This window comes from Henckelia pumila, chromosome 4, assembly GCF_033568475.1.
Source record: "Henckelia pumila isolate YLH828 chromosome 4, ASM3356847v2, whole genome shotgun sequence".
NCBI lineage: Eukaryota > Viridiplantae > Streptophyta > Magnoliopsida > Lamiales > Gesneriaceae > Henckelia > Henckelia pumila.
This window is the reverse complement of record NC_133123.1, coordinates 217,479,844-217,624,022: the sequence shown is the minus strand read 5'-3', so window position 1 is coordinate 217,624,022 and position 144,179 is coordinate 217,479,844. Positions and strand designations below refer to the sequence as shown.

Genomic DNA, 144,179 nt, shown 5'->3' with positions numbered 1-144,179 from the left:
GGAATAATACACTTAAGTGTTCTTGGCTATTAATCATCTGAAATTCATGAAGATTAATTAATTAGGATTGACTGTTGTTGAAACCAGGTGAAATCTAAACCTCTGGACCATTATTCTCTGATTGATTTTTCCTAAAAGTTGTGTGCGTGCTATCAAAACTTCACTGATTATTTATTTTTATTGAAAAATTCTTGATTATTGATTTTCTAGATAAAGTTTAGACTATTTTAATTACAAGCACTAAATATTTTCATTTTACTCCCTGTGGGATCGAAATATGATTTAATCACTATATTAAAACTTGACACTCGTACACTTGCGAGGAATTTTCACAACAAGTTTTTGGCGCCGTTGCCGGGGAGTAAATTTTGATTATTTTTTAGTCTTGTTACCAATTAGTCTAGATTTTAATTTAGAGTTTTTATTTTATTTTTAATTTACTAATTAATTTCTTCTTATTTTTAATTGCAATTTATGCGACGATCTAAAAGTGCAAATTCATTACTGTTTGATCCGAAAATCGAGCGCACTGCATGTGCTTTAAGAAGAGCCAGAAGAGAAGAAATTGAGAGAATGGCTGAAGAAGAAGCACAACAAGCTCCCTTGGTGCCAATCAGAGATCACTTCAGGCCAATAATCCAGGCTCACTACTCTGGAATAGCTCGAGGAACGATCAATGCCAACAATTTTGAGCTAAAGCCGGCCTTGATCAACATGGTTCAATCAAACCAATTTAATGGGAGCGCCACAGCTGATCCTCACTTACAACTACACACCTTCTTAGAAATTACTGATACGGTAAAAATTAATGGTGTGTCTGAGGATATTATACGCTTACGCTTGTTTCCGTTTTCTCTCAGGGATCAAGCCAGAAGTTGGTTGCAATCACTGCCGCTTGGAAGCATTACTACTTGGGAGGGGATGGCAGAAAAATTTCTTGCAAAATATTTTCCACCTGCCAAAACCACCCAACTGAAGATCGAGATCAGCACTTTCAGGCAGATGGACTCTGAACAGCTCTACGAGGCATGGGAAAGGTATAAATAATTACTTAGATGTTGTCCTAACCATAATTTTTCAGATTGGGAACAGATCGAGTGGTTTTACAACGGACTAAATGCACCTACGAGAATGAATGTGGATTCTGCGGCTGGAGGTACTATATTTGCGAAGGATCATGTTCAGGCTTATGATATGTTGGAGGAGATGACGGTCAATAGTTTCCAATAGCCATCTGAGCGTATAGGAGTAAAGAATCCAGCTGGAGTGTATGCTGTGGATCCTCTCATATCCATCACTGCTCAATTATCTGCACTGACTACATAGGTAGCTTATTTGAATAAGATTAATGTTGCAGATTCAATTAGAGTTGAAGGATTACATGCTCTAGAGGAAGTTAATTATATCACTCCTAATGGCTACCGAGGATATGGAGGCTATAGAGGTAATCCTGTCCCAAATACTTATCACCCTAATCTGCGTAATCATGAAAATTTTTCCTATGCTAAGAATAAAAATGTGTTGAATCCTCCGGGGTTCAATACAAACAAGGATGAGGGTAAGCCTTCTTTGGAGGATGTGGTTAGTACTTTTGTGCAGAAATCAGGTAAGAGGATGGCGAGAACTAAGTCTCCCCTTGATAGCTTAGAGATGCACAAGGCCAACATAGGCGCGGTTTTGCAATCCATGGAGACTAGCATTGGGCAGTTGGCAAACGCATTGAAGGACAACAACCGCGGCCAGTTTCCTAGCAATACTGAGGTAAATCCCAAGGAGCAATGCAATGCTATCACGTTGAGAAGTGAGAAGCAAGTGGATAGAGAAGAAAGCCAGCCATCTGAAAGGACTGAGAAAGCTGTAGTTGAAGAGAAAGAAGTCGAGAAGAAGGAGCCTAAACTGGAGCCAAAACCGATGTACAAGCCTCCACTTCCCTACCCGCATAGGTTCAAGAAGAAGGCGTTGGATGAGCAGTTCTCCAAATTTTTGGAGATTTTCAAGAAGATTCATATCAACATCCCCTTTGCTGATGCTTTGGAACAAATGCCGAACTACGCAAAATTCATCAAAGAGGTGATGTACAAGAAGAGGAGGCTGTTAGAGAATGAGGTGGTGAATTTAACGGAAGAGTGCAGTGCTGTGCTACAAAAGAAGATGCCACAAAATCTTAAGGATGCAGGGAGTTTTACTATTCCTTGCACAATTGGTTCTTCTTATTTTAGTAATGCACTTTGCGATTTAGGAGCTAGCATTAATCTAATGCCTTTGTCTGTGTTTAGGAGCTTAGGACTTGGTAAGGTGAAGCCCACAATGATCGTGTTGTAGTTGGCTGATAGATCTATCATATATCCACTTGGAATCATTGAAGATGTTCTGGTAAAAGTAGATAAATTTATTTTTCCTGCGGATTTTGTTGTGTTAGATATGGAGGAGGATGCAAATATGCCCCTGATATTGGGGAGACCTTTCTTGGCCACTGCCGATGCCAAGATAGAGGTGAAGAAGGGTGCGTTGTCGATGGGTGTGGAAGGCGAGAGAGTGATTTTCAATTTATTCATGAAGAAATCTAATCCACCCATCGAAGACTTATGCTCAATTGAACCGGTTATGAAGATGGAGAGCTGTCAAAGAACTGATTTTGCGGTTGTTCATCAAAGGAGAGAGCGCCAAAATTACCAAAGAAATCCACGAAACAGAGAGTGAAATTTAAAAGGAGATTAGTGAAATTTATTTGGCGCGTAAAAGAAAAAGGGAAGACTTAATACCGGTGAAAGTCGGGCTGACAACTATAAAACAAGCGCTTTTTGGGAGGCATTCCAAAATTTTTGTTTTATTTTTTTTATTTTTAGTTCTTTTCTATTTTTATTTTTAATTTATGATTTAATTTTTAGTTTTTGTTCTTTAGCTAATTTATGATTTTTGGATGCACTTTTATGAATTTTGGAGGCCCAATTTTACAATAGTTTTTTCAGGATTCTGGAATTCTGGCAGTATGTCATGCGCGCTCGCGCAAGCTTCTAACCGCCCGCTCAAGATTGTGATTTCAAATCAGACATTTATGCACGCTCGCTCGTCAACTATAGCGCGCCCGCCTCTCCTCTACGCTTCCTTAAGTGCACAACCATGTGCTAACGCGCTGCTCATCTGCGCTACTCCTTGCGCTATCGCGCTCACCACTTGCGCAACACCAAGCGCTAACGAGCCTCCCCAACCGCGCTTCATCAAGCGCTAACGCGCATCACAAGGGTGCTTCTCATAGCGCGATTGCATTCCAACTCCAGCACCAACGAGCATCATCTGCGCCCCTTAAAGCGCAATCGCGCCTCCATTTCCCCAATTGCGCTAGACATGGCGCAAACGCGCCTCCCACCTCTCCTTCTGCGCTTTCCCTCATGCACCAACAACCTTCAATAGCGCACCATGCTCGAGCCTCCAGCTGCTACTCCTCCATGCAGCAACACCTCCATGCGCACACCAGCTCTTACCATGTGTAATCACGCAGCCTACCTTGCGCAAACAACAATTATCAGTACTTGCCAAGAGCAATCGCGCTATCAGCTCCCATCTGCGCAGCAAACAATGAGACAATGTGCCAGCCTCCTGATCTCCTCCAAGAGCAAACAAGCATCCTATAGCGCACCTATCCTAGCACCTTACAACCCACAATCCTTTCATGACATCAAACCAAGCGTACACTATGAGCGATCGCACATCCGAAGCATTCCATGCAATGTATTTGTGTTTCTTCCGGCAATATTGTCTTGATCGAGTGCGTCGGGATTCAATTTTGTGTATTATCTTATCATGTGCATTTCTTATTTTCAGGTTAATTTGAATGTTATGCCATGTTTCTCCTCCTCCATAATATTCTTAAGGTTGCGAATTATTTTTCATGGAGTTGATTTTGGTTACGCCGAGTCCTGACGCTCGGTGTCGAAGGTATGAGTCCCTTGTTCGTTCTCTTGGTTTTTAATCATTAGGGACAATGATTACATTAATTTTGGGGGGGTGAATTAATGTTTGATTTAGTTGTTTGGCTGATAGTTGTTTCGTTGAGTTTTATTGTGTTTCATAGATAAAATTTTTGTTGAGTTGAGTTGGAAAAAGAAGTTAAGAAAGAAATGGATGCATGGCTGATGAAAAATAATTTTTGTTTTGTGCTATAACTGAAATTCATGATTGTCTACCTATCTGACAAATATTTTTTAGAAAATGGAACCAATTAGATGAACAATTTCCTATATACTCTATGATTAATACTTGAATCTGAGTTTTGAGACATACAAACATAGATATGATTGAGACATTGTTTGAATTTTTTAGCCTAATTTTCATTGAATAAATTTATCCTTAGTTGCCCATTTGAGCTTACACGTTTATTTGTACATTGAGGTACGAGAGAAAATCTAAAATTTGTTGGAAAATCATCGTTTACTGTTGATGATTAATATTTTTTGCACTGATTGGTATTTGTATGATTTAATTGTGGATTGATACTTGTCTAGAACTAGTTCAAACACTCTTCGAGGCGAAATACGGCAAATACTGTGATTAGAAATGATTTAGGCGATTTTTCTGAATTTGTTTGAGCCTTTCAAACCTATTAATCTATGTTATCTCTAGTACCTTGTTTGAGCTTTATTAAAAATTGAATGGCATGCATGTAAACGTGTGATTAAACCCCCATTCGTCATTTTTTCAAGGTCCTACATTGACTACCTGAATAGCCTAAACACTAATTCCTACCTTTAAGGAAGTTATTTGAGTGCCAAAATGTTATATGCTCCTGATGTTATTTGTGAAAAATGGAATGGTGTGGTGGGTGATTTGAAAAGATGAAAATAGGTAGTAGAAAAAAGAGTTGAAAAAATTTGTGAAAGAAGTTGTGAAGAATTTGAAAAAATCAATGAAGTGGAAAAATAAAGTGTGAAGTTGTGAAAGAAAAGTAGTCGAAATTAGAATTGAGTTTAAGCAATAAATTACTCCTTATTTGAATTCTTATCCTTCGTTTGTAGCCATAAGCCAGGCCTTACACTATAAGCTAATTAAGTCCTATTGACCGAGTCTCAGTTGCCCAATATACTAGTGGAGAAGAGTTGCGAGAATTTAGCCTATGGACTGTTGATTGATACTTTTAATGATTATGAATTTTGATCGAAACACGCACACACTATTATTCGTTGCATTTACCTATTTGTGAGTGTTTTTGATTTTATATCCTATATTTGACCCTATTCTACCCTGAAAAGTTCTCATGATCTATGAATGTTTGAATTGAACTTGGATAAGAGTGTTTTGAACGTGAGTTGCTGAGATTGTGAGTTTATGCGGTTATTTTGTTCTGGATGAAACTTTCAATTGTTAGTTGGGTATGATATGATTGGATTTGAAAATTCTTTGAAATCATTGCTAAGGCCATTGCTTCATAATATTTCTTGACTATTCTTGTTGTTTTGATTATTTGAGTTTTAGAATTTGGTTTTGAATAGTTTTGCTCGAGACTAGCAAAAGTCTAAGTTTGGGGGTATTTGATAAGTGTATTTTATACACTTAATTTTTTTTATGATTTTAATTGTTAAATATTTATTTCGAGCAGATTTATGCCTGAATTTTGTTGTTTTTGTGTTTGTAGGAGATTATGGAGATTTATTTGGAAAAGAGAAGAAAAATGAGATTTATGAGAAAATGGAGAAAAGAAAAGAATAAAAGAAAGAAAAGAAAATAAGAGAAAGAAAAGAAGAAACGATCAAGACAAGAAAGGAATAGTGTTGGGCTTTATTTTGGGCCAAGTGTTTAGCACTTAAGTTAGCGCTAAAATAGGAGTGAAGAAGCGCTAACGCGCAAGTTTCCTTGAGATTTGAGATTCGAGATCAGAGAGCTATGAGCGCCCGCCTGGAATGTGGAGCGCCCGCGCGTCGCGAAAATCTAAATTGGAAATTTTTATCGGGAAGAAAAGATTTTATTCTTTTGGGCTTTTTACTGGGATTTTCATATGCGATATAAAAGGGATTTTTATCAGACTTGTGAAAAGGGAGCCGCCACAACAAATTAACACATATCAGAGAAGAGATCATAGGCGTGATCGTAAAGAATTTTCTGAAGGATTCTGGAGCTTTACTTGAAGAACGAAGACGGAAGTTCGATAGACCGAACACGGCATCGGATTTGATTTCTTACTTTTATTTTATTCTGAATATGTTTGGATTTTTGAACATGTTTTATTTTATTCAGAATTTTATTATGAACTAATTTTTTAGAGTTTAGAGGTCGGATGGAACCTGGTGTAGACACTTTCATGAATTTTTAATTTTATTGAATTGATTTTCTTCTAGATTAATTGTTTTTTCTAAAATTGATTGTCTTTTCAATTACCTGATCAATAATTGATTTGTTATATTTATTTGAAATCTGGCACTCGGAAGAGGAGATTTTGAATAGGACTAATAGAAAATACACTGTTAATTATTTATATCGCTCGGAAGAGTGTATAATTTTAACAGAGCTTTTAAAGAGAACATAGTTTTGAATTGATCACTGCAACTAGATTCTTAATAGTGATATTGGAATTGAATTGTAGTTGATATATTTTATTCGGCACTCGGGAGAGGGAATAATACACTTAAGTGTTCTTGGCTATTAATCATATGAAATTCATGAAGATTAATTAATTAGGATTGACTGTTGTTGAAACCAGGTGAAATCTAAACCTCTAGACCATTATTCTCTGATTGATTTTTCCTGAAAATTGTGTGTGTGCTATCAAAATTTCACTGATTATTTATTTTTATTGCAAAATTCTTGATTATTGATTTTTTAGATAAAGTTTAGACTATTTTAATTACAAGCACTAAATATTTTCATTTTACTCCCTATGGGATCGATATCTGATTTAATCACTATATTAAAACTTGACACTCGTACGCTTGCGAGAAATTTTCACAACAAGAGTCCATTAGCATTTCCTCAATAAGGGAATCATCTGGAACGGAAGTGTCAAATGGAAATTCATTTGCAGCTTTTTCTTCAAAAGAAATAATGGTTTCAACTGGTAGGGTGTTGAGAACAGCTGATGCATCCAGTGGTGCTCCTATTTCACTTTCATTGATTTAAGAGTCCGGGGGGACAGAAAGTTCAGTCTGTTGTGTATTGACAAGTTGATCCCTTGATGCATTTTCAAAGTGATAAGGAATCAGTGGTTCCTCGGATAGGAAATTCACACCAGAATGATCTGTAGGAGCAACATCAATGATCAATGACTTCTTTGGAGGAGAAGCAACTCTAACAGGTGAGACGGTTGGTGAGATTTGATTAGCAAACAGACTAATTTCATCCGATAAGGTTAGATAATCTTTTGCAGAATGCATATCAGATAAAGAAGACTGTTCTTTGATTGGAGCTTCCTAAGGAAATTCTTGTCTCATTAAATGAGCATTCGTCGTCAACAAACGAGCGTCACTGATAAGTGCATTTTATGCGCTTATATTGCTTAGTATTTAAATTGAATCTTGTGTTTGATTGATAGGTATTATGTGATGTTATGTTGTTTTTGTTGGATGAAGGCAAGAAGAGCCTTGGATTTGATTTGATGGATTTAAGCTAGAAAGAATGGAAGAAAAATCAAAGATAAAGACTTGAAAGATGAAGATAAGAAGGAAATACGAAGCGAAGGCGCGCCCGCGCCACTCTGAATATTGTGAGAAGCGTACATCAGACGCGCCCGCACCATAATACCGAGCGTCCGCGCGATGGTCTGTAGCAAACAAGGAATTTATGCATGGGAGTGGAGCGCCCGTGCAGGAATTTGGCGCGCCCGTGCCACTCTGAAGAATGCAAGATGCGAAGAAGCTGAGCACGCGCGCCGTCGTGCGCAGACTTATTTTTGGAAGAGTTTTATGTTTTGGAAACTCTTGTTTTAATTCTTAGGCTTATCTTTGGACGATTTTTTGCCAAGATATAAGTCTTTTATTAAGTTTTAAGAAGAAAAACTGAGACTTTCAGTGGGAGTTGAAGATTTATCTCTTGCAAAGACTAGGTTTTTTCTGAGAATTCTAGAATTTCGTCTTTTATTATTATTTTTATTTTGTTCTTCATGAATTGTGTTGGCTAGTTCTTAATACTTGGTTAAGGAAGACGAAGCCCTTGATTAATTTATTCGTGAGATTTATGTTTTACAGAGCTTGATTATTGTTGAGTATCAATAATTATTCTGATTTATTTCATGATTGTATATTTGATTATTAGCTTGATCACCTGATAATTCTTATATAAAATCTACTGCTAAATTGGAGTTTGAATCCGTAATTGTTTGAATTATCTGATTGGCGAAGCAACTGCAATTAATAATCGTCCACTTGTGAGATTAGGAATTGTAGGGATAATATTTGACTAGGCTAAATTCATCCGCTTGTGTATGGGTTGTCTAGATTTATCAGTTTTACTAGGTTGCATGCTATCATGGGTTTAAATATAATTGCTTGTATTAGGTTAATTCATTGGTAAGGGTTATCTTAGAACGCTTGTGTCTAGTTAACTACAATTAAGGTGAAACAGGAATTTAATTTCCAATGATGAATATTCAACAGGATTAAATATTTTTTGATAATCGATGATCAAACGAATGACATCAAGGGTGTATTTGACCAAAACCAAGGCTTGTCTCTTATTGAATTTTACGTTGTGATTTAATTGTGCTTGGTAATTGATAGAATTGCATTCATAATTGTTTTTAAATTTTAGTGGATAAATTTCAAACCAAAAAACCCCTTTTTACTATTTTCGTATTTTTAAAGAACACGGAATTTTACCTTTCCTCATGGGAACGATCCCTACTCACACTACTGCATGTTTTTATTTACCTGAGTGAGTTGGGTAATTTGGGGCGTACATGATAAGCGCTACCAAATTTTGGCGCCTTTGCCGGGGATCGGTGTTAAATTTTTTTGTGTTCTTTTTAGTTTTTTTTTTTGTCTATCTCACTCTCTGTTTTTTCTTTATCTCTAGTACCTCTCCCATCGTTCATGCTTTCAGGTGATTCTTCGTCTGAAGAAAAAGTCCCCTACGACCCAGAAATTGAAAGGACTTTGTACAGGAATAGGCGAGAAGCTCGTAGAAGACAAGAAGAAGAAGAGATGGCTGCTAATGTGAACCTGAGCCTCAGACAATTGGGCACTCCAGATTTGAATCTGTAACCCTTATGCATTACTTTTCCCCCCTTAGAAAATAATGCTACATTCGAATTGAAATCTGGATTAATTCACTTGTTTCCTTCTTTTCATGGTCTTGCAGGTGAAGATCCTCATAATCATCTGATGGAGTTCCATGTAGTGTGCACTAGCATGAAGCCACATGGAGTAACAGAGGAGCAGATCCAACTTCGAGCCTTTCCTTTCTCTTTGAAGAGTGCTGCTAAGGATTGACTATACTACTTGCCATCTGGATCGATCACAGCCTGGACTGACATGAAAAGAATTTTTCTCGAAAAATATTTTCCAGCGTCGAGAGCAGCAAAAATCAGGAAAGAGATCTATGGAATCAAGCAGATGATGGGGGAATCACTTCACAAGTATTGGGAGCGGTTCAAAAAGCTATGCGCTAGTTGCCCGCAACATCAGATAAGTGAAAACCTCTTAATTCAATATTGCTATGAAGGTTTGCAACCTCATGACAGGAGTATGATGGATGCGGCTAGTGGAGGAGTATTTGTGGACAAAACTCCGGTGCAAGCAAGGAAGTTAATAGAAAATATGGCTGTCAATTCTCAGCAATTTGGCACCAACAGAATTGATCATGAACCCAAGAGAAACAACGAGGTAAATGTCTCTTCCCTTGAGCAGCAATTAATTGAATTAACGACTATTGTGCGTCAGATGGCTGTAGGAAATGGACAGACTGCGAAGGCATGTGGCATCTGCGCTACAATAGGACACGCCACTGATATGTGTCCTACACTTCAAGAGGACTCAGTTGTATAGGTAAATGCTACTGGCGGATTTCCTGGACCACCACAACGGAAGTATGATCCGTATTCCAACACGTACAATCCTGGTTGGAAGGATCATCCCAATCTTAGATACGGGAATCAACAAGCAAATCAACCTGGACCTCAGGCTCCACCGCAAAATCAAGCTTTTAGGCCACCCTTTAAACCACAATAGCAGCGCCCTAAAATTCCTACACCAGGTGAGTTTCTTGAAAATATAGTTAAGGATCTTGCAACTAACTCTTTGGCTTTCCAACAGGACACCCGGGCAAGTATCCAAAACTTAACAACTCAAATGGGACAGCTCGCTACAGCAATCAACAAGCTGGAAGCACAAAATTCCAGCAGTCTACCATCTCAAACTGTGGTATACCCAAGAGAGAACGCAAGTGCAATAACTCTAAGAACTGGAAAGGAATTGAAGGTGAAGGAGAAAGAAGTTGAGGTTGAGCCCAAAGAGAAGCAAAAAGAAGAAGAAAAGCAAAAGGTAAGTGAAGAAAAAGCATCCAAGGATGAAGCGCCAAGAGGTAAGTTCCCTACTTTATCTGAATATAAGCCTGTTGCCCCTTTTTCCTTAGCACTTAAGGACTCTAGGAAAGGTGAGGGGATTAAGGAGCTCTATGAAAATTTTCGTAGATGTGAGGTTAATATTTCATTGCTAGATGCTATTAAACAGGTACCTTGATACGCAAAGTTTTTGAAGGAGTTGTACACAGCAAAGAGGAAACAGACATTGAAGGGTTGTCAGAAAGAGGAATTAGGTGAGAATGTATCTGCAGTGATCCAAAGAAAAATACCCACCAAATGCAAGGATCCAAGTATGTTCTCCATCCCATGTACTATAGGAAATATTAGACTTGAAAAAGACATGTTAGATCTAGGAGCATCAATTAATGTCATGCCATACTCTATTTATGCATCCTTGAAACTTGTCCCATTGAATAAGACTAGAATTGTCATACAATTAGCTGATAGGTCTAATGCATATCCTAGGGGAGTAGTCGAAGATGTGTTAGTGCAAGTGAATGAGTTGGTTTTTCCTGCCGATTTTTATGTGCTAGACATGGAAAACGGTGATCATAATAGTCCTATTTCGTTAGGCAGGCCGTTTTTGAAAACATCCATGACAAAAATTGATGTTCACAGTGGCACACTCACTATGGAATTTGATGGCGAGGTTGTGAAATTTAATATTTATGATGCCATGAAATTTCCTGATAGTGATGATTGTGTGTTTTCTGTTGACATTGTGGATTTCTTGGCACAAGATTTTTGTGAGCATGCAGGAAAAGATGATTTAGAGGTGGCTATTACAACACCCATTATGCAGACGGAAGATGGGATTCGATGCAGTCAAGAAGTGGAAGAGATTGAGAAAATTCTAAATAGTTCACCTGAGCTACCTCAGTCAGGTAATGTCTCTTACATATCTTTACCAATCTCTAATACTAGGCATCTTCCATCTGTTTTGCAAGCGCCAGTGATCGAGCTAAAGACACTTCCAAACCACCTTAAGTATGTTTTCCCTGGAGAAGGATAAACACTACCTGTCATCATCTCTAACAACTTAGAAGCCGAGCAAGAAGAATAACTGGTCAAGGTTCTGAAGGAGAATAAAACTGCTATTGGGTGGACCATAGCAGATATCAAGGGAATTAGCCCGTCTACATGCATGCACCGAATTCTGATGGAGGATGGGGCGAATCCCTCACGTCAACCATAGAGGAAATTGAATCCACCAATCATGGAGGTGGTCAAAGAGGAAATTCTGAAGTTACTTGAATTTGGGGTCATCTACCCAATTTCTGACAGTCAGTGGGTCAGTCCGGTTCAAGTGGTACCCAAGAAAACCGGAATTACTGTGGTGAAAAATAAGGATGACGAGTTGGTTCCCACCTGTATTCAAAATGGGTGAAGAGTTTGTATTGATTATAGGAAGCTGAATGCAGGAACCCGAAAGGACCACTTCCCTCTTCCCTTTATTGATCAAATGATTGAAAGGTTAGCATGTCATCCTTACTATTGTTTTCTTGATGGTTATTCTGGTTATTTTCAGATTGCGATTGCACCGGAAGATCAGGAGAAGACGACATTCACATGCCCATTTGGAACTTTTGCATACCGATGCATGCCCTTTGGTCTATGCAATGCACCGGCTACTTTCCAATGGTGTATGGTTAGTATATTTTTTGATTTTTTAAAGCACATATTAGAAGTATTCATGGATGATTTTACTGTCTATGGTGACTCTTTCGAAGACTGTCTGTCTAATCTTGCTCTAGTTCTTAAGAGGTGTGTCGAAACCAACCTGGTTCTTAATTCTGAAAAATGTCATTTTATGGTTGGGCAAGGTATTGTGTTGGGTCATGTCGTCTCATCTAAGGGGATGGAGGTAGATAAAGCTAAAATTGATATTATTCAGTCTCTACCTTACCCCGTAAGTGTGCGGGAGGTGCGCTTTTTTCTTGGCCATGCAGGTTTTTACAGGAGATATATTCAGGATTTTTCCAAGATTGCATCCCCTATGTGCAAACTGCTGCAGAAGGATGTGCCGTTTGAATTCAATGAGCCATGTAAAACTGCTTTTGATAAACTCAAGGACTCATTGACTTCAGCGCCAATCATCCAACCACCGGACTGGACCAAGCCATTTGAAATCATGTGTGACGCCAGTGACTATGCCGTAGGAGTGGTATTGGGACAAAAAGTTGGGAAGACATCGCACACTATCTACTACGCTTCGCGCATTCTGAACGATGCCCAACGAAACTACTCCACTACTGAAAAGGAGCTTTTAGCAGTAGTTTTTGCTTTAGAGAAATTTCGTTCATATTTACTTGGTGCTAAAGTTATTGTTTATTCTGATCATGCAGCTCTTCATTTTCTGATGGCGAAGAAGGAGGCAAAACCAAGACTGATAAGATTGATACTACTGCTGATCGAATTTGATGTGGAGATTAAGGACAAGAGAGGGACCGAAAATCGAGTGGCTGACCACTTGAGTCGACTAGTTCATGTTGAAGAAGAGCTGAAGTTACGAGAAGAATTTCCTGATGAGCAGTTATTTTCAGTCATCACGAAATTATCATGGTACGCAAATATTGTGAATTATTTAGTTACTAATGGATTCCCTTCTGAATTCTCTAAGGCACAGAAAGATAAGGTCCGAAGTGAGGCTAAATATTATGTGTGGGATGATCCATACTTGTGGAAGCACTGCGCTGATCAAGTCATACGACGATGTGTATCTGCAAGAGAGGTAATCCCAATTCTCACATTTTGTCACTCATATGCTTGTGGTGGCCATTTTGGAGCAAAAAGAACAGCTAGAAAGGTATTGGACTGTGGATTTTTCTGGCCATCCATATTTCGAGACGCTTACATGTTTTGTAAGTCATGCGCTCAATGCCAAAAGACAGGTAATATATCCCAGTGTAAGGAGATGCCTCAGCAACCCATTTTAATATGTGAAATCTTTGATGTATGGGGCATCGACTTCATGGGGCCTTTTCCTAGTTCATATGGATTTATTTATATATTACTTGCTGTAGATTATGTCTCGAAATGGGTGGAAGCCAAGGCCACCCGTACTGACGATTCTAAAGTGGTTGCAGAATTTATTCAGCATAATATTTTCTCTAGGTTTGGAATTCCAAGAGCCCTCATTAGTGATAGAGGAATGCTCTTCTGAAACCGGACTGTGGCTAGTTTATTGAAGAAATATCATGTGACGCACAAACTCTCCACTGCGTATCACCCGCAATCTAATGGCCAAACCGAGGTCTCAAATCGAGAAATCAAATCCATTTTGGAGAAGACAGTGAATCCTACTAGGAAAAACTGGAGTTTACGCTTGGATGATGCACTGTGGGCATACATTACCGCGTTCAAGACACCGATTGGGATGTCCCCATATCGATTGATTTTTGGGAAACCATGTCATCTGCCTGTCTAATTGGAGCATCGAGCCTACTGGGCTATTAAAAATTTCAATATGCAGACGGATGAGAGTGGAGCGCATAGAAAGCTGCAGTTGCAAGAACTAGAAGAGATACACAATGATGCATATGCGAGCTCAAAGATTTACAAGGAAAAGAAAAAGGCGTTCCACGACAAGATGATCTCTAGAAGGGTGTTTGAAGTCGGTCAAAAAGTTTTGCTCTATCACTCACGACTTCGATTATTCCCAGGTAAGTTGCGTTCTAGATGGATTGGCCCGTTTGTTATCACTGATGTCTTTCCTCATGGTGCATTGGAAATAAAAAACTTGGAAAAGGCAAAAACATTCAAGGTGAATGTCCAACGATTGAAGCATTATTTTGAAGTGATCCAAGCGAATGCGAAAGAGGATGCGCATGATTTCACACTCAATGATCCGCCACAGATTGATTAAATTCACAGCATCCAGTCGGGCTGACGACTATAAACCAAGCGTTGTTTGGGAGGCAACCCAAATCTTTATTTTTTTCGTCTTTGCACCTCTGTTTCTTTCGTTTCTTTTGTCATTTTTTTTAGTTTTTACTGTACTAATTTTGCGTGACTTGAGAATTGATTTGGTTTTACTTTTCCATAGGTTTTGTCACACAAAATTGGGCAGATTCGAAGCCCAAGAGCGTGCGCCCCAATACACTAGGCGCCCGCGCAGCTTCAAAGTCAGGAAACGTAATTTTTGCGAAAGCCAGGAGCGGGCGCCCGACCAAACCGCGCGCCCGCGCGATTTCTCATTTCAGGAAAATATAAAAAGACGTCAAGAAGGCGCGCGCGCACCATTATACCGAGAGCCCGCACGAGTCATGGGCACCATTTCGTGGAAACTTGATGCGCAAGCGCGTGCGCCCCACTACACTAAGCGCCCGTGCGATCCCACCCCTCGGAATAAAAAAATTTATGCCAAGCGCAGGCGCGCGCGCCCGCGCGACAGGTTTTTAAAGCATCCAAAGATCGATACAATCTTCACTTTCTCATCTATCCTACATTCTAAAGCCCTAAATCCATAAAACCCTCCTACTCTCACTCAATATTCCTTTCGAAATCGTTTCATTCTTTGAGAAATTGTCTACTACATCCCACATCCCTATCACCAAATTCTTTCTCCAATTTCTCTCAACCCATCGAAGGCGCGTGAATTTGGGTTGAGTTGCTCATCTCGTTCGTGGGAATTGTTTGGAGATTTTCAAAGTCGGACATCGAGTTCTATCTTCTATTGGGTAAGTGTTGGCTTTCATCTCCGGGTTTGAAGCTCTTCTTCAATCGGAAATTAATATTGTGAAGTTGTGAAGTGTGGATTTTGTTGAAGTTTGGGGGAAATATTATTTGTGAATTCTTTGGTTGGTGATTGTGGTGACGTTATATTGGTGTGTATTGTTGAAGTTTAGAGGGAAGAATAGAGTGGTATATTGGCATATTTGAATACGTTTACAAGAGTGCACCCCAAGTGTTTGATAGATGGCGCCCAAGAAGAAAACTAAGTTTGGTGCTTCTTCTTCTTCTGCTCCCGCTCCTACCGAAGCTAATAGGCGTTTCTGGCACGCCCAGGATGCTGCATATTATCAAGAATGGCTTGGGAAGAACATCCTAGCAGAGTGAGGATTTGACGCCTCTGTTGGTTTTGAGCCAAGTGCTTTTACGACGAGTATTGGTCGGGAAATTGTTGCCCGACAATGGCAGGAGTTTGCGAAGCAACCTCAGGACGCAGTTGTTCCTTTGGTTAGAGAGTTCTACGCCAACCTAAAAGTGAAGCATGGTCAGTTGAAGGGACTCGTGCGTGGGAAGATGGTCCCATTTGACTCTCACTCCATCAATACTCTTTTTAAGATTCCCCCGGTGTATCACAATGAATATCTGGAATTCAAAAACAGTGACATTGATTACGAAGCTGTTATTCATCGCATCTGTCGACCGGGGGCTGAGTGGCGCTATGGGCGTGATGGTATGCCATCAAAGTTGAAGAAGACTGAACTGCAACATGAGGTCAATCAGTGGTATAACTTTATTTGCGCTCGCCTGAAGCCGACCGACCATGAGCAAGAGGTTACACGGGATCGAGCTCTATTGCTCTATTGCATTGTGGAGGGTAAGTCCATTGATTTGGGACTAGTTTGTCAGGAGACTATTCTGCACGTGGTGCAAGGAAAGACGAGTGGTGGTCTTGCCTTATCTGTTATTATTTCTGACCTTTGTGAGGAGGCCGGGGTGGACTGGAGCCCCACGGAGGAGATTTTGAAGCCCATCGCCGCCATTGCATTTGACTGCAACACCCGCTTGGTAACTCCAGTGCAGCAGCAGCAGAGAGAAGGGAGAGCTGCAGCACATAGAGCACAGGCACCCCAGCATCAGTTGGCTCCTTCTGCGACTGATCGATTGACTAGACTAGAGGAGGAGGTGCGACTGTCATGACAGGAGCAGCAGCAGCAGAGAGATGAGATTCGAGCTATGCAGCAGACGTCTGGCGTCTTTATGAACTATATGATGGACCTTTCTGCAGCTGTTCTCCCGCACTACTTTCCTGATGGAGCCAGCTTCCTACCTCCGCTACCACAGTGGCCTCCGATGTTTTGCCCAACTAACCCTCCTACTGATCCACATCCTCATGGTGATGGTGGTGACCACTGACGGTCATCACCCAAGGTACATGTCCTATTTTTGTTCTTTTATACTGTCATATCATTGAGGACAATGTATGTACCTGAGTTTGGGGGGAGTTCAGTAGGTTGTTGGATTTTATTGTGTTTTGTCTTGTTTATTTGAGTGTCAGTGTGGTTGGTTTTTTTTTTATGTGTCAAGTTAGTTAGTTTGTTTGTTTGCTTGAGTTGTAAGAGTTGCATAACTTTTGCGAAAAAAATTAAGAAGTGGAAATATAGCCGATGATGATTTTTAGTTGTGTTAATTGAAAAGAAAAAAATTGACTCCTTGAATATCTGCATCCCTACGAAATTTTTTTGAAACTTTGACCAAGTGGACTTCAAACTCCTATATACTCTGTGAATTTTGTTTGATCCTGAGTTTGAAACAGACAGATATAGATAGGATTGAGGCGTTGTTTGGATCATTTGGGCCTTTACTGATTAATTCATGCAATATCCTTAGTTGCCCTTTGAGCTTTCACATATATATGAGCACATGAGGTGCATTTGCTGAGTATTTGTTGTGCAAAATCACCGTTTACTGTTGGTGATTCTTCTTTTTCTGCACTGGTTGAATTCATGTGAGTTAATTGTGGAGAGAGATTAATCTAGAACTAGCTTGAACATCCCTCGAGGCGCAATACGGGTATACTGTGACTTAGGAATGAGATAGGCAATTTTTCTGAATTAGATTGAGTCTTTCAAGCCATCCTTAATACATTGTGTCCCTAGTATCTCTTTTGAGCCTAATTGAAAACGAATGGCATGCGTGAAAACGTGTGATAAACCTCCATTCGACATTATTTTAAGGTCCTACAACTACTACCTGCAGCTTAAACACTATTTCCTACCTTTAGGGAGTAATTGGAGTTGGAAGTTACTATGATCCGAGATAAAATTGAAGAGGATCGTGAAGCAACCATGGCTCGTTTATTATGTCGGTTGAATAGGGAGATTCAAAACCAAGTGGAGCTTAGACATTGCATGGATCTTGAGGAGATGGTGCAAATTGCCATGAAGATGGAACAACATCTCAAAAGAATGGGCATGGGTCGAAATTCTACTGTTGGAGGTTCTTCTACTCCTTGGCGTCCAAATGTTGGAAAAAAAGAGGATGTCAAGCCAGTGTCCAATCCAAAAATTGACACCAAGCAAGAAACACCAAAGCAAGGAGTGCAAGGTAAGTCTGAAACTCCTATTAATCGTTCTAGAGATATCAAATGCTTTAGATGTCAAGGTGTTGGTCATATTTCTAGTCAGTGTCCAAATAAAAAAATTATGATTATGAATGCTTGTGGTGAGTTTGAGTCGGAGAGTGAGGAGGAAGATTATGATGGTATGCCTGCATTGGAGGATCCCGATGATGAGGGATATGATGCGGTGGTTGGAGATTTGTTGGTGAATAAGAGAGTTTTGAGTGTGCAACAAAAAGAGGAGGAAGAAAATCAAAGAAAAAATTTATTTCATACTAGATGCTTTGTGAAAAATAAAGTGTTTTGTGTCATTATTGATGGGGAAAGTTGTACTAATGTGGCGAGTAGTAAGCTTGTTGAAATATTGAGTTTTCCTACACTAAAGCATCCTCAACCATATAGATTGCAGTGGTTTAATGATAGTTCGGAGGTGAGGGTGACTAGGAAAGTTGTAGTACCTTTTTCCATTGGTAAGTACGAGGATGAAGTGTTGTGTGATGTCGTTCCTATGCAAACTTGTCATATCTTGTTGGGTAGGCCGTGGCAATTTGATAGGAATGTGATACTTGACGTTTTTAAAAATCGTTATTCTTTTACTATGAAAAAAGAGTCTGTTATATTTTTGCCAATGACTCCAAAGCAAGTATTGGAGGATCATTTGAAAAAAAAAAAAAAAAAGAGAGAAGAGGCCGAAAAAAAGAGTGAACAAAAAAGTGAGGTGGCCTTAGAAAAAAATAATGAAAGAAAAAAAGATGAAAAAAAATTGAGAGGAAAGAGGCCGATAAAAAAATATATATATGACCCAAAAGAGTGAGTTGCGAGAGAGTTTACATGTGCCTACTCCACTTGTGTTGATTTTCTATAAGGAGATTCTCTTTAACACAAGTGATATAGCCGAAAATCTTTCGAGCAATGTTGTTTCTCTCTTGCAGGAATTTGAAGAATTATTTTCGGAGGATTTACCTCAAGGATTACCACCTTTGAGGGGAATTGAGCATCAAATTGATCTTGTGCCCGTAAGTGCATTGCCGAATCGTCCAACTTATAGGAGTAACCCGAAGGAAACAAAAGAGCTACAAAGACAGGTAAGTGAACTTCTCGATAAGGGATTTGTGCATGAGTCTATGTCTCCTTGTGCAGTGCCTGTTTTGTTGGTTCCTAAGAAGGACGGTTCATGGAGAATGTGTGTGGATTGTAGAGCCATTAATAACATTACCATCAAGTATAGGCATCCTATTCCTAGGCTAGATGATATGTTGGATGAATTGCATGGCTCTAGCATCTTTAGTAAAATTGATCTTAAAAGTGGTTACCATCAAATTCGGATGAGAGAAGGTGATGAATGGAAATCTGCTTTTAAAACTATGAGTTGTATGAGTGGTTGGTTATGCCATTTGGGTTAATTAATGAAACTTGAACCTTTATGAGGTTGATGAATCATGTTTTGCGTTCCTATATTGGAAAATTTGTTGTGGTATATTTTGATGATATCTTGGTGTATAGCAAAAATTTGAATGAACATGTTGAACACTTGAGAATTGTGCTAATCACACTAAAAGCTGAACATTTGTATGCTAACTTGAAAAAGTGTGTGTTTTGTACTAAAAAACTTGTGTTTATTGGCTTTTTGTGAGTTCCCAAGGTGCCAGAGTTGATGAGGACAAGGTAAGTGCAATTCGAGATTGGCCAATGCCTACTTTTATTGGTCAAGTTCGAAGTTTTCATGGTCTTGCAAGTTTTTATAGGATATTTGTGAAGGAATTCAGCACTTTGGCAGCTCCTATGACTGCGGTGATAAAAAAGAACGTTCCATTCCATTGGGGCGAGGAACAAGAGAAGTCTTTTGATATTATTAGGCAAAAATTAATTAATGCTCCTTTACTTGTATTACCTGATTTTTCTAATACATTTGAAATTGAATGTGATGCGTCAGGTGTAGGAATTGGCGGTGTTTTGATGTAAGGAGGATGACCAGTTGCATATTTCAGTGAAAAGCTAAGTGGAACAGCGTTGAATTATCCTACCTACAACAAGGAATTCTATGCCTTGGTTCGTGTACTTGAAACGTGGCAGCATTATTTGAGACCAAAAGAATTTGTGATTCATACGGATCATGAGTCTTTGAAGCATCTCAAAGGACAACAAAAGCTGAACAAGAGGCATGCCAAGTGGGTGGCGTTTGTAGAAACTTTTCCCTACATTATCAAGTACATGCAAGGGAAGGAAAATGTGGTAGCAGATGCTCTATCACGAAGGTATGTGCTTCTATCTACTCTAGATTCTAAGTTTTTAGGATTTGAGTATGTGTAGGAATTGTATGCTAGTGATCTTGACTTTGGTGAGATTTATGCGTCATGTTTGCATGGTCCAAAAGATAAATTCTTCGTACATAATGGATATTTATTTAGGGAAGATAAATTGTGTGTGCCTAAATCGTCCATTCGTGAGTTACTTGTTAGGGAATCACATGGGGGTAGCTTAATGGGACATTTTGGTGTGGCTAAAACTTATGATACTTTGCATGAACATTTTTATTTATCACATATGAAGCATAATGTTGAGAATATTTGTGAGAGGTGTGTGACTTGTAGGAAAGCTAAGTCTAAGACACAACCACATGGATTGTATACTCCACTTTCCGTTCCTAGTGAACCATGGGTAGATATTTCTATGGATTTTGTTTTAGGATTACCAAGGTCTAAGAAGGGGAGGGAGTCTGTGTTTGTGGTGGTTGATAGATTTTCTAAGATGACTCATTTCATTACGTGTCATAAATCGGATGATGCATCTCATGTTGCGGATTTGTTTTTTAATGAAATTGTTAGATTGCATGACATGCCTAGGAGTATTGTGTCTGATAGAGATAGTCGTTTCTTAAGCTAATTTTGGAAAATATTATGGTGCAAACTTGGTACTAAACTACTATTTTCAACTACATGTAATCCTCAAACAAATGGTCAAACTGAGGTTGTTAATAGGACGTTAGGAACTTTGTTACGTGCTGTAATTAAAAAGAATTTGAAGAGTTGGGAAGAATATTTGCCATTTGTTGATTTTGCATATAATCATAGTGTGCATGCTACTACAAATTTTTCGCCAATTGAAATTGTACATGGTTTTAATCCTTTGACTCCATTGGATTTAATGTATTTGCCTATGAGTGAAAGGGTTAACATGGATAGAAAGAAAAAGGCTGAAGTTGAGAGAAATTTGCATGAGAAAGTTAAGGCAAACATTAAAAAGAAGAACTTGCAATATACAAAGCAAGCAAATAAAGGTAAAAAGAAGGTTGTATTTGAACCGGGTGATTGGGTTTGGTTGCATTTGAGGAAGGAGCGGTTTCCGGAAAAGAGACGTTCAAAGCTTCTACCTAGGGGTGATGGATCTTTCCAAGTTTTGGAGCGGATCAATGACAACGCCTACAAATTAGATTTGTCAGGTGAGTACAATGTGAGTACTACTTTTAATGTTTTTTATTTGACATTGTTTGATGTAGGTGATGATCGAGATTTGAGGACACATCCTTTTCAAGAAGAGGAGGATGATGCGATTATGGATAGCTTTCATGTTGATCACATGGTTAAGGATCCGTTGGAGATTCATAGAGGACCAATTACGAGAGGTCGAGCAAAGAAATTCAAAGATGCGCTTCAATCGTTGATGATGAATTGTCAATAAGGCATTGGAATGCTTGAATATCACTTTGAAAGATGTTACAATATTATTGAAGTCCAAAGAAGTCAAGAAAGTGGAGAAAATGTCAAAGAGAACAAAAAAAAAATTGGTGACACAGCCCAAGACGCATGCGCGCCCGCGCCTTGTTCCACGAGCGCCCGCGCGTCTTTGCAATTTTGAAGTTTGGCGAACAGAACATTATGCGCGCCCGCGCCTTCTTGACGCTCGCTCGTGCCTGTTCTGCATATTTTCAAGATAGTCAGAAAGAGTCTTATGCGCCCGTGACTGCCTGACGAGCGCCCGCCCCTGCACTCTTTCTCACACCGTTCGGCATTTTGTGTGTGTGCGAGACTTTTTGATATTTTTGGCATGATTTTCTTATTTTGAGTCTTTTATTCCTACTAGGAAATGTTTAGGAAGATATTATCATATCTTTAGATATATTTTGAATTATTTTGTTATATCTTTTATTATTTTTGTAGTTATATTATAAATACAACAAACATTCATTATTTTGAATAATATAGAATTCAGTTTTTATACACAAAATTATCTTTTAGAATTTCTATTTGAAGCTTTGTGCTTTGTTTTAAAAATCAAACTTATCAAAGTTCATACTTTGTGGCGTTTGCCGATTGATTATCCTCGTGGGTTGTCAGAAACAGGTTTTCTGAAGGTCCCGTTGTGATTAGTTGTTTTCTTCGTGATTGTTTGTTTCTAGTTTCAAGTAAACTAGAGGTGAATAATCCAAAATTTTACTTGTTTTCAGGATTGGACAAATTTCTTGATTTCTTTTGTTATTGGATTGAGGGTACGATTTTAATATAATCGTATTTGTCTTACATACATTAAGAATTCATATCAAGAATTGGGGATGAACCGTGTGATTGGAGGGGGGGGGGGGAGGGGGGAGACAATGACAAAACATTAGTTGAGGTAGGGTAGGGAATGAAAGTGGGAGGTAATGGTTAGAAAGAATACATCAAACGTAGTCTTTTAACACGCCTCAAACTAGACTAATGAAATTTTCTCCTCCCGATGATTAAAATAAAATCATAACAATATTATACTCAAAATACTTGTAGAATTATTTTCTACGCCCTTGTTCCAAGGCTGGTCTCGTTTTCTCAGTCCAAAATCAATTCCATCGTGAAAAAGTTTAAATTATTTAGCAAGGAATAAAAAATATATTAGATATATACCTAATATCAATTAATTTAAATCATAACTTTACACTTCATAAATAAAGTGCATAAAATCATTTAACGCGGTACATAAATGTATATTTTAACACATGAAATAACAACTTTTAAATCATTTATAAAACACATAAAAGCATTTAATTGAGAATAAAATTTAAATCATAAATAATAAAATACAATAACTTAAAATTCATTTTAAAATTTCTTTAATAAATCATGAATAAATTTATGAATTTTTCGAACATTACACTAGCGAGGTGCTACGAAGCTTGTAGCGGAGTTGTGCTTGGGTCAGGGCCTTCAAAATCAGCGGGGCTAACGATTGACGCTAGTATAAAGTCTAGACTCTTAGTAGCTTTTGAGAGTAACTATTAGTTTAGTTAAGACTTTTTGATAAGTTATTATGATATGGTATTCACTTGACTTGTAGGCTTGGATTATAGACAATTGAGCAACTAGACTAGTAGTTTAGATACGTAAGTACAGACTGAGATATTCAGCTGAGTATGCATGTTTATGAGTTGAATTATTATGTGTTGCATTATTATCTGTCATGAGATCCATGATATCATAATGTTCATGATTTGTATGCGGCATTGATATATCATGTTGAGTTTTTTATCCTTTCGAGATAGCCAATTTTTTCTTGGGTCGCTCAGCCCTAGGGTTTTTCTTGTACGATCGGGTATTGTGTGATACCCATTGGACCGAGGGGACAACATGTGCGGTTTACACAGGAAGATGATAGTCCAAGATCGGGTTCAGTATGTGTGGCACCTATTGAATCTTCGGAGCAGTGTGAGCATACTGGAGGCGCCTATGTTCTGAGCATGTTATTCCAGATTTGTTCACTGTTGCCCAGGTCATTCATTTTTCATATTGCATGCATTATAGACTTGTATACTCCATATTTACATACTGGGCATTAGCGCTCATGTCCCTGCTTATATCTCGGACGTCCTATTTGGCGGGGCAGGTTTGCAGGAGGACCAGGAGCACGATCAATGGTTGGTCGGTGATCAGGGCTTGGTAGCAAGGGTCACCAAAGGTTTCTAGATTAAGCATTTATTCGGTATTTATTGTTATTCGGTTGGTTTTTATATTTTCAGGTTTTTAAATTTTTTAAGTTTCCGCAATAACTCAAATTTATGTTTTTTGTTTAAGATTAATTTGAAACGACCCTCTAACCTCTAATATTTAAAAGATATTAAAATAATGCGGAATTTTTCAAAAATTTCAACATGAACTATCTACAAATCTTAAAATCCACCTGTCTCAACAAACACACCAAGGATGCAACCAAACAAGACAGAAATTCTAAACGAGAAACGTGCATGAAACTAATGAAAGTGGTTCAAAATCACAAACATCAAAGTATAACAATCGAATAGTTTAACATGCCAACAAAACTAGTCTATAAGTTCTTAAATTTACATCTAACCAATATAAAAAATATAATACATCAAAACTATACGTTTAAATAAGATCTACGGAAGACTAGCATATGTCAGAGGGATGTGCCAAGCCCACATCACATTCCACTCAAGAGTCATGCCCCTCGATCTCAACGAAAGTCTAACCTGCACAGAGCAAAGTAGTGAGTCTAAAGACTCAACAAGTATAAGGCATGTAATAACGAAGAATACATAATACATGCACATGAATTTTAAAATAATTGTATTCAAAATACTTTGAAACTATTCTCGGAAAAATTCTTTGTAGTACCCCGTACCCAAAATCAGTAATTAAGGGATTAATCATAATTATTTGAATAGAGTTCGGAAGCTCCGAAGGTAGGTTCGGAATTTCCGAACAGGATCGGAAGCTCCGATGCAGGATCGGAAGCTCCGATCATATTACGTCAGGCATGACGATTGGCTAGATCGGAAACTCCGATCAGGATCGGAAGCTCCGATCACCCCTATCCGAAGTCAACAAGTGATATTTTGACACGTGGCAGATCAGGATCTTCGGAAGCTCCGATGGCAGGATCGGACGTTCTGATCGAGGTTCGGACGTTTCGATCAAGGATCGGAAGTTCCGATCGTTGTCTATAAATAGAGGGCCGAGGCTTCATTTCCAATTTCCAATTCCGAGTGTTTCCCTCTCCTTTCTAGTCTATTCGAGTTGTTCTAGCCTTCCTAGGCTTGACCCGGCGGTCGGCGAGGCGTTCGGTAGTCGTAGCGGAGTTGTACCCAAGTTCTGGAGGCATCGACATCAAAGGGCTAACGACGGACGAAGGTATAGCTTTTGCTTCCTATAAATATTTAGGAGTATGCAATAGCTTAGTTAAGGCTTTTAGAGCGCGTTAATGATAGTAGTATCATTTGGTAGTGTAGAGCAGACTATAGGCATGGACCTAGAGTTGGTAGAGCTTGCACTGTTTTGAGGTACGAAAGTACTGTTTGAGATATCCTGACTGAGTATGCATGTATTATGTGACTGCATGATTTATATGCCATGATATTATGCTGCATTCATTTGCATCTTGCTGTATCTCTTTCAAGATGTCTGTTAGTAGGGTTGTACCCTATCCTGTTAGTGGATGGACTTCCATCGATTTGGGTCCGGCGTATCCACGGTTATCTTGGTATGGGAGCCACCTCCTGAAGCGACGGCACAGCGTGCTACATACCAGGGCCCGGTCTGTCTCTGTTATCTGATCCTTGACCTCGAGTCTATAGGGAGTTCACTTTGCATGCATGTATACTCATACTCTCGTACTGAGCGTTTTATGCTCATGTCTCGTACTCTGTATTTTCTGGACACCCTATTTCATGGTGCAGGTTTGCGATTGGACGAGGAGGGTGGATCCAGGAGGGGCTAGTAAGTGGTTGGCCAGCTGGAGCTTCGTCTAGGTTTTATTACTGTTGTTTGGGTTTATACAGCTATTCGATTTGGTTGTATATTATTTGGATAAATTACAGATTCCTTTACTTGGGATTGTATAACGTTTATGGTTTCCGCAGTTTTATTTTGATATCTATTTAATTAAGTTAATTGCATGCATAAGTTCTGTTTAGTAGGTGATCCGGGTAAGGGTCACTACATTTATGGTATCAAAGCATGCAAAAGAATTCTTGGGATTTAGTCTCATCATGAGGTATTTTTGTAGATGGCAAATCGTGACGACCGAAGTTCTCATGGCAGTGTTGGTGGGCGTTGGGGTGATGTCGACCGGGAGCCTCGTCGAGAACGGCGTCATCGTCATCATGACGACGAGCGTTTCACTGTGCGTCGATTCTTAGCTATGGGTCCTAAGCCCTTAGTTGGAGGTGAGTCTCCGGAGGATGCGGAGAACTGGTTAGACCGCATGGAGACGACTTTTCAGACTTTCCACTGCACCGAGGAGCAGAAGGTGGAGACCCTTGGCTATCTTCTGGATGGGCGTGCGCGCAGGTGGTGGAGGTTTAATTCTGCACCTTTTGTTGCGGTGAGAGGAGTGGCCACCTGGGCCGAGTTCCGCACAGCTTTCCAAAAGCGGTATTTTCCTCCGGCACTCTGTCAGTCGAAGGCAGGCGAGCTACTGAGTCTGCAACAGGGAGCCATGTCTATCGATGAGTATCAGCAGAGGTTCTTTGATCTGCTATCCTATTGCCCCGAGATTTCTGATAGCTCAGAGATGAAGTATAATCTGTTCCTTCAGGGCCTTAACCCTGAGATCCATGACCGTGTGGCACTTGGCGATGACATGTCCTACGAGGGTTTGGTGAGCCATTGTCACCAGGCGGAGGACAGCATTCGGCGGAACAGGTCTTTCCCTCAGTCGAGACCTGCTAGTTCTTTGGGTCCCCGTGCCCAATCTTTCAAGAAGTTTGGATCTACTTCTTCCTCTGGTTCTGGAGGTGTTGTCCGTTTCGGTAAGAAGGACAAGTGTGATCACTGTGGGAAGAACCATCCATCCGACAAGTGCCGTAGAGCTTCTGGAGCTTGTTTCCGTTGTGGAGAGACTGGTCATATCCGGAGGGATTGTCCACTGTCTGGGGGAGGCGGTTCTGGTTCTGGTTCAGGATCGGGCTCTCAGGCCACCGTTCAGCAGAGGTCGCAGGGACAGTCTGCTGGGAGTTCTCATTTGATGTCCCGAGCTTCTGGCCAGGTGTTTGCCCTGAGACATGATCAGGCAATGGAGGAGAATGAGAAAGTCATCGCAGGTACATTTTTGCTTTACGGTATACCTGCTCTTTTACTTATTGACACTGGTGCATCTCATTCCTTCATTATCTATGCAGTTGATTTGTCCGCTGAGAGTATTGGGATAGAGAGTATTCCTGTTGTGGATGAATTTCCAGATGTATTTCCTGATGAGATTTCGGGTTTTCCTCCTGCTAGGGAAGTCGAGTTTGGCATAGAGTTGATGCCGGGTACTTCGCCTATTTCTAGAGCACCGTATCGTCTGGCTCCGTCAGAGATGCGTGAGTTGAAGAATCAGCTACAGGACCTTTTGGACAAGGGGTACATTTGTCCTAGTGTATCTCCTTGGGGAGCTCCTGTTCTCTTCGTGAAGAAGAAGGATGGGTCGATGCGGCTGTGCATTGACTATCGGCAGCTGAATCGAGTCACTGTGAAGAACAAGTATCCGTTGCCTCGTATTGATGACTTGTTTGACCAGCTGCAGGGCACGTCAGTTTACTCCAAGATTGACTTGAGATCTGGGTATCATCAGTTGAGAGTCCGTGATCAGGACGTAGCCAAGACTGCATTCCATACTCGCTATGGGCATTACGAGTTCCTAGTGATGCCATTTGGTTTGACTAATGCGCTGGCTATATTCATGGATCTGATGAACCGTGTCGTCAGGGAGTATTTGGACAAGTTTGTCGTGGTCTTCATTGACGACATCTTGGTGTATTCGCGTAATACGAAAGAGCATGTTTCTCACTTGCGGTTGGTACTACAGACTCTTCGAGATGAGCAGTTGTACGCCAAGCTGAGCAAGTGTGAGTTCTGGATGGATAGAGTGGTCTTTCTTGGCCATATCATATCCAGGGAGGGGATTTTTGTTGATCCAAGCAAGATTGAAGCGGTACTTAATTAGTCGCGTCCGATGACAGTTGCTGAAATCCGTAGTTTTCTGGGTCTAGCAGGGTATTATCGTCGCTTCATTCTGAACTTCTCTCAGTAAGCTCGACCGTTAACACAGCTTACCCGCAAGGGTGTAGATTTCGAATGGTCCTCCGAGTGTGAGGAGAATTTTTGTGAGCTTCGACGGCGATTGACTTCTGCGCCGGTGTTGGCATTACCGTCAGGATCTGGAGGGTATGTAGTTTACACGGATGCTTCTCTTCAGGGGTTAGGTTGTGTCCTGACTCAGAATGGGCATGTGATCGCATACGCTTCTGACAACTGAAGCTTCACGAGGACAACTACCCAGTCCATGATTTGGAATTAGCAGCCATTGTGTTCGCTTTGAAGATCTGGCGTCATTATCTGTATGGCGAGAAATTTGAGATCTTCACCGACAATAAGAGTCTCAAGTATTTGTTTACTCAAGCGGAGTTGAACATGAGGCAGAGACGTTGGATGGACTTTATTAAGGACTATGATTGCGAGATTAAGTACCATCCGGGAGCTGCTAATCTCACCGCTGATGCCTTGAGTCGCAAGGTGCGACTATCCGCACTTCAGATTTATTTGATGTCTAGTGTGATCAGTGACTGTTGTACTTTAGGTTATACCTTCAAGCATAAGAAAGGTATGCAGAGTATCCAGATGTTTGCGATATTATCTGAGCCAGCCTTGTATTCGCGGATCCGAGATGCTCAGATGACTGATTCGAAGACCTAGCATTTAGCTCGTCTAGCTAACGAGGGTAGCTCGTCTGGATTTCATTATCAGTCAGATGGCTTTTTGTGCTTGTCTGGTAGGCTTGTGATTCCGCAAGATGAAGAGTTGCGAGAGGAGATTTTGTCTCAGGTGCATCGCACTAAGTTGAGTATTCATTCTGGGAGCAACAAGATGTACAAGGATCTACGTACTCGTTTCTAGTGGAAGGGAATGAAACGCAGTGTTTATCAGTTTGTTTCGTAATGTTTGGTGTGTCAACAGGTCAAGGCAGAGCACCGACGACCTGAAGGATTGCTTCACAGTCTGCCTATTCCTGAATGGAAATGGGAGTTTATCACAATGGACTTTGTGACCCATTTGCCATTATCCCCGAGGAACTGTGATGCTATCTGGGTTGTGGTGGACCGACTCACTAAGTCAGCGCATTTCATTGCCTATAGCCGAGAGTACTCTGTGGATCGCATGGCACGGATGTACATTCAGGAGATTGTTCGACTTCATGGAGTGCCTGTGAGCATTGTCAGCGATCGGGACCCCAGGTTTACTTCTTGATTCTGGGGGAGTGTTCAGCGTGCGATGGGTACTACTCTCAGTTTGAGTACTTCCTATCATCCGGAGACTGATGGTCAGTCAGAGCGCACTATCCGTACTTTAGAGGATATGCTTAGATCGTGCGTCATGGATTTTGGTTCAGCCTGGCAGAATCATTTGCCGTTAATCGAGTTCGCGTACAACAATAGCTATCATACTAGTATTGGGATGGCACCTTTTGAGGCGTTGTACGGGCGCCGTTGTCGTACTCCACTCTTCTGGGAAGAAGTGGGGGAGAGACAGGTTGAGGGACCGGAGTTTATCCAGCAGGCGATAGACATTGTTGATCAAATCAAGAAACGGATTAAGACTGCACAGGATCGTCAGGCCAGCTATGCTAATATCAAGCGTAGGCCCTTGCAGTTCGAGGTCGGGGAGAAAGTGTTTCTGAGAGTGTCACCTTTCCGCAAGATTCTTAGATTTGGCCTTAAGGACAAGTTGTCTCCCAGATTTATTGGTCCATTTGAGATCTTGGAGAGCATTGGCGATTTGGCTTATCGACTAGCTTTGCCACCGCATCTATCCAGTATTCACGATGTGTTCCACGTATCTCTGTTGCGACGGTATGTGGCGGATGAATCTCATATTCTGCAGTGGTCTGAGGTTCAGGTAGACAAGGATTTGACTTATGTTGAGAAACCTCTTCGTATCCTGGATTATAAGGATAAGGTTATACGGAACAAAGTCATTCCTTTGGTTTTAGTTCAGTGGCAGCGCCGAAGCACTGAGGAAGCTACTTGGGAGCTTGAGGACAGGATGCATAAAGACCATCCTGAGTTGTTTTGATTTCATTCCTTAAGTTGTATTCAGTTGCAAACTCTATAAACGTTTGATTTGAATAAAGAATGTTTCTGATTTCTGTATTTGCATTCGATACTTAAGATCTGATTTCGAGGACGAAATATCTTAAGTGGGGGAGAATGTAGTACCCCGTAGCCGAAATCAGTAATTAAGGGATTAATCATAATTATTTGAATAGAGTTCAGAAGCTCCGAAGGTAAGTTCGGAATTTCCGAACAGGATCGGAAGCTCCGATGCAGGATCGGAAGCTTCGATCATATTACGTCAGGCATGACGATTGGCTAGATCGGAAGCTCCGATCAGGATCGGAAGCTCCGATCACCCATATCCGAAGTCAACAAGTAATATTTTCACACGTGGCAGATCAGGATCTTCGGAAGCTCTGATGGCAGGATCGGATGTTCCGATCGAGGTTCGGGCGTTCCGATCAAGGATCGGAAGTTCCGATCGTTGTCTATAAATAGAGGGCCGAAGCTTCATTTCCAATTGCCAATTCCGAGTGTTTCCCTCTCCTTTCTAGTCTATTCGAGTTGTTCTAGCCTTCCTAGGCTTGACCCGGCGGTCGGCGAGGCGTTCGGTAGTCGTAGCGGAGTTGTACCCAAGTTCTGGAGGCATCGACATCAAAGGGCTAACGACGGACGAAGGTATAGCTTTTGCTTCCTATAAATATTTAGGAGTATGCAATAGCTTAGTTAAGGCTTTTAGAGCGCGTTAATGATAGTCGTATCATTTGGCAGTGTAGAGCAGACTATAGGCGTGGACCTAGAGTTGGTAGAGCTTGCACTGTTTTGAGGTACGAAAGTACTGTTCGAGATATCCTGACTGAGTATGCATGTATTATGTGACTGCATGATTTATATGCCATGATATTATGCTGCATTCATTTGCATCTTACTGTATCTCCTTCGAGATGTCTGTTAGTAGGGTTGTACCCTATCCTGTTAGTGGATGGACTTCCATCGATTTGGGTCCGGCGTATCCACGGTTATCTCGGTATGGGAGCCACCTCCTGAAGCGACGGCACAGCATGCTACATACCAGGGCCCGGTCTGTCTCTGTTATCTGATCCTTGACCTCGAGTCTATAGGGAATTCACTTTGCATGCATGTATACTCATACTCTCGTACTGAGCGTTTTATGCTCACGTCTCGTACTCTGTATTTTCTGGACACCCTATTCCATGGGGCAGGTTTGCGATTGGACGAGGAGGGTGGATCCAGGAGGGGCTAGTCAGTGGTTGGCCAGCTGGAGCTTCGTCTAGGTTTTATTACTGTTGTTTGGGTTTATACAGCTATTCGATTTGGTTGTATATTATTTGGATAAATTACATATTCCTTTACTTGGGATTGTATAACGTTTATGGTTTTCGCAGTTTTATTCTGATATCTGTTTAATTAAGTTAATTGCATGCATAAGTTCTGTTTAGTAGGTGATCCGGGTAAGGGTCACTACATTCTTGAAGTTAAAAGTAGAAAGACTTAGAACTTTTAAAAAAATCACATGCAATGAACTCACTCAACTTTAACTCAAATTCACGCTTGAAACTTTAACTTTACTCATGCCTTTAAACATAACTTTCATAGAATTTAACTTTAAACTTTCCTCTGTGAATTTAGATCTTCGATTGTGACCCTCTTTGTTTTGATCGATCAATGACTACAATAATATGCCGGAAAGGAGACCAAAATTTCTCCGGACCCCACATTGCCCCTCTATGGCAAGGAAAACAAGATTTCTCCCGGTCCCACATTGCCTTCTATGGCAAGGAAACCAAGATTTCTTCCGGTTTCACATTGCCCCTCTGTGGGTAGGGGAAACAAGATGTCTCCTGGCACCTCCCTAAACCTCTGATTAGGCAAGTGAGCCGAGGCATCCGCCCACTGAAATTGCACGTCTATTGTCACAATCAAATCTCCTCATTCAAAACTTTTACTTTACTCAACATCAACACAAACATTCACTTGACTCGAAAATGCAAAGGTCTTGTACTCGACTTACTTAAAAATTAACTAAACTCGAATGATTGAAGAAACACACTCGAATACACAACTTTAGAGGATGAAAACATGATTTAAATAAACAAAAAATAATGGTTAAGTGGCTTCCCCTAGGCTAAGATAATCTACTACAACTCCCCTTTCACCTCAACCAAGACTCACCACGAGAGTTCAAAACGAAAAACCCATAACTCGACCATTCCTTAACCGAATTGACTTCTTCTTGAACCGACATCCTATACCCTTCCTAAACTAACCAAAAATCACGTCCCCTGCCTCTCAAGCACATCCCAATTTTCTGACCGAGCAGATTTCAGACAGCGGCTTTCGCTAAACTGAAATCCGCACCACTTCCATTCATTAATCTAAAACCTGACCAAATCACAACCAAATTGACTTTCGCTCAAACCGACATATTCCCAACATCCTTGTATACTTCCAGAATCATCCGCTAAGCAAAATATTAATTCTAAGCCTGACTTAGACACCAATTTCAAAACAACTACAAACACAGCCAAAAATCTGCACAAGTTCACTATTAACTTAACCCCTTACAAACACTTCACCGAATGAATTTTCCAACTTCCAACCTACAAACCGACTCTATTAACGCCCTTAGACCATGTTGAAACCTTGAGCCAAGCCCTCACACCCAAAGCTAGCTCAAAGTCCAACTCTTAGCTGACTAGCCCCATCCGGAGCCCCCTGCTACCTGGCTATACATACAGTCCACAATCCCTTATCTCATGCCCTTCTAGCACCTTAAACCTCATCCAAAACACCATTTAAACATCCAATCAACTAGCCTAGGCTGTCCCTTAAGCATCATTCAATCCAAAAATTCAGAAATGAGCTCAAAATCTTCAAGTACCAAGCAAAAAATTTTGAAACATGCAAGAACCTTCAAGAATAAATCAACACACAAGACATAGCTCATTTTAAAATCAAGAACACATATGAATTTTGAAATTTAGGCATGAAATCTACTGATTTTTGTGCAAAAATAAAAAAACCAAGCTAAAAAATTTACCAAACTCAAAATACATGAAGGAAATCAAAGCATACACATAATATCTTTACTTGGTGGCCAAAGAACATGTTTATACTTGCCTTAATTCCAAAATAAACAAGAAAAAAGAGCTGAAAAGAGGGCTGGACGTGAGTGAAGGCTTCCTTTCCTTCCTAAACTCGAATTCTGGCCAGTGTAGAGGCGGGACAGCGACGACTGCTAGCGGAGGAGATGAGGTGGCCAAAGGGTTTGAGAAATGAGAGGGGAGAGGGTGGCGGCCAAATGGGTTTTTGGGTGTAGGGTTTCCAACTTAGACTTGTGTTAGGGTTTGAAAAATAAAAATGTGGGTAATTAATTTTGTGTGTGTAAAAGTCTTAAAAGTGCTACTTTAAATGACTTAAAGAAGAGCTACTAGGTGTGTTAAAACTTTTACACTACTCTCACCAATACCCCTAAGTTCTCTATGTTTGAAAAGTTATAAATTTGAAGAAAATAATTAAATTTTATTTACCCGAGTTTTAAAATGCTAAATTTGAAAAGTTCTGAAATAAACTCTAAAACTTCATAAAACATTTACGGTCATTCGGAAATTCTTAATACCAAATTTTATCTATTTTTCTCAGTTTCTCATAAATCTCAAATCTTGCGAAAACTAGAAGAATTACTGCCAAAATCCACCGTCTCCTCATGCCGGACCCAGAATCACTGAACTAAAAACTCAAGATCAATTAGCTTAAATAATTAAGCAAAAAAAAACATTTAAAGGAATATAAAACAATTATATCTCTGAAATTAAAATTATAAATATTTAAGAGAAAATAATTTCTATCCGGATTTTAAAAATAAAAACTTTGGAAAGTAATAAAATAAGCTCTACAATTCAATAAAAATAATTATGGCAACTCGAAAATTTTTAAAATAATCATTTAATAAACTTCCTCTAGTTTACTTCATAAATCACAAGAATAATTTATTACTCATGACTCCGCTTCCACCCGCAGGCCTGAAGTAACAGAAACTCAATAATTCTTTTAAATCAATACTTAAACATTTTGATGTCACAATGATAAATAAAATATTTAAAAAATAAACGAAGCGATTAAAATAATTTAAATAAACTAGATAAACGTTTAAAATTCATTTTAAATACAAAAGAGGATTAAAAATATTTAAAACATTTTGAACAATTAAAAACATTTAAATAAATAGGCTATATATTTTAAATAATTTAAATAACTAACCGATAAAGTCAAGTAATTTTAAATAAATCAGTTGGATAAAGAAAATCATTTAAATAACAAGCTTAAACTTTTAAAATCTTTAAAACAAATAAGTTGTAAAATAAAATAATTTAAATAAGTAAACTTAAACAATTAAAATTATTAATTAAATAGTTAGTACAATAAAATAATTTAAATTAATAATGAACATTTTATTCAAACATAACTCAAATAAATAATTTAAATCAATTAAACTTAAAAATAATAATCAAAATATTTATTTAATTTAATGCATGCGATTTTGTAGATTGGATTTTAGGTTCTACATAATTGCATGCCTAAATTATGTTTAGTAGGTGATTTTGTGTAGGGTCACTACATTTATGGTATCAGAGCATGCAATAAGGTTCTTTGGGACATAGTACTGGTATTTTTGGGTTAACTTGAGTTATTATTGTAGAGTAATGGCTGGATACAACGACGATAATAGCGACGGGCATTGGAAAATAGGCATCCCCGAGATTTCCATCATCAGGACAATCTTCACAGGTTTCATTTGCATAGGTTTATCCGTATAGGACCTAAGCCAGTAGTTGGCAGTGAGACCCTGGACGATGCCGAAGATTGATTGGAACTCTTGGAGAGTTATTTCCGGTCTTTCCGTGCTCGGAGGAGCAGAGGATGAAGGCCACTGAGTTTCTTTTAGAGGGCAGAGATCGCAAGTGGTGGAACCAAGAGTACAGTCATTCAAGAAGTCCAGATATTCTTCATCTGCAGAATCAGGCGAGACCCGTCGGTCGGGCATGTTGGAAAACGGTGTTCAGATCAATCAGAATTGATACCCGGTGCAGCGGAAGTTTTAAAATTTTATATGGAACGATTCCATATCATGAGTATCAAAACTTTACGATTAAATTGTGCGTGTAAAAATTAAATAACAATTAAATTTTTACCTTGAATCTCGAAACGAGATTATGGACACCAACAGATAACTCTGCTCTTGTTGTATATCCCAGGAACTAATGGACGAACAATTCTTCAATCAGGTCCACGAACAGAAGTTTAATCCCTCTGATAGACTGCACTAGAAAATCTATCAGAAGTTTCTACGATGAGAATTAACGAATTTGATCCGTTAAACCAGACTGCAAATTCAAAATTCACAGGCTGGATTTTCTGACAAAGAGAGGAGAGGGGCGGCGGCCACTAGAGAGAAAACCCTAGTGTTTTCGAAAATTATGCCTTGTTGTATTCAATTTCTGTACTGCAATAACTTATTTATAATATGGGCTGCTAACAGCTTAGGGCCCATTAGTCATAAGTTCAAGCCTGACAAACAAAGCCCGCATGTTCATAAATTAATATAAAATTCATCGTGACTCAGATTGATAAACCAATTTCACCAATGTGCACAGAAACCATTTCTGCATCTTTTAAAGTCAAGATAAATTTTCTGAATCCGAATTCAGTGATTTCCAAAAATGTCCATCCCTATGTCATTTTAGGAAATCTTACTCTTCTACTCTGATATAAGAAGTCCCACTTCTTTATTCACTAAATTTAACTCTTTAAATTTAATTATCTCAACGGGGATTAAAAATCCATTACTTGTGTGACCCTCAATGGTTCAGGGATACAGCTAGCCGTGGGCTCACAACTCCTTGTGACTCAGAACAACAATTTCCGACTTGCCCATCGAATCATGGTAAGAGCGCCTAGCAACATCGCCCCATGATTCCCTAGGTATCACTGATAGTGCCTGCAAGAACCAATAGATTTTGGTTAGCGTACAGTACGGTCCCTTCATTCATATATCCCGATCGAATCAACAACTATTGGTAAATCGAGAGTCGTTCGAGATTCGATAACTATGCAATGCATCTTGAAGATCAAATAGTGACATCGCATGTGCTACTAAGAAACCATTTCTTAAAACACATCATGTACTCTGGCCAGAGATTCGTCACACTAATATCTCCTCAGATTGCATAGGATATCCACATTAGCAAGTATATGGTGAATCCTTGACAACAAAGCATCGACTCCTATATGTGTCGTAACTGTACCCAATCCCGACACCTGATGACCCCAATAGAGTCGGTAAACGAGTCAAAGTACAGTACTAGCATATAGAGTCTCAATGATGTTTCAAGTAGTAAGGACTAATGGTGTACAACCAAAACCGCGGACTTTATCCACTCGATAAGTGATAACCACTTGAAAAGTCCGGATAGGGTAGTTCGATCATTCATCGTATGAATATCCATTTGCATGCTTTGAACATCTCTATGTTCCATACCAATGAAACGTGATACTCGGCATCGCAAATGCTAGTCTCAATTTCGAGTGATCCTTATCCTTATTAACGGACGGCTCAATCGACTAGGAACTGTTTAGAATATACAGTGACTATAAGATATGTTTCATGATAGCCATCCCCATGTGCCACCACATCTTACATACACTATAGTACATTCAAGGTCTTCATCTAAACATCTTATAGTATGTCACAACATAATAATATGATAAAAGATAAAGTAAATGCCATTATAAAAGTGTAAATTATATTAAACAAAAGATTGTTTAAACATAGAGTCATAAAAGCCCTTAGCCACAAGTTGGCTCACCGGGCACCCACTCTTTCAATCTCCCACTTGCCCTAAAGCAAACTAGTCATACTACATAGTCCCATTGCTTCACGATGTTTGTCAAATAATGGTCCTGGCAAGGGCTTAGTAAGTGGATCAGCGATATTGTCTGCAGAGGCCACTCTCTCGACAGTAATGTCTCCTCTTTCCACGATCTCCCGGATGATGTAGTATTTTCTTAGTACGTGTTTGGATCTTTGATGAGACCTTGGTTCCTTTGCCTGAGCAACGGCACCCGTGTTGTCACAGTACACCGAGACTGGACCAACAGCTTCAGGAATAACGCCCAACTCTAGGACGAAATTCCTCATCCAAACGGCCTCTTTAGCAGCAGCTGATGCCGCAATGTATTCTGCCTCAGTGCTGGAATCCGCTGTGGTGTCCTGCTTGGAACTCTTCCAAGAGACAGCACCGCCATTGAGCATGAACACAAATCCAGAGGTTGACTTCGAGTTATCCACGTCACTTTGGAAGCTAGAGTCAGTATAGCCTTCCAATTTCAATTCTCTTTCTCCATATACCATGAACATATTCTTAGTCCTTCGTAAGTACTTAAGAATGTCCTTCACGGCTTTCCAATGCATTTGACCGAGATTGGCTTGATATCTGCTCGTGACACTCAGAGCAAATGCCACATCCGGTCTGGTAGATATCATCCCATACATGATATTACCTATGGCTGATGCATATGGTACATGTGTCATTTTCTCTATCTCTTCATCAGTCTTGGGACACATGGACTTGGATAGAGAAACTCCATGACACATAGGTAGATGTCCTCTCTTGGACCCATCCATTGAAAACCTTTTCAATATTGTGTCGATGTAGGTTGCTTGAGTGAGTCCTATCATTCTTTTAGATCTATCTCTATAGATCTGTATCCCTAGAATATACGATGCCTCACCCAAATCCTTCATCGAGAATCTACCTGATAACCATATCTTTGTTGACTGCAACATCCCTACGTCATTCCCAATGAGTAGGATGTCATCAACATAAAGTACTAAGAATGTCACAGCATCCTTAACTAATTTCTTGTACACGCACGGTTCCTCCGGGTTCTTGATGAAACCAAAATGCTTTATTGTTTCATCAAATTTCTGGTTCCAACTTCTTGATGCTTGTTTGAGACCATAGATTGATCTCTGAAGCTTGCATACCTTATGCTCGCTTCCCATGGATGTGTATCCCTCAGGCTGCGTCATATAGATCTCTTCCTTAATGTTTCCATTAAGAAATGCAGTCTTTATATCCATTTGTCATATCTCATAGTCATACCATGCTGCTATGGCAATAAGGATTCTTATGGACTTGAACATTGCGACTGGTGAAAAAGTTTCATTATAGTCAACTCCTTGTCTTTGAGTATAACCTTTTGCCACCAATCGTGCCTTGTAGGTCAGTACCTTTCCATCAGGCCCAAGTTTTCTCTTATAGATCCATTTACACCCTATAGGAACAATTCCATCGGGAGGATCTACTAAAGTCCAAACTTGGTTTGTATGCATCGAATCTATTTCCGACTGCATAGCTTCAAGCCATAAATTTGAATCCGCATCAGAAATTGCTTCCTTGAAGTTTCTTGGATCACATCCAACGTCGGGTTCATCTTGATCCCCTTCAAGAAGAAGACCATATCGAATAGGAGGTCTAGAAGTCCTCTCGGATCTTCTAGTAATAGGCGTGTCCTCTGAAGATTCTTGAGGTATGGGATCATTATTTTGTATTTCGTGTTCTTCTCGAATTTCTTCGAGTTCCATCATCTCGCCTTTCTTATCCAATAAGAACTACTTCTCCAAGAAGGTGGCATTCCTTGAAACAAACACTTTTGTTTCAGTAGGATGATAGAAATAATATCCGATTGAATTCTTCGGATACCCTACAAAATAACATAAGGTGGATCGACTATCCAACTTATCTCCCACTGTCTGCTTCACGTAAGCAGGACATCCCCAAATCCTCAAGTACGAATACTTAGGAGCTTTGCCATTCCATAACTCGTATGGAGTTTTGTTCACTGCTTTAGTGTGAACGTTGTTCAACAACAATACCGCCGTTTCAAGAGCATAGCCCCAAAACGAAGGTGGGAGCTCAGTGAAGCTCATCATGGATCAAACCATGTCCAACAAAGTTCGATTGCGACGCTCCGAAACACCATTAAGCTGAGGTGTCATAGGAGGAGTCCACTGAGAGAGAATCTCATTCTCTTTTAGATAGCTCAAAAACTCGGTACTCAAGTATTCTCCACCTTGATCCGATCGAAGTGCTTTAATACTTTTACCTAGCTTGTTTTCTACTTCAGCCTTGAATTCTTTGAACTTTTCAAATGCTTCAGACTTATATTTCATTAAATATAAATACCCATACCTTGAATAATCATCAGTAAAGGTAATGAAGTAGGTGTGGCCAAATTGAGTACCAATTTTAAATGGACCACAAACATCTGTATGGATCAAATCCAACAGATTTTGACTACGCTCAGGTTTCCCCTTGAATGGAGATTTAGTCATTTTTCCTTTCAGGAAGGATTCACAAGTAGGTAGAGAGTTAATATCAGACATATTAAACATGCCCTCTCCCACTAGCTTGTTCATCCTCCTTGAGGAAATATGACCTAGCCTAGCATGCCAAAAATTTGCCGGGTTTTGACTATCGTTTTTCCTTTTGTTCGTTGTTACCGGTTTATCAACATAATTTATTGGAACATCTTTTAATTTTAAGTTATATAGATCGTTTTCAAGTTGTCCATTTCCAATCAAACATTCATTCTTGTAAATATTGCAAATCCCATTCACAAAATTGCAAGAAAAACCATCTCTATCAAACATAGAAACAGAAATAATGTTTTTAATCAAGTCTGGAAAAAATAAAACATCTCTCAAAAGTAACTTAAAATCGGTCTGCAAAATTAAAAAAATGTCTCCCATAGCTTTGGCTTTAACTCTAGAACCATTCCCGAGCCTTGACTAGGTCTCACCCATCCTTAGCCTATTACTTCTTGTCATCATTTGCAATTCATTGCAAATGTGAGATCTACATCTGGTATCCAATACCCAAGAAGTAGTATTAAGAAAAACATTTATTTCAATGTAAAACATACCCTTTGCAGTTCGTAACTGCTCGAGGTCTTCCTTGCAGTTACGTTTCCAATGACCGGGTTTCTTGCAGTGATGGCAAACTTGTTTAGACTTGTCCAATTTTGCATGTAACATTTGGCCTTGAGATCATGGTCCAACCATTTCTCTAGTTTGGTCAACCTTTCGGCAGTTACATCAGCCGGGGCAGTTTTCGGAGAAGCCTTTTCTAACACTTAGAAAATCTTTTCCGAACTTAGGACAATCTTAACTTATGTAATCATTCTGTATTGTTTGCGCCAGTAAGTTTGTTTTGTTCGAGAATTGGAACATGTGGATTACGAAGATTCATCATAATGATATACTGAGATGAAACAGACAATTATCGATGATTGTTTAATTAATTTACTAAGACATAAAATATGGAAAAATTTATTTTATGAATCTCACTCCCACTATTTTAACGATTTCACTACCCTCTAGTGAAAACGGGAAACTATTTTCCTTAGTGGGAACATGGAGTCCAATTGACAAACTATGGTCCCGAATAATATCAGCCAACCATAATTTTCAAAAGTTAGAGCCCAATTGCTTCCAAAGCAACCTCCACGTTTTTACCTCATGTCCAATAAGGGCCCAATAATATGACGCCGTTTATTGTGACACGTCAAGATGACCCATCAATATTAAGTTGTGATGGACGGTCGCCATGTAGTAGCCCGTACCCTAATTGAGTAATTAAAGGATTAATGATAATTAATTGAATTGGGTATCGGACGGATCGAAAGCTCCGAAGACACGATCGAAAGATCCGAACAGGATCGGAAGCTCCGATGAGCGATTGGAGGCACCGATGTTATTACGTCAGGCATGACGTGTGGTTGGATCGGAAGCTCCGATCAGGACCGGAGGCTCCGATCACCCCTATCCGGAGTCAACAAGTGATATTTTGACACGTGGCAGATCAGGATCTTCGGAAGCTCCGATGGCAGGATCGGACGTTCCGATCGAGGTTTGGACGTTCCGATCAAGGATCGGAAGTTCCGATCGTTTTCTAAAAATAAAAGGCCGAGACTTCACTTTCAATTGCCAATTTCGAGTTCTCCTTTCCTTTCTAGTCCTTTTGGAGCTGTTTTAGTCTTCTTAGGCTTGGTCCGGAGGTCGGCGAGGCATTCGGTAGTCGTAGCGGAGTTGTGCCCAAGTTCTGGAGGCATCGACATCAAAGGGCTAACGACGGACGAAGGTATAGCTTTTGCTTCCTATAAATATTTAGGAGTATGCAATAGCTTAGTTAAGGCTTTTAGAGCACTTTGATGATAGTAGTATCATTTGGCAGTGTAGAGCAGACTATAGGCGTGGACCTAGAGTTGGTAGAGCTTGCACTGTATTTGAGGTACGAAAGTACTGTTCGAGATATCCTGACTGAGTATGCATGTATTATGTGACTGCATGATTTATATGCCATGATATTATGCTGCATTCATTTGCATCTTGTTGTATCTCCTTCGAGATGTCTGTTAGTAGGGTTGTACCCTATCCTGTTAGTGGATGGACTTCCATCGATTTGGGTCCAGCGTATCCACGGTTATCTCGGTATGGGAGCCACCTCCTGAAGCGACGGCACAGCGTGCTACATACCAGGGCCCGGTCTGTCTCTGTTATCTGATCCTTGACCTCGAGTCTATAGGGAGTTCACTTTGCATGCATGTATACTCATACTCTCGCACTGAGCGTTTTATGCTCACGTCTCGTACTCTGTATTTTCTGGACACCCTATTCCATGGGGCAGGTTTGCGATTGGACGAGGAGGGTGGATCCAGGAGGGGCTAGTCAGTGGTTGGCCAGCTGGAGCTTCGTTTAGGTTTTATTACTGTTGTTTGGGTTTATACAGCTATTCGATTTGGTTGTATATTATTGGATAAATTACAGATTCCTTTACTTGGGGTTGTAAACTATTTTATGGTTTCCGCAGTTTTATTCTGATATCTGTTTAATCAAGTTAATTGCATGCCTAAGTTCTGTTTAGTAGGTGATCTGGGTAAGGGTCACTACATTTATGGTATCAGAGCATGCAAAAGATTTCTTGGGATTTAGTCTCATCTTGAGGTATTTTTGTAGATGTCAAATCGTGACGACCAGAGTTCTCATGGTAGTGTTGGTGGGCGTTGGGGTGATGCCGACCGGGAGCCTCGTCGAGAACGGCGTCATCGTCACCATGACGACGAGTGTTTCACTGTGCGTCGATTTTTAGCTATGGGTCCTAAGCCCTTAGTTGGAGGTGAGTCTCCGGAGGATGCGGAGAACTGGTTAAACCGCATGGAGACGACTTTTCAGACTTTCCAATGCACCGATGAGCAGAAGGTGGAGATCCTTGGCTATCTTCTGGATGGGCGTGCGCGCAGGTGGTGGAGGTTTACTTCTGCACCTTTTGTTGCGGCGAGAGGAGTGGCCACCTGGGCCGAGTTCCGCACAGCTTTCCAAAAGCGGTATTTTCCTCCTGCACTCCGACAGTCGAAGGCGGGCGAGCTATTGAGTCTGCGACAAGGAGCCATGTCTATTGATGAGTATCAGCAGAGGTTCTTTGATCTGCTATCCTATTGCCCCGAGATTGCTGATAGCTCAGAGATGAAGTATAATCTGTTCCTTCAGGGCCTTAACCCTGAGATCCATGACCATGTGGCGGTTGGCGATGACATGTCCTACGAGGGTTTGGTGAGCCGTTGTCACCAGGCGGAGGACAACATTCGGCGGAACAGGTCTTTCCCTCAGTCGAGGCCTGCTGGTTCTTTGGGTCCCCGTGCCCAAACTTTCAAGAAGTCTGGATCTTCTTATTCCTCTGGTTCTGGAGGTGTTGTCCGTTTCGGTAAGAAAGACAAGTGTGATCACTGTGGGAAGAACCATCCATCCGACAAGTGCCGTAGAGCTTCTGGAGCTTGTTTCCGTTGTGGAGAGACTGGTCATATCCGGAGGGATTGTCCACTGTCTGGGGGAGGCGGTTCTGGTTCTGGTTCTGGTTCAGGATCGGGTTCTCAGGCCACCGTACAGCAGAGGTCGCAGGGACAGTCTGCTGGGAGTTCTCATTTGAGGCCACGAGCTTCTGGCCAGGTGTTTGCCCTGAGACATGATCAGGCTGTGGAGGAGAATGAGAAAGTCATCGCAGGTACATTTCTGCTTTATGGTATACCTGCTCTTGTACTTATTGACACTGGTGCATCTCATTCCTTCATTTCTGCACGTTTTGTTAAGAGGCATAAGTTACCATGCATTGCACTAGACGTAGTGATGTCTGTTTCCACTCCGACGGGCCAATCTGCTTTGGCTAAGCGTCTAGTGATGGGTTGCCCTTTAGAGTTCGAAGGGAACATTCTGTTAGCGAATCTCATGGTCCTGGCGATGGACGACTTTGATTGCATTCTGGGAATAGATGTGTTGACTACCTATTGAGCTTCAGTGGACTGCTATCAGAGATTAGTACGCTTTCATCCGGAGGGGAGTGAGAGCTGGTTTTTCTATGGTGAGGGAGCGCGACCCCCGATGCCTTTGGTATCAGCTTTGAGAGCTTGTCGAGCTCTAGAGTCTGGCGGGGAAGGCTACCTTATCTATGCAGTTGATTTGTCCGCTGAGTGTATTGGGATAGAGAGCATTCCTGTTGTGGATGAATTTCCAGATGTGTTTCCTGATGAGATTCCGGGTTTTCCTCCTGCTAGGGAAGTCGAGTTTGGCATAGAGTTGATGCCGGGTACTTCGCCTATTTCTAGAGCACCGTATCGTCTAGCTCCGTCAGAGATGCGTGAGTTGAAGAATCAGCTACAGGATCTTTTAGACAAGGGGTACATTCGTCCTAGTGTGTCTCCTTGGGGAGCTCCTGTTCTCTTCGTAAAGAAGAAGGATGGGTCGATGCGGCTGTGCATTGACTATCGGCAGCTGAATCGAGTCACTGTGAAGAACAAGTATCCGTTGCCTCGTATTGATGACTTGTTTGACCAGCTGCAGGGCACGTCAGTTTACTCCAAGATTGACTTGAGATCTGGGTATCATCAGTTGAGAGTCCGTGATCAGGATGTAGCCAAGACTGCATTCCGTACTCGCTATGGGCATTACGAGTTCCTAGTGATGCCATTTGGTTTGACTAATGCGCCGGCTATATTCATGGATTTGATGAACCGTGTCTTCAGGGAGTATTTGGACAAGTTTGTCGTGGTCTTCATTGACGACATCTTGGTGTATTCGCGTAATACGGAAGAGCATGTTTCTCACTTGCGGTTGGTACTACAGACTCTTCGAGATGAGCAGTTGTACGCCAAGCTGAGCAAGTGTGAGTTCTGGATGGATAGAGTGGTCTTTCTTGGCCATATCATATCCAGGGAGGGGATTTCTGTTGATCCAAGCAAGATTGAAGCGGTACTTAATTGGTCGCGTCCGACGACAGTTGCTGAGATCCGTAGTTTTCTGGGTCTAGCAGGGTATTATCGTCGCTTCATTCTGAACTTCTCTCAGTTAGCTCGACCGTTGACGCAGCTTACCCGCAAGGGTGTGGATTTCGAGTGGTCCTCCGAGTGCGAGGAGAATTTCCGTGAGCTTCGACGACGGTTGACTTCTGCGCCGGTGTTGGCTTTACCGTCAGGATCTGGAGGGTATGTAGTTTACACGGATGCTTCTCTTCAGGGGTTAGGCTGTGTCCTGACTCAGAATGGGCATGTGATCGCATACGCTTCTAGACAGCTGAAGCTTCACGAGGACAACTACCCAGTCCATGATTTGGAGTTAGCAGCCATTGTGTTCGCTTTGAAGATCTGGCGTCATTATCTGTATGGCGAGAAATTTGAGATCTTTACCGACCATAAGAGTCTCAAGTATTTGTTCACTCAGGAGGAGTTGAACATGAGACAGAGATGTTGGATGGACTTGCTTAAGGACTATGATTGCGAGATTAAGTACCATCCGGGAGCCGCTAATCTCACCGCTGATGCTTTGAGTCACAAGGTGCGACTATCCGCACTTCAGACTTGTTCGATGTCTAGTGCGATCAGTGACTGTTGTAATTCAGGTTATACCTTCAAGCATAAGAAAGGTATGCAGAGTATCCAGATGTTTGCGATATTATTTGAGCCAGCCTTGTATTCGTGGATCCAAGATGCTCAGATGTCTGATTCGAAGACCCAGCGTTTAGCTCGTCTAGCTAACGAGGGTAGCTCGTCTGGATTTCATTATCAGTCAGATGGCTTTCTGTGTTTGTCTGGTAGGCTTGTGATTCCGCAGGATGAAGAGTTGCGAGAGGAGATTTTGTCTCAGGCGCATCGCACTAAGTTGAGTATTCATCCTGGGAGCAACAAGATGTACAAGGATCTACGTACTCGTTTCTGGTGGAAGGGAATGAAATGCAGTGTTTATCAGTTTGTTTCGAGATGTTTGGTGTGTCAACAGGTCAAGGCAGAGCACCGACGACCTGGAGGATTGCTTCACAGTCTGCCTATTCCTGAATGGAAATGGGAGTTTATCACTATGGACTTTGTGACCCATTTGCCAGTATCCCCGAGGAACTGTGATGCTATCTGGGTTGTGGTGGACCGACTCACCAAGTCAGCGCATTTCATTGCCTATAGCCGAGAGTACTCTGTGGATCGCATGGCACGGATGTACATTCAGGAGATCGTCCGACTTCATGGAGTGCCTGTGAGCATTGTCAGTGATCGGGACCCCAGGTTTACTTCTAGATTCTGGGGGAGTGTTCAGCGTGCGATGGGTACTACTCTCAATTTGAGTACAGCCTATCATCCGGAGACTTATGGTCAGTCAGAGCGCACTATCCATACGTTAGAGGATATGCTTAGAGCGTGCGTCATGGATTTTGGTTCAGCCTGGCAGGATCATTTACCGTTGATCGAGTTCGCTTACAACAACAGCTATCATACTAGTATTGGGATGGCACCTTTTGAGGCGCTGTATGGGCGACGTTGCCGTACTCCACTCTTCTGGGAAGAAGTGGGGGAGAGACAGGCTGAGGGACCGGAGTTTATCCAATAGGCGATAGACATTGTTGATCAGATCAAGAAACGGATTAAGACTGCACAGGATCGTAAGGCCAGCTATGCTTATATCAAGCGTAGGCCTTTGCAGTTCGAGGTCAGGGAGAAAGTGTTTCTGAGAGTGTCACCTTTCCGCAAGATTCTCAGATTTGGCCTTAAGGGCAAGTTGTCTCCCAGATTTATCGGTCCGTTTGAGATCTTGGAGAGCATTGGTGATTTGGCTTATCGACTAGCTTTGCCACCGCATCTATCCAGTATTCACGACGTGTTCCACGTATCTCTGTTACGACGGTATGTGGCGGATGAATCTCATATTCTGCAGCGGTCTGAGGTTCAGGTAGACAAGGATTTGACTTATGTTGAAAAACGTCTTCGTATCCTGGATTATAAGGATAAGGTTTTACGGAACAAAGTCATTCATTTGGTTTTAGTTCAGTGGCAGCGCCGAGGCACTGAGGAAGCTACTTGGGAGCTTGAGGACAGGATGCGTAAAGACCATCCTGAGTTGTTTTGATTTCATTCTTTAAGTTGTATTAAGTTGCAAACTCTGTAAACGTTTGATTTGGATAAAGAATGTTTCTGATTTCTGTTTTTGCATTCGGTACTTAAGATCTGTTTTCGAGGACGAAATATCTTAAGTGGGGGAGAATGTAGTAGCCCGTACCCTAATTGAGTAATTAAAGGATTAATGCTAATTAATTGAATTGGGTATCGGACGGATCGAAAGCTCCGAAGACACGATCGAAAGATCCGAACAGGATTGGAAGCTCCGATGAGCGATCGGAGGCACCGATGTTATTACGTCAGGCATGACGTGTGGTTGGATCGGAAGCTCCGATTAGGACCGGAGGCTCCGATCACCCCTATCCGGAGTCAACAAGTGATATTTTGACACGTGGCAGATCAGGATCTTCGGAAGCTCCGATGGCAGGATCGGACGTTCCGATCGAGTTTCGGACGTTCCGATCAAGGATCGGAAGTTCCGATCGTTGTCTATAAATAGAAGGTCGAGACTTCACTTTCAATTGCCAATTCCGAGTTCTCCTTTCCTTTCTAGTCCTTTTGGAGCTGTTTTAGTCTTCTTAGGCTTGGTCCGGAGGTCGGCGAGGCGTTCGGTAGTCGTAGCGGAGTTGTGCCCAAGTTCTGGAGGCATCGACATCAAAGGGCTAACGACGGACGAAGGTATAGCTTTTTCTTCCTATAAATATTTAGGAGTATGCAATAGCTTAGTTAAGGCTTTTAGAGCACTTTGATGATAGTAGTATCATTTGGCAGTGTAGAGCAGACTATAGGCGTGGACCTAGAGTTGGTAGAGCTTGCACTGTATTTGAGGTACGAAAGTACTGTTCGAGATATCCTGACTGAGTATGCATGTATTATGTGACTGCATGATTTATATTCCATGATATTATGCTGCATTCATTTGCATCTTACTGTATCTCCTTCGAGATGTCTGTTAGTAGGGTTGTACCCTATCCTGTTAGTGGATGGACTTCCATCGATTTGGGTCCGGCGTATCCACGGTTATCTCGGTATGGGAGCCACCTCCTGAAGCGACGGCACAGCGTGCTACATACCAGGGCCCGGTCTGTCTCTGTTATCTGATCCTTGACCTCGAGTCTATAGGGAGTTCACTTTGCATGCATGTATACTCATACTCTCGCACTGAGCGTTTTATGCTCACGTCTCGTACTCTGTATTTTCTGGACACCCTATTCCATGGGGCAGGTTTGCGATTGGACGAGGAGGGTGGATCCAGGAGGGGCTAGTCAGTGGTTGGCCAGCTGGAGCTTCGTTTAGGTTTTATTACTGTTGTTTGGGTTTATACAGCTATTCGATTTGGTTGTATATTATTGGATAAATTACAGATTCCTTTACTTGGGGTTGTAAACTATTTTATGGTTTCCGCAGTTTTATTCTGATATCTGTTTAATCAAGTTAATTGCATGCCTAAGTTTTGTTTAGTAGGTGATCTGGGTAAGGGTCACTACACGCCATGTGGATCCCCAATAATATGAGCAAATCCCATGGGAGTTCCACCCAACTTACAACATGTGTCGATCCAATGTACAGCTTTCCGACGAACCGGCCCCCCCAATAATATGAGCCGGACCGTATCCGCGGGGAGCATCTCATACATTGATCGTTGATGGAAGGTAGGAACATTTAAACAATATTGAAATTTCCTTTATTTATCTTGATATCAATTTTAAATCATATTTAAAATGAGAGATTTTAATTTTGAAAATTTGTCTCATCATTTAAAATTTGTATGCTTGCGGGAATCATACAATTTAGTCTAAACATGCATACAACGATAATATCATATATTATATTTTAGGATGATCGATTCCATTACTAATCGACCCGTGGTTGCCAATCACGAGTCTAAGTCCAATCCTAGGTGATATGCAAGTATGCAATGCAATCCTATTACATTGTGCTTCCAATTTACATTTTTTCAGTCTTTATTGTCTGTTGGGCCCACCTCCGTCTTCAAATCTTCATCTCCCACTAAGTATAATGTATTTACAATAAATAACTATGACAAGTAGGAAGGGGTGGGAACGGGCCAAAAACCAGGCCAACTTTTATTACATATGACAATTCATATTGGGCCATAAACCAGGCCCATTAATAAATCCAACAACAATAAAAACAAATGTAAATTCTCTAACATACACCTACAAAATTGGTCATGGCAATCGATCATCCTTATCCAATAATATTTAATTCAAAATTAATTTATTGGATAACATGCAATGGAAATTAAATTAAAAAGGATAAAATCATATTCCATATATAAAATCTTATTTTACATACAAAATAATATTTTATCTTTTTATCAAATAAAATCATATTTTACATATAAAATCCAATTTTATACATAAAATCATATTTTACTCAATATTTCCATAAGATCATATCTTATCATCAATTGTACCAAAAATAATTAATTTCATAAAATTTGATTTAACGGATAAAATCTATAAATTTTCCAAAAATTCAAATTTATCCAAAAATCAATTTTAAAATTTTCGGACTCGAACAATTCGATCCGACGCCTCGTGGACCAATCAAAAACAATTTTCGATCGGACCAAAAATAGAATTTTAACATATTAAAATTTTAATTAAAAATAAAAATTAATTTTCCCGGGCCCCCCGGGACGATCCCGGGCAGCCCGTCGCTGCCCCTTGGGCAGCGACGATCACTGCCCATGGGCAGCGTCGTGCACTGCCCTGGGCAGCGACAATCGCTGCCCGGGTTTTACCCGTCAAAAATTTAATTTTAAAAATTTGTTCTGTTCAAAAACCGAGGCTTAAAAATTTTTGTACAATTGATTAATTTAATCGCTTGATCTGAGCAACCTGGCTCTGATACCACTGTTGGAAAACGGTGTTCAGATCAATCAGAATTGATACCCGGTGCAGCGGAAGTTTTAAAATTTTATATGGAACGATTCCATATCATGGGTATCAAAACTTTACGATTAAATTGTGCGTGTAAAAATTAAATAACAATTAAATTTTTACCTTGAATCTCGAAACAAGATTATGGACACCAACAGATAACTCTGCTCTTGTTGTATATCCCAGGAACTGATGGACGAACAATTCTTCAATCAGGTCCACGAACAGAAGTTTAATCCCTCTGATAGACTGCACTAAAAAGTCTATCAGAAGTTTCTACGATGAGAATTAACGAATTTGATCCGTTAAACCAGACTGCAAATTCAAAATTCACAGGCTGGATTTTCTGACAGAGAGAGGATAGGGGCGGCGGCCACTAGAGAGAAAACCCTAGTGTTTTCAAAAATTATGCCTTGTTGTATTCAATTTCTGTACTGCAATAACTTATTTATAATGTGGGCTGCTAACAGCTTGGGGCCCATTAGTCATAAGTTCAAGCTTGACAAGCAAAGCCCGCATGTTCAGAAATTAATATAAAATTCATCGTGACTCAGATTGATAAACCAATTTCACCAATGTGCACAGAAACCATTTCTGCATCTTTTAAAGTCAAGATAAATTTTCTGAATCTGAATTCAGTGATTTCCAAAAATGCTCATCTCTATGTCATTTTAGGAAATCTTACTCTTCTATTCTGATATAAGAAGTCTCACTTCTTTATTCACTAAATTTAACTCTTTAAATTTAATTATCTCAACGGGGATTAAAAATCCATTACTTGTGTGACCCTCAATGGTTCAGGGATACAGCTAGCCGTGGGCTCACAACTCCTTGTGACTCGGAACAACAATTTCCGACTTGCCCATCGAATCATGGTAAGAGCGCCTAGCAACATCGCCCCATGATTCCCTAGGTATCACTGATAGTGCCTGCAAGAACCAATAGATTTTGATTAGCGTACAGTACGGTCCCTTCATCCATATATCCCGATCGAATCAACAACTATTGGTAAATCGAGAGTCGTTCGATATTCGATAACTATGCAATGCATCTTGAAGATCAAATAGTGACATCGCATGTGCTACTAAGAAACCATTTCTTAAAACACATCATGTACTCTGGCCAGAGATTCGTCACACTAATATCTCCTCAGATTTCATAGGATATCCACACTAGCAAGTATGTGGTGAATCCTTGATAACAAAGCATCAACTCCAATATGTGTCGTAACTGTACCCAATCCCGACACCTGATGACCCCAATAGAGTCGGTAAATGAGTCAAAGTACAGTACTAGCATATAGAGTCTCAATGATGTTTCAAGTAGTAAGGACTAATGGTGTACAACCAAAACCGCGGACTTTATCCACTCGATAAGTGATAACCACTTGGAAAGTTCGGATATGGTAGTTCGATCATTCATCGTATGAATATCCATTTGCATGCTTTGAACATCTCTATGTTCCATACCAATGAAACGTGGTACTCGGCATCGCAAATGCTAGTCTCAATCTCGAGCGATCCTTATCCTTATTAACGGACGGCTCAATCGACTAGGAACTGTTTAGAATATACAGTGACTATAAGATGTGTTTCATGATAGCCATCCCCATGTGCCACCACATCTTACATACACTATAGTATATTCAAGGTCTTCATCTAAACATCTTATAGTATGTCACAACATAATAATATGATAAAAGATAAAGTAAATGCCATTATAAAAGTGTAAATTATATTAAACAAAAGATTGTTTATACATAGAGTCATAAAAGCCCTTAGCCACAAGTTGGCTCACCGGGCACCCACTCTTTCAGGGCAAGAATAAGTTGCAGTGTGATCATTGTGGGAGAGATCATCTCACTAAGAACTGAGAGCATTTTTTGGAGCTTGTTTCATCTGTGTAGGTGTGGATCACTTCAAGAGAGTTTGTCCCAAACAAGAAGGACAGAGTGGTCAAGCATCTAAGATGGTATCTCAGGTTAGTAGACCATCTGAGGCGTCAATGCAGTAGAGGACCCAGGGCATGCATCGTGGAAGTATTCAGCAGTCTCAGATTCAGGGTCAGATGTATGCATTTCAGGGAGCTCAGACGCAGTCTAGGATGGATTTAGATTCCAATGATGATATCGACGATTGAGTTTTATGGGTATATCTAGTCGTATTTGGTTGTTTTTTTTGTTATTTTTTGACTATAATAAAGTTGTATTAATCTGGTTTTGTGGTTTAGATGTTTTCCATTACTCCGGTTTGATTCCAGTTTTTGTTTTAGTTTATTAGTATTAAACAATGGTGACTCTCGAATTATTTGGAGCAATATGATTCGTTGAGTTGTAAGTACTTGCCAAGTAATTAGTTATAGGTGATTCCCTGGAGTAGTTGGGTAAGTATGTGATCTTGACAATTGGTGCTAGGGATGACTAGTTGCATCAGGGGCACATGTGTGTTTTTATACCAAGTACTGTAGAATGTGTTGGATTATGACTAGACGTTTAAGGATGCGCGACCCTATGCCAGTGTTGCTCTAGAAGCATTACGTGCTTAAGAGGGTGTACATGGAAGACTACCTCAATCTTGATGTTTTACACAGTCATAGAAGGGTATAGATATTAGGAACATTTATGTGATATTTGAACATTTTTGATGAGATGTAGTTTGGTACCAGGTCTAGTGCCAATGGAATTTAGTACAGTTATCGTCTGACTCCGTCAGAGATACAAATTGACGTTTTTTGATGACAGAATTGTCTAGGAAAGGGTGTTCCTTGACAAATGAAAGTTTATAACTAGTGTACAATACAATATGTATTGAGATTGGACTAGATGAGTCCTTCAGAAAATATTTAGTTTGTTGCTAGGTTAGTGCCAGTGACTACTTGCATTTATCGTCTGATTCCATCGGAGGTAAGAGAAGGTGAAATCTTAATTATACGATTTCCTTGATTCCAATATTATTGGGAAAGGATGTACCATCCAGGATAGACAAATTCCTCATGCAGTGCCTACTAGTGCAAGGAGAGATTTCTATACTACCTTTCAGTGTTGTAGTTAGCGTTACCCATATATTGCAATTGACGGAGTTATATTTCAAAAACAAGGAAGTGATTCTTGTTGAGCACTAAGGTAGTTTTTCATACTCAGAATTTTTCATTAAACAGATGTTGGATTTTCCTAATTCAGAGATTGGCGCAGTTATTCGCTGATTAACGATAAAGAAAGTTTTGATTCAGTGTTGGTTTTCAGTACTAGGATCATGATAGTTCCAAAGGATGATACACTCGAAATGGTATTATAGTGTTTTATAGATATCTGCAGTGATGGTTAGATGTCGATGTTGGAACACGTTTTCAGATCAGTCAGATTTGATACCCGGAGCAGCGGAAGTTTAAAAATTTTTATTTTCTGATCTGGAACGATTCCGGATCATGGGTATCAAATTCTTACGATTAAAATAAGCAAGTAAAATAATAATAACAATTATAATTTTACCTATTCAATCTATGGCTTGAACTATGGACTCCAACAGATTAAATCTGCTCTTGTTGTAAATCCCAAGAACCGATGACTCGCTCGATCAACTCCTGAATTAGGTCCACGAATAGAAAACTGAAACCCTCTGATTGATTGCACTAGAAACCAATCAGATGTTTATCGAAGAGATTTACAGATTTGATCTGTCAATTCAGAATGTAATTTTCGAAAAATCACAGACTGAATTCTCTCACAAAAGGGAGACATAGTTCGAAAATTCTCCTTAGAATTAAGCTAGGATTTTCGAAAACTGTAGATGTGTATTTCTTCGAAAATCCCATCAACTCCTATTACCCAAAAATAACATAGAATAAATCAAATTCTAATACGGCGCAATTAACATAGAACATTGGAATGAGAAGAGCTAAGAACGCTTATCCAACAACAAAAATGAGCGACATAAGATCTGTCAGATGAAATGAAACCAATACCTAACAGGCGCAAAAGAGATCATCTTTTGTTCTTCAAGATCAAACACATGTAAACTAGTTAACTCGTGGATTAAATTAACAAAGAAATTAACTTCAGGAAACTAGAAATGTATTCTACACAAGGCTAAACCAATTCATTTGAACCGAAGAAAGAGAGAACACAACTGTAATCATATAAACTCCGGTTCGATTTATCACTCCTCCTTGCAATTTGAAAGATACAGTTAGTCAAATAGACAAGCAGTTATGAACCTCAAACCTCATCGTCATCATACCAAGCAGGTATGATATGCCACTCAACCTTGTTCTAATATGATGGAGTTATATATACCATGCTTTGTTGCATATTTATAATGTCCTGAGAATAATCGGTGGTATGCGGATTATCCTGCAAGTATAGATGCTGATGCGGATTGTGTTATGCAAAGAAAGAAGATATGTCTTGAATATAATAGGCTCCTAGACATATATAAAAATCTTGGCTCCTAAATTTCTGTCTGTTTGGTTACTGCACCCTAGATCATTTTATTCAGGTAAAAACTCAACATTGCCATTAGAATCTACACATCAGAAACTGAACCTTCAATTCCAGAGGAAAAAAAACTCACAATATCAATGGGCAACATAAACAGTACATAACTGGAGTTGGTGGATGAAATAACAATGACAACCGATTTTTCGTAGTCCTTTCCGTGATTGACAAGAGCCACCATTCCGATCTTCAAGTACCTCTTGAAAGGCTACAAACAAAACAAAATCTAAAATCAAATAATCCGAAAACCGCAAAAATTTGTAAAATTATGAGAAGAGGCAAGAATCATCGTGCTTCTACAACCCAAAATTCGAGGGTTTGCATGTGGCAACGACGAAGGCTAACCGACGGGTTGTGAATGATAAAGGAACGAGAGAAAAGAATCTAGGGTTCCATCGGTTCCCCTACATAGATTGAGAGAATTTTCGAGAAGAAATTACCCGTTTACCATGTGACCCAATTTCTCCTATTTCATGGGTTTTACATCATGTAATAGGTGGAAGCACATCATTGGTCAAATTATGCGGACCCCACATAATTGATGTGGGGTCCCTATAATTTGGATCAATGAAAGAATTACACCTACCCCATGGGGTAATGCCCATGGGGTAGGTTGATTGACCCGCGTTTTTTCCACCAAAAAACACCTTTAATTTGTTCATTAAAAATTGTATTTTAAGAACACTTTCTAAAAAAAATTTTAAAAAAAAATTTACAAAAATTTTACCCAAACACATATTTAAGATTTTTTTAACTTATAAAACACTAAAAACGTTTTTAAAAAATATGTCCAAACGGAGCCTTAGAAAGTGTTTGGCTAAACTTGTTAAAAACAGCTTATAAGCTCTAGAAGTTTATAAGTTGTTAATGTGTTTGGATGAACTTATTTTAAACAACTTAAAGATGTTGATGTATTTGGTATTATAAGATTTTTTTATTGTTGAAATTACCAAAAAGGGTAACATACTATAAAAATAATTTAAATAGTAACATACATTTAAAAATAGTTTTAAATTTTTTATAAATATTAAACATATATTAAAAAAAATAAAACTATTTTAATTTTAATTTAGAAAAAAATTTGATAAATTTTGTATAAAAAATGGACAGAGGGCGTTGTGAGAATTTAATAAAATATATAAGGATAATATGGTGAAGTCAAATATCAAAATAAAATTTTTTTGAAAAAAGTATCATCCCCCTTACTTTTTTAAAAACAGCTTATAAGCTGACTAACAACTTATTTTGACAGTTTTTAAGTTGTTTGACAAAAAATTTGTCAAACAAACTTAAAGAGCTTATAAGCTCTGAAACCGCTTATAAGCTGTTTTCAAGAGCTTATAAGCTCTCGCAAACACCCTCGTAGTCTCTAGCTTACTTTCCTCGAAAACTAGTAATTCCTTCATAAATTATCAGGATGATTTACAAGTTATGATTATAAAATATGATTATTTTAGCATACTTAGTTAGTGTTTGAGATCACAGTTAGAAAGTATTTTTGAAATTTTTCTTCACAAAGATCCCAAACATTATCTTAATCAAATTCCTAGTTTTATGGATGACACTATAGCACAAAATTCTTTATTTCTTAAAATTAAGAAATAAAAAATTGATACAATGTGAATTTTAGAAATTAAATAAAGATTAATAGATGCAGTATCTAGATAATCCCTTGATTTTTCTCTTCAATGACAATTTCTTGTGAAATGTGAATTTCTTGGGTATTTGATATTTTTGGAAGATGATTTGATGTCTTGAGATTTGATTTGATGTCTTGATAAAGTTAATTCGAAGGGTTAACACCTTGATATCGAATTAAACTTCAAATTTTGGGAAGAACACGATGAACTCCTTGAATCACGTCTTGAAATTTGTTATCTTGAATTTGATGAACACGATCTTTTTGAAATTGATTTATTTGATGAAAAACACGAACTTTTTGAATTTGATGAGAACACGATCTTCTTGAATTTGATTTATTTGATGAACACGAACTTTTTGAATTTGATGACGAACACGATCTTCTTGAATTTGATTTATTTGATGAAAAACACAAACTTCTTGAATTTGATGAAGAACACGGTCTTCTTGAATTTGATGAAGAACACGATATTCTTGAATTTAAATGAATTTAAATATATTTGAAGAAGAACGCAATTAATCCCTTGAATCACGCTTTGATCTTCTCGAATTTGATGTACCGGAAGAAGAACGGCTTGAACTTCTCCTGATTTCTTTGAGTTTCTTGAATTTGACTTGAGAGAAATGTCTTGAATTCTTCTATTCCTCTGCTTCTTTGTCATCTGTGTCGTCTTTTTCTTGGTCATCTGCCCCTATTTATAGTTGAAGGATGCAGATTCCTAGCTACCATTTCCATTTGATGAGGTGTCACGATTTGATTGGCTCCTTTTAATTCATTTGGAGATTATCTTCCATTAATCACAATATTTGATTTTAAATACTAAAAATATTAGTATTTTCTTCCATTTGATTCAAGATTTGATTTGAAATACTAAAAATATTAGTATTTCATTCCATTTAATGCAAGATGCAATCTTGATTTTCTCACAAAATATATTAAAATATGGATGAATCTTGGTTTTTTCTAACTTGCATTCTTTATGAATTTCCACATCATGTTTCCTTGCAATCAAAATTTTCTTCCTTCTAAAAGATGGAAACTTTTTATTCCTTCTCCATATATTCTCTTTTAATGGAAATATTTTCCTTCCATTCATGCACCTCCTTCTACTATAAAAAGGTTGAGATATGTCTTTTCTTTTTTCTTTTTTTTTTTACGATAAAAAACTTGCAATATTATTCAAATTACTGATTAATAGTCATTACAAGATTTACCAATCATGACGATAAATTCCCTTGCTCACATACAAAATGAAAGGTGGAAGAAATTGCAAAATACGGTAGAGAATGTGCAACCTTCTTTCTTTTTCCGTTTGCTCCTTTTCTTTTCGTTTCACTAATATTTTTTTTTACTCCATATGTTTACAGAGTTTGGGAGCTTCCAAGATTTTGGATTGACTCAGTACGTGGCTAAGGGCCTCTCTTTCATCTCGTATACTTCAAACCCCACACGTCACACTCTTGCTTTTTGTTTGTCTTTTTTTCTTTTCTTGTTTTGTTTTGTGATTTTCTTTTTTTTCTCCTTTTTTTTATATATACTTATGTACTTTTTGAAACTAATATTATTTATTATTATATATACATGTTATATATACACGTTTTAATTTATATATTTTAAGTTTTATTTTGTTTTCTTTTCGTTTTAGTTTTAAATTTTGTTTGTTATACTATTTAATTTTGATTGATTTTACATATGGTTCAACTTTGCAGGAGCCAGGTTTTAAAAAAAATCCAAAATTTGGAGTGGAATTGAATTTCTTTCTACTTACTACACGTATGGACATTGTTTCTCGTAATTTGTTGTTGTGGTTTAAATTTTTTTCTTTTTCTTTTGTGTTTGTTTTAGTTTCAAAATTATTATCTAAACATACGAGCAAATCTCTTTCACGTTTACAAAACTTTTCGTACATACATATCTATTAAACTACTATTATTATTTTGAAGCATTGCACGCATATTTTTCAAATTTTTTTAGTCTACGTATTTTTAATCTTAGTTTTATTATTATTCATTTTATATATGTACAACTATTCGCGAACTATCAAACAAAGTAATTTCGGCTCGAGCTCGGCTCGAAAAAAAAGTTCGAACATGTTCGAATTCGGCTCGAGTTCGATAAGCTCGAATACGAATCAAATATTTATCAAGCGGGCTCGTAAAGCTCACGAACAGGTTCGGTTCATTTGCACCCCTAGTTGATGAGCCCGTGGCCGGTCGTTATGCAAAACCATGGCCGCGGTTTACAAACTTACTTTATGCTCCCGAGTGGTCCATCGAGACTTTTTTCACCAAGAATTCTAAAGTTTGGGTTTTGCGGGCAACTCACCATCAGCAATTGCAAGGGCATGTTTCATTGCCATCATTGGGAAGACGTATTATTGAAGGCAAGACAAAGTGGGATGACCCACTCCAATTTCTTGGCGAATTTCATTACATCAAAGGATATTGGGAGTGGACTGAAGATATTCTTAGCCGATGTGATCATAGGCTTCAAGCGGCGCAAATATATGACCCAATTTATGCTTCATTATTCACATATGATCGAGATCCTAACATTATGAAGACATTTTGCGAGGCATGGCGTCCACTCAACAATACATTATTGACTTCACATTGCGAATTATCTATCTCTTTGTGGGATTTGCACTCTTTGTCGGGCCTGTCCATCATCGGAAATTTATATGATGAAGTTGTTCCTAGTGCCAAGGAGCTCACCGGCGCTGATTAAGCGGGTAACAGATTCTTTCTTCGATTTTGCAATCACTTACTTCATGCCTTTCACATTCTTCGAGGAAATTCAAAAGATGATCCGTGCTCTCAAGTGACATTTGATCAGTGGGTTAGATTTTGGTTCAAGAAGGCTTTTCGTTATCATTCACCTCCCCCGCGTAAAGATAAAAAGACAGCGTCTCTCGAGTTCAAATATAATCCACTTGGCGATCTCAAGACACACAAAGAATGGTCCCCTGCAGAGAAGACTCTATTTTCAAAGCTTGGCATTAGAGACAACTCCAGAGACGAGACATACTTGGCGATGCATTTATCTTGTTGGTTATGTGTATTTTTCCTTCCTCAAAGTGGTGCCAAAATGATTCGTCCAAGTACCTTCAAGATAGCAAGCATCACGGCTAGTGGGCGGAAGGTGGGGCTTGCTGTCTCAACATTGACGAGCATTTATCGAGGCCTCAACAAAATTGCTGCTTCTTTAAATCCATCTCGTGCATGTGCAACTTTTCCTGCACACTTCATTTATGGCTGTCTTGCGCATTACTTTAAAACTCACACCCAAGTTTGTCAAGGAGTACGTGGCCCAAAAATGGCGAGCTTTTCCGGTGAAGGGAATGCTAAAAATTACGATTCAATTGAAGCTCGCAAGATAATTCACAAAGGAGATTTTGCTTCTTGGACTTGTACCATGATCACAAGGAGTAAATAATTTTTATATCTTGATAATGGAAACACAGAGGAACTTGAGCAGAATTATTTTATTGCCATCCGTTTCGGCTATCTGTCTTTGCGTCAAGAAAGTTGCTTCTTGGTTGAACCTTATAGTCCTCACCGCTTTAGTCGTTAGTTTGGATTTTATCAGATACTACCAGGGGTTCTTGTTTGAGACGTCCGCAAATCTTCTTTTGATGAAGGGATTCTTTTTTGGCAGTTGAGTACTCTTTCCAACTCAATGTCTAGAGTGCAATTTCTATCCATGCCCCCAAATGCGAAGAGATTCTGCTCCGATGAGCCTTGTGAAAATTTGCGAGAAGGAAAAACTTGTGATGATGAAAATGGGTTCCTTGGTGAAGACTCTCGTCCTAAAGAACATAGTGCTCGTGCCATCGAACTTTTGGAAATTAACAAGAAAAAGGACTTCCAAGATAGTAAGAATATCACTGCGGATCATCATTGGAAAAGGGCAAAAAAGAACTCTAATCCCTTTGAGCTGAGAATCATTGATATTGACAGTGTAATCGGGGACCCGAGACTTATGGGAAGCTTTGTGGGAGAGGTTTTTTTAATTTTATTTATTATTTTGACATTATGTTTTCCATCAAATTCTTTTGTCATTCATTTTTTTTAGGTGGAGAATGAGTTATTGAATGTTGATGAAAATCGGGGTTCACAAGGCAGCCAAAAATCGATCATGGGACCGAACACATCAACTGTAGTTCTTTCAGCCGGTGAACCAATACCAAAAGAGGGTTCTGTTTTGGCAATTCCCAATGCAACTCCCAAGCCTGGTGCCCATCTTGCATTTTTTGGAGGAAAATTTTTATTTGATCATCAAAAATAATTTCTTCAAAGACTGTGGGTCGACCTTCGTGAAAAGATAATGAATACTTCAATTGATTGTATCTCTCCTCTCAAAGGCGACGTGTTTTTGGTGTTTGATACCATGAAGAGTTTCCGTGATTTTGATTTTTCTGGTTTGGAAAATTTGTTAGGATCATTTTTTGACAAAGCTGCTGCATTTGATGAAGCCCAGTCAAAATCTTCCGAACAGACTGCCAAGGAGATTCTTGCTCAACAACTGAGTGAAACCAAGGATCGTCTTGATGTTTCCAAGACTAGGGAGAGCAAAGAGGCGAGTGAAGTTCAATCTACTCATGAGGATATGGAGCGCCTTACTAAGGAACTTGATGATTTGAAGAAGAGAAAGAAGAGTTTATATGCTTCCTTAAAGAAACAACAACGATTGTTATCCAGTGCTCAAGCGGAGGTTCATAAGATTGAGGAAGAAATCACTGCAATCGAAGATGTTTTCCCTTTGGATGATGGGGCCGTCGAGAATTTGAAGATGTCGACGATCCATCTTGAAGTTGCCAAAGAATACTTGAATAAATTTAGTCCTTTTGTTTAGCATCTTCTTATGACTTTTATTTTCTCATATCTTTTTTTTTAATGAACATCATTTTGAGACAACTATACATTTGTTTCTTTGATTGATATTTTTTTATGCTTACATTACACTTGAAAATAAATTATTATTTCATGTGAAAAGAAAACAGCAAGTTCATGACTGTACTTAGAAAATATCTAAGTTGCCTACGTACCCAATATAGGGATCAAGTCATATCATAGTTCAAAAATTTGATTGTTTGGGGGGGTGCCGTGCACAGTTTATACTCATGCGGGCCAGGATTATATATTTCTTAACCACCCTAGACTAGGTAGGGATTTAATATTTTAACCACATAAAATATCATAAGTGATGCAATCATGGATATCTCGCATGTTGATCACGTGGCTAAGGATACGTTGGAGATGCCAAGAGGACCAATTACGAGTGGTCGAACTAAGAGATTCAAAGATGCGCTTCAATCATTGATGATGAATTGGAAAGAAGGCATTGGAATGCTTGAAGATCACTTTGAAGGATGTTACAATATTATTGAAGTCCAAAGAAGTCAAGAAAGTGGAGAAACTATCAAAGAAAACACAAAAATAATAGGCATAGTCCGTGAAGCATGAGCGCTCGTGCCTTGTTCCATGCGCGCCCGCGTGTTCTTGCAATTTTGAAGATTGGGGGCAGAAATTTTTGCGCGCCCGTGCCTATTCCGAGTGTTTTCAAGATTTCCAGACAGAGTCTTATGCGCATTCGCGCCTGTTCGTCGCGCGCCCGCGCCTGCACTCTCTTTCACACAGTTTGGCATTTTGTGTGTGTGCAAGACTTTTTGATATTTTTGGCATCACTTTCCTATTTTGAGTCTTTTATTCATAATAGAAAACTTTTAGGAGATATCTTTGATATCTTTAGATATATTTTGAATTATTTCGCGATATATTTTATTATTTGTAGTTGTATTATAAATACAACAGAAACATTCAGTATTGATATAGAATTCAGATTTCAGATTTTTATACATAAAATTCTCTTTAGAATTTTTATTGAAGCTTTGTGCTTTGTTCAAAAATCAAACTTATCAAAGTTCATACTTTGTGGAGTTTGTCGATTGATTATCCTCGTGGGTTGTTATAAACAGGTTTTCTGAAGGTCCCGTTGTGATCAATTGTTTTTCTTCGTGATTTTTTGTTGCTAGTTTCAAGAAAACTAGAGGTGAATAATCCAAAACTTTTACTTGTTTTCAAGATTGGGCAAATTTCTTGATTTATTTTGTTATAGGATTGAGGGTGCGACTTTAATATAGTCGTGTTTGCCTTCCATACATTAAGAGTTCATATCAGTTGGTATCAAAGCAAAGGTTTGAATCAAGTAAGTATCTTATCTTCATATCTTTTCGTTTATCGTGTTATTGGTATTCTTCGTTCTTCATCTTTCGTCTTTCATCTGAGTCTATTCTATTCCAAATTTTTAAGTCGTTTCTATGTCAATCTTGTTGCCCAAATTTTCGTGTCTTGTGCTACAATTTATTTAAAATATATATATATATATAAATAAATAAAGTAAAAAAAATAGTGAAAAAAAATCGGTCAAAAAAAAATATATTGAAGGACCGAAAAATCTTCAAAAAAAATATTGAAGAAGCAAGATAGCTTGTGGTCAATTAATTATTTTGCTCTTGTTTATCGTTGGGTGCAAGCCAGAAATTCCAATCCATAAATTTCTTCGTCTTGTTTTTGTCAATCTTCGAGAAGTCAATCATTAAGATTCTACAAGTTGTGAACTTGAAAGTTTGGTTCATTCCCACACAAAGAAAAAAAGCCTACACAAATTTTGAGTGAAAAAAAAGAGTGGTTGAGTGAATTCTTTGGAGTGATTTGTGATAATTGCGTGAGGTAAATTTTTATTACTAACCGTCTCTTGCAGGTACAATGAGTTCAAATAAACAAGGAGAGGATAGTTCTAGCCAAGGGTTTTCCAAGACCCAAATAGATGATTTGTCTAAGATGGTGAGGGAAGCAATGAGGGTCGAATTGAAGACAGTGCATGAGAGAATAAGTAAACTTGAAGTTGGTGATAGTGAGGATGATGAGAGTTTTGGTGAGAATTGGGGTAGAAATAGGCGAGATCAAGAAGGTGGAAGAAATAGAAGGGAATCGAGGCATGGAAGATACATTGAAGGGGGAAGGGAAGTTGAAAATATTAGTGGGATTAAGATGAAAATTCATTCGTTTCATGGGAAGTCTGATCCAGAGGCTTATTTAGATTGGAAGATGAGAGTGGAGTCCATATTTGACTGCCACAATTACAGTGATGCAAAAAAAATAAAATTGGCGGTTGTTGAGTTTGTGGATTATGCTCTTATTTGGTGGGATCAGTTTGTTATTTCTAGGAGGAGAAATCGAGAGCATCCTATTGAGACATGGGAGGAGATGAAGCAAATTTTGCGAAAGAGATTTGTGCCGAATTACTATTATCGTGACATGTTTAGGCGGCTACAAAACTTGAAGCAAGGTCCAAAGAGTGTTGAAGATTATTTCAAATAGTTGGAAGTTACTATGATCCGGGCTAATATCGAAGAGGATCGTGAAGCAACTATGGCTCGTTTCATATGTGGTTTGAATAGGGAGATTCAAGACCAAGTGGAGCTTAGACATTGCATGAATCTTGAGGAGATGGTGCAAATTGCCATGAAAGGGGAACAAAAACTCAAAAGAAGGGGCTTGGGTCGAAATTCTACTGTTGGAGGTTCTTCTACTCCTTGGCATCCAAACGTTGGCAAATAAGAGGATATCAAGCCGGTTTCCAAGCCAAAAATTGACACCAAGAAAGAAACACCAAAGCAAGGAGTGCAAGGTAAATCTGAAACTCCTATTAATCGCTTTAGAGATATCAAATGCTTTAGATGTTAAGGTGTTGGTCATATTGCTAGTCAGTGTCCAAATAAAAAAATTGTGATCATGAATGCTTGTGGTGAGTTTGAGTCGGAAAGTGAGGAGGAGAATTATGATGGTATGCCTGCGTTGGAGGATCCCGATGATGAGGGATATGATGCGGTGGTTGGAGAGTTGTTGGTGACTAGGAGAGTGTTGAATGTGCAACAAAAGGAGGATGAAGAAAATCAAAGGGAAAATTTGTTTCATACTAGATGCTTTGTGAAAAACAAAGTGTGTAGTGTCATCATTGATGGGGGTAGCTGAACCAATGTGGCAAGTAGCAAGCTTGTTGAAAAATTTAGTTTGCATACTTCAAAGCATCCCCAACCCTATAGATTGCAGTGGTTTAATGATAGTTCTGAAGTAAAAGTGACTAGGCGAGTTGTGGTGCCTTTCTCAATTGGGAAATATGAAGATGAAGTGGTGTGTGATGTGGTGCCTATGCAAGCATGTCATATCTTGTTGGGTAGACCGTGGCAATTTGATAGGAAGGTGAAACATGATGGTTTTAAAAATCGTTATTCTTTTACTATGAAAAAAGAGTATGTTGTATTGTTGCCTATGACTCCAAAGCAAGTATTGGAGGATCATTTGAAAAAGAAAAAGATAGAAGAGACCGAAAAAAGAGTGAACAAAAAAGTGAGATGGCCTTTAGAAAAAAAGAATGAAAGAAAAAAATATAAGAAAAAAATTGAGAGGAAAGAGGCCGATAAAAAAATATACATGGCCCAAAAGAGTGAGTTGCGAGAGATTTTACATGTGCATACTCCACTTGTGTTGATTTTCTATAAGGAGATTCTCCTTAACACAAGTGATATAGCCAGAAATCTTCCGAGCAGTGTTGTTTCTCTCTTGCAGGAATTTGAAGAATTATTTTCGGAGGATCTACCTCAAGGATTACCACATTTGAGAGGAATTGAGCATCAAATTGATCTTGTGCCCGGAAGTGCATTGCCGAATCGTCCAGCTTATAGGAGTAATCCGGAGGAAACAAAAGAGCTACAAATGCAGGTAAGTGAACTTCTCGATAAGGGGTTTGTGCATGAATCAATGTCTTCTTGTGATGTACCTGTTTTGTTAGTGCCTAAGAAAGACGGTTCATGGAGAATGTGTGTTGATTGTAGAGCCATTAACAATATTGCCATCAAGTATAGTCATTCTATTCCTAGACTAGATGATATGTTGGATGAATTGCATGGTTCTGGCATCTTTAGTAAAATTGATCTTAAGAGTGGTTACCATCAAATTCGGATGAAAGAAGGTGATAAATGAAAAACTGCTTTTAAAACTAAGTATGGATTGTATGAGTGGTTGGTTATGCCATTTGGGTTAACTAATGCACCTAGTACTTTTCTGAGATTTATGAATCATGTTTTGCGTGCTTATATTGAAAAATTTGTTGTTGTATACTTTGATGATATTTTGGTGTATAGTAAAAATTTGAATGAGCATGTTGAACACTTGAGAATTGTGTTAATCACACTAAAAGCTGAACACTTGTATTCTAACTTGAAAAAGTGTGTGTTTTGTACAAAAGAACTTGTGTTTCTTGGTTTTGTTGTGAGTGCTCAAGGTGTCAAAGTTGATGAAGACAAGGTAAGTGCAATTCGAGATTGACGCCTACTTCTATTGGTCAAGTTCGAAGTTTTCATGGTCTTGCAAGTTTCTATAGGAGATTTGTTAAGGATTTCAGCACATTGGCGGCTCCTATGACGACGGTGATAAAAAAAAACGTTCCATTCCATTGGGTCGAGGAGCAAGAAAAGTTTTTTGATATTATTAAGCAAAAATTAATTAATGCTCCTTTAATTCTATTGCCTGATTTTTCTAATACATTTGAAATTGAATGTGATGCGTCAGGTGTAGGGATTGGAGGTGTTTTGATGCAAGGAGGACGACCAATTGCATACTTTAGTGAGAAGCTAAGTGGAGCAGCGTTGAATTATCCTACCTACGACAAGGAATTCTATGCATTGGTTCGTGTGCTTGAGACGTGACAGCATTATTTGAGGCCAAAAGAATTTGTGATTCATACGGATCATGAGTCTTTGAAGCATCTCAAAGGACAACAAAAGCTGAACAAGAGACATGCCAAGTGGGTAGCGTTTGTAGAGAATTTTTCCTACATTATCAAGTACAAGCAAGGAAAGGAAAACGTGGTAGCGGATGCTCTATCACGAAGGTATGTGCTTTTATCTACTTTAGATTCTAAGTTTTTGGGATTTGAGTATGTGAAGGAGTTGTATTTCAATGATCTTGATTTTGGTGAGGTTTATGCGTCATGTTTGCATGGTCAAAAAGATAATTTTTCGTGCATGATGGATATTTGTTTAAGGAATATAAATTGTGTGTGCCTAAATCGTCCATTCGTGAGTTACTTGTTAGGGAATCACATGGGGGTGGTTTAATGGGACATTTTGGTGTGACTAAAACTTATGATACTTTGCATGAACATTTTTATTGGCCACATATGAAGCATGATGTTGAGAATATTTGTGAGAGATGTGTTACTTGCAGAAAAGCTAAGTCTAGAACACAACCACATGGATTATATACTCCAATTCCCGTTCCTAGTGAACCGTGTGTAGATATTTCTATGGATTTTGTTTTAGGATTACCAAGGTCTAAAAAGATGAGGGATTCTGTGTTTTTTGTGATTGATAGATTTTCGAAAATGGCTCATTTTATTTCTTGTCATAAATTTGATGATGTTTCTCATGTTGCGGATCTATTCTTTAATGAGATTGTAAGATTGCATGGCATGCCTAGGAGTATTGTATCTGATAGAGATACTTGTTTTTTGAGCTAATTTTGGAAAACATTTTGGTGGAAACTTGGTACTAAATTACTGTTTTCGACTACATGTCATCCTCAAACAGATGGTCAAACTGAAGTTGTTAATAGAACGTTAGGGACTTTGTTGCGTGCTATGATAAAAAAAACTTGAAAAGTTGGGAAGAATGTTTACCATTTGTTGAGTTTGCATATAATCGTAGTGTGCATTCTACTAAAAAATTTTCACCTTTTGAAATTGTGTATGGTTTTAATCCTTTAACCCCGTTGGATTTAATGTCTTTGCCTATGAGTGAAAGGGTTAATATGGATAATAAGAAGAAGGCTGAGTTTGTGCGAAATTTTCATGAGAAGGTTAAGGCCAATATTGAAAAGAAGAACTTGCAATATACAAAGCAAGCAAAGAAAGGTAAAAAAAAGGTCGTGTTTGAACCCAGTGATTGGGTTTGGTTGCATTTGAGGAAGGAACATTTTTCGGAGAAGCGGTGTTCTAAATTGTTACCTAGAGGCAATGTACCTTTCCAAGTCTTGGAGCGGATCAATGATAATGCCTACAAATTAGATTTTCCAGGTGAGTATAATGTAAGTACTACTTTTAATGTTTCTGACTTGTCGTTGTTTGATGTAGGTGATGATCGAGATTTGAGGTCAAATCCTTTTCAAGAAGGGGAGGATGATGCGATCATGGTTAGCTCGCATGTTGATCACATGGCTAAGGATCCGTTGGAGATGCCAAGAGGACCAATTACGAGAAGTCGAGCTAAGAGATTCAAAGATGCGCTTCAATCGTTGATGATGAATTGGCAAGAAGGCATTTGAATGCTTGAAGATCACTTTGAAGGATGTTACAATATTATTGAAGTCCAAAGAAGTCAAGAAAGTGGAGTAAATATCAAAGCAAACACAAAAATAAGAGGCATAGTCCGTGAAGCATGCGCGCCCGCACCTTGTTCCATGCGCGCCCGCGCGTCCTTGCAATTTTGAAGATTGGGGGCAGAACTTTATGCGCGCCCGCGCTTGTGTGTGAGCGAGACTTTTTGATATTTTTGGCATTATTTTCCTATTTTGAGTCTTTTATTCCTACTAGGAAACTTTTAGGAGATATCTTTAGATATATTTTGAATTATTTCACGATATCTTTTATTATTTGTAGTTGTATTGTAAATACAACAAAAACATTCAGTATTGATATAGAACTCAGATTTTAGATTTTTATACATAAAATTCTCTTTAGAATTTTTATTGAAGCTTTGTGCTTTGTTCAAAAATCAAAATTATCAAAGTTCATACTTTGTGGCATTTGTCGATTGATTATCCTCGTGGTTGTCAGAAATAGGTTTTCTGAAGGTCCCGTTGTGATCAATTGTTTTTCTTTGTGATTTTTTGTTGCTAGTTTCAAGTAAACTAGATGTGAATAATCCAAAACTTTTACTTGTTTTCAATATTGGGAAAATTTTTTTATTTATTTTGTTATTGGATTAAGAGTACGACTTTAATATAGTCGTGTTTGCCTTCCATACGTTAAGAATTCATATCAATAAGTGGGAGAAATACAGTTTAACCACATGAATTCACTATTGGTGGGGATAACAGTTTAACCACATGTAATATATTTGATGGATACCGTTCACAGTTTATACTCTTGTGGGTCAGGAGTTTTACTTTTTTTTAATATATATATATATATATATATATATATATATATATATATTGAAGGGGATCGGTTAACTCGTGCCCGGAAACGCAGCGGAAATATAAAAATTTTAATAAAAGAAATCCGAGCACTTGTGTAGTATTCAAATATTAAACAACCATAGGGTGTTTAGAATTTTACCTATCAATCTCAAAGATTGATTTATGGCTCCAACCAAGTTGATAAACAACTAGGATCTTGAAAAATGGTAGATTCAATCTACAAGCTTCCAAGAGCACTCCTTGCTCAAAATGGATTCAACTCTTCGAGCCTCCGAATTAGGTCCACGACTAGACGATCTAAATCCACTCTAAATATGCACTAGAATATTTAGAGGATTTTTCATTGAGATATCATTTTAATTCTTCCTCAAAATGAAAGAAAAATTTGGAGAAAATTGCCAAGGAGTGTTCGGCCACTATGGTTGAATTGGAATGGAATATTGTGTGTTATATGTATATATTATTCATAATAATATATTAATGGTTAAGGATTTAATGGGTACAATTAAACATGCATGGAAAATTGCAAGGCATGCATGGAAAATTGCAAACCATCTTACAACCCTTTAAATTCCATACACACACATATATATATCATATATATATATATATATATATACACGCCTATATATATATATATACATATATAAATATATATATATTTAAATGTAATTTGAACTTATTTTAAATTAATTATTAAACCTAAACCCATTTAAGTTTAATCAATTAATTAAATTTAACTTGAACCCATTCAAGTCCACTAGTATCAATAATTATACAACACTATATTAAATTGAGCTCTACTAGACTCAATAGTGTTTAATTAATTCAACACTTGAATTAATTTAATTATTTGTACATTAAAATGTCTACTAGTGTTAAATTAATTCAACACTTGAATTAATTAACTAAGTTCAAAATAATAGTTTAGAAAATCACCATTTTCATAAACTAATTATTTTAAGTCAACTTTTAATCTTGGAACACATTCACAAATTAAAAGTTACTTATTCCATTCATTCTCCAATTTAGAAGTCAAACTTCTAATTTATTTTACTTATAAACTCCTTTATAAGTTGTTCAACATATTGAACTTATTTTAATCTCAACGGGATCTAGAAAGCTAGTACTTGTGTGACCCTCAATGGTTCACTGAGACAACTAGCAGTGGGTTCACATCTCCATGTGATTCAGGATCAAAAAGTCCCTTATATGAGCATATCCTAGATAGCTCCATTCTTATTAATCAACACATTGATAATAAGAACGTCAGAAAACTCAAGTCTGATAGTACCCAACCAGTCATGTAAACATCTAGCAGCATTGCTTACATGACTCCCTAGGTATCAAATGATAGTGCCTGCAAGAACCAATCAATTATGGTTAGCGTACAGTACGGTCCCTTCAACTCATATATGTAAGAGTGGGTGCCCAGTGAGCCAACTGTGTGGCTATGGGCTTTGATGACTCTTTGTATAAACAATTTTTTGTTTAATATTATTTACACTTTTATGGCAATGACTTTATATTACTTCATATTGTTATATTGTGATATACTATTGTTGTTTTGATAAAGACCTTGAATATACTATAGTGTATGTAAGATGTGGTAGAACATGGAGATGTCTATCATGAAATACATCTTATAGTCACTGTATGTTCTAAAACCGTTCCTAGTCGATTGAGCCGTCCGATAATAAGGATAAGGATCGCTCGAGTTTGAGACTAGCATTTGCGATGCGGAGTACCACGTTTCATTGGTAGGGAACATGGAGATGTTCGAAGCATGCAAATGGATATTCATAGGATGAATAATCGAACTACCCTATCCGGACTTTCCAAGTGGTTATCACTTATCGAGTGGATTAAGTCCGCGGTTTTGGTTGTACACCATTAGTCCTTACGACTTGAAACATCATGGAGACTCTATATGCTAGTGCTGTGCTTTGACTCGTTTACCGACTCTATGGGGGTCATCAGGTGTCGAGATTGGGTACAGTTACGACACATATAGGAGTCAATGCATTGTTGTCAAGGATTCACCACATACTTGCGAGTGTGGATATCCTATGCGATCTGAGGAGATATTAGTGTGATAAATCTCTGGCCAGAGTAATTGATGTGATTTAAGAAATGGTTTCTTAGTAGCACATGCGATGTCACTAATTTGATCTTCAAGATGTATTGCATAGTTATCGAATCTTGAGCGACTCTCGATATACCAATGGTTGTTGATTCGATCGGGATATATGGATGAAGGGACCGTACTGTACGCTAACCAAAATCTACTGGTTCTTGTAGGCACTATCAGTGATACCTAGGGAATCATGGGGCGATGTTGCTAGGCGCTTTACCATGATTCGTTGGGCAAGTCGGAAAGTGTTGTTCCGAGTCACAAGGAAGTTGTGAGCCCACGGCTAGCTGTATCCCTGAACCATTGAGGGTCACACAGTGTAATGGAGTTTTAATCCCCGTTGAGATAGTTAAATTTAAAGAGTTAAATTTAATGAACTAAGGAGTTGGACTTCTTAAATAAGAGTAAGGGAGTAGGATTTCCTAAAATGACATAGGGATGGACATTTTTGGAAACCACTGAATTCGGATTCAGGAAAATTTATTTTGACTTTAAAATGTGCAGAAATGGTTTCTGTGCACATTGGTGAAATCAGTTCATCAATCGGAGTCACGATGAATTTTATATTAATTTCTGAACGAGCGGGCTTTGCTTGTCGGGCCCCAGCTTATGACTAATGGGCCCTAAGGTGTTAGTGGCCTGCATTATAAATAAGTTATTTCAGTACAGAAATTACACACAACAGGTCATAATTTTTGAGACAGAGAAAAATTTCGAACCCTAGCTCTCTCTCTCTGTTCGGCCGACCCCTCCCTCTGCCCGAGATTTTCCGGTCTGTGATTTTGAATTGCAGTCTGGAATAGCGAATCAGATTCGTTTATTCTCTTCGCAGAAAACTTCTGATAGATTTTCTAGTGCAATCTATCAGAGGGATTAAACCTCTGTTCGTGGACCTGATTGAAGGAGTTCATCGGTTCCAGGGAGAGACAACAAGAGCAGATCAAATCTGTTGGTGTCCATTAATCTCGTTGCGAGATTGGAGGTAAAATTTAATAACTGTTATTTAAATTTTACACACACAATAATTTAATCGTTGAACGGTTGATACCCACACTATGGAATTGTTCCATAACAAATTTTTAAACTTCCGCTGCACCGGGTATCAATCGTGATTGATCTGACCGCCAGTTTTCCAACAGTGGTATCAGATCCAGGTTGCTCAGATCAAACGATTAAATTAATCAATTGTACAAAATTTTTGAGTCTCGGTTTTTGAAACAAAATAAATATTTTTAAATAAAAAAAAAAAAAATTTTTTCGGGGCAAAACCCGGGCAGCGATTGGATCGCTGCCCGGTGGGGCAGCAATTGTTGCTGCCCCGGGCGGCGCACGGCGCCGCCCAAAGGGGGCGCACGGCGCCGCCCAAGGCGGCGACCGTCGCCGCCCAGGGCGGCGCACGGCGCCGCCCAGGGCAGCGCTGTGCGCTGCCCAGCGCAGCGCTGGGCGCTGCCCAGGGGCGGCGCTCGGCGCCGCCCAGGGCAGCGCACGGCGCCGCCCAGGGGCGGCGCCAGGCGCTGCCCTAAGGGGGCAGCCGGGCTGCCCCCGGCCCGCGCCCCGGGTGCGGGCCGGCCCGGGAGTGTCCCGGGCGGCCGCGGGAAAAATTATATTTTTATTTAAAAATTAATTTTAATATTTAAAATTTTATTTTTGGTCCGGTCAAAAATTGTTTTTGATTGGTTCACGAGATTTCGGATCGAATTGTTCGAGTCCGTAAATTTTAAAATTGATTTTGGATAAATTTGAATTTTTGGAAAATTTTAATATTTTATCCGTAAATTGAATTTTGAAATCAATTATTTTGGTACAATTGATGATAAGATATGATCTTATGATATATTGAGTAAAATATGATTTTATTTGTAAAATTGGATTTTATAGATAAAATATGATTTTATTTGATATAGAGATAAAATATGATTTTATATGTGAAATGAGATTTTATATATAAAATATGATTTTATCTTGTTTAAATTTGAATTGCCACAGCATGTTATCCAATAAATTAATTTTGAATTAAATGTTATTGGATAAGGATGATCGATTGCCATGACCAATTTTGTAGGTGTATGTTAGGAATTTACATTTTGTCTTTATTATTGTTGGTTTTATTAATGGGCCTGGTTTATGGCCCGATATGAATGTCATATGTAATAAAAGTGGGCTTGGTTTATAGCCCGTTCCCACCCCCTAAAAATGTATCCCCTACTTGTCATTGTTATTTATTGTAAATACATTAGATTTAGTGGGAGATCAAGATTTGAAGATGGTGGGTCCAACAGACAATGAAGACTGAAGAAATGTAAATTGGAAGCATATGTAATAGGATTGCATTTGCATACTGCATATTACCTAGGATTGGACTAAGACCCGTGATTGGCAACCACGGGTCAATTAGAAATGGAATCGATCATCCTATATAATATGTGATATTATGATTGTATGCATGTTTAGACATAAATTGCATGAATCCGGCAATGCATGCAATAAATTAAATATGATGAGACAAATAATTTTATAAATAAAATCCCTCATTTTAAATATGATTTAAAATTTATATCAAGATAAATAAAGGAAATTTAAATATTGTTTAAATGTTCCTACCTTCCATCAACGGTCAATGTATGTGATGCTACCCGCGGATACGGTCCGGCTCATATTATTGGGGGGGCCCGTCCGTCGGAAAGCTGTACATTGGATCGACAAATGTTGTAAGTTGGGTGGAACTCCCATGGGATCGGCTCATATTATTGGGGGATCCACATGGCGACCGTCCATCACAACTTAATATTGATGGGTCATCTTGACATGTCACTTTAAACGGCGTCATATTATTGGGCCCTTATTGGACATGAGGTAAACACATGGGGTTTGCTTTGGAAGCAATTGGGCTCTACCTTTTGAGAATTATGGTTGGCTGATATTATTCGGGACCATAAGTTTGTCAATTGGACTCCATGTTCTCACTAAGGAAAAAGTTTCCCGTTTTCACTAGAGGGTGGTGAAATCGTTAAAATAGTGGGAGTGAGATTCATAAAATTAAATTCGCCTATTTTATGTCTTAGTAAATTGTTAAACAATCATTGATATATGTCTGTTTTTCTTTTCAGTATTTCATACAATGAATTCGCGAAATCCATTATTCTCGATCCTCGAACAAAACAAGTTGACTGGCGCCAACTATACGGAATGGTTCCGGAAGTTGAAGATTGTCTTAACTTCGGAGAAAATGCTCTACGTGTTAGAGAAAGCACCTCCGAAGGAAGCACCAGCTGACATAAGTCCGGAGGAATTGGCCAAACTTGATGCATGGTGTGACCATGACATCAAGACCAAATGCTATATGCAAGCCTCGATGTCTGATGAACTCCAGAGGCGATTTGAGGACACGGTGAATGCTGCTGACATTCACACGCAACTCAAGGAACTTTTTGGGGCTCAGTCGAGGGCTGAAAGGTTCGCTACTGTTAAGGAGTTGATGACGTGCCGCATGCGTGAAGGGACTTCGATCCGTGATCATGGGGTACGAGTGATTTGGCTCATACAGAAGTTGGCGACCCTAGATTTGGTGTTGGAGCATGAACTCAATGTGGATTTATTGCTTCTGTCTCTTCCTTCTTCATTTGATGGATTTGTGATAAATTTTAATATGAACAAGATAGAGGCCACCCTTGAAGAGATGGTCAATATGCTCGTTACATATGAATCCACACTTAAGAAGGATAAGCCAGCTTTCTTGGTGGGCTCCTCATCTTCTGCTAAGAAGGGGCCAAGTATGAAGGGCAAGAAACGTTCTACCCCACCCAAGAAAGTCGAGCCCGAGAAGAAGCAAAAGACAAAGGCTTCAAACAATGGAAAATCCAAGGATGTTTGCCATTACTGCAAGAAGCCGGGTCATTGGAAGCGCAACTGCAAGGAATATCTTGAGCAGTTAGGAACTGCAAAGGGTATGTTCTATATCGAAATAAACATGTCACTTAATACAACTTCTTGGGTATTGGATACCGGATGTGGATCTCACATTTGCAATGATTTGCAGGTGATGACAAGAAGTCGCAGGCTTAGAATGGGTGAGACCCAGCTGAGGCTCGGGAATGGTTCCAGAGTTGAAGCTACGGCCATTGGAGATGTTTGTTTGATTTTGCAGAATGGTTTTAAATTATTGTTGAGAGATGTTTTATTTGTGCCAGATTTAATTAAAAACATTATTTCTATTTCTATGCTTGATAGAGATGGTTATTCTTGTAATTTTGTGAATGGGATTTGCAATATTTACAAGAATGAATGTTTAATTGGAAATGGACAACTTGAAAACGATCTATACAATTTAAAACTAAAAGACGTTCCAGTGAATTGTATTGACAAACCGGCGACAACAAACAAAAGGAAAATCGATAGTCAAAACCCGGCAAACCTTTGGCACGCTAGACTAGGTATTTCCTCAAGGAGGATGAACAAGCTAGTGGGAGAGGGCATGTTTGATATGTCTGATATTAACTCTCTACCTACTTGTGAATCCTGCCTAAAAGGAAAAATGACTAAATCTCATTTTAAGGGGAAGCCTGAGCGTAGTCAAAATCTGTTGGATTTGATCCATACAGATGTTTGTGGTCCATTTAGAGTAGGGACTCAACATGGCCACACCTACTTCATTACCTTTACTGATGATTATTCAAGGTATGGGTATTTATATTTAATGAAATATAAGTCTGAAGCATTTGAAAAGTTCAAAGAATTCAAGGCTGAAGTAGAAAACAAGCTAGGTAAAAGTATTAAAGCACTTCGATCGGATCGAGGTGGAGAATACTTGAGTACCGAGTTTTTGGACTATCTAAAAGAGAACGGGATTCTCTCTCAGTGGACTCCTCCTATGACACCACAGCTTAATGGTGTATCGGAGCGTCGTAATCGAACTTTGTTGGACATGGTTCGATCTATGATGAGCTTCACTGAGCTTCCACCTTCGTTTTGGGGCTATGCGCTTGAAACGGCGGTATTGTTGTTGAACAACGTCCACACTAAAGCAGTGGACAAAACACCATACGAGTTATGGAATGGCAAAGCTCCTAAGTATTCGTACTTGAGGATTTGGGGATGTCCTGCTTACGTGAAGCGGACAGTGGGAGATAAGTTGGATAGTCGATCCAGCTTATGTTATTTTGTAGGGTATCCGAAGAATTCAATCGGATATTATTTCTATTATCCTGCTGAAACAAAGGTTTTTGTTTCTAGGAATGCCACCTTCTTGGAGAAGGAGTTCTTATTGGATAAGAAAGGCGAGATGATGGAACTCGAAGAAGTTCGAGAAGAACCCAAAATACAAAATAACGATCCTACACCTCAGGAACCATTGCTGGACACGCCTGCACCTAGAAGATCCGAAAGGACTTCTAGACCTCCAGTTCGATATGGTCTTCTTCTTAAAGGGGATCAAGATGAACCCGACATTGGATGTGATCCAAGAAACTTCAAGGAAGCAATTTCTGATGCGGATTCGAATTTATGGCTTGAAGCTATGCAGTCAGAATTGGATTCGATGCATACAAACCAAGTTTGGTCTTTAGTAGATCCTCCCGATGGAATTGTTCCGATAGGGTGTAAATGGATCTACAAAAGAAAGCTTGGGCCTGATGGTAAGGTATTGACCTACAAGGCGCGATTGGTGGCTAAAGGTTATACTCAAAGGCAAGGAGTTGACTATGACGAAACCTTTTCACCAGTTGCAATGTTCAAGTCCATAAGAATCCTAATTGTCATAGCTGCATGGTATGACTATGAGATATGGCAAATGGATGTGAAGACTGCTTTTCTTAATGGAGACATTAAGGAGGAAATCTATATGAAGCAGCCTGAGGGGTTCACATCCATGGGAAGCGAGCATAAGGTATGCAAGCTTCAGAGATCAATTTATGGTCTAAAACAAGCATCAAGAAGTTGGAACCAGAAATTTGATGAAACAATAAAAGATTTTGGCTTCATCAAGAACCCGGAGGAACCGTGCGTGTACAAGAAAGTAGTTAAGGATGCTGTGACATTCTTAGTACTTTATGTTGATGACATCCTACTCATTGGGAATGATGTAGGGATGTTGCAGTCAACAAAGATATGGTTATCAGGTAGATTTTCGATGAAGGATTTGGGAGAGGCATCCTACATTCTTGGGATACAGATCTATAGAGATAGGTCTAAGAGAATGATAGGACTCACTCAATCAACCTACATCGATACCATATTGAAACGGTTTTCAATGGATGGGTCCAAAAGAGGACATCTACCCATGTGTCATGGAGTTTCTCTATCCAAGTCTATGTGTCCCAAGATTGATGAAGAGATAGAGAATATGACACATGTACCATATGCGTCAGCTATAGGTAGTATCATGTATGGGATGATATCTACCAGACCGGATGTAGAATTTGCTCTGAGTGTCACGAGCAGATATCAGTCTAATCCTGGTCAAATGCATTGGAAAGCCGTGAAGGACATTCTTAAGTACTTGCGAAGGACTAAGAATATGTTCATGGTTTATGGAGGACGAGAACTCAAATTGGAAGGCTATACCGACTCTAGCTTCCAAAGTGATGTGGATGACTCGAAGTCAACCTCTGGATTTGTGTTCATGCTCAATGGCGGTGCTGTCTCTTGGAAGAGTTCCAAGCAGGACACCACAGCGGATTCCACCACTGAGGCTGAATACATTGCAGCATCAGCTGCTGCTAAAGAGGCCGTTTGGATGAGAAAGTTCGTCCAAGAGTTGGGCGTCATTCCTGAATTTGTTGGTCCAGTCCCGGTGTACTGTGAACACACGGGTGCCGTTGCTCAAGCAAAGGAACCAAGGTCTCATCAAAGATCCAAACACGTACTGAGGAAATACCACATAATCCGGGAGATTGTGGAAAGAGGAGACACCATTGTCGAACGAGTGGCCTCTGCAGACAATATCGCTGATCCGCTTACTAAGCCCTTGCCAGGACCATTGTTTGACAAACATCGCGAAGCAATGGGTCTACGTAGTATGACTAGTTGGCTATAGGGCAAGTGGGAGATTGTAAGAGTGGGTGCCCAGTGAGCCAACTGTGTGGCTATGGGCTTTGATGACTCTTTGTATAAACAATCTTTTGTTTAATATTATTTACACTTTTATGGCAATGACTTTATATTACTTCATATTGTTATATTGTGATATACTATTGTTGTTTTGATAAAGACCTTGAATATACTATAGTGTATGTAAGATGTGGTAGAACATGGAGATGTCTATCATGAAATACATCTTATAGTCACTGTATGTTCTAAAACCGTTCCTAGTCGATTGAGCCGTCCGATAATAAGGATAAGGATCGCTCGAGTTTGAGACTAGCATTTGCGATGCGGAGTACCACGTTTCATTGGTAGGGAACATGGAGATGTTCGAAGCATGCAAATGGATATTCATAGGATGAATAATCGAACTACCCTATCCGGACTTTCCAAGTGGTTATCACTTATCGAGTGGATTAAGTCCGCGGTTTTGGTTGTACACCATTAGTCCTTACGACTTGAAACATCATGGAGACTCTATATGCTAGTGCTGTGCTTTGACTCGTTTACCGACTCTATGGGGGTCATCAGGTGTCGAGATTGGGTACAGTTACGACACATATAGGAGTCAATGCATTGTTGTCAAGGATTCACCACATACTTGCGAGTGTGGATATCCTATGCGATCTGAGGAGATATTAGTGTGATAAATCTCTGGCCAGAGTAATTGATGTGATTTAAGAAATGGTTTCTTAGTAGCACATGCGATGTCACTAATTTGATCTTCAAGATGTATTGCATAGTTATCGAATCTTGAGCGACTCTCGATATACCAATGGTTGTTGATTCGATCGGGATATATGGATGAAGGGACCGTACTGTACGCTAACCAAAATCTACTGGTTCTTGTAGGCACTATCAGTGATACCTAGGGAATCATGGGGCGATGTTGCTAGGCGCTTTACCATGATTCGTTGGGCAAGTCGGAAAGTGTTGTTCCGAGTCACAAGGAAGTTGTGAGCCCACGGCTAGCTGTATCCCTGAACCATTGAGGGTCACACAGTGTAATGGAGTTTTAATCCCCGTTGAGATAGTTAAATTTAAAGAGTTAAATTTAATGAACTAAGGAGTTGGACTTCTTAAATAAGAGTAAGGGAGTAGGATTTCCTAAAATGACATAGGGATGGACATTTTTGGAAACCACTGAATTCGGATTCAGGAAAATTTATTTTGACTTTAAAATGTGCAGAAATGGTTTCTGTGCACATTGGTGAAATCAGTTCATCAATCGGAGTCACGATGAATTTTATATTAATTTCTGAACGAGCGGGCTTTGCTTGTCGGGCCCAGCTTATGACTAATGGGCCCTAAGGTGTTAGTGGCCTGCATTATAAATAAGTTATTTCAGTACAGAAATTACACACAACAGGTCATAATTTTTGAGACAGAGAAAAATTTCGAACCCTAGCTCTCTCTCTGTTCGGCCGACCCCTCCCCCTCTGCCCGAGATTTTCCGGTCTGTGATTTTGAATTGCAGTCTGGAATAGCGAATCAGATTCGTTTATTCTCTTCGCAGAAAACTTCTGATAGATTTTCTAGTGCAATCTATCAGAGGGATTAAACCTCTGTTCGTGGACCTGATTGAAGGAGTTCATCGGTTCCAGGGAGAGACAACAAGAGCAGATCAAATCTGTTGGTGTCCATTAATCTCGTTGCGAGATTGGAGGTAAAATTTAATAACTGTTATTTAAATTTTACACACACAATAATTTAATCGTTGAACGGTTGATACCCACACTATGGAATTGTTCCATAACAAAATTTTTAAACTTCCGCTGCACCGGGTATCAATCGTGATTGATCTGACCGCCAGTTTTCCAACAATATATCCCGACCGATTCGACAACCATTGGTTTATCGAGAGTTGTCATTGAATCGATAACTATGTGTCATGCCGTAGTTGCATCGAAAGTGTAATTCAAGAAACTCCTTTCTTAATTACCACTTACTCTGATCAGAGATTTCAAGCTACGTATGCATGATATAACATAGGATATCCATACCCGTAGGTAAGCGGTGAATCCCCGACTACAATGCATTGACTCCTATATGTTTCGTCACAACACCCAACATTGCCACCTGATGACCCCAGATGAGTCGGTAAGCAAGTCAAAGTGAAGCAATAGCATATAGAGTCTCCATGTTGTCCCGGGTTATAGGACTAATGGTGTACAACCATAAACTAGGACTTCTCCACTCGATAAGTGAGAACCACTTGGAAAATCCTTTAGGGAAGGTTGTTCAGTGCACTCTACAAGGAGCACCTATTTGCATGCTTGGACATCTCCATGTCCCCTACCAATGAAACATGGTACTCACATCGCAAATACTAGTCTCAAGCTCGAGCGACCTTTATCCTTCTTTATGGCGGCTGAATCGACTAGGAACAGTTTAAAATATACAGTATTCCAAATATGAGTTTCATGACAGTCATCACATGACCATCTCATATTCTTTCTACTATTTGTATATTCAAGGGCTTTATCTATGCAACATGCATGGGTATAAAGATAAAGATGTGCCAAATTAAATAATGTCAAATATTATTAAAACAAAGATTGTCATACAAGAGTTCTCTCAAGGACCATCGGCCAAGAGTTTAACTTTATAAATATTTACTCCCAATGTTTTGACATTTTTACTACCCTCTAGTAAAAACGGGAAACTCCTTTCCTCAGTAGGTACATAAGGTCCAATTAGCCAATTATGATCCCGAATAAAATCAGCCAATCATAATTTCTAAAAGGTAGTTTCCAATTGCATCTCCATGCAACCCTTACGTAAACTTTTGTCTCACGCTTGATTAGGACCCAATAATATGACGTCGTTCATCTTTACGTGTCAAGCCTTACCCATCGATATCGAACCTTAATGGACGGTCGCCATGAGTTCCCCCAATAATATGAGCCGAAGTCATGGGAGTTCCACGTAGTTCACATCACCATGTCAATGGATGTCACAGCTTTCCGGCATCCAAGCCCCCCCAATAATATGAGCCGAGCATTGAATACGGGTAGCGTTCGTCATGCATCCATTGTCGATGGAAGACATGGAAATTATAAACAAATTTATAATTCCCCTTTTCGGGCTTGATATAAATTTTGAATCTAATTCAAAATGAGGGTTTTTTTAATTTTAAAAAAAGGTATCATCATTAATTTTAAAGATTGCCATGTTTGATCGTATGTTTGCCGGATTCATGCAACTTTGTTATTATAAAATAATAACGCACATACTAATTAATAAGGATGATTAATCGCCCCAAAAACTATTTGGCCCGTGTGAGCCAAACACGGGCCTAGGTCCAATTCCTAGGGAATGCATGGGATGCAAATGCAACAATTACATAAGCTTCCAATATTTACATGTCTTGGATCTTCATAATTCATCATGGTCCACCATCTTCCAATCTTGAACTTCCGCTATCAAATATTTTACATGAAAATATTCATGGCAAATAGGGATACATTTCATGGGGTGGGAACGGGCCATAAACTAAGCACACTTTGTAATTTGATAATTATTACAACCATTCAACACAAAATATCCTAGCATACACCTAGCAAATTGGTCTTGGGCTTTTAATCATCCTTCATGCACAATATCACATATCATACACCATCAATTAATTATCTCAATAATTAATTGATCAAATATCATATATCTTGGTCCAATCACTAACCACCACAATTATAAAATAAATTAACAAAATAAACAAACACCTTTGTTTACTTTTCAAATTAATTTATTTATAATTGAATTTCTTGTAAATCACAATTTACTATAAATAATCAAAGTCACACTTTAACTATTTATTTTATGAGAAAAATCACATATTATAAAGTTTAATTTTTCATAAAATCAACTATTAATATATTTAACAATTTAGGGCCTATGACACATGATATTCCAAAACACCTTTTGAAAAACTCAAGTCGTCATAGTCGTCACCGAAACTCCGTCGCCGGATTCCGGCCAAAAAAAATTTTTTTTTTTTAAATTAAAAATATGGGGCAGCCCACGGCTGCCCCTAGGACACCTTCGGGCAGTCCAAGGGCTGCCCGAAAATAAAAAAATAATTTTTATAAAATTTTCCCTAAATGTTAAAATATTGATTTTCTCATGCGGTTAGAAATTGACCTCAACATAATATCCAACAAATACTACACAAAAGTGTAACCTAGGCTTTGATACCACTGAAGGGGATCGGTTAACTCGTGCCCGAAAACGCAGCGGAAATATAAAAATTTTAATAAAAGAAATCCGAGCACTTGTGTAGTATTCAAATTTTAAACAACCATAGGGTGTTTAGAATTTTACCTATCAATCTCAAAGATTGATTTATGGCTCCAACCAAGTTGATAAACAACTAGGCTCTTGAAAAATGGTAGACTCAATCTACAAGCTTCCAAGAGCACTCCTTGCTCAAAATGGATTCAACTCTTCGGGCATCCGAATTAGGTCCACGACTAGACGATCTAAATCCACTCTAAATATGCACTAGAATATTTAGAGGATTTTTCATTGAGATATCATTTTAATTCTTCCTCAAAATGAAAGAAAAATTTGGAGAAAATTGCCAAGGAGTGTTCGGCCACTATGGTTGAATTGGAATGGAATATTGTGTGTTATATGTATATATTATTCATAATAATATATTAATGGTTAAGGATTTAATGGGTACAATTAAACATGCATGGAAAATTGCAAGGCATGCATGGAAAATTGCAAACCATCTTACAACCCTTCAAATTCCATACACACACATATATATATATCATATATATATATATACACGCCTATATATATATATACATATATAAATATATATATATTTAAATGTAATTTGAACTTATTTTTAATTAACTATTAAACCTAAACCCATTTAAGTTTAATCAATTAATTAAATTTAACTTGAACCCATTCAAGTCCACTAGTATCAATAATTATACAACACTATATTAAATTGAGCTCTACTAGACTCAATAGTGTTTAATTAATTCAACACTTGAATTAATTTAATTATTTGTACATTAAAATGTCTACTAGTGTTAAATTAATTCAACACTTGAATTAATTAACTAAGTTCAAAATAATAGTTTAGAAAATCACCATTTTCATAAACTAATTATTTTAAGTCAACTTTTAATCTTGGAACACATTCACAAATTAAAAGTTACTTATTCCATTCATTCTCCAATTTAGAAGTCAAACTTCTAATTTATTTTACTTATAAACTCCTTTATAAGTTGTTCAACATATTGAACTTATTTTAATCTCAACGGGATCTAGAAAGCTAGTACTTGTGTGACCCTCAATGGTTCACTGATACAACTAGCAGTGGGTTCACATCTCCATGTGATTCAGGATCAACAAGTCCCTTATATGAGCATATCCTAGATAGCTCCATTCTTATTAATCAACACATTGATAATAAGAACGTCAGAAAACTCAAGTCTGATAGTATCCAACCAGTCATGTAAACATCTAGCAGCATTGCTTACATGACTCCCTAGGTATCAAATGATAGTGCCTGCAAGAACCAATCAATTATGGTTAGCGTACAATACGGTCCCTTCAACTCATATATCCCGACCGATTCGACAACCATTGGTTTATCGAGAGTTGTCATTGAATCGATAACTATGTGTCATGCCGTAGTTGCATCGAAAGTGTAATTCAAGAAACTCCTTTCTTAATTACCACTTACTCTGATCAGAGATTTCAAGCTACGTATGCATGATATAACATATGATATCCATACCCGTAGGTAAGCGGTGAATCCCCGACTACAATGCATTGACTCCTATATGTTTCGTCACAACACCCAACATTGCCACCTGATGACCCCAGATGAGTCGGTAAACAAGTCAAAGTGAAGCACTAGCATATAGAGTCTCCATGTTGTCCCGGGTTATAGGACTATTGGTGTACAACCATAAACTAGGACTTCTCCACTCGATAAGTGAGAACCACTTGGAAAATCCTTTAGGGAAGGTTGTTCAGTGCACTCTACAAGGAGCACCTATTTGCATGCTTGGACATCTCCATGTCCCCTACCAATGAAACATGGTACTCACATCGAAAATACTAGTCTCAAGCTCGAGCGACCTTTATCCTTCTTTATGGCGGCTGAATCGACTAGGAACAGTTTAAAATATACAGTATTCCAAATATGAGTTTCATGACAGTCATCACATGACCATCTCATATTCTTTCTACTATTTGTATATTCAAGGGCTTTATCTATGCAACATGCATGGGTATAAAGATAAAGATGTGCCAAATTAAATAATGTCAAATATTATTAAAACAAAGATTGTCATACAAGAGTTCTCTCAAGGACCATCGGCCAAGAGTTTAACTTTATAAATATTTACTCCCAATGTTTTGACATTTTTACTACCCTCTAGTAAAAACGGGAAACTCCTTTCCTCAGTAGGTACATAAGGTCCAATTAGCCAATTATGATCCCGAATAAAATCAGCCAATCATAATTTCTAAAAGGTAGTTTCCAATTGCATCTCCATGCAACCCTTACGTAAACTTTTGTCTCACGCTTGATTAGGACCCAATAATATGACGTCGTTCATCTTTACGTGTCAAGCCTTACCCATCGATATCGAACCTTAATGGACGGTCGCCATGAGTTCCCCCAATATGAGCCGAAGTCATGGGAGTTCCACGTAGTTCACATCACCATGTCAATGGATGTCACAGCTTTCCGGCATCCAAGCCCCCCCAATAATATGAGCCGAGCATTGAATACGGGTAGCGTTCGTCATGCATCCATTGTCGATGGAAGACATGGAAATTATAAACAAATTTATAATTCCCCTTTTCGGGCTTGATATAAATTTTGAATCTAATTCAAAATGAGGGTTTTTTTAATTTTAAAAAAAGGTATCATCATTAATTTTAAAGATTGCCATGTTTGATCGTATGTTTGCCGGATTCATGCAACTTTGTTATTATAAAATAATAACGCACATACTAATTAATAAGGATGATTAATCGCCCCAAAAACTATTTGGCCCGTGTGAGCCAAACACGGGCCTAGGTCCAATTCCTAGGGAATGCATGGGATGCAAATGCAACAATTACATAAGCTTCCAATATTTACATGTCTTGGATCTTCATAATTCATCATGGTCCACCATCTTCCAATCTTGAACTTCCGCTATCAAATATTTTACATGAAAATATTCATGGCAAATAGGGATACATTTCATGGGGTGGGAACGGGCCATAAACTAAGCACACTTTGTAATTTGATAATTATTACAACCATTCAACACAAAATATCCTAGCATACACCTAGCAAATTGGTCTTGGGCTTTTAATCATCCTTCATGCACAATATCACATATCATACACCATCAATTAATTATCTCAATAATTAATTGATCAAATATCATATATCTTGGTCCAATCACTAACCACCACAATTATAAAATAAATTAACAAAATAAACAAACACCTTTGTTTACTTTTCAAATTAATTTATTTATAATTGAATTTCTTGTAAATCACAATTTACTATAAATAATCAAAGTCACACTTTAACTATTTATTTTATGAGAAAAATCACATATTATAAAGTTTAATTTTTCATAAAATCAACTATTAATATATTTAACAATTTAGGGCCTATGACACATGATATTCCAAAACACCTTTTGAAAAACTCAAGTCGTCATAGTCGTCACCGAAACTCCGTCGCCGGATTCCGGCCAAAAAAAATTTTTTTTTTTTAAATTAAAAATATGGGGCAGCCCACGGCTGCCCCTAGGACACCTTCGGGCAGTCCAAGGGCTGCCCGAAAATAAAAAAATAATTTTTATAAAATTTTCCCTAAATGTTAAAATATTGATTTTCTCATGCGGTTAGAAATTGACCTCAACATAATATCCAACAAATACTACACAAAAGTGTAACCTAGGCTTTGATACCACTGAAGGGGATCGGTTAACTCGTGCCCGAAAACGCAGCGGAAATATAAAAATTTTAATAAAAGAAATCCGAGCACTTGTGTAGTATTCAAATTTTAAACAACCATAGGGTGTTTAGAATTTTACCTATCAATCTCAAAGATTGATTTATGGCTCCAACCAAGTTGATAAACAACTAGGCTCTTGAAAAATGGTAGACTCAATCTACAAGCTTCCAAGAGCACTCCTTGCTCAAAATGGATTCAACTCTTCGGGCATCCGAATTAGGTCCACGACTAGACGATCTAAATCCACTCTAAATATGCACTAGAATATTTAGAGGATTTTTCATTGAGATATCATTTTAATTCTTCCTCAAAATGAAAGAAAAATTTGGAGAAAATTGCCAAGGAGTGTTCGGCCACTATGGTTGAATTGGAATGGAATATTGTGTGTTATATGTATATATTATTCATAATAATATATTAATGGTTAAGGATTTAATGGGTACAATTAAACATGCATGGAAAATTGCAAGGCATGCATGGAAAATTGCAAACCATCTTACAACCCTTCAAATTCCATACACACACATATATATATATCATATATATATATATATACACGCCTATATATATATACATATATAAATATATATATATTTAAATGTAATTTGAACTTATTTTTAATTAACTATTAAACCTAAACCCATTTAAGTTTAAATCAATTAATTAAATTTAACTTGAACCCATTCAAGTCCACTAGTATCAATAATTATACAACACTATATTAAATTGAGCTCTACTAGACTCAATAGTGTTTAATTAATTCAACACTTGAATTAATTTAATTATTTGTACATTAAAATGTCTACTAGTGTTAAATTAATTCAACACTTGAATTAATTAACTAAGTTCAAAATAATAGTTTAGAAAATCACCATTTTCATAAACTAATTATTTTAAGTCAACTTTTAATCTTGGAACACATTCACAAATTAAAAGTTACTTATTCCATTCATTCTCCAATTTAGAAGTCAAACTTCTAATTTATTTTACTTATAAACTCCTTTATAAGTTGTTCAACATATTGAACTTATTTTAATCTCAACGGGATCTAGAAAGCTAGTACTTGTGTGACCCTCAATGGTTCACTGATACAACTAGCAGTGGGTTCACATCTTCATGTGATTCAGGATCAACAAGTCCCTTATATGAGCATATCCTAGATAGCTCCATTCTTATTAATCAACACATTGATAATAAGAACGTCAGAAAACTCAAGTCTGATAGTATCCAACCAGTCATGTAAACATCTAGCAGCATTGCTTACATGACTCCCTAGGTATCAAATGATAGTGCCTGCAAGAACCAATCAATTATGGTTAGCGTACAATACGGTCCCTTCAACTCATATATCCCGACCGAATTCGACAACCATTGGTTTATCGAGAGTTGTCATTGAATCGATAACTATGTGTCATGCCGTAGTTGCATCGAAAGTGTAATTCAAGAAACTCCTTTCTTAATTACCACTTACTCTGATCAGAGATTTCAAGCTACGTATGCATGATATAACATATGATATCCATACCCGTAGGTAAGCGGTGAATCCCCGACTACAATGCATTGACTCCTATATGTTTCGTCACAACACCCAACATTGCCACCTGATGACCCCAGATGAGTCGGGTAAACAAGTCAAAGTGAAGCACTAGCATATAGAGTCTCCATGTTGTCCCGGGTTATAGGACTATTGGTGTACAACCATAAACTAGGACTTCTCCACTCGATAAGTGAGAACCACTTGGAAAATCCTTTAGGGAAGGTTGTTCAGTGCACTCTACAAGGAGCACCTATTTGCATGCTTGGACATCTCCATGTCCCCTACCAATGAAACATGGTACTCACATCGAAAATACTAGTCTCAAGCTCGAGCGACCTTTATCCTTCTTTATGGCGGCTGAATCGACTAGGAACAGTTTAAAATATACAGTATTCCAAATATGAGTTTCATGACAGTCATCACATGACCATCTCATATTCTTTCTACTATTTGTATATTCAAGGGCTTTATCTATGCAACATGCATGGGTATAAAGATAAAGATGTGCCAAATTAAATAATGTCAAATATTATTAAAACAAAGATTGTCATACAAGAGTTCTCTCAAGGACCATCGGCCAACACATTGGCTCGACGGGCACCTACTCTAACAATATGTATATATATATATATATATATATATATATATATATTTTGATTTTTTAATGCATAGTACCGCTTAAAGAATTTCCCATTTATACAATCAATCCTTAAAACATCTTCGGCCACTAATCTGTATGCGCCATTAGTATATACTTATTTGACAACATACGGGCCATCCCATTTTGATGTAAAATTTTTCCGGGTTCGATGAATTATGATGATAGGTCTTCTCACTGTGAGTACCAAATCACCGGCTTGAAATGAGCGCGGTCGCACTTTCTTGTTGAAAGCTCTAGAGAGACGAGCTTGGTAGCATTCAAGTCCTTGTTGGGCTTCCAATATTTTCTCTTTGAGTGTTTCTAATTCATGGATCTTTTGGCAAACGACATGGAAAGCATCACAGTCGATTCGGTGACATAAAGTTACACTCTCTTTATAATCTTCATCTTGACAATATTTGAAACATTGGTGCCACGTAGAAAGAACTATCCCATTTTCATGAAGTCATGGTCGGTCAAGCAACTTCTTATATGATGTTTTGGCATCTATGTGTTGGAGAACGGTGATCAGATCAATCAGAATTGATACCCGGTGCAGCGAAAGTTTAAAAATTTTATATGGAATGATTCCATAATGGGTATCAAAACTTTACGATTAAATTGTGCGTGTAAAAATTAAATCACAATTAAATTTTTACCTCCAATCTCGAATCGAGATTATGGACACCAACAGATTGCTCTGCTCTTGTTGTATATCCCAGGAACTGATGGACGAACAATTCTTCAATCAGGTCCACGAACGGAAATTTAATCCCTCTGATAGATTGCACTAGAAAATCTATCAGAAGTTTCTACGAAGAGAATTAACGAATTTGATCCGTTAAACCAGACTGCAAATTCAAAATTCACAGGCTGGAATTTTCAGAGTAGAGAGGGGAGAAAGGGGGCGGCCACCTTTTTAAAAACACAGCTAGGGTTTTTCGAAAATTGTGAGCCTCTGTTGTCTAATTTCTGTACTGCAATAACTTATTTATAATGTGGGCTGCTAACAGCTTAGGGCCCATTAGTCATAAGTTCAAGCCTGACAAGCAAAGCCCGCATGTTCAGAAATTAATATAAAATTCATCGTGACTCAGATTGATAAACCAATTTCACCAATGTGCACAGAAACCATTTCTGCATCTTTTAAAGTCAAGATAAATTTTCTGAATCCGAATTCAGTGGTTTCCAAAAATGTTCATCCCTATGTCATTTTAGGAAATCTTATTCCTCTACTCTTAAATAAGAAGTCCCACTTCTTTGTTCATTAAATTTAACTCTTTAAATTTAACTATCTCAACGGGGATTAAAAATCCATTACTTTTGTGACCCTCAATGGTTCAGGGATACGGCTAGCCGTGGGCTCACAACTCCTTGTGACTTGAAACAACAATTTCCAACTTGCCCATCCAATCATGGTAAGAGCGCCTAGCAACATCGCCCCATGATTCCCTAGGTATCACTAATAGTGCCTGCAAGAATCAATAGATTTTGGTTAGCGTACAGTATGGTCCCTTCATCCAAATATCCCGATCGAATCAACAACCATTGGTAAATCGAGAGTCGTTCGAGATTCGATAACTATGCAATGCATCTTGAAGATCAAATAGTGACATCGCATGTGCTACTAAGAAACCATTTCTTAAAACACATCATGTACTCTGGCCAGAGATTCGTCACACTAATATCTCCTCAGATTGCATAGGATATCCACACTCGCAAGTATGTGGTGAATCCTTGACAACAAAGCATCGACTCCTATATGTGTCGTAACTGTACTCAATCCCGACACCTGATGACCCAAATAGAGTCGGTAAACGAGTAAAAGCACAGTACTAGCATATAGAGTCTCAATGATGTTTCAAGTAGTAAGGACTAATGGTGTACAACCAAAACCGCGGACTTCATTCACTCGATAAGTGATAACCACTTGGAAATTCCGGATAGGTAGTTCGATCATTCATCGTATGAATATCCATTTGCATGCTTTGAACATCTCTATGTTCCATACCAATGAAACGTGGTACTCGGCATCGCAAATGCTAGTCTCAATCTCGAGCGATCCTTATCCTTATTAACAGACGGCTCAATCGACTAGGAACTGTTTAGAATATACAGTGACTATAAGATGTGTTTCATGATAGTCATCCCCATGCACTACCACATCTTACATACACTATAGTATATTCAAGGTCTTTATCAAAACAACAATAGTATATCACAATATAACAATATGAAGAAAGATAAAGTCATTGCCATTATAAAAGTGTAAATTATATTAAACAAAAGATTGTTTATACATAGAGTCATCAAAGCCCTTAGCCACAAGTTGGCTCACCGGGCACCCACTCTTTCAATCTCCCACTTGCCCTAAAGCCAACTAGTCATACTACGTAGACCCATTGCTTCGCGATGTTTGTCAAATAATGGTCCTGGCAAGGGCTTAGTAAGTGGATCAGCGATATTGTCTGCAGAGGCCACTCTCTCGACAGTGATGTCTCCTCTTTCCACGATCTCCCGGATGATGTGGTATTTCCTCAGTACGTGTTTGGATCTTTGATGAGACCTTGGTTCCTTTGCCTGAGCAATGGCACCCGTGTTGTCACAGTACACCGGAACTGGACCAACAACTTCAGGAATGACGCCCAACTCTTGGACGAAATTCCTCATCCAAACGGCCTCTTTAGCAGCAGCTGATGCCGCAATGTATTCTGCCTCAGTGGTGGAATCCGCTGTGGTGTCCTGCTTGGAACTCTTCCAAGAGACAACACCGCCATTGAGCATGAACACAAATCCAGAGGTTGACTTCGAGTCATCCACATCACTTTGGAAGCTAGAGTCGGTATAGCCTTCCAATTTTAGTTCTCTTCCTTCATATACCATGAACATATTCTTAGTCCTTCGTAAGTACTTAAGAATGTCCTTCACGGCTTTTTAATGCATTTGACCGGGATTAGCTTGATATCTTCTCGTGACACTCAGAGCAAATGCTACATCCGATCTGGTAGATATCATCCCATACATGATACTACCTATGGCTGACGCATATGGTACATGTGTCATTTTCTCTATCTCTTCATCAGTCTTGGGACACATAGACTTGGATAGAGAAACTCCATGACACATAGGTAGATGTCCTCTCTTGGACCCATCCATTGAAAACCGATTCAATATGGTGTCGATGTAGGTTGCTTGAGTGAGTCCTATCATTCTCTTAGATCTATCTCTATAGATCTGTATCCGTAGAATATAGGATGCCTCACCCAAATCCTTCATCGAGAATCTACCTGATAACCATACTTTGTTGACTGCAACATCCCTACGTCATTTCCAATGAATAGGATGTCATCAACATAAAGTACTAAGAATGTCACAGCATCCTTAACTACTTTCTTGTACACACACGGTTCCTCCGGGTTCTTGATGAAACCAAAATCCTTTATTGTTTCATCAAATTTCTGGTTCCAACTTCTTGATGCTTGTTTGAGACCATAGATCGATCTTTGAAGCTTGCATACCTTATGCTCGCTTCCCATGGATGTGTATCCCTCAGGCTACATCTTATAGATCTCTTCCTTAATGTTTCCATTAAGAAATGTAGTCTTCACATCCATTTGCCATATCTCATAGTCATACTAAGCAGCTATGGCAATAAAGATTCTTATGGACTTGAACATTGCAACTGGTGAAAAGGTTTCATCATAGTCAACTCCTTGTCTTTGAGTATAACCTTTCACCACCAATCGTGCCTTGTAGGTCAATACCTTACTATCAGGCCCAAGCTTTCTCTTGTAGATCCATTTACACCCTATTGGAACAATTCCATCAGGAGGATCTACTAAAGACCAAACTTGGTTTGTATGCATCGAATCTATTTCCGACTGCATAGCTTCAAGCCATAAATTTGAATCCGCATCAGAAATTACTTCCTTGAAGTTTCTTGAATCACATCCAACATCGGGTTCATCTTGATCCCCTTCAAGAAGAAGACCATATCGAATAGGAGGTCTAGAAGTCCTCTCGGATCTTCTAGGTATAGGCGTGTCCATCAATGGTTTCTGAGGTGTAGGATCATTATTTTGTATTTCGGGTTCTTCTCGAATTTCTTCGAGTTCCATCATCTCGCCTTTCTTATCCAATAAGAACTCCATCTCCAAGAAGGTGGCATTCCTTGAAACAAACAACTTTGTTTCAGCAGGATGATAGAAATAATATCCGATTGAATTTTTTGGATACCCTACAAAATAACATAAGGTGGATCGACTATCCAATTTATCTCCCACTGTCTGCTTCACGTAAGCAGGATCCCCAAATCCTGAAGTACGAATACTTAGGAGCTTTGCCATTCCATAACTCGTATAGTGTTTTGTTCACTGCTTTGGTGTTGACGTTGTTCAACAACAACACCGCCGTTTCAAGCGCGTAGCCCCAAAACGAAGGTGGAAGCTCAGTGAAGCTCATCATGGATCGAAACATGTCCAACAAAGTTCGATTACGACGCTCCGATACACCATTTAGCTGAGGTGTCATAGGAGGAGTCCACTGAGAGAGAATCCCATTCTCTTTCAGATAGTCCAAAAACTCAGTACTTAAGTATTCTCCACCTCGATCCGATCGAAGTGCTTTAATACTTTTACCTAGCTTGTTTTCTATTTCAGCCTTGAATTCTTTGAACTTTTCAAATGCTTCAGACTTATATTTCATTAAATATAAATACCCATACCTTGAATAATCATCAGTAAAGGTAATGAAGTAGGTGTGGCCAAATTTAGTACTAATTCTAAATGGACCACAAACATCTGTATGGATCAAATCCAACAGATTTTGGCTACGCTCAGGTTTCCCCTTAAAAGGAGATTTAGTCATTTTTCCTTTCAGGCAGGACTCACAAGTAGGTAGAGATTTAATATCAGACATATCAAACATGCCCTCTCCCACTAGCTTGTTCATCCTCCTTGAGGAAATATGACCTAGCCTAGCATGCCAAAGGTTTGCCGGGTTTTGACTATCGATTTTCCTTTTGTTTGTTGTTACCGGTTTATCAACATAATTTATTGGAACGTCTTTTAATTTGAAGTTATATAGATCGTTTTCAAGTTGTCCATTTCCAATCAAACATTCATTCTTGTAAATATTGCAAATCCCATTCACAAAATTGCAAGAATAACCATTTCTATCAAGCATAGAAACAGAAATAATGTTTTTAATCAAATCTGGAACAAATAAAACATCTCTCAAAAGTAACTTAAAATCGTTCTGCAAAATTAAATAAACGTCTTCCACAGCTTTGGCTTCAACTCTATAACCATTTCCGAGCCTCAGCTGGGTCTCACCCATTCTAAGCTTGCGACTTCTTGTCATCACCTACAAATCATTGCAAATGTGAGATCCACATCCGGTATCCAATACCCAAAAAGTAGTATTAAGTGAAACATTTATTTCAATATAGAACATACCCTTCGCAGTTCGCAACTGCTCTAGATATTCCTTGCAGTTACGTTTCCAATGACCGGGTTTCTTGCAGTAATGGCAAACATCCTTGGAATTTTGCATGTTTGAAGCCTTTGTCTTGTTCTTCTTCTCGGGTCCGGTTTTCTTGGGTGGGACAGAACGTTTCTTACCCTTTGTACTTGGCCCCTTCTTAGCTGAAGAAGAGGAGCCTACCAAGAGAACTAGTTTATCCTTCTTTAAAGTGGCTTCATATGTTACAAGCATATTGACCATCTCTTCAAGGGAGGCCTCTATCTTGTTCATATTGAAATTCACCACAAATCCGTCAAACGAAGAAGGAAGAGAGAGAAGTAATAAGTCCACGTTGAGTTCATGCTCCAACACCAAATCAAGCGTTACCAACTTCTGTATGAGCCAAATCACTCGTACCCCATGATCACGGACCGAAGTCCCTTCACGCATGCGACACGTCATTAGCTCTTTTACAGTAGCGAACCTTTCAACTCTCGATTGAGCCCCAAAAAGTTCCTTGAGTTGTACGTGAATGTCAGCAGCATTCACGGTGTCCTCAAATCGCCTCTGGAGTTCATCAGACATCGAGGCTTGCATATAGCATTTGGCCTTGATATCATGGTCCCACCATGTATCAAGTTTGGCCAACTCTTTCGGACTTATGTCAGCTGGTGCTTCCTTCGGAGGAGATTTTTTTAACACGTAGAGCATCTTCTCCGAGGTCAAGACAATCTTCAACTTACGGAACCATTCCGTATAGTTTGCGCCAGTCAGTTTATTTTGTTCGAGAATAGAGAATAGTAGATTGCGCGAATTCATCTTTATGAAATACTGAAAAGAAACAGACAATTATCAGTGATTATTTAATTAATTTACTAAGACATAAAATAGGCGAAATTTATTTTATGAATCTCACTCCCACTATTTTAACGATTTCACTACCCTCTAGTGAAAACGGGAAACTGTTTTCCTTAGTGGGAACATGGAGTCCAATTGACAAACTATGGTCCCGAATAATATCAGCCAACCATAATTTTCAAAAGGTAGAGCCCAATTGCTTCCAAAGCAACCTCCACGTTTTTACCTCATGTCCAATAAGGGCCCAATAATATGACGCCGTTTATTGTGACATGTCAAGATGACCCATCAATATTAAGTTGTGATGGACGGTCGTCATGTGGATCCCCCAACAATATGAGCCGATCCCATGGGAGTTCCACCCAACTTACAACATTTGTCGATCCAATGTATAGCTTTTCGACGAACGAGCCCCCCAATAATATGAGTCGGACCGTATCCGCGGGTAGCAACTCATACATTGATCGTTGATGGAAGGTAGGAACATTTAAACCATATTTAAATTTCCTTTATTTATCTTGATATCAATTTTAAATCATATTTAAAATGAGAGATTTTAATTTTGAAAATTTGTCTCATCATTTTAAAATTTGTATGCTTGCGGGATTCATACAATTTAGTCTAAAATTTGTATGCAATGCAATCCTATTACATTGAGCTTCCAATTTACATTGCTTCAGTCTTTATTGCCTGCTGGGCCCACCTCCGTCTTCAAATCTTCATCTCCCACTAAGTCTAATGTATTTACAATAAATAACTATGACAAGTAGGGATACATTTTAAGGGGTGGGAACGGGCCATAAACCAGGCCCAATTTTATTACATATGACAATTTATATTGGGCCATAAACCAGGCCCATTAATAAATCCAACAACAATAAAAACAAATGTAAATTCCTAACATACACCTACAAAATTGGTCATGGCAATCGATCATCCTTATCCAATAATATTTAATTCAAAATTAATTTATTGGATAACATACAATGGCAATTTAAATTAAAAGGATAAAATCATATTCCATATATAAAATTTTATTCTACATACAAAATCATATTTTATCTTTTTATCAAATAAAATCATATTTTACATATAAAATCCAATTTTATACATAAAATCATATTTTACTCAATATTTCCATAAGATCATATCTTATCATCAATTGTACCAAAATAATTAATTTCATTAAATCTGATTTAACGGATAAAATCTATAAATTTTACAAAAATTCAAATTTATCCAAAAATCAATTTTAAAATTTTCGGACTCAAACAATTCGATCCGACGTCTCGTGGACCAATCAAAACAATTTTTGATCGGACCAAAAATAGAATTTTAACATATTAAAATTTTAATTTAAAATAAAAAAATTAATTTTTCCCGGGCCGCCCGGGACGCTCCCGGGCTACCCGCGCCCCAAAAGGAGCTCGGGCCGGGCAGCCCGTCGCTGCCCTGGGCAGCGACCTTCGCTGCCCCCCCCGGGGCAGCGATCCAATCGTTGCCCGTGTTTTGCCCGAAAAAAAAATTTTATTTTTAAAAAAAATTATTTTGTTTCAAAAACCGAGGCTTAAAAATTTTTGTACAATCGATTAATTTAATCGCTTGATCTGAGCAACCTGGCTCTGATACCACTTTTGAAGAACGGTGATCAGATCAATCAGAATTGATACCCGGTGCAGCGGAAGTTTAAAAATTTTATATGGAACGATTCCATAATGGGTATCAAAACTTTACGATTAAATTGTGCGTGTAAAAATTAAATCACAATTAAATTTTTACCTCCAATCTCGAATCGAGATTATGGACACCAACAGATTGCTCTGCTCTTGTTGTATATCCCAGGAACTGATGGACGAACAATTCTTCAATCAGGTCCACGAACGGAAATTTAATCCCTCAGATAGATTGCACTAGAAAATCTATCAGAAGTTTCTACGAAGAGAATTAACGAATTTGATCCGTTAAACCAGATTGCAAATTCAAAATTCACAGGCTGGAATTTTCAGAGCAGAGAGGGGAGAAAAGGGGCGGCCACCTTTTTAAAAACACAGCTAGGGTTTTTCGAAAATTGTGAGCCTCTGTTGTCTAATTTCTGTACTGCAATAACTTATTTATAATGTGGGATGATAACAGCTTAGGGCCCATTAGTCATAAGTTCAAGCCTGACAAGCAAAGCCCGCATGTTCATAAATTAATATAAAATTCATCGTGACTCAGATTGATAAACCAATTTCACCAATGTGCACAGAAACCATTTCTGCATCTTTTAAAGTCAAGATAAATTTTCTGAATCCGAATTCAGTGGTTTCCAAATATTCCCATCCCTATGTCATTTTAGGAAATCTTACTCCTCTACTCTTAAATAAGAAGTCCCACTTCTTTGTTCATTAAATTTAACTCTTTAAATTTAACTATCTCAACGGGGATTAAAAATCCATTACTTGTGTGACCCTCAATGGTTCAGGGATACAGCTAGCCGTGGCTCACAACTCCTTGTGACTCGGAACAACAATTTCCGACTTGCCCATCGAATCATGGTAAGAGCGCCTAGCAACATCGCCCCATGATTCCCTAGGTATCACTAATAGTGCCTGCAAGAACCAATAGATTTTGGTTAGCGTACAATACGGTCCCTTCATCCAAATATCCCGATCGAATCAACAACCATTGGTAAATCGAGAGTCGTTCGAGATTCGATAACTATGCAATGCATCTTGAAGATCAAATAGTGACATCGCATGTGCTACTAAGAAACCATTTCCTAAAACACATCATGTACTCTGGCCAGAGATTCGTCACACTAATATCTCCTCAGATTGCATAGGATATCCACACTCGCAAGTATGTGGTGAATCCTTGACAACAAATCATCGACTCCTATATGTGTCGTAACTGTACCCAATCCCGACACCTGATGACCCCAATAGAGTCGGTAAACGAGTCAAAGCACATTACTAGCATATAGAGTCTCAATGATGTTTCAAGTAGTAAGGACTAATGGTGTACAACCAAAACCACGGACTTCATTCACTCGATAAGTGATAACCACTTGGAAAGTCCGGATAGGGTAGTTCGATCATTCATCGTATGAATATCCATTTGCATGCTTTGAACATCTCTATGTTCCATACCAATGAAACGTGGTACTCGGCATCACAAATGCTAGTCTCAATCTCGAGCGATCCTTATCCTTATTAACGGACGGCTCAATCGACTAGGAACTGTTTAGAATATACAGTGACTATAAGATGTGTTTCATGATAGTCATCCCCATGCACTACCACATCTTACATACACTATAGTATATTCAAGGTTTTTATCAAAACAACAATAGTATATCACAATATAACAATATGAAGAAAGATAAAGTCATTGCCATTATAAAAGTGTAAATTATATTAAACAAAAGATTGTTTATACATAGAGTCATCAAAGCCCTTAGCCACAAGTTGGCTCACCGGGCACCCACTCTTTCACTATGACATAAAATAATATACTTGAGGTGGCGTTTTCCATTTTTACTTCATCATTCCATGAGACATCGACTTGGTTTGCAGTTGCATTATCTTCTTCAAGTATGATTTTTCCTTGGCGAGATAACTGAATAACTTTATCTTTGAATATGAAACAATCATGAATAGGGTTTCCAATCAAACGATGATATTTGCAATATTTTGGGTCATTCACTCGTTTAGCTTCTTCAGGACGCTTTATTTCTGGCTATTCAATCAAATTTTCTCTAACCAAATCATCAAATATCCCAGAAACATCGGAGTCAAGAAAAGGGTACTGCTTTGCTTGCATCTCTTTCAAGGTCAGCAATCTCTTATCTCTTTCTCGAAATGTTTCTTTCATTTGGTTGCTCTTATCACTCGTGTTTCTCTTGAATTTGAAGGGCTTTGCATTATGTAACGCCCCGTTTTTATCTTATTGACTTTATTTGAGATAATCAGTGATTTTAGAATTCGAGAACGGACTTTTTATTGATCAAAGACTATTTTGAAATTTTCGGAATTTTCAGGGACTGAAATGCAAAAAGAGGATTTTTTATAATATCACTACAACAAAAATGCTCAAACACAACACTTAAAAGACAATGCTTTTGGTAAAAAATGTTGTCTTTTTTTAAATTACAACGCTTTTAATGAAAAGCGTTGTTATTTTTTAAAAAATTCATAAAAGACAACGCTTTTTTAAAAAGCGTTGTCTATAACCATTTTTTTTAGGTCTAAGACAACGCTCTAAAAAGCGTTGTCTTTGAGCGTGTTTTTTTATATGTACTACAACATTTTTTAAAAAGTGTTGTCGATAAACCATTTTTTTTTATTTTAAATAATAAATAAAACATGAAATACATATGTTTTTTTGACTTAACGTAAAAAACCCAAAAATCCCCAAACCCTTCATCGCATCCCTTTTCTCTTTAAACTTCTGAAAAAGTAACCCTAAATCCCCAAGCCGTTCCATCGTGATTCCCTTTTTTTCTCTCTTTCAATTCCAATTTGACAAATCGTTAATGGCGATTTCTCCCTCTTCTTTTGCTTTTCCATCATTCATCGATTGTTTCTGTTCTTGTAGTTGACGAGCTTGCAAAGACTTTGCATCTACCTTGCTCTATTTAAACTTGGGCGATGAGGGGGAGAAAGTGTCGGCTTGCTCGATCTGTCTAAACTCATGAGGAGCTGTAGGGGCTGGATTTACGCCTTGCAAATCATGGGGAGTTGACACGGCTCAATGTATGTATTTTTATTCTAAGCAATATGGACCCATTAGTTTCTGCTAATCTTCTATTGTCATCATTCACCTGAAAACGAGTGCTCGAATTAGTTGAGCATGTGGTAGATATATGTTTCCAGTTCTAACATTCAGCTGCATCTTTGTTTTTTTCCAAGCATCCTTCACGCATTTACTTTGTTTCTGTAAAATATTTGTGTGCTCTAAGAATTCTCGTCAAAGTTAGTTGAAAATTATTCACTGTATTATTTATTTAGTTTTGTATCAGTGTACCCTCATTAGGTTTAGCCTTAGTTCATTGGAGATTTCGTTAAAAGAAGATGGCAGATGTTCTTTCTCATTTCCACCAGTTAATTTAAAAAGTGTCATTCGAAGTATTTGTTTACATTTTATTTCATTATTTGGAGTTGACTTTACTTTCAACCTTGTTTTGCCATTGCACTGGTCATTTTCTCTCATGGTGCTGATGGATAACCCTCTGGGCTTTTTCTAGTTTTTTTTATGCTTCGCTGCTCTTTTACTTCTATTTATTTTTTATTATTTCTTGTTTTGCCTGTTCTCGATCTTGATATATTTGTCTTTGTTTTATGGGTGTCTGATCTTTTGCAGATTCTATTGCAATTCTCCATTTGCAATAGGAGTTGGTTTGATTTTTTAAACTTATGTTAGAAGCATGATTTCCCAACTTTTACTGGAATAGCTTTCGGGTCTTTCAACATCTCTGGACGTTAAAATTCTAAAACTACTTCAATGATGCATGCCAAATGGTTATGGATCAACATGCAGCAGTCTGAATATATAAAGCTAGACATGGCATGAATAAAGATGTAATGAATGTGAGAATTAGTAAATATATCTCTTTGTTATGTTTGCGTGTGGGAGGGAGCCGGTGTTGTTACTTTCTTTACAATAATTTGAACTGCATGCTTTTTCTTTATGGTCTCTGGCGTGCTTCATTGTCTTGTTGCCAGTAATTAAGTTTTGTTTCTATTTGTTTTGTTAAAATCTAATGCTCCTGCAGATTAAGCGCGAAATTTCAACCATGAAGTTAATAAGGCATCCAAATGTCATTCGAATGCATGAGGTAGCTATTTAACTTGTCAAGCCAACTTTTTCCAAACCTGTTAATTTGATTCGATTTATTTTCCCTCCCTGCAGGTCATGGCTAGCAAGTCAAAGGTATTCATCGTGATGGAATTTGTCAGTGGTGGTGAACTCTTTGAAAAAATTGTAAGCTACGAGTATTATTCGATGTCAATGTGTAATCATGATAGATTGATTATGAGGATAGTAGCTGATGACAATACTACTTGTGGTTTCTTGAGGCCAGGCTACTAAAGGTAGGCTTGGAAAAGATGAAGCTAGAAAATATTTTCAGCAGCTAGTTAATGTTGTAGATTACTGCCACAGTAGAGGTGTTTACCATAGAGACCTTAAGGTAAGCTTCTAATTTTTTTGTTAATATTGGAAAATATCAGGAAATTGTTGCGCGCAACAGTCTTGATATTTGATGGTTGGAACTCAAATTCTATTTCATTTTTATTAATGTATAGCCGGATAACCTGTTGCTTACCGCCAGTGGCGTCCTTAAAATCTCTGACTTTGGATTAAGTGCACTATCTCAGCAAGCTTGGGTAAGCAATATTTTACTTTTACCTTTGCTGCATTTCTGAGACACCTTGTTGAGATCTTAATCTAGCCTAACTCAAGATGTTATATTGTGCTTGAAGTTCAATTTTTTTTAATCTTGCTTTCAGGAAGATGGGTTACTTCATACAGCATGTGGAACACCCAACTATGTTGCTCCAGAGGTATGCAATTAGATTTTCGTGCATTTTGTTTTCCAGTTCTTTTCTTTCTAAGATTTTTAATCATATAACTAAATTATGCAGGTGATTAAAAATAAGGGTTATGATGGAGCCAAAGCAGATATTTGGTCATGTGGTGTCGTACTCTTTGTTCTTATGGCTGGTTTTTCCCTTTTGAAGATCCAAATATTATGGCATTGTACAAAAATGTAACAAAATCACATTTATCAATTCTATCGTGTTGTGTTGTGGAGTTATCCTCACAAATGTACGTCTCTCGAAATCACTGAATCTACCTGAATGGAATTTAAGGTATTAAAACACTAGAGATATCAGGTTAAAAGCGGTGCAAGTATCACATTACCCTGGATAAAATTTGTAATATATGCATGTTAATGCTCAAACCGCATTAATCTCCGTTTCAGATATTTGCAGCGCAGTTCATATGCCCTCCTTGGTTTTCTACCAACACCAAGAATTTGATTACAAGATTATTGGATCCCAATCCATTGACAGTATGTTCACTTCTTTCATGCTATTTACATATGACCCTTCCAGCAGTGCCAGAGGAAGAGAACAACAAAACCAGAAGCGTTTTATCTTTTTCAGTCAGAAAATTCGGTTTTTATTTAAGCTCTTTTACTAAATTCGCTGATCTATTTTTCATGCCAATTGTAACTTCTTCACATGATTTTGACATGTGGAGCAGAGGATCACAATTTCTGAGGTTCTCGAAAATGGGTGGTTCAAGAAATGATATAAGAAACCTGTATTTGAATGTAAGGAAGTTGCTCTTGACGATGTTGATGCTCTTTTTAATGAATCAGCGGTGGGTGTTCTGATGTAGCTTATATTCTTTAAATGTTTAAGGATAGATGTACTAAACTATTCTTTCTTTAATTCAGGACTCACCGAACTTTGTTGTGGAAATGCAAGAGGAACAGCAACCTACCCCACCACTGATCATGACTGCCTTTGAGCTTATCTCCTTCTCGCAGGGTCTCAATCTCAATTATCTTTTTGAAAATCAAGAAGCATGTACATGTATACACTAGAAATTATAGTTGTGATGGAGTGGTAAAATCACTCTATTTTAAATAGCCGTGGAAAATGCCCAACCCTTTAGATGGCTATCGGGGTTTGTTAAGCGAGAAACGAGGTTTGCATCCAAATGTTCTGCGAATGAGATTGCTTCAAAAATTGATCAATCAGCTGGTTCCTTAGGTTTCGGTGTGCATGATTAATGCGTGGGATATCTGGTAGCGCTTAGTCGTGTCGCGCCCAAATTAACCCAACTCAGATTAACTAAATAAACATGTAGTAGCGAGAGTAGGGATCATTCCCACGAGGAAAGTGAAATTTATTTGTGTTCTTAAAACTACTGAAAATAAATAAAAGGGGATTTGGGAATTTACTAACTACTATGCAAAAATTAAAATAAGAAAGATCAATAAATTAACGAGACTTGGTATCGGTCGACTACACCCTTGAAATCATTCACTCGATCATCGATTTTCTAAAAATAATTAATTCACATCGAATATTCATCATTGGAAATTTAATTCCTGTTTTACCTTAATTTTAGTTAACTAAACAACAGCAGTCTAAGTTAACCCTTACCCCATAAACTAACCCAATACCAGCGATCAGATTTAAATCCACGGTAGCATTCGAACTAGTAAAATTGATAAAGCTAGACAACCCATACACAAGCGGATGAATTTAGCCTAGTCAATTATTATTCCTACGATTTAACAAATTCAACAGCAGAAAATATTAATCATAGTTGCTTCGCAAATCAGAGGTTTCAAACAATTACGGATTTGAATTCTAATTTAGCATTCGACTGTATAATGAATTCCTAAGATGGCCAATCTAAAAATCTCATACACAAGCATATCAATCAATTCAGAATAATTCTTGATACTTGATAAAAATCAAACAATGAAAATCTAAATCTCACAAGATAAATAAATTCAAGGGTTTGTCTTCCTCAACCAAGAATAAAAACAAGAAGAATTAAAATCTAAGAACAAGAAAGATAAAACCTAGCCGCCAAGATGGTTCTTGAGCCTCCTCTGCGTCTCCTATATCTTCTCCCTCAATATCTGACTCTAAAATTTGAGATATATCTTTTAATTAAGGCTAGAGTCCTTAATAATAAAAATTCCTAAATTAAAGATTTTTTCCCGAACAGCATGTCTCGCTCGATCGGCAAGATGTTGCGGATCGAGCAAGCAACTTTTCCGAACCTACTGTTTTCAAAATTCTTGGCACCGCTCGATCGGTTGGATTATGCGGATCAAGTGGCCATATTTTATCTCACAAATCTGTACGCATCACAGCACCTGCGCAAACGAGTATTCTTCAAGCGCAAATGCGCATCCTTTTTCTCCATTTGATCTTCAAGTAGCGCTAATGCCAAGCGCAAACGCGCTTCCTTCATATTTCCTCAATAGCGCATATGTGGTGCAAACAACTTGAGAAAATGCGCTTGATTCTTCCTTGTTTGCACTACTTGTTGTGCAAACAATATCTTTCTTGTGCAAACAAGTTGTGCGTTTGCACAACTCCTTGTGCAAACAAATCTTTCTCTTCTCTTCCCAAGCACATCATCCTTCCTTTTCAACAATTCTCTTTTTTTCCCGTAAAATGCGACTTACTACACAATAAATCCGAGAGTATGTTATGTAGACATGATGCATGAAAAATAAACAAAATACTTAAATCAACTAAATAAATGCATGCTAAACCACAGTAAAACTTCATTAAAATATGCAACTAAAACACACCTATCAAATACCCCCACACTTAATCCTTGCTCTCCCTCGAGCAAGTCATGCAAAAACAAAATGAAACAACAATAAACACATAAGTAATGACGAATCACTCATATCATAGCCTCAAAAAAAAACCACTTTCATCTAAAAATAAGTTCATAGCGACTCTCAATCATCAATGATGCACCTTCAGTCGAATGCAAATGTGTGTGTGTGCCATGTTACCCCAGTTACATGCAACTTCAAAAGAACAAAGTTTCAAGACTGTTCGCCGACCTATAACAATTCAGTGCAAGCCTCACCATCAAGAACTCTCCTCCCAACAATCCTTCAACACAACACAACTGCCTTGAGAATAATTACGCACATCCGGATTTTGCACCCGGTATTGCTTTAGCCCCAATAATTATCCGCATACTTAGCTATAACTAAGACAGGATTAGAATTTCAATCCCCTCGTCTATAGCCCGGATGGAGCATCAACCCCATTTTATCCGCATACTTAGCCTTGAATTTGATCTTTTAGGATTAGGATTTCAATCCTTTTCAGGCCCGGATGGAGTTGTAAATTTTTTCTTTTCTAGGTGCGCCCAAGATCGTTTATGCCATATCAAAGAAATCATCAAGATTCAAACACTATCAAGTTCCACAAACACCTATTATCGTGCAATGGTCCAACAGACATCCACAATATCTAATACATCGCTACACTTTACTGGTTAAACATGCGTGCTTAAGAATATTCAACAAACAACCTACGGTTTCTCAAATCTGATCAAGAGTTAAATTTTTTTCAAAAATCATCATTTTTCAACTATCTCATCATAGGCTTACAATCATCATCCTACTCATGTAACACGACAAACACTAACAAACTAACAAATGATACGGAACGAACTATATGCATATACTCAACAAACGAATGAAAACAAAATGACAAACCATCGAATGAACTCCCCCCACACTTAACCAAAGCATCGCCCTCAATTCTCTAGTACTAACGACACAAACACAAATAAAAAAATGATAACGAGATGCAAAATTAACACAAAACTCCCCTGGTTCAAGTGTTGGCGTTGTCGTCCTCTTTTGCCTTAGGCTGAATAATGGGAGACTCATATTGAAAATTGGTCTACAGATAGGGCGGCTAGGCTCCTGAAAACAAAGAAAATAAAACAAAAAAAACAAAACAAAACAAAATAAAAACAAAAAATGAAATAAAGGAAAAAGACACTGGGTTGCCTCCCAGCCAGCGCTTGATTTTCATTCATCGGCTTGACTCTCAGAAGCACTGCTCAAAGAGCGGCTGCCGCCCAAAATAAGTGTCATATGACACCACAAATGGGTCTTGGTTCCATAAGCCTTCAAGCTTGGCCATATATAAATAGTTAAAGCTCGTCACCGCAGCAATAATCCATAGCGGCTGGTAAACATGGGAAGAGAACACCTCTGCGGGCTCTCGTAAGTTAAAATATTTTGAAACTGGTACTAATGGAAAGGAAGGATCTTGGGGATGTGTGTATGATAATACTATCGATGAGATCATATCGATAGACTCTTGAACTCCGTCATCCTCAAACTCAAGTGGTAACATATTTCCATCGTACGAAATTTGTTCCAGAACATCTTTCGACTGAGGTCCAATAAGAAGAGAAGACTCAAACACCTCTAAATCTTCAGTAGAAATTGATTCGCACTCCCAATTCTGGTTCTCTGATTCATCATCATTAAACCAAATTGGTTTGGTCAATGCTTGAGTATCTTGCTTCACTTCATGTTCTCGGTATTCATGGACGAGTGATCTCGTGATATTCTCCATGTGCTCCGCAAGGTCACATCTAGACTTTTTCAGATCTTCTATAGTTTCCACAGTCGATGCCACAAGCTTGTTCATGATATCCTCTAGTGGATGTAAGATCAACTGCGAACAACTTACCTCCTCCTTTTGAAGCTCGGATGGTTGGTCTGTAAAATCTGGGTATTGAGATTGTGAATACCAGTAATAGTCAAACTCTGCCATATCATCTAACAGGTTTCTCATAGTATCAGCATCTCGGAAAAATATTGATATACCGGTTGTGAAAGCTCCATCAATTACCCATCTTCTTGTCACGGCATCCAAAACACCAAGAAAATATGTTAGGAGAGAATAGTTAGAAAAATCACGATACCGGAAGATGGTTGCTAAATCATTGAATATCTTCCATGCTGCATAGAAAGGCTCTCCGTGTTGCTGGATAAAACTTGGGAATACTTGTTGATTTGACATCTTGAAGTATTACACCATAAGAACTCTTGCAAAAATAGAAGGAAAAAAAAACAGATCAGAAAACGAAGAATAAAATAAAAACAAAAACAAAAATAAATTAAACGCCTTCCCCGGAAGCGGCGCCAAAATTTGGTAGCGCTTAGTCGTGTCGCGCCCAAATTAACCCAACTCAGATTAACTAAATAAACATTTAGTAGCGAGAGTAGGGATCGTTTCCACGAGGAAAGTGAAATTTATTTGTGTTCTTAAAACTACTGAAAATAAATAATTAATTCACATCGAATATTCATCATTGGAAATTTAATTCCTGTTTCACCTTAATTTTAGTTAACTAGACAACAGCAGTCTAAGTTAACCCTTACCCCATAAACTAACCCAATACCAGCGATCAGATTTAAATCCACGGTAGCATTCAAACTAGTAAAACTGATAAAGCTAGACAACCCATACACAAGCGGATGAATTTAGCCTAGTCAGTTATTATTCCTACGATTTAACAAATTCAACAGCAGAAAATATTAATCATAGTTGCTTCGCAAATCAGAGGTTTCAAACAATTACGGATTTGAATTCTAATTTAGCATTCGACTGTATAATGAAATCCTAAGATGGCCAATCTAAAAATCTCATACACAAGCATATCAATCAATTCAGAATAATTCTTGATACTTGATAAAAATCAAACAATGAAAATCTGAATCTCACAAGATAAATAAATTCAAGGGTTCGTCTTCCTCAACCAAGAATAAAAACAAGAAGAATTAAAATCTAAGAACAAGAAAGATAAAACCTAGCCGTCAAGATGGTTCTTGAGCCTCCTCTGCGTCTTCTATATCTTCTCCCTCAATATCTGACTCTAAAATTCGAGATATAGCTTTTAATTAAGGCTAGAGTCCTTAATAATAAAAATTTCTAAATTACAGATTTTTTCCAGAATAGCATGTCTCGCTCGATCGGCAAGATGTTGCGGATCGAGCTAGCAACTTTTCCGAACCTACTGTTTTCAAATTTCTTGGCACCGCTCGATTGGTTGGATTATGCGGATCGAGCGGCCATATTTTATCTCACAAATCTGTACGCATCACAGCACCTGCGCAAACGAGTATTCTTCAAGCGCAAATGCGCATCCTTTTTCTCCATTTGCGCTTCAAGTAGCGCTAATGCCAAGCGCAAACGTGCTTCCTTCATATTTCCTCAATAGCGCATATGTGGTGCAAACAACTTGAGAAAATGCGCTTGATTCTTCCTTGTTTGCACTACTTGTTGTGCAAACAATATCTTTCTTGTGCAAACAAGTTGTGCGTTTGCACATCTCCTTGTGCAAACAAATCTTTCTCTTCTCTTCCCAAGCGCATCATCCTTCCTTCTTCAACAATTCTCTTTTTTTTTTCCAGTACAATGCGACTTACTACACAATAAATCCAGGAGTATGTTATGTAGACATGATGCATGAAAAATAAACAAAATACTTAAATCCACTAAATAAATGCATGCTAAACCACAGTAAAACTTCATTAAAATATGCAACTAAAACACACCTATCAATATCACACTATAACAAATATGATGAAGCACAACATTTAAAAATAACGCTTTTGTAAAAAAACGTTGTATTTTATTAAATCTCATCTGAGTTTGCTGCAGCCATTGGAGCCAGCGAAGGAGAATCAATATTTCTTGCTTCTTGAGGGTTATCAGACAACATTTTTGCAGAGAAATTAATCTGCTCTTCTTTATTTTAATCGCACGATCGAAGACATTTCAACGCGGGATTCATCGATAGAAACTGCTGCAGGTAACTCTTGGCCTTGCATTGGATTTACTAGATTCAATTGTGTTATACGGTTATGCATTGGTTTTCTTCCATTTGTTAACTCTGTGTTCTGCTTTTGAGCACAAATCCTTTGGACAAGAGGAAAGTTAAGGTATCGTTAATTAAATCTCTATTAATTAGCAGATTCAGATCTTTATATTACATCATGTGCTGTAAAGACTAGGTTTGCAGTGTTAACTAGCTCAATTTACTGTGAAATAAGATTTATCCATTAAGGAACAATTTCGGGTCTTTTTCCCTTTGTTATTCATGGCTTTGTCACAAAAATCATGGGTGCCAAAAGTCACATGAATCTGGGGTGCTTTCTATTAAAACCAAACCTATGTAAAAAAATGTACCTACTTTTCAAATCATTAAAAGCTTACTTACACACAGTGGCATGGATTTGATTTGGTAAAGAATATGAAATGATTGCATATATAATTATATGAAGAGATTTTTTGAAATGTGTGTTTAGGTGGATTGGACACCAGAGATTCACAGAAGATTTGTTCAAGCAGTGGAGCAGCTTGGCGTGGATAAGGCTGTTCCTTCGAGGATTTTGGAGCTTATGGGTCTCACTCGCCACAACATTGCCATCCATCTTCAAGTATGCATATGCATGATATATATATATATATATATATATATATATATATATATATATATATATATATATTCCTCCCCATTTTATGTGTTTTCTCTGCCAAATTTCGACCTCGGGTTCGAGCAAGAGAACTCGGGTAGTGTTCTGGATTAATTCATCAGGTCAAGTGGTTCGTGTATCATGAGGTAAAAATTGTTCAGAGTGGAGAAATGTAATTCACCTGTGTTATTATATTATTCTATTTTAGAGAAAGAAGAGAACTCAGGTTGTAGTAGCCCGTACCCTAATTGAGTAATTAAAGGATTAATGCTAATTAATTGAATTGGGTATTGGACGGATCGGAAGCTCCGAAGGCACGATCGGAAGTTCCGAACAGGATCGGAAGCTCCGATGAGCGATCGGAGGCACCGATGTTATTACGTCAGGCATGACGTGTGGTTGGATCGGAAGCTCCGATCAGGACCGGAGGCTCCGATCACCCCTATCCGGAGTCAACAAGTGATATTTTGACACGTGGCAGATCAGGATCTTCGGAAGCTCCGATGGCAGGATCGGACGTTCCGATCGGGGTTCGGACGTTCCGATCGTTGTCTATAAATAGAAGGCCGAGACTTCACTTTCAAATGCCAATTCCGAGTCCTCCTTTCCTTTCTAGTCCTTTTGGAGCTGTTCTAGTCTTCTTAGGCTTGGTCCGGAGGTCGGCGGGGCGTTCGGTAGTCGTAGCGGAGTTGTGCCCAAGTTCTGGAGGCATCGACATCAAAGGGCTAACGACGGACGAAGGTATAGCTTTTGCTTCTTATAAATATTTAGGAGTATGCAATAGCTTAGTTAAGGCTTTTAGAGCACTTTAATGATAGTAGTATCATTTGGCAGTGTAGAGCAGACTATAGGCGTGGACCTAGAGTTGGTAGAGCTTGCACTGTTTTGAGGTACGAAAGTACTGTTCGAGATATCCTGACTGAGTATGCATGTATTATGTGACTGCATGAATTATATGCCATGATATTATGCTGCATTCATTTGCATCTTGCTGTATCTCTTTCGAGATGTCTGTTAGTAGGGTTGTACCCTATCCTGTTAGTGGATGGACTTCCATCGATTTGGGTCCGGCGTATCCACAGTTATCTCGGTATGGGAGCCACCTCCTGAAGCGACGGCAGAGCGTGCTACATACCAGGGCCCGGTCTGTCTCTGTTATCTGATCCTTGACCTCGAGTCTATAGGGAGTTCACTTTGCATGCATGTATACTCATACTCTCGTGCTGAGCGTTTTATGCTCACGTCTCGTACTCTGTATTTTCTGGACACCCTATTCCATGGGGCAGGTTTGCGATTGGACGAGGAGGGTGGATCCAGGAGGGGCTAGTCAGCGGTTGGCCGGCTGGAGCTTCGCTTAGGTTTTATTACTGTTGTTTAGGTTTATACAGCTATTCGATTTGGTTGTATATTATTGGATAATTACAGATTCCTTTACTTGGGATTGTATAATGTTATTTGGATTCCGCAGTTTTATTCTGATATCTGTTTAATTAAGTTAATTGCATGCATAAGTTCTGTTTAGTAGGTGATCCGGGTAAGGGTCACTACATTTATGGTATCAGAGCATGCAAAAGATTTCTTGGGATTTAGTCTCATCTTGAGGTATTTTTGTAGATGTCAAATCGTGACGATCACAGTTCTCATGGTAGTGTTGGTGGGCGTTGGGGTGATGCCGACCGGGAGCCTCGTCGAGAACGGCGTCATCGTCACCATGACGACGAGCGTTTCACTGTGCGTCGATTCTTAGCTATGGGTCCTAAGCCCTTAGTTGGAGGTGAGTCTCCGGAGGATGCGGAGAACTGGTTAGACCGCATGGAGACGACTTTTCAGACTTTCCAATGCACCGATGAGCAGAAGGTGGAGACCCTTGGCTATCTTCTGGATGGGCGTGCGCGCAGGTGGTGGAGATTTACTTCTGCACCTTTTGTTGCGGCGAGAGGAGTGGCCACCTGGGCCGAGTTTCGCACAGCTTTCCAAAAGCGGTATTTTCCTCCTGCACTCCGTCAGTCGAAAGCAGGCGAGCTACTGAGTCTGCGACAGGGAACCATGTCTATCGATGAGTATCAGCAGAGGTTCTTTGATCTGCTATCCTATTGCCCCGAGATTGCTGATAGCTCAGAGATGAAGTATAATCTGTTTCTTCAAGGCCTTAACCCTGAGATCCATGACCGTGTGGCGGTTGGCGACGACATGTCCTACGAGGGTTTGGTGAGTCGTTGTCATCAGGCAGAGGACAGCATTCGGCGGAACAGGTCTTTCCCTCAGTCGAGGCCTGCTAGTTCTTTGGGTCCCCGTGCCCAAACTTTCAAGAAGTCTGGATCTTCTTCTTCCTCTGGTTCTGGGGGTGTTGTCTGTTTCGGTAAGAAGGACAAGTGTGATCACTGTGGGAAGAACCATCCATCCGACAAGTGCCGCAGGGCTTCTGGAGCTTGTTTCCGTTGTGGAGAGACTGGTCATATCCGGAGGGATTGTCCACAGTCTGGGGGAGGCGGTTCTGGTTCTGGTTCAGGATTGGGTTCTCAGGCTACCGTACAGCAGAGGTCGCAGGGACAGTCTGCTGGGAGTTCTCATTTGAGGCCACGAGCTTCTGGCCAGGTGTTTGCCCTGAGACATGATCAGGCTGTGGAGGAGAATGAGAAAGTCATCGCAGGTACATTTATGCTTTATGGTATACCTGCTCTTGTACTTATTGACACTGGTGCATCTCATTCCTTCATTTCTGCACGTTTTGTTAAGAGGCATAAGTTACCATGCATTGCACTAGACGTAGTGATGTCTGTTTCTACTCCGACGGGCCAATCTGCTTTGGCTAAGCGTCTAGTGATGGGTTGCCCTTTAGAGTTCGAAGGGAACGTTCTGTTGGCGAATCTCATGGTCCTGGCGATGGACGACTTTGATTGCATTCTGGGAATAGATGTGCTGACTACCTATCGAGCTTCAGTGGACTGCTATCAGAGATTAGTACGCTTTCATTCGGAAGGGAGTGAGAGTTGGTTTTTCTATGGTGAGGGAGTGCGACCCCCGATGCCTTTGGTATCAGCTTTGAGAGCCTGTCGATCTCTGGAGTCTGGCGGGGAAGGCTACCTTATCTATGCAGTTGATTTGTCCGCTGAGAGTATTGGGATAGAGAGCATTCCTGTTGTGGATGAATTTCCAGATGTGTTTCCTGATGAGATTCCGGGTTTTCCTCCTGCTAGGGAAGTCGAGTTTGGCATAGAGTTGATGCCGGGTGCTTCGCCTATTTCTAGAGCACCGTATCGTCTGGCTCCGTCAGAAATGCATGAGTTAAAGAATCAGCTACAGGATCTTTTGGACAAGGGGTACATTCGTCCTAGTGTATCTCCTTGGGGAGCTCCTGTTCTCTTCGTGAAGAAGAAGGATGGGTCGATGCGGCTGTGCATTGACTATCGGCAGCTGAATCGAGTGACTGTGAAGAACAAGTATCCGTTGCCTCGTGTTGATGACTTGTTTGACCAGCTGCAGGGCACATCAATTTACTCCAAGATTGACTTGAGATCTCGGTATCATCAGTTGAGAGTCTGTGATCAGGACGTAGCCAAGACTGCATTCCGTACTCGCTATGGTCATTACGAGTTCCTAGTGATGCCATTTGGTTTGACTAATGCACCGGCTATATTCATGGATTTGATGAACCATGTCTTCAGGGAGTATTTGGACAAGTTTGTCGTGGTCTTCATTGACGACATCCTGGTTTATTCGCGTAATACGGAAGAGCATGTTTCCCACTTGCGGTTGGTACTGCAGACTCTTCGAGATGAGCAATTGTATGCCAAGCTGAGCAAGTGTGAGTTCTGGATGGATAGAGTGGTTTTTCTTGGCCATATCATATCCAGGGAGGGGATTTCTGTTGATCCAAGCAATATTGAAGCGGTACTTAATTGGTCGCGTCCGACGACAGTTGCTGAGATCCTTAGTTTTCTGGGTCTAGCAGGGTATTATCGTCGCTTTATTTTGAACTTCTCTCAGTTAGCTCGACCGTTGACGCAGCTTACCCGCAAGGGTGTGGATTTCGAGTGGTCCTCCGAGTGCGAGGAGAATTTCCATGAGCTTCGACGGCGGCTGACTTCTGCGCCGGTGTTGGCATTACCGTCAGGATCTGGAGGGTATGTAGTTTACACGGATGCTTCTCTTCAGGGGTTAGGCTGTGTCCTGACTCAGAATGGGCATGTGATCGCATACGCTTCTAGACAGCTGAAGCTTCACGAGGACAACTACCCAGTCCATGATTTGGAGTTAGCAGCCATTGTGTTCGCTTTGAAGATCTGGCGTCATTATCTGTATGGCGAGAAATTTGAGATCTTCACCGACCATAAGAGTCTCAAGTATTTGTTCACGCATGCAGAATTGAACATGAGACAGAGACGTTGGATGGAATTGCTTAAGGACTATGATTGCGAGATTAAGTACCATCCGGGAGCTGCTAATCTCACCGCTGATGCTTTGAGTCGCAAGGTGCGACTATCCGCACTTCAGACTTGTTCGATGTCTAGTGCGATCAGTGACTGTTGTACTTCAGGTTTTACCTTCAAGCATAAGAAAGGTATGCAGAGTATCCAGATGTTTGCGATATTATCTGAGCCAGCCTTGTATTCGCGGATCCGAGATGCTCAGATGTCTGATTCAAAGACCCAGCGTTTAGCTCATCTAGCTAACGAGGGTAGCTCGTCTGGATTTCATTATCAGTCAGATGGCTTTCTGTGTTTGTCTGGTAGGCTTGTGATTCCACAGGATGAAGAGTTGCGAGAGGAGATTTTATCTCAGGCACATCGCACTAAGTTGAGTATTCATCCTGGGAGCAACAAGATGTACAAGGATCTACGTACTCGTTTCTGGTGGAAGGGAATGAAACGCAGTGTTTATCAGTTTGTTTCGAGATGTTTGGTGTGTCAACAGGTCAAGGCAGAGCACCGACGACCTGGAGGATTGCTTCACAGTCTGCCTATTCCTGAATGGAAATGGGAGTTTATCACTATGGACTTTGTGACCCATTTGCCGGTATCCCCGAGGAACTGTGATGCTATCTGGGTGGTGGTGGACCGACTCACCAAGTCAGCGCATTTCATTGCCTATAGCCAAGAGTACTCTGTGGATCGCATGGCACGGATGTACATTCAGGAGATCGTTCGACTTCATGGAGTGCCTGTGAGCATTGTCAGCGATCGGGACCCCAGGTTTACTTCTAGATTCTGGGGGAGTGTTCAGCGTGCGATGGGTACTACTCTCAGTTTGAGTACAGCCTATCATCCGGAGACTGATGGTCAGTCAGAGCGCACTATCCATACCCTTGAGGATATGCTTAGAGCGTGCGTCATGGATTTTGGTTCAGCCTGGCAGGATCATTTGCCGTTGATCGAGTTCGCTTACAACAACAGCTATCATACTAGTATTGGGATGGCACCTTTTGAAGCGTTGTATGGGCGACGTTGTCGTACTCCACTCTTCTGGGAAGAAGTGGGGGAGACACAGGCTGAGGGACCGGAGTTTATCCAGCAGGCGATAGACATTGTTGATCAGATCAAGAAACGGATTAAGACTGCACAGGATCGTCAGGCCAGCTATGCTAATATCAAGCGTAGGCCTTTGCAGTTTGAGGTCGGGGAGAAAGTGTTTCTGAGAGTGTCACCTTTCCGCAAGATTTTCAGATTTGGCCTTAAGGGCAAGTTGTCTCCCAGATTTATCGGTCCGTTTGAGATCTTGGAGAGCATTGGCGATTTGGCTTATCGACTAGCTTTGCCACCGCATCTATCCAGTACTCACGACGTGTTCCACGTATCTCTGTTACGACGGTATGTGGCGGATGAATCTCATATTCTGCAGCGATCTGAGGTTCAGGTGGACAAGGATTTGACTTATGTTGAGAAACCTCTTCGTATCCTGGATTATAAGGATAAGGTTTTACGGAACAAAGTCATTCCTTTGGTTTTAGTTCAGTGGCAGCGCCGAGGCACTGAGGAAGCTACTTGGGAGCTTGAGGACAGGATGCGTAAAGACCATCCTGAGTTGTTTTGATTCCATTTTTTAAGTTGTATTCAGTTGCAAACTCTGTAAATGTTTGATTTGAATAAAGAATGTTTCTGATTTCTGTATTTGCATTCGGTACTTAAGATTTGTTTTCGAGGACGAAATATCTTAAGTGGGGGAGAATGTAGTAGCCCGTACCCTAATTGAGTAATTAAAGGATTAATGCTAATTAATTGAATTGGGTATTGGACGGATCGGAAGCTCCGAAGGCACGATCGGAAGTTCCGAACAGGATCGGAAGCTCCGATGAGCGATCGGAGGCACCGATGTTATTACGTCAGGCATGACGTGTGGTTGGATCGGAAGCTCCGATCAGGACCGGAGGCTCCGATCACCCCTATCCGGAGTCAACAAGTGATATTTTGACACGTGGCAGATCAGGATCTTCGGAAGCTCCGATGGCAGGATCGGACGTTCCGATCGGGGTTCGGACGTTCCGATCAAGGATCGGAAGTTCCGATCGTTGTCTATAAATAGAAGGCCGAGACTTCACTTTCAAATGCCAATTCTGAGTCCTCCTTTCCTTTCTAGTCCTTTTGGAGCTGTTCTAGTCTTCTTAGGCTTGGTCCGGAGGTCGGCGGGGCGTTCGGTAGTCGTAGCGGAGTTGTGCCCAAGTTCTGGAGGCATCGACATCAAAGGGCTAACGACGGACGAAGGTATAGCTTTTGCTTCCTATAAATATTTAGGAGTATGCAATAGCTTAGTTAAGGCTTTTAGAGCACTTTAATGATAGTAGTATCATTTGGCAGTGTAGAGCAGACTATAGGCGTGGACCTAGAGTTGGTAGAGCTTGCACTGTTTTGAGGTACGAAAGTACTGTTCGAGATATCCTGACTGAGTATGCATGTATTATGTGACTGCATGAATTATATGCCATGATATTATGCTGCATTCATTTGCATCTTGCTGTATCTCTTTCGAGATGTCTGTTAGTAGGGTTGTACCCTATCCTGTTAGTGGATGGACTTCCATCGATTTGGGTCCGGCGTATCCACAGTTATCTTGGTATGGGAGCCACCTCCTGAAGCGACGGCACAACGTGCTACATACCAGGGCCCGGTCTGTCTCTGTTATCTGATCCTTGACCTTGAGTCTATAGGGAGTTCACTTTGCATGCATGTCTACTCATATTCTCGTGCTGAGCGTTTTATGCTCACGTCTCGTACTCTGTATTTTCTGGACACCCTATTCCATGGGGCAGGTTTGCGATTGGACGAGGAGGGTGGATCCAGGAGGGGCTAGTCAGCGGTTGGCCGGCTGGAGCTTCGCTTAGGTTTTATTACTGTTGTTTAGGTTTATACAGCTATTCGATTTGGTTGTATATTATTGGATAATTACAGATTCTTTTACTTGGGATTGTATAATGTTATTTGGATTCCGCAGTTTTATTCTGATATCTGTTTAATTAAGTTAATTGCATGCATAAGTTCTGTTTAGTAGGTGATCCGGGTAAGGGTCACTACACAGGTAGTGTTCTGTATTTAAATTTAATGCATGTCCTGGAAACATGAGTTGCTTTAATTTATTTGGTCTCCATTTCTCTTGTTTGTGACATATTTCAGGTTATCATTTATTTCAAAGAAAACGGGGGGTTACAAGCACTTAGGTTATGGCCTTTTCAGGTACTTTCCTGTTTTGTGTTTGGCTAGTTTTGGATCTGGTGTACCTGATTTTCATTAGGTTTATTTCCTTTTTTTTTTCTATTTGAAGGTTTATTTCCTTTTTGTTTCTTAAGGTACACAGGAAATGTGTAAAAAGAAATATACTTCCGAAGAGTTGAAATTGGACACCTGCCTGGTTTGTTCAAAGAAATTGAAAGATAGTACGACCATTGAAAGTGGTATGGAATTTAAATCTTATTGGATGAAGCATAATAAATCATCGGCCTTAGTAGATCATGAGATCCATTTTGCAACAACTTTCTTGCCTTGGTCTCGTAGAATTCACATCACCAAGGGATTTCATGAATTTCTTTAATTAGTGTCAAAAAATCATTTAGTTGAATTTCTGCTAATATACAAATCTTTTTGTGTGTTTTATTTTGTTCCCCATTGTTGAAAATTATAATGAGATGGTATTTAATTGATTTAGCACTGTCAAGTGTTTTCTCAAATATATGTGGAGTATGTGCTGGATCAATAAAAGCTGGTGGCTACAATCACGAAGCTTGAATAAGCATCTAAACTACAAGTTTCAAGAGATTTTAAGCTATGATTGGTATTAACGTGCTCTGCATATTTTTAAACTAAAGGTCATTCAAGATATAAATCAGTAGCAACCATGAAGATCCAATGTTTTTAGTCTAACTAGCGAGATACATTGTGATATTCTTATGCTGGTATCTAGAGGATGCAAGGTTCTAGTCTTGTGATATTTATGTCAACTTTTTGTAGTTTCTACGTTGCCATGCTGGAGATCTAATTCCTTGTTGGATGTATTTTGGATTTATTGTTGTAGATTTGATAATTTCAATACATTAGTCTCTGATATGGAGTAAGGGAATTGAAATGAAGATTATTGTTTGGTTTTCTTTTGTTGGATATACATTAATAAGGCTGCCCTGTTGTAGCACCTTGAGTTGGGGCAGATGGTTGTATCTGTGAATTACATCTCCTGATTTAGGGGCTTCTGGATTTGTTGCGTGTCTGGGCTATTGGAGGCAGTGTTGTGCAGTGGATTTGGGATGTTTGGAGTGATTTTGGCACTGTTTTAGGCGCCACTGTTCTTTTGGACGTGATTCAAGTTTCTGCACACCAAGTATTTGAGATTTTGATTCTCTTAAATTACAACTTTCTTGCACGAGGTACTTGGCTGTTCATTTTCTATTTTATTATGCTCTGGTATTGATTTATTATTAGAAGATTCATGTTGTTTTTTATTGATAATTCTGATTTTTGGAGATTTTTGATGGTGTATTGTAATATGATCTTTAGCATTTTCTGTCTTGATGTTTGGGATGTTAGCTACTGTCATGAATGCAATATTTTTGCAATCAACGATGGAGAGCATTGACATTTCAACAAGAGTTCAGACTGCATTTCGCATGTCAGAATTGCTAAACCATACATAAGAAGAAGAGTCGTTCGGCATTTAGAGAAAGGAAGAGTTGTAATTTTTGCAGCTGGTACTGGGAAATCGCTTTTTCACAACTGATACTGCTGCAGAACTTCGTTGTACAGAGAGTGAGTCCATTTCTATGACTTAAATGCTTATATATATTAATATGATATTTGTTGAATGTTATTAAACCATAAATCCCACTTGCTTTTCCATTGTATTGTATAAATATATTAAGTGCCATCCATTTTCTTTCTAGAGTCATGAATTATTTTCACTAGTAGAAAAATCGCGTAAGACTTCGGTTAATAACCGAAGTCGTAGGCACTTAATTACCGAAGTAGTGTCACGTGAAGTAATAGGGTATTTTTTTACTTCGCTGAATCACCGAAGTCTTATACCTTAAATTACCGAAGTCTTTGGTCATTTTTTGGAGGCAGAATTGGACCGGTGCCGAAGTAAAAACATATATTTTACTTCGTTAATTTCATAAGTTACGAAGTCAAATATATTCTTATACTTCGTCAATTAATAAATTTGCCGAAGTAAAAACTATGATTTTACTTCTGGTTTTGGACGAAGTTAAATATTGTCTATTACTTCGTTAATTTCGTATATAACCGAAGTAAAATGTATTCTTTTACTTCGATTTTTAATCAAATTTTCGAAGTTAAATATTGTCTATTACTTCAGTAATTTCAATAATATACAAAGTGAAATAATATTTTTTACTTCGTTAATTTCCTATATTACCATATTAAAATGCATTCTTCTACTTCGTCTATTAATGAAATTACCGAAGTAAATTATTTATTTAACTTCACCATTTAATTTGAGTGAAGTAACATATGTTTCACTACATTAAAATTTAGATACAAAAATAACACAACATAAATATATTTTTGAAACTTAAAATAGACTAATAAAATTCATAAATTATACATCCCAAAATGACAAACATCCATAAATTTACAAGTATATCTACCAAAAATAACCCGAAAATATGCATGTATCCACAAGTATTTCCACAAAACTAGTGTATTCACAGAGACAAAACAAAATATTATCTCAACGTGCATGACACATTTAGGCACCTACACAGAAGTAGACGAATTCACTCCATTCACTTCTAACTTCATCAAATTGATCTTGGCTGTAATATTAGTTCTTGATGGATCCTGCAAACTAAAATGTAAAAAAAATATAGCTCAATGTCAATTAGAATGATTTTCAGGAAACAAGTAATAGTGAGAGAAGCTGTTATGGCTTGCCCCAATCTATGAACCCGATTCTGAACGCACCGATACTTCTTTAGATTTTAGGTGGTCCATGCTAATGGAAGAAAATAAGTAAAAGTTTGTCAATGATATGATAAAATGAAGACAGTGAAAGACGAAAGAGAACAACTAGATCAGTAACTGGTGTGATGCCGTTCACATAAAAATTACATGTTTATGCTTGCACACATGACACATATGGCATCTTAAGATCTCTCCGATGGATGTAGTTTTATCCATATCAATATCTGGTATTAGGCAGCATGAATATCTGATATTCATGCTACATTAGCTTTAAGATATTTAACAAAGACAAGAAAAGACAGAAAATTTTATAGAAATGTTCAATAAGCAACCAGAATAAAATTCAAGAAAGCAAAGATGGTTGGTATCAAGTGAAAAAATTAAGATACAGATGTATGCTTTGGCTCTAATTTCTAAGTGTTACATTCAAAACTTACCTTTTTGTATAAATTTATTTTCTAAAAAATTTTCTACAGTCCTTTAGTGTTTGTTACCTTCAGTGAAAGAATATTCTCAGGCTTCTAACTAGTACATCAGTCCATCCATGACCATTTAGTAGTCAGAACCAGCATAAATGAGTCTGACTGACAGTAAAAGAAGATCAATAATATGCACAAAATAACTAATCTTTTTATTGAGCATTCCTCCTAAGGTATGTCACGTATAACATATATAAATTAAGAATAGTATTGAACCATCATTCAACCAAAAACGATATGATCATGCAAATGTTTCAAATTATGGAAACCTACCTCTTTTATTTCTTGCCACATTTCTCTAGCTGTGATGCCATGGGAGTTTCCAGATATCACAAAACATGGGCACTCAGAGAAATGAACGTTTTCGCTTTCTTCTGCTGCAACTGCAGAGTTATAGAGGGAAATCCATTTGCAGTCCTATATCCGTACACTAGGAATTAAAGAAGCCCACAGAAAATGTATGATAAATATTGAAGACAGAAAAATCATCACAGTCCCATGTTAACAACAAGGTAACGTCTGTTGCTGTCTTCCATTCAGAACTGCAAAGATTTAAACAAACAAAATTCTTGGAGGACTAGTATGAAATGAATGCCAAAGATTCAAAATCTAGAATAAAGTCTAACGATACAGAAATATCCTACTGTACATGTATCTATGTTCCTTGCAAACCCACTAACATTTAAGATGCAACTGTCTTTACAGAAATATCCTACTGCACATGTATCCTTGTTCCTTGCAAAACTGAACAAGAATATACTACTGCACATTATTTATTTGATGAAAACAGCCCTCAAAAGGCCATAAAGCTGCCCTGAAATAGCCCTCAAAACCACGCCAAAACATCCCACAAAACCTCCACAAATGCATCCAAAAAACATATGCCACCAAGTCTAAATTACAAAACATTTCTATGCAGAACATCAAATTTTACAAACCAAGGTGCACCAAAACAACAATATTACCTCAAAAATAAACCCAAAACTTATACCAAATGATCTCGATTTTATAAACTAAGAATGTATCATCAAGAATTATTTTTTGTAATATATATCTCTAAAAGTTTTGACAAAAATAGGCTGGAAAAAAATTAAGACACAAAGAAATGCTGAAATTTGCATCCCTCTGCCAAGGAAGTAGAAAAATAAAGCTACATAACATAAATTAACATGCAAATGAAATAACTGTTAATATATAAAAATGCAATTAACATACCTCAGTTGAAGTTCTTACAACTCTGAAAAACTTCAGAATGCTGAGTTGTTGGTTATATCAAGTATCTGCAGTGCACGTGACAAAACTGAAAAAAAAAATAATGGTGGTGAGATGAAATAATTAAATATACATAACGGTGACATTTTTTTAAAATAAAAAATATACATATATAGAATGTAATGATTTGCAATCTGAAGTACTATTTGACTCATCTAGAAACCTCAATATAGAGAGCTTCATTTGCTCCCTAGAAATTTTATCTTTGATTTTACTGAACATATAAATTTTCTCCCTATAATTGCTCGAGTTGCTGCAGGGCTTCATAGCTAGATGATAATGAACTAATGTTGTGGATCTTTAGAATTTTTTATGCCAGGCAACAAAAACAAGTATATATCATTATTAAAATGCTAAACAACAATTTATAACCAAACAAACAACCTATGATATTGGTAATTACACCCACTTAATTTCCACTTGTAATAAAAATAACAATTAGTATATCATATGTGCTCAACCACCCACAGATTTGCCACCACCATAAATCAAGCAGCCGATAACCACTCAAAATACTCATTTCTAAAACTCCAATCTCAAAGGGGCTCAGTAACATAAATTGAAGTGCAGCAATTACTCAAAAATATTAACTTCAGATCTATCTTATCATAAATGATAAGCATCAAGTATGGGTTGATCAAAGGGACGTCATTCATGTTTACCTAAACTAATGAAATCAGGAACTGAAAAGCATAAAAGGCCAATATTAGTCCAGCACAAAAGTCAGTATTAAGATGTGAACAAACTAAAGAAAAAGGAACAAAGTTTTTATAAAAAAAAAACTAAACAAAGGGTTAACCTAAATATATGCCTAGTGCAAGCAATTTGTCAGCTTGTTTTGCTGCGAATTATTCAGTAATAGTCATTACAACCTCAAGAACATGACCATATCTAAGCACAAACCACTAATCTGAGAATCATTAGCATATTTTTAGTTTCTTTGAGGGAACAACTATAACGAAACATGGAAAACCAAAATCAAAAGAGGAAACCCGAAAAAAAAACAGAACCTGATTTCAGGTTTAAAAAAAAATAATACTCATCCAAAAAGTACATTTAAAACCCGAATCGATAGGAAAAGAGAATGATTCATACATTTCAGGCCTCTATGATGAACTTAAGATGATATTTAGATTGACATTGCTTGTCGCTCAGTTTCTCTAGCTGCATAATAAAGTCATCATCAATACATTTGTTCAGTTCTAAAAAAATTTATAGTACGTGTGCTCAGAATACTAATACTAATATATAAATAAGACACTTTGATGCATACAAAAGGTTTAAATTACAGAAAAAGGTCCTTAAATTGAAAAGAAAGTTTGCCCAGAAACTAATTTTAGTGACATTATTGGGTGTGTTGCTTTCATTTACAGTAAGGCGCAGGAGCAGTAGAAATCTTCCAAGTGGAGGATTAGCAAACTTCAGAGAGAAGCATGTTTCTTACATGTACTGTTTGCATTTTGGTTTTCAAGTGCTCTTTGCCTTGACAGTAGAAAATTAAAATTATAAATTTAGATTGTATCCATGCAAAACATATTTAAAAAAATATGGAATCACAAATAATGGTACAAGCACAAATTCTACATATCTTGAGACTAAGAACACATGTGCGCTTATCACAATCAAATTGAAGATGCAATAGTGAGCCAAATCTTACAAACTAGATTGGATTTGTGAGCATGTGATAGCTCAATTAATCCTTGAGGCATTTTGACAAATACACAAAATTCCTGAATATTTTAATCATGACATAGTGAGGTGCCTTTCTAAATAAGTGGGGAATGCAATTCACGATATTTAATGAAACGAGAGGAAAGAAATCACAAAATAGTTTCCTCATATTTCTAACATGTGCTGCTGCAGGTTTAAGTATTACACTCTACAAAGGCTTGACACGGTCAAAGAAACAAAGGAAAAATTCTTGTAAGGTGTTTAAAAGTGAATAATGAAAGCTGCAATCCAACTCTAAATGGTGCGAATTGACCAAGAGTGAAGTTTAAAAAGTAAATTAAATATTCCACAAATATCATGTACGTCCACTGCAATCAACTTCATAAACCAGTGGAAAGTATGCCAAACTCATCATAAAAGTAGGAAAAAAAACATACCGATTGATTTGTAAAAAACTAGACCGAACGCATGGGCATATGCCACCAACTTCGTGCCTGGAAAATAGATTTGAATGGAAAATTGCTTTGAATCGGATTGTCAGATGTGATGTAAAGTTTATGTGCAATTATCGTAATATAATGTGATTTTGCCACTTCACAGTCCACGTATATCTGTTAACTTTTTGTTCCTTTCAATCCAACTTTGTGATTGTCACAGCTAACAAACTAGGTTCAATTGCGATCAATAGCAGTAACCACATATTAATCATAGATGATGAATATAATTTAATATACAGAAATTATGAAATCAAGAATAGAATATATCTCGGAATCTTTGTTCACTTCCTTTTAACAACACTTAAACTTGTATGTGATTTACTAAATTGGAATGAACTATGCTTTATATATCTCTGACGTACATTTATGTACAATGTTTATTCTTATATATTCACAAATTTAGTGTACGTCATCGTCTGCAAATTGCAGTTGATGATGTCTGTCATTTTGAAGGATATAAGTATGCCTACATACAACACAGGTGGGCGATTGGGCTTAGCAACCAAAAGCAGAAAGAAAGCAGAGGGAGAAAAGATGAGATCAGGTTTAAATGCAGAGCACATTAAAACTAGACCAAACCAGAACAAGTTCTAAACATATCTTGTGCCAAGACTATATCCCCAATAAGGAATCATCTTCCAAAACATGTAAAAATCAAATCAAAAGAGAAACCCAAATTAACGTTAAAAAAACGGGAAACGTTGTCATATATATTTGTAGTTTTCTGGATCTAACAACAAGAACGAAAAATCTTCCAAAACATGTCAAACTCAAATAAAATAGGAAAACCCAAATTCATTTAAAAAAATGGAACCCGAATTCTTGTAAAGAAAACTAAAACATCTTCCAAAACATTTAAAACCCAAATTGATACCAAAATAGAAGGATTCAGACCTTGGGATATCGAATTATGGCATTGGCGAGTGGTTATCAGCGGTCGTGGATGGCTGGAGATGCAAATTGGCGGTGGTGGAAGGCTGAAGAAGAAAGGGGATCGCACATTTGATTTTTTTTAACGAGGGATTTTTATTAAGTTGGAAATAAAGGTGTATGAGAAATTAAGTGAAGGATCCTGTTCATCTTTTTACTTCAGCATTTATAATTAAAATTTTTTTTTCTTTTTACTTCATCAAAAATCATATACCGAAGTAAAATACAACTTAAAATTATTAGTGAAGCCCGGGTTTTTAAAAATCCGAAGTAAAAGGTTCATTTTTACTTCGCTTGTGTTATTACCGAAGTTGATTGTTACATTTTACTTCGTAATTACTAATTGCCGAAGTAAAAAGTAGCGAAGTAAAAACCAAAAATTCTACTAGTGTTTGTTCCTTATATTGTATCATTTTATTGGAATGGTGCATGAGAAATTGATGTTGCATTTTGTGTAGTTAATGCGGAAGTGGTGCTGATCAAAGCTACAAATGTGGATGAAGTTTTTGATGAAGATCATAGGAATAATAAAAATGCAGGTCTACTAGTTTATTGAGTTAGAATTAGATTATTTTTTATATTTGAATGACTTGTAATATTGAAAGATTGTATATTAAATTTTATTTTAAAAACTTTTGAATTTTAAGTGATTTATAATATTAAAAATTGTGAATTAATTTTTTTTGTTTTTTATTTGATAAAAGACAACGTTTTTTAAATGTTGTCGTATAGGATTTAAAGCGTTGTTAAAGCCAGTGTTGTAAAAAAGTCAGCTCAACGAAAACGCTTTTTTAAGCGTTGTCGTTTCTAAAAAAGACAACGCAAAAAAAGCGTTGTCGTTGAAAAAAAAGCGTTGTCTTTTTGAAAAAAGACAACGCGGAAAAAGCGTTGTCGTTGAGCGGTTTTTTTACAACACTGGCTTCAACAACGCTTTTTTAGCCACATAGACAACGCGAAAAGAGCGTTGTCTATGACCTTTTTTCTTGTAGTGACTGTAAGAGTGGGTGCCCAGTGAGCCAACTGTATGGCTATGGGCTTTGTTGACTCTTTGTATAAACAATCTTTTGTTTAATATTATTTACACTTTTATGGCAATGACTTTATATTACTTCATATTGTTATATTGTGATATACTATTGTTGTTTTGATAAAGACCTTGAATATACTATAGTGTATGTAAGATGTGGTAGAACATGGAGATGTCTATCATGAAATACATCTTATAGTCACTGTATATTCTAAAACCGTTCCTAGTCGATTGAGCCGTCCGATAATAAGGATAAGGATCGCTCGAGTTTGAGACTAGCATTTGCGATGCGGAGTACCACGTTTCATTGGTAGGGAACATGGAGATGTTCGAAGCATGCAAATGGATATTCATAGGATGAATAGTCGAACTACCCTATCCGGACTTTCCAAGTGGTTATCACTTATCGAGTGGATAAAGTCCGCGGTTTTGGTTGTACACCATTAGTCCTTACGACTTGAAACATCATGGAGACTCTATATGCTAGTACTGTGCTTTGACTCGTTTACCGACTCTGAGGGGGTCATCAGGTGTCGAGATTGGGTACAGTTACGACACATATAGGAGTCAATGCATTGTTGTCAAGGATTCACCACATACTTGCGAGTGTGGATATCCTATGCGATCTGAGGAGATATTAGTGTGACAAATCTCTGGCCAGAGTACTTGATGTGATTTAAGAAATGGTTTCTTAGTAGCACATGCGATGTCACTAATTTGATCTTCAAGATGTATTGCATAGTTATCGAATCTTGAGCGACTCTCGATATACCAATGGTTGTTGATTCGATCGGGATATATGGATGAAGGGACCGTACTGTACGCTAACCAAAATCTACTGGTTCTTGTAGGCACTATCAGTGATACCTAGGGAATCATGGGGCGATGTTGCTAGGCGCTTTACCATGATTCGTTGGGCAAGTCGGAAAGTGTTGTTCCGAGTCACAAGGAGTTGTGAGCCCACGGCTAGCTGTATCCCTGAACCATTGAGGGTCACACAGTGTAATGGAGTTTTAATCCCCGTTGAGATAGTTAAATTTAAAGAGTTAAATTTAATGAATAAAGAAGTTGGACTTCTTAATTAAGAGTAAGGGAGTAGGATTTCCTAAAATGACATAGGGATGGACATTTTTGGAAACCACTGAATTCGGATTCAGAAAATTTATTTTGACTTTAAAACGTGCAGAAATGGTTTCTGTGCACATTGGTGAAATCGTTTCATCAATCGGAGTCACGATGAATTTTATATTAATTTCTGAACGAGCGGGCTTTGCTTGTCAGGCCCCAGCTTATGATTAATGGGCCCTAAGGTGTTAGTGGCCTGCATTATAAATAAGTTATTTCAGTACAGAAATTACACACAACAGGTCATAATTTTTGAGACAGGATTTTCGAAACCCTAGCCCCTCTCAAAACGTTTTCGGCCGCCTCTCCCTCCCTCTGCCCGAGAAAATTCCGGTCTGTGATTTTGAATCGCAGTAAGGAATAACGAATCAAATTCGTGTATTCTCTTCGCAGAAAAATTCTGATAGATTTTCTAGTGCAATCTATCAGAGGGATTAAACCTCTGTTCGTGGACCTGATTGAAGGCGTTCATCGGTTCCAGGGAGAGACAACAAGAGCAGAATTGTTCTGTTGGTGTCCATTAATCTCGTTGCGAGATTTGAGGTAAAATTTATTTAATTGTTATTTAAATTTTACACACACACGTAATTCAATCGATGAACGGTTGATACCCATACCATGGAAACGTTCCATGAAAAATTTTTAAAATTCCGCTGCACCGGGTATCAATCGTAATTGGTCTGGGAACTCGCCAGTTTTCCAACAGTGGTATCAGAGCCAGGTTGCTCAGATCAATTGATTGAATTAATCAATTGTACAAAATTTTTGAGTCTCGGTTTATGAAACAAAATAAATATTTTTAATAAAAAATTTTTTTTTCCGGGGGCGAAACCCGGGCAGCGATTGGATCGCTGCCCCCAGGGGCGGCGCACGGCGCTGCCCAGGGCAGCGCTCGGCGCCGCCCAGCGGCGGCGCCAGGCGCCGCCAGGGCAGCAAGCGTTGCTGCCCTAAGGGGGCAGCCGGGCTGCCCCGGCCCGCGCCCCGGGTGCGGGCCAACCCGGGAGTGTCCCGGGTGGCCCGCGGGAAAAATTAATATTTTATTAAAAATTAATTTTAATATGTTAAAATTTTATTTTTGGTCCGGTCAAAAATTGTTTTTGATTGGTTCACGAGATTTCGGATCGAATTGTTCGAGTCCGTAAATTTTAAAATTGATTTTGGATAAATTTGAATTTTTGGAAAATTTTAATATTTTATCCGTAAATTGAATTTTGAAATCAATTATTTTGGTACAATTGATGATAAGATATGATCTTATGATATATTAAGTAAAATATGATTTTATTTGTAAAATTGGATTTTATAGATAAAATATGATTTTATTTGATATGGAGATAAAATATGATTTTATATGTGAAATGTGATTTTATGTATAAAATATGATTTTATCTTGTTTAAATTTGAATTGCCACAGCATGTTATCCAATAAATTAATTTTGAATTAAATGTTATTGGATAAGGATGATCGATTGCCATGACCAATTTTGTAGGTGTATGTTAGGAATTTACATTTTGTCTTTATTGTTGTTGGTTTTATTAATGGGCCTGGTTTATGGCCCGATATGAATGTCATATGTAATAAAAGTGGGCTTGGTTTATAGCCCGTTCCCACCCCCTAAAAATGTATCCCTACTTGTCATTGTTATTTATTGTAAATACATTAGATTTAGTGGGAGATCAAGATTTGAAGATGGTGGGCCCAGCAGACAATGAAGACTGAAGAAATGTAAATTGGAAGCATATGTAATAGGATTGCATTTGCATACTGCATATTACCTAGGATTGGACTAAGACCCGTGATTGGCAACCACGGGTCAATTAGAAATGGAATCGATCATCCTATGTAATATGTGATATTATGATTGTATGCATGTTTAGACATAAATTGCGTGAATCCGGCAATGCATGCAATAAATTAAATATGATGAGACAAATATTTTTATAAATAAAATCCCTCATTTTAAATATGATTTAAAATTTATATCAAGATAAATAAAGGAAATTTAAATATTGTTTAAATGTTCCTACCTTCCATCAACGGTCAATGTATGTGATGCTACCCGCGGATACGGTCCGGCTCATATTATTGGGGGGGCCCGTCCGTCGGAAAGCTGTACATTGGATCGACAAATGTTGTAAGTTGGGTGGAACTCCCATGGGATCGGCTCATATTATTGGGGGATCCACATGGCGACCGTCCATCACAACTTAATATTGATGGGTCATCTTGACATGTCACTTTAAACGGCGTCATATTATTGGGCCCTTATTGGACATGAGGTAAATACATGGGGGTTGCTTTGGAAGCAATTGGGCCCTACCTTTTGAGAATTATGGTTGGCTGATATTATTCGGGACCATAAGTTTGTCAATTGGACTCCATGTTCTCACTAAGGAAAAAGTTTCCCGTTTTCACTAGAGGGTGGTGAAATCGTTAAAATAGTGGGAGTGAGATTCATAAAATTAAATTCGCCTATTTTATGTCTTAGTAAATTGTTAAACAATCATTGATATATGTCTGTTTTTTCCTTTTCAGTATTTCATACAATGAATTCGCGAAATCCTTTATTCTCGATCCTCGAACAAAACAAGCTGACTGGCGCCAACTATACGGAATGGTTCCGGAAGTTGAAGATTGTCTTAACTTCGGAGAAAATGCTCTACGTGTTAGAGAAAGCACCTCCGAAGGAAGCACCAGCTGACATAAGTCCGGAGGAATTGGCCAAACTTGATGCATGGTGTGACCATGACATCAAGACCAAATGCTATATGCAAGCCTCGATGTCTGATGAACTCCAGAGGCGATTTGAGGACACGGTGAATGCTGCTGACATTCACACGCAACTCAAGGAACTTTTTGGGGCTCAGTCGAGGGCTGAAAGGTTCTCTACTGTTAAGGAGTTGATGACGTGCCGCATGCGTGAAGGGACTTCGGTCCGTGATCATGGGGTACGAGTGATTTGGCTCATACAGAAGTTAGCGACCCTTGATTTGGTGTTGGAGCATGAACTCAATGTGGACTTGCTGCTTCTATCTCTTCCTTCTTCATTTGATGGATTCGTGATAAATTTTAATATGAACAAGATAGAGGCCACCCTTGAAGAGATGGTCAATATGCTCGTTACATATGAATCCACACTTAAGAAGGATAAGCCAGCTTTCTTGGTGGGCTCCTCATCTTCTGCTAAGAAGGGGCCAAGTATGAAGGGCAAGAAACGTTCTGCCCCACCCAAGAAAGTGGAACCCGAGAAGAAGCAAAAGACAAAGGCTTCAAACGATGGAAAATCCAAGGATGTTTGCCATTACTGCAAGAAGCCGGGTCATTGGAAGCGCAACTGCAAGGAGTATCTTGAGCAGTTGGGAACTGCAAAGGGTATGTTCTATATCGAAATAAACATGTCACTTAATACAACTTCTTGGGTATTGGATACCGGATGTGGATCTCACATTTGCAATGATTTGCAGGTGATGACAAGAAGTCGCAGGCTTAGAATGGGTGAGACCCAGCTGAGGCTCGGGAATGGTTCCAGAGTTGAAGCTACGGCCATTGGAGATGTTTGTTTGATTTTGCAGAATGGTTTTAAATTATTGTTGAGAGATGTTTTATTTGTGCCAGATTTAATTAAAAACATTATTTCTATTTCTATGCTTGATAGAGATGGTTATTCTTGTAATTTTGTGAATGGGATTTGCAATATTTACAAGAATGAATGTTTAATTGGAAATGGACAACTTGAAAACGATCTATACAATTTAAAACTAAAAGACGTTCCAGTAAATTGTATTGACAAACCGGCGACAACAAACAAAAGGAAAATCGATAGTCAAAACCCGGCAAACCTTTGGCACGCTAGACTAGGTCATATTTCCTCAAGGAGGATGAACAAGCTAGTGGGAGAGGGCATGTTTGATATGTCTGATATTAACTCTCTACCTACTTGTGAATCCTGCCTAAAAGGGAAAATGACTAAATCTCCTTTTAAGGGGAAGCCTGAACGTAGTCAAAATCTGTTGGATTTGATCCATACAGATGTTTGTGGTCCATTTAGAGTAGGGACTCAACATGGCCACACCTACTTCATTACCTTTACTGATGATTATTCTAGGTATGGGTATTTATATTTAATGAAATATAAGTCTGAAGCATTTGAAAAGTTCAAAGAATTCAAGGCTGAAGTAGAAAACAAGCTAGGTAAAAGTATTAAAGCACTTCGATCGGATCGAGGTGGAGAATACTTGAGTACCGAGTTTTTGGACTATCTAAAAGAGAATGGGATTCTCTCTCAGTGGACTCCTCCTATGACACCACAGCTTAATGGTGTATCGGAGCGTCGTAATCGAAATTTGTTGGACATGGTTCGATCCATGATGAGCTTCACTGAGCTTCCACCTTCGTTTTGGGGCTATGCGCTTGAAACGGCGGTATTGTTGTTGAATAACGTCCACACTAAAGCAGTGGACAAAACACCATACGAGTTATGGAATGGCAAAGCTCCTAAGTATTCATACTTGAGGATTTGGGGATGTCCTGCTTACGTGAAGCGGACAGTGGGAGATAAGTTGGATAGTCGATCCAGCTTGTGTTATTTTGTGGGGTATCCGAAGAATTCAATCGGATATTATTTCTATTATCCTGCTGAAACAAAGGTGTTTGTTTCACGGAATGCCACCTTCTTGGAGAAGGAGTTCTTATTGGATAAGAAAGACGAGATGATGGAACTCGAAGAAGTTCGAGAAGAACCCGAAATACAAAATAACGATCCCACACCTCAGGAACCATTGCTGGACACGCCTGCACCTAGAAGATCCGAGAGGACTTCTAAACCTCCAGTTCGATATGGTCTTCTTCTTGAAGAGGGTCAAGATGAACCCGACATTGGATGTGATCCAAGAAGCTTCAAGGAAGCAATTTCTGATGCGGATTCGAATTTATGGCTTGAAGCTATGCAGTCAGAATTGGATTCGATGCATACTAACCAAGTCTGGTCTTTAGTGGATCCTCCCGATGGAATTGTTCCAATAGGGTTGTAAATGGATCTACAAAAGAAAGCTTGGGCCTGATGGTAAGATATTGACTTACAAGGCGCGATTGGTGGCGAAAGGTTATACTCAAAGGCAAGGAGTTGACTATGATGAAACCTTTTCACCAGTCGCAATGTTCAAGTCCATAAGAATCCTAATTGCCATAGCTGCATGGTATGACTATGAGATATGGCAGATGGATGTGAAGACTGCCTTTCTTAATGGAGACATTAAGGAAGAAATCTATATGAAGCAGCCTGAGGGGTTCACATCCATGGGAAGCGAGCATAAGGTATGCAAGCTTCAGAGATCAATTTATGGTCTAAAACAAGCATCAAGAAGTTGGAACCATAAATTTGATGAAACAATTAAAGATTTTGGTTTCATCAAGAACCCGGAGGAACCTTGCGTGTACAAGAAAGTAGTTAAGGATGCGGTGACATTCTTAGTACTTTATGTTGATGACATCCTACTCATTGGGAATGATGTAGGGATGTTGCAGTCAACAAAGATATGGTTATCAGGTAGATTTTCGATGAAGGATTTGGGTGAGGCATCCTACATTCTTGGGATACAGATCTATAGGGATAGATCTAAGAGAATGATAGGACTCACTCAATCAACCTACATCGATACCATATTGAAACGGTTTTCAATGGATGGGTCCAAGAGAGGACATCTACCCATGTGTCATGGAGTTTCTCTATCCAAGTCTATGTGTCCCAAGACTGATGCAGAGATAGAGAATATGACACATGTACCATATGCGTCAGCTATAGGTAGTATCATGTATGGGATGATATCTACCAGACCGGATGTAGCATTTGCTCTGAGTGTCACGAGCAGATATCAGTCTAATCCTGGTCAGATGCATTGGAAAGCCGTGAAGGACATTCTTAAGTACTTGCGAAGGACTAAGAATATGTTCATGGTTTATGGAGGACGAGAACTCAAACTGGAAGGCTATACCGACTCTAGCTTCCAAAGTGATGTGGATGACTCGAAGTCAACCTCTGGATTTGTGTTCATGCTCAATGGTGGTGCTGTCTCTTGGAAGAGTTCCAAGCAGGACACCACAGCGGATTCCACCACTGAGGCTGAATACATTGCAGCATCAGCTGCTGCTAAAGAGGCCGTTTGGATGAGGAATTTCGTCCAAGAGTTGGGCGTCATTCCTGAATTTGTTGGTCCAGTCCCGGTGTACTGCGACAACACGGGTGCCGTTGCTCAAGCAAAGGAACCAAGGTCTCATCAAAGATCCAAACACGTACTGAGGAAATACCACATAATCCGGGAGATTGTGGAAAGAGGAGACATCAGTGTCGAACGAGTGGCCTCTGCAGACAATATCGCTGATCCACTTACTAAGCCTTTGCCAGGACCATTGTTTGACAAACATCGCGAAGCAATGGGTCTACGTAGTATGACTAGTTGGCTATAGGGCAAGTGGGAGATTGTAAGAGTGGGTGCCCAGTGAGCCAACTGTATGGCTATGGGCTTTGTTGACTCTTTGTATAAACAATCTTTTGTTTAATATTATTTACACTTTTATGGCAATGACTTTATATTACTTCATATTGTTATATTGTGATATACTATTGTTGTTTTGATAAAGACCTTGAATATACTATAGTGTATGTAAGATGTGGTAGAACATGGAGATGTCTATCATGAAATACATCTTATAGTCACTGTATATTCTAAAACCGTTCCTAGTCGATTGAGCCGTCCGATAATAAGGATAAGGATCGCTCGAGTTTGAGACTAGCATTTGCGATGCGGAGTACCACGTTTCATTGGTAGGGAACATGGAGATGTTCGAAGCATGCAAATGGATATTCATAGGATGAATAGTCGAACTACCCTATCCGGACTTTCCAAGTGGTTATCACTTATCGAGTGGATAAAGTCCGCGGTTTTGGTTGTACACCATTAGTCCTTACGACTTGAAACATCATGGAGACTCTATATGCTAGTACTGTGCTTTGACTCGTTTACCGACTCTGAGGGGGTCATCAGGTGTCGAGATTGGGTACAGTTACGACACATATAGGAGTCAATGCATTGTTGTCAAGGATTCACCACATACTTGCGAGTGTGGATATCCTATGCGATCTGAGGAGATATTAGTGTGACAAATCTCTGGCCAGAGTACTTGATGTGATTTAAGAAATGGTTTCTTAGTAGCACATGCGATGTCACTAATTTGATCTTCAAGATGTATTGCATAGTTATCGAATCTTGAGCGACTCTCGATATACCAATGGTTGTTGATTCGATCGGGATATATGGATGAAGGGACCGTACTGTACGCTAACCAAAATCTACTGGTTCTTGTAGGCACTATCAGTGATACCTAGGGAATCATGGGGCGATGTTGCTAGGCGCTTTACCATGATTCGTTGGGCAAGTCGGAAAGTGTTGTTCCGAGTCACAAGGAGTTGTGAGCCCACGGCTAGCTGTATCCCTGAACCATTGAGGGTCACACAGTGTAATGGAGTTTTAATCCCCGTTGAGATAGTTAAATTTAAAGAGTTAAATTTAATGAATAAAGAAGTTGGACTTCTTAATTAAGAGTAAGGGAGTAGGATTTCCTAAAATGACATAGGGATGGACATTTTTGGAAACCACTGAATTCGGATTCAGAAAATTTATTTTGACTTTAAAACGTGCAGAAATGGTTTCTGTGCACATTGGTGAAATCGTTTCATCAATCGGAGTCACGATGAATTTTATTAATTTCTGAACGAGCGGGCTTTGCTTGTCAGGCCCCAGCTTATGATTAATGGGCCCTAAGGTGTTAGTGGCCTGCATTATAAATAAGTTATTTCAGTACAGAAATTACACACAACAGGTCATAATTTTTGAGACAGGATTTTCGAAACCCTAGCCCCTCTCAAAACGTTTTCGGCCGCCTCTCCCTCCCTCTGCCCGAGAAAATTCCGGTCTGTGATTTTGAATCGCAGTAAGGAATAACGAATCAAATTCGTGTATTCTCTTCGCAGAAAAATTCTGATAGATTTTCTAGTGCAATCTATCAGAGGGATTAAACCTCTGTTCGTGGACCTGATTGAAGGCGTTCATCGGTTCCAGGGAGAGACAACAAGAGCAGAATTGTTCTGTTGGTGTCCATTAATCTCGTTGCGAGATTTGAGGTAAAATTTATTTAATTGTTATTTAAATTTTACACACACACGTAATTCAATCGATGAACGGTTGATACCCATACCATGGAAACGTTCCATGAAAAATTTTTAAAATTCCGCTGCACCGGGTATCAATCGTAATTGGTCTGGGAACTCGCCAGTTTTCCAACAGTGGTATCAGAGCCAGGTTGCTCAGATCAATTGATTGAATTAATCAATTGTACAAAATTTTTGAGTCTCGGTTTATGAAACAAAATAAATATTTTTAATAAAAAATTTTTTTTTCCGGGGGCGAAACCCGGGCAGCGATTGGATCGCTGCCCCCAGGGGCGGCGCACGGCGCTGCCCAGGGCAGCGCTCGGCGCCGCCCAGCGGCGGCGCCAGGCGCCGCCAGGGCAGCAAGCGTTGCTGCCCTAAGGGGGCAGCCGGGCTGCCCCGGCCCGCCCCGGGTGCGGGCCAACCCGGGAGTGTCCGGGTGTCCCGCGGGAAAAATTAATATTTTATTAAAAATTAATTTTAATATGTTAAAATTTTATTTTTGGTCCGGTCAAAAATTGTTTTTGATTGGTTCACGAGATTTCGGATCGAATTGTTCGAGTCCGTAAATTTTAAAATTGATTTTGGATAAATTTGAATTTTTGGAAAATTTTAATATTTTATCCGTAAATTGAATTTTGAAATCAATTATTTTGGTACAATTGATGATAAGATATGATCTTATGATATATTAAGTAAAATATGATTTTATTTGTAAAATTGGATTTTATAGATAAAATATGATTTTATTTGATATGGAGATAAAATATGATTTTATATGTGAAATGTGATTTTATGTATAAAATATGATTTTATCTTGTTTAAATTTGAATTGCCACAGCATGTTATCCAATAAATTAATTTTGAATTAAATGTTATTGGATAAGGATGATCGATTGCCATGACCAATTTTGTAGGTGTATGTTAGGAATTTACATTTTGTCTTTATTGTTGTTGGTTTTATTAATGGGCCTGGTTTATGGCCCGATATGAATGTCATATGTAATAAAAGTGGGCTTGGTTTATAGCCCGTTCCCACCCCCTAAAAATGTATCCCCTACTTGTCATTGTTATTTATTGTAAATACATTAGATTTAGTGGGAGATCAAGATTTGAAGATGGTGGGCCCAGCAGACAATGAAGACTGAAGAAATGTAAATTGGAAGCATATGTAATAGGATTGCATTTGCATACTGCATATTACCTAGGATTGGACTAAGACCCGTGATTGGCAACCACGGGTCAATTAGAAATGGAATCGATCATCCTATGTAATATGTGATATTATGATTGTATGCATGTTTAGACATAAATTGCGTGAATCCGGCAATGCATGCAATAAATTAAATATGATGAGACAAATATTTTTATAAATAAAATCCCTCATTTTAAATATGATTTAAAATTTATATCAAGATAAATAAAGAAATTTAAATATTGTTTAAATGTTCCTACCTTCCATCAACGGTCAATGTATGTGATGCTACCCGCGGATACGGTCCGGCTCATATTATTGGGGGGGCCCGTCCGTCGGAAAGCTGTACATTGGATCGACAAATGTTGTAAGTTGGGTGGAACTCCCATGGGATCGGCTCATATTATTGGGGGATCCACATGGCGACCGTCCATCACAACTTAATATTGATGGGTCATCTTGACATGTCACTTTAAACGGCGTCATATTATTGGGCCCTTATTGGACATGAGGTAAATACATGGGGGTTGCTTTGGAAGCAATTGGGCCCTACCTTTTGAGAATTATGGTTGGCTGATATTATTCGGGACCATAAGTTTGTCAATTGGACTCCATGTTCTCACTAAGGAAAAAGTTTCCCGTTTTCACTAGAGGGTGGTGAAATCGTTTAAAATAGTGGGAGTGAGATTCATAAAATTAAATTCGCCTATTTTATGTCTTAGTAAATTGTTAAACAATCATTGATATATGTCTGTTTTTTCCTTTTCAGTATTTCATACAATGAATTCGCGAAATCCTTTATTCTCGATCCTCGAACAAAACAAGCTGACTGGCGCCAACTATACGGAATGGTTCCGGAAGTTGAAGATTGTCTTAACTTCGGAGAAAATGCTCTACGTGTTAGAGAAAGCACCTCCGAAGGAAGCACCAGCTGACATAAGTCCGGAGGAATTGGCCAAACTTGATGCATGGTGTGACCATGACATCAAGACCAAATGCTATATGCAAGCCTCGATGTCTGATGAACTCCAGAGGCGATTTGAGGACACGGTGAATGCTGCTGACATTCACACGCAACTCAAGGAACTTTTTGGGGCTCAGTCGAGGGCTGAAAGGTTCTCTACTGTTAAGGAGTTGATGACGTGCCGCATGCGTGAAGGGACTTCGGTCCGTGATCATGGGGTACGAGTGATTTGGCTCATACAGAAGTTAGCGACCCTTGATTTGGTGTTGGAGCATGAACTCAATGTGGACTTGCTGCTTCTATCTCTTCCTTCTTCATTTGATGGATTCGTGATAAATTTTAATATGAACAAGATAGAGGCCACCCTTGAAGAGATGGTCAATATGCTCGTTACATATGAATCCACACTTAAGAAGGATAAGCCAGCTTTCTTGGTGGGCTCCTCATCTTCTGCTAAGAAGGGGCCAAGTATGAAGGGCAAGAAACGTTCTGCCCCACCCAAGAAAGTGGAACCCGAGAAGAAGCAAAAGACAAAGGCTTCAAACGATGGAAAATCCAAGGATGTTTGCCATTACTGCAAGAAGCCGGGTCATTGGAAGCGCAACTGCAAGGAGTATCTTGAGCAGTTGGGAACTGCAAAGGGTATGTTCTATATCGAAATAAACATGTCACTTAATACAACTTCTTGGGTATTGGATACCGGATGTGGATCTCACATTTGCAATGATTTGCAGGTGATGACAAGAAGTCGCAGGCTTAGAATGGGTGAGACCCAGCTGAGGCTCGGGAATGGTTCCAGAGTTGAAGCTACGGCCATTGGAGATGTTTGTTTGATTTTGCAGAATGGTTTTAAATTATTGTTGAGAGATGTTTTATTTGTGCCAGATTTAATTAAAACATTATTTCTATTTCTATGCTTGATAGAGATGGTTATTCTTGTAATTTTGTGAATGGGATTTGCAATATTTACAAGAATGAATGTTTAATTGGAAATGGACAACTTGAAAACGATCTATACAATTTAAAACTAAAGACGTTCCAGTAAATTGTATTGACAAACCGGCGACAACAAACAAAAGGAAAATCGATAGTCAAAACCCGGCAAACCTTTGGCACGCTAGACTAGGTCATATTTCCTCAAGGAGGATGAACAAGCTAGTGGGAGAGGGCATGTTTGATATGTCTGATATTAACTCTCTACCTACTTGTGAATCCTGCCTAAAAGGGAAAATGACTAAATCTCCTTTTAAGGGGAAGCCTGAACGTAGTCAAAATCTGTTGGATTTGATCCATACAGATGTTTGTGGTCCATTTAGAGTAGGGACTCAACATGGCCACACCTACTTCATTACCTTTACTGATGATTATTCTAGGTATGGGTATTTATATTTAATGAAATATAAGTCTGAAGCATTTGAAAAGTTCAAAGAATTCAAGGCTGAAGTAGAAAACAAGCTAGGTAAAAGTATTAAAGCACTTCGATCGGATCGAGGTGGAGAATACTTGAGTACCGAGTTTTTGGACTATCTAAAAGAGAATGGGATTCTCTCTCAGTGGACTCCTCCTATGACACCACAGCTTAATGGTGTATCGGAGCGTCGTAATCGAAATTTGTTGGACATGGTTCGATCCATGATGAGCTTCACTGAGCTTCCACCTTCGTTTTGGGGCTATGCGCTTGAAACGGCGGTATTGTTGTTGAATAACGTCCACACTAAAGCAGTGGACAAAACACCATACGAGTTATGGAATGGCAAAGCTCCTAAGTATTCATACTTGAGGATTTGGGGATGTCCTGCTTACGTGAAGCGGACAGTGGGAGATAAGTTGGATAGTCGATCCAGCTTGTGTTATTTTGTGGGGTATCCGAAGAATTCAATCGGATATTATTTCTATTATCCTGCTGAAACAAAGGTGTTTGTTTCACGGAATGCCACCTTCTTGGAGAAGGAGTTCTTATTGGATAAGAAAGACGAGATGATGGAACTCGAAGAAGTTCGAGAAGAACCCGAAATACAAAATAACGATCCCACACCTCAGGAACCATTGCTGGACACGCCTGCACCTAGAAGATCCGAGAGGACTTCTAAACCTCCAGTTCGATATGGTCTTCTTCTTGAAGAGGGTCAAGATGAACCCGACATTGGATGTGATCCAAGAAGCTTCAAGGAAGCAATTTCTGATGCGGATTCGAATTTATGGCTTGAAGCTATGCAGTCAGAATTGGATTCGATGCATACTAACCAAGTCTGGTCTTTAGTGGATCCTCCCGATGGAATTGTTCCAATAGGGTGTAAATGGATCTACAAAAGAAAGCTTGGGCCTGATGGTAAGATATTGACTTACAAGGCGCGATTGGTGGCGAAAGGTTATACTCAAAGGCAAGGAGTTGACTATGATGAAACCTTTTCACCAGTCGCAATGTTCAAGTCCATAAGAATCCTAATTGCCATAGCTGCATGGTATGACTATGAGATATGGCAGATGGATGTGAAGACTGCCTTTCTTAATGGAGACATTAAGGAAGAAATCTATATGAAGCAGCCTGAGGGGTTCACATCCATGGGAAGCGAGCATAAGGTATGCAAGCTTCAGAGATCAATTTATGGTCTAAAACAAGCATCAAGAAGTTGGAACCATAAATTTGATGAAACAATTAAAGATTTTTGGTTTCATCAAGAACCCGGAGGAACCTTGCGTGTACAAGAAAGTAGTTAAGGATGCGGTGACATTCTTAGTACTTTATGTTGATGACATCCTACTCATTGGGAATGATGTAGGGATGTTGCAGTCAACAAAGATATGGTTATCAGGTAGATTTTCGATGAAGGATTTGGGTGAGGCATCCTACATTCTTGGGATACAGATCTATAGGGATAGATCTAAGAGAATGATAGGACTCACTCAATCAACCTACATCGATACCATATTGAAACGGTTTTCAATGGATGGGTCCAAGAGAGGACATCTACCCATGTGTCATGGAGTTTCTCTATCCAAGTCTATGTGTCCCAAGACTGATGCAGAGATAGAGAATATGACACATGTACCATATGCGTCAGCTATAGGTAGTATCATGTATGGGATGATATCTACCAGACCGGATGTAGCATTTGCTCTGAGTGTCACGAGCAGATATCAGTCTAATCCTGGTCAGATGCATTGGAAAGCCGTGAAGGACATTCTTAAGTACTTGCGAAGGACTAAGAATATGTTCATGGTTTATGGAGGACGAGAACTCAAACTGGAAGGCTATACCGACTCTAGCTTCCAAAGTGATGTGGATGACTCGAAGTCAACCTCTGGATTTGTGTTCATGCTCAATGGTGGTGCTGTCTCTTGGAAGAGTTCCAAGCAGGACACCACAGCGGATTCCACCACTGAGGCTGAATACATTGCAGCATCAGCTGCTGCTAAAGAGGCCGTTTGGATGAGAAATTTCGTCCAAGAGTTGGGCGTCATTCCTGAATTTGTTGGTCCAGTCCCGGTGTACTGCGACAACACGGGTGCCGTTGCTCAAGCAAAGGAACCAAGGTCTCATCAAAGATCCAAACACGTACTGAGGAAATACCACATAATCCGGAGATTGTGGAAAGAGGAGACATCAGTGTCGAACGAGTGGCCTCTGCAGACAATATCGCTGATCCACTTACTAAGCCTTTGCCAGGACCATTGTTTGACAAACATCGCGAAGCAATGGGTCTACGTAGTATGACTAGTTGGCTATAGGGCAAGTGGGAGATTGTAAGAGTGGGTGCCCAGTGAGCCAACTGTATGGCTATGGGCTTTGTTGACTCTTTGTATAAACAATCTTTTGTTTAATATTATTTACACTTTTATGGCAATGACTTTATATTACTTCATATTGTTATATTGTGATATACTATTGTTGTTTTGATAAAGACCTTGAATATACTATAGTGTATGTAAGATGTGGTAGAACATGGAGATGTCTATCATGAAATACATCTTATAGTCACTGTATATTCTAAAACCGTTCCTAGTCGATTGAGCCGTCCGATAATAAGGATAAGGATCGCTCGAGTTTGAGACTAGCATTTGCGATGCGGAGTACCACGTTTCATTGGTAGGGAACATGGAGATGTTCGAAGCATGCAAATGGATATTCATAGGATGAATAGTCGAACTACCCTATCCGGACTTTCCAAGTGGTTATCACTTATCGAGTGGATAAAGTCCGCGGTTTTGGTTGTACACCATTAGTCCTTACGACTTGAAACATCATGGAGACTCTATATGCTAGTACTGTGCTTTGACTCGTTTACCGACTCTGAGGGGGTCATCAGGTGTCGAGATTGGGTACAGTTACGACACATATAGGAGTCAATGCATTGTTGTCAAGGATTCACCACATACTTGCGAGTGTGGATATCCTATGCGATCTGAGGAGATATTAGTGTGACAAATCTCTGGCCAGAGTACTTGATGTGATTTAAGAAATGGTTTCTTAGTAGCACATGCGATGTCACTAATTTGATCTTCAAGATGTATTGCATAGTTATCGAATCTTGAGCGACTCTCGATATACCAATGGTTGTTGATTCGATCGGGATATATGGATGAAGGGACCGTACTGTACGCTAACCAAAATCTACTGGTTCTTGTAGGCACTATCAGTGATACCTAGGGAATCATGGGGCGATGTTGCTAGGCGCTTTACCATGATTCGTTGGGCAAGTCGGAAAGTGTTGTTCCGAGTCACAAGGAGTTGTGAGCCCACGGCTAGCTGTATCCCTGAACCATTGAGGGTCACACAGTGTAATGGAGTTTTAATCCCCGTTGAGATAGTTAAATTTAAAGAGTTAAATTTAATGAATAAAGAAGTTGGACTTCTTAATTAAGAGTAAGGGAGTAGGATTTCCTAAAATGACATAGGGATGGACATTTTTGGAAACCACTGAATTCGGATTCAGAAAATTTATTTTGACTTTAAAACGTGCAGAAATGGTTTCTGTGCACATTGGTGAAATCGTTTCATCAATCGGAGTCACGATGAATTTTATATTAATTTCTGAACGAGCGGGCTTTGCTTGTCAGGCCCCAGCTTATGATTAATGGGCCCTAAGGTGTTAGTGGCCTGCATTATAAATAAGTTATTTCAGTACAGAAATTACACACAACAGGTCATAATTTTTGAGACAGGATTTTCGAAACCCTAGCCCCTCTCAAAACGTTTTCGGCCGCCTCTCCCTCCCTCTGCCCGAGAAAATTCCGGTCTGTGATTTTGAATCGCAGTAAGGAATAACGAATCAAATTCGTGTATTCTCTTCGCAGAAAACTTCTGATAGATTTTCTAGTGCAATCTATCAGAGGGATTAAACCTCTGTTCGTGGACCTGATTGAAGGCGTTCATCGGTTCCAGGGAGAGACAACAAGAGCAGAATTGTTCTGTTGGTGTCCATTAATCTCGTTGCGAGATTTGAGGTAAAATTTATTTAATTGTTATTTAAATTTTACACACACACGTAATTCAATCGATGAACGGTTGATACCCATACCATGGAAACGTTCCATGAAAAATTTTTAAAATTCCGCTGCACCGGGTATCAATCGTAATTGGTCTGGGAACTCGCCAGTTTTCCAACAGTGACATGTCTAAGGGTTGACTAAGTCTTCACTTCATCCCTTCATCCCTTCCAACGTTTCCCCCTCTATTGAAGACGCCATTCGAATTCTTCGAGCTTTCAGATTTCAGTTTCCGGTCAATCCGTCTGTTGGAAATTATTTCTGAAGGAAGTTTAGCTATCACTATAGCGAGAGCTTCATTCTATCGTATGTTTTTCTCCGATCAGATACATTTTGTTTTTCGAATATTGTTAGAATCGATTGAGTTTTGAGTATGTTGTTCTTGATACAGTTCTGATTGTTTATTCTCAGTCGGTTTTTAATTTGAGTGTAGTTCGGAATTGTTTTGATTTTTGAAAGCATATTTTGAAATTATGGGTTTTGAGATGTGTTGGAATTGAGTTTGAATGATGATTGATATGATATGTTTGGATTGATATTATGTTGTCTGCGTTTCCGGTTTGCCAGAATATAGCCGTTATGCCGTTATACCGAGTTTGATGAGGTTTCACTATCGATATTGATATTGTGACTTCTTTTGTTAGATTGATTCGAAGTCCGTGGAGTTGCGAGACTGCATCTTCGATCAGTTTGAAAGATTTGAGCCGGTATAGTATCGAATTTCTTCCTTATCGATCGTAGAACTTGAATGGATATTGAATTGAGAATTGTTGTTTCACAGATTGAAGATTGTGAAACGACGAGAAGGTATAAGACGACTTTGGAATGGAATAGGACGATTAACTCGAATCCGGATTGATTCGAGTGTCCTAGAAGAAATCACTTACTTGCATGTTTATATGCTTATTTGAACTTGATTGAATTGATATTTGAATGCATGAGATTTCATATGCATTCATATTGAGCCGATTGATTATTTATTTTGAATTAGACGATTTGGAGATTATATTTGCGTGGCCTTCGTAGTCGATTTACTACGAGCGTCGATTAACTCATTATAATGCTCTGGAGTCTAGAGGACTAAAATATACCTCGTCCACCTCGAAAGGGGAGTTCGGTGTGATTTTTGGAAATTTTAACCTCAGGATCCCAAACCGAAGAAAGAAAGAAAGAAAAATTCCTTTTGATTATCTGAGTCTGATAATCCAGAAGTTTTAAAGCCATGCATATTATTTTATTCCGCAGTGAAATGAATTACTTGAAGAATATGTGGAATTTGATTATATATCATGTTTTGATATATTATGTGATATTGTATGTTTGTCTCTTTTACTGGGAATATTATTCTCACCGGATTATCCGGCTATTGTCTTGTCTTTGTTTGTGTGCTTGGCAACAGGTGGGGCAGGACCGAGTCAGAGGCAGCATGGCTAAGGGTTGAGATGATTAGAAGGGAGACATGGTGTTTTGGGAGTCGAATTGTAATCGAACTTAGATTGTATTCGAACTCTTATTGTTGTATCGTTTGAATAAGTTAGATTGAAGCATGTTCTACTAGTTGAGATTGTATAACTTTAGAACTACTTGTAATGGAATTATGCATGTTGTATCATTGAATTGTATTGTGTTGTAGTGCATGTTGTTGAATTGGAAGTGTTGGAGTTGAGCCTTTTTTATTTCTGTTGTTCCTTGATTCTGCAGCAGGGGGCGCTCGGTCGGCACTTTTTAGCAGACCGAGCGCAGCCCCCTTTCCGAGCGGCAGAAGGTTGGAAGGATTGGAGGTGCACGGTCTGCATTTTTTAGCAGACCGAGTGTAATGCCCCGATTTTATTATAATTGAGTTTAATTGAGATAATCAAAATTTTTAGTGATTGAGGATCGTTTTGTTATTTAACAGGGGGTTACTTTGCAACTTGGAGAAATAAAGGACTGAAATGCAAAAATTGGATTTTGTATAATATCTTAAGGCAACTTGCCTCACCATCACATCAAATCATTTTCCTCCTCTCCCTTCTCCTCTCCTTTTCGTACGTACTGTAGGAAGCCATGGGAGACGACATTTCAAGCTTTCTTTCCGTTTGATTTGCTTGATTCGACCGTTAGATTTTCATTCCGAGTTGAGATTCACGATCACCGCAACGAGGGCTTCATTTAGACGTAAGTTTTGCTACGATCTCTTGAACTTCAATTTTGTTGAGTTGTCAGAATTTGATAATATTGGAGTATGTCGTTTTTGAGCTAGTATAGATTGTGTATTCGAAGTCGGTTTGGAAAAAGAACGAAGTTTGGATTTTATATGATTTTAGAGGTAAAATTCGAAAATGATGATTTTGTTTGAGGTTGGATTTGAGTTGTTTTGATGAATTGTGTTGATGATTGAGTTATTGTGATTGTTGTTTGATGGTTTGTATTTTCGGGTAGTCAGTTTATAGTCGTTATGCCGTCGAAATCGAGTTTGAGTTATCGGTTTTGGTTCGGTTTGAGTTGTATATCGAATTTGATTGAGTTTTAATTCTGAGTTGATATTGAGTTCGTATTCGATGTTTTGACAGTTGATTAAGGATTTGGGAGTTGATCGAACTTGGAGACTTGTTTATCGATCGAAGAATTGAAGATGGTATATTATTGATTGTTGTATCGACCTTGAGTTTGTTATCCGAATAGACTATGATATCGAGTTATCTCTTGTTGAAAGGAATCACTTGAAGCTTCGAGAAAAGGTAAAAGTCGACAATGAAACGAATGGGAACGAATAATCGAGATCGACTTATTCTCGAGTTCCAGAAAATCACATACTACATGTTTAATTGCTTAAGTGAATTTGATTGTTATTCTATTTTCACTTGCATTTCAATATTGAGCCGAATTCTCGATTCATTTTGAAATTAGACGATTTAGGAAGCTATATTGAGTGGCTTTGGATTTCGAGTTTTTCCAATTGCCAGAATACTTCTTATAGTTGCTCTGAAGTCTAAGGGTTGAGTTGAACGACATCCACCCTGAATGGGTGTGTCGGTGAGTTGTTGTGAGGACTTGGCCTCGGGATCCCAACCGAATAACGATTGATATTTCGATTATCTGATTTGATAGTCCCGAGTTTTGAAGTCATGCATTCATTCATTCTCATTTTGATTTGTTACTGATTATTACATTTCAATTTGAGGTGTTTACTTGATATTGCATGTCTGTCTCTTTTACTTAGAAATTATATTTCTAACCGGTTTATCCGGCTGTTGTCTTTGTTTGTATGTGTACTTGGCAACAGGAGCATCAGGAGCTGGACCTAGTCGTTTGGGTTAGCTTGGGATGAGATGATAGAAGTGAGACTTTGTGTGTCGTAGGGTTGCTTTTAGACTTGTATTCTATTTTGTTTAGTCGAACGATTATTACCGTCGAACTTGTATTGTTAAACATCGTTCTGTTGGTGTTTCAAACGCCTTATTTCCTGTTTAAGCTATGATTGGAACCTTGGTTGTTTAGATTATCTTTTTGAGCTTGTAGAGTCAATATTTTCTTGCCTAGGATTCAGCAACCTGAGGACTAT

The 144,179-nt window shown here is 38.8% G+C and overlaps 1 long non-coding RNA gene and 1 pseudogene across 1 annotated transcript; one reads left to right on the top strand and one right to left on the bottom strand.

The window, feature by feature from the left end:
- Positions 1 to 66,219: 66,219 nt before the first annotated feature.
- Positions 66,220 to 115,160, top strand: LOC140862766 (CBL-interacting protein kinase 23-like; annotated as a pseudogene).
- A 4,194-nt stretch (positions 115,161 to 119,354) lies between these two features.
- On the bottom strand, positions 119,355 to 121,378 carry LOC140894555 (uncharacterized). Its single transcript, XR_012153859.1, has 3 exons — positions 120,980 to 121,378; positions 120,631 to 120,699; positions 119,355 to 119,543 (listed from the first exon to the last, which is right to left on the bottom strand). It is a non-coding gene; the product is annotated as an uncharacterized lncRNA (long non-coding RNA).
- Positions 121,379 to 144,179: the final 22,801 nt, after the last annotated feature.